Here is a 144179-nt window from a genome sequence, read left to right as displayed (position 1 = left end):
TGCGGTGGACTTATCCGTTTTTATGGTTTGCTGCTTGGAGCTTGTTTTATATTAATACATTTTTGCGTCTGACACAGTGGTCACTAAGAGTTTTTCTGTGGATCCCACGTACCCAAGGGGCTGATCCTCCCTGGGCAAGATAGCCGTGAGTGGGGCTTATACCACTCTATACTTGTGAGTTTTTTACCTACAGAGATTTTTTTATTTGTGTTTATATGTTTATATTTTTAACTTTATTGCACTAGGAGTGCCTCCTATTGTCCCCCCTACCTGTTTTTTTTTTGTCTCCCTGATTGCAGAACCCAGCTGCCATTGATACCGGAGAAACTGACGGAAGCCAAGCACAGAGAGATGGACACAGGTTTCTTCAGGAAGGAAGAGATTCTTTATTGGATCACCGATCGGGACTCAGAGGGACTAGCGTCACCAAAATACAGCAAATTCTGAGCCCCGGACAATAGTGCAGGCTCCTTATATAGGCACATAACTCCTCCCATATTAAGCTCCACCCGCACATTCTCTTAACCAATCAACACAAATAAGAATTAACTTCCTGTTTGACCGCATGGCTTGTCCAGCACAATGGAGGAGGGGGAATACTACATCCTGTATTCTTGCACATGCTCCGTACACTACTGATCGTATCTTGCCTCGTGCAACCAACTGATCGATACGTCAGCATATGCACGTACACATGCCACGTGGTAATCTCGGCCTACTAAATTTATTTTTACCGAGATTCCACCACATTCCCCCCTTTGATGCCTCTTGATATTTCACAATTACTTGAGGCATCACTTAACCTTAGTTTGCATACACCGCAAGTTACCTTGAACCAGACCAGACTTATCTTATGATGTGAATCTTCAACACTCATCTTCTTGCATTGGTTCTCCCTGATTTAGAGCCTTATACTTATAAATCGCCATTATCTGTGCAGCAGCCTTCCTCTCTGCTATATTTTCTATCAGGCTTTGCACAGACCTAACTACTAAGGGTATAAGACACGGCAGGAGTAGACACAACATTAAAATCAGTAGGACTCCACCTACCACTGCCTTAAGCCCTCCAAACCACTCATACCAGCTACCAAACCAACTACTTGGATTATACCCTTTCCATACCTGAGTAGGCACATGCACTAGTTTAACCATATGGCTAGTAAGCTCAGCTATTGCTTGCCCTTCGTCATCTATTTGAAGACAGCAATTGCTCAGGTTAAACTTCCCACATACACCTCCCTCTACTGCCAATAGGTAATCCAAGGCTAATCTATTTTGGTAGACTGCCGTCCTCATCCTGGTGTTATGCTTCGCTAGAAGATTGAGCGCTTGTGACGTCTCGTTGGTGATAATCTCAACCACCGCCTGTAATCTTATAATACGGTTGAGCATATAAATAGGGGTTCTGTAACCAAAGGTACCGTCCTCAGCCCACGTGGCTGGCCCATAATAATCTATGATACGCTGGGGAGGCCATTCATCATCTTCCCAGGCGCCTATCTCTATGGGTCCCCTTTTCTTCCTATGATTCACATCCTAGACTTTAACACCTAAAGTCTCACCTGTTTCAATAGGTAACAAGAAGAAGGATGGTTTGAGCATACCTAACACACATGCCCCTTCCCAGTCCTGTGGCAACTCCGAATAGGCTTTCTTACCACAGATCCAGTACAAATTTGCTGGGGCTCTCCAGGTAGATGTGATGGATAAATCAAACCACACATCCTTTAAATTGGCGTATCTAGCAAACGGGTTAGATGGTTCTGAGACATTTGAAGCCGACCACCAAGTTGTATTCTTTGTATCATCATCATAAGCTTTTTGCCCTAGACAAGTTAATTCTCCTACAGAAGTGTTATACATTATTCCTTTCCTTGCTATGCAAACATAACCTATGATGGAGGTCTTTAATCTCCACTCAGATTTACCTCTAACACTCATATGATAATCGGCTTGTGTAGATATTAATTGGTCAACTGCCTCAGAACCGGACATTACCTCCTTTGCTTCCCAAGGCCATTGGTCTCCCATGTTAGTACCTCCACACACATAGCAGTTGGTAACATTAAGACTACCGGCAATACTTTCGGCTAAATCAATGAACAGGTTTTTAGCATTATGGGGGATCTTATTATCTATACTCATCTCTTCATAAAAGGAATGGTATACTTGATGAGTCTGGGAGGATACCGTATCAGTCTCTATCCCTATAAACAATAATGTCCCAGGATCTAAACCCGTCCCGTATATCTGAAACCCAAATAAATTGCCATATTTGTCTAAGAACTTATCGGGGTTATTTATAAGTATATGGATGGGATTACATTCCATAGACTTACAATATGGGCTAGTCGGCAACTTAGTCACTATCATGTCTTTGTCTACTGTCTGTCCCCAAGTCGCCCACCCCACACAAGACCAATATGGGCAAAAGTTATAGTCTTTATTTGGGCATCTAGGACTTACATATTTATTTTTACTACTGGGACAAATATATTTATCATTAGACCCATACGTCCTCTCCCATCTAAGATCCCCACATACATTCCACGGCTTTCTACCACTTGATATCGCCTTACACGCATCAAATAGCAGAACACCCGAAGAATGTACGGATTCTAACACCGTCTTATTAATTAGGGTCCCCTGAGGATCCCCATTCCTGAGAGTCAACCAAATTGTACGGGGTTGATACTCTGGACTGAAGCACTTAGGTTCTCCTACTCCTAAATGGCACACACTATAGTCTATATTTAGGTATCTACATCTTGATACATCTCCTTTACACTCGTATTGTGAATGCCAAATTAGGGTTTGGGAAATATGGTTACCTGTTCTCGTAGTCTTAATGCATACCTCACAGCTAGGAGTGTCGGTACCTCTACCTTCCTGAATATAAAAACACATATAAATAAACACTATCAAAAGCACATCTTTCGCCGTCATCCTCAGTCTTCGTCCGTGCGAAGGCGCCTCGGCTTCCAGGATGTGAGGGCTGCAGGGAATGGAGTTCTGCTCGTCTTCACAGGTGTCCCTTCGAGACTTTCCTGGCTTATATACTATGTGTTGGTAAGCGGACAGGCTTTATTATGGCCTTCTCACTCACGCACCAAATCCCTGTAACAATAAAATTTGTAATCCACACGATTCCTCGTTACTCCGACTGAGTAGTGCGTTTTAACCGGATCTTGCAGGGATTCTCTGGATCTGCTGTAACTTGCCAAGAATCGACTGCTGCTGGTTTAACCCTGGAGTGATGTATCCACGGAGTCACTTCGGCTACTTTTATCGCTGTAGGGGTAGACAAAAGAACAACATAAGGACCTCTCCACTTGGGCCCCAACGGTACATTATTCCACTCTTTAATCCACACTTGATCTCCTGGATGATAACTATGAACAGGGGGATAAATATTCACAGGTAATCTATCTTGTCCCCATTTCTGTACCTCCTCCATAGTCTTACCCAACTCTACAACCTGCTGCCGGGTAATTCCTTCTCCCAACTGACTCAAATCCCCCCTTAAGTTACCAAGTACGGGAGGTGGTCGCCCATACATGATTTCAAAAGGAGAGAGGCCCATCCTTCTGGTAGGGGTACTGCGGATTCGCAATAGAGCTATGGGTAAGAGAACGTTCCACTTAAGTTGGGTTTCCTGACACATTTTAGCCAACTGGTTCTTAATAGTTCTATTCATTCTCTCTACCTTACCAGAACTCTGGGGTCTATATGCAGTATGAAGCCTCCACTTTATACCAAGCATATGAGTCAGTTGTTGTAGGCACTGATGAACAAAAGCTGGACCATTGTCCGATCCTATAGAACAGGGTAGTCCATATCGGGGTATTATTTCTCGTAGCAGGAATCTTACAACTTCTCCTGCTTTCTCTGTACGAGTAGGACATGCTTCTACCCAGCCTGAATAGGTGCACACAATTACCAGCAGGTAACGATGTCCACCCGATTTAGGCATCACTGTAAAGTCTATTTGTAGATCGGACATGGGGAGTCCCCCCATAAACTGGACTCCTGGTGGCTTTACTGGTCCTTGTCTTGCATTATTTTTAGCACACGTTACACATCTTCGTACAATGGCCTGAGTCAAGTTGGACAATCTTGGTATGTAGAAATGTTTTCTAAGAGATTCTTCAGTACTATCTCTCCCAGAATGTGTCCAGTTATGATAATTTTGGACAATTTCTACCGCTAGTAATGCTGGTATGACTATTCTTCCATCTTCTAGCTGATACCACTTGTTCTCCAAATACTTTCCTGGTTCAGTCTTTAACCACTCCTCTTCTTGAGCTGTATAAACTGGAGTCCATTGGGACAGTGGAGTTGGTATAAGAGCAGCTATATGCCCCACATACTCCTGTCTTCCTGATTCAGCAGCACGCTTAGCTGCACTATCTGCCATCCGATTTCCCTTGGTTACATCACCATCTCCTCTCAGATGCGCTCGACAATGTATGATACCGACTTCTTTCGGCTCCCACACTGCTTCCAATAGTTGTAGGATTTCAGCTGCGTATTTGATTTCTTTGCCTTCTGAATTCAGTAGTCCTCTTTCTTTATACAAAGCTCCGTGGGCATGAGTGGTTAAAAACGCATATTTGGAGTCCGTATAGATGTTCACTCTTAAACCTTCAGCCAATTGTAACGCTCGTGTTAGTGCTATTAATTCTGCCTTTTGTGCTGATGTTCCTTTCGCCAGTGGCCGAGCTTCTATCACCTTGTCTATTGTTGTTACTGCATATCCTGCATAGCGGATCCCTTCTTTCACATAACTACTGCCGTCGGTATAATATTGAACATCGGGGTTCTGGATGGGAAAATCACGAAGATCTGGTCTACTTGAGAATACTTCATCCATTACTTCCAAACAATCATGTTGACTCTCAGTAGGTTGTGGCAAAAGGGTAGCTGGATTTAAGGTGTTTACAGTCTCTAAATGCACTCTTGGGTTTTCACACAACATTGCTTGATACTTGGTCATACGGCTGTTACTAAACCAATGATTTCCTTTGTAATCCAACAACGTCTGTACTGCATGTGGGACTCGTACATAAAGTTCTTGACCCAGAGTGAGTTTATCGGCTTCAGCTACCAGCAGGGCGGCTGCAGCTACGGCTCTTAGACAAGGTGGAAGTCCGCTGGCCACTGCATCCAATTGCTTAGACATATAGGCAACAGGTCTTTGCCATGATCCCAAGTACTGTGTCAATACTCCCACAGCCATTCTTCTTTGCTCATGTACATATAAGTAGAATGGTCGTGTGTGATCAGGTAGACCTAATGCTGGGGCACTCATCAAAGCCTTCTTCACATCTTCAAATGCCGTTTGCTGTTCTTGGGTCCATAAGAAGGGGTCGTGCTCTGTACCTTTGATAGCTGCGTACAGAGGTTTTGCCAGTATCGCATAGCTGGGAATCCATATCCTACAGAAGCCTGCTGCCCCCAAGAATTCTCGCACTTGTCTTCTATTCTTGGGTATTGGTATTTGGCAGACAGCTTCTTTTCTCTCTGGCCCCATAATTCTTTGACCTTCAGAGATATGGAATCCCAGATATTTGACAGTTGGCAAACACAACTGAGCCTTCTTTCTAGACACCTTGTATCCTGCCTTCCAGAGAATGTGTAGTAGATCGTGTGTTGCTTGCTGACAGATCTCTTTTGTAACTGCTGCTATCAACAAGTCATCTACATATTGTAACAATACACACTCTCCTGGGATGGACTCGAAATCCAGTAGATCTTGACTTAGGGCTGAACCAAATAGGGTAGGTGAATTTTTAAACCCTTGGGGCAGTCTTGTCCAAGTCATCTGGCGTTTTGAGCCCGTTACAGCGTTCTCCCATTGGAAAGCGAAAATACATTGACTTTCTGCGGCAATTCGGAGGCAAAAGAAGGCATCTTTGAGATCTAAGACTGTGAAGTAAGTAGCCCCGCCCGGAATTAAAGCAAGCAGGTTATATGGATTGGGTACAACTGGATGTATACTAACAACCGCATCATTGACTGCTCTCAAGTCCTGCACAGGTCGATACTCATCTGTACCGGGCTTTTGAACAGGCAGCAATGGGGTGTTCCAGGGGGAAGTACAGAATTTTAGGATACCATACCGTATGAACTTATCCAGATAGGATTGGATGTTCTTCTTAGCCTTCTGCGGGATGTGGTATTGTCTCAGGCTCACTGGATAAATTCCAAGTTTTAGTTCAATTTTTATAGGTGGAATATTGCGGGCCAGTCCTGGTGGGTTGTTCTCTGCCCAAACTCCTGGTATGTTAAATAATGTCTCATCACTCCTAGGGTTTTGGCTAGTCAACACTGTATAAAGTCGCCACTCTTCTTCCTTTGGTACGGATAATGTCATGATACCTGAAGGTCCATTAAACTTTAAGGATGTTGTTCCATTTGGTAGGAACGTAATCTGCGCTTGTAATTTTGATAGCATATCACGTCCCAGCAATTGGACTGGACATTCAGGCATATAAAGGAATTGATGTTTTACTACGTGGCCTCCCAATGTACAGAGTCGACTTTTAAGAACCGGTTTTTCAGCACTTCTTCCAGTTGCTCCTATCACAGTAATAGTCCTTCCAGATGGAGGAGCAACTAGATTAGTCACCACTGAATGTTCAGCACCAGTGTCGATCATGAACGCACTCCTTTTCCCCCCTATTGATACATCGACCATAGGCTCCGCTCGACCAAGGGGGATGGAGCCCGGTCGGTATCAATAGTCCTCCATGACCGTGTCAGCCAATCCTACAAAGTCCCTACCTTCTCTATCGCGGGACCTTTGCGCTGCTGGAATATACCTGTCTTCCCTAACACTTCCTCTGTTCCCATTACTCCCTCTATTACCATTACTCCCTCCGGGGCCTCCTCTACCTCTCGCTCTGCCTCTAAAGTTTCCGTAGCCTGCCCTGGGTAGGTCTCTCTCGTACTGCTCTCTTTGCGGACATTCGTTCCTCCAATGCCCTTCTTCCTTGCAATACGCGCACTGATTCCTACTCAAAGGCTCCCTACTCCATCTACTATCGCCTCTATCTGGGCCCCGTCTATCTACGCCTGCGATCGCTACCGCTAGCATATCAGCCTTTTTACGCATCTTGCGCTCTTCCTCTTTCTTACTTTCTGTTTCCCTATTCATATAAACCTTATTCGCTACCTCCATTAGTTGGGTGATTGACATACCTGCAAACCCTTCTAACTTCTGTAGCTTGCGCTTAATATCTCCGTAAGCTTGGCTGACAAAGGCGGAGTTCACCATTCGGGAATTGTCTGCGTCTTCCGGATTAAAGGGGGTATACAAGCGGTATGCCTCCAATAATCGGTCATAAAAGACACTGGGCGCTTCATCGCTTTTCTGAATCACCTCAACTGTCTTCGACATGTTAATGGCTTTCTTTCCTCCGGCTTTCATGCCAGCAATTATAGCGTCTCTATAGGCTCTGAGTTGAACCATATCAGCACCATTTACATTCCAATCAGGATCGGTGTTGGGATAATGTGTTGCGGCCCATGCTGCTGGATTAGCTTGGTTCAAAGTACGGGCTTTATCCTCTAGTGCCTTAATGGCTGCTTGATTTATTCTTGTCCTTTCCTCATTGTTAAACAAAGTCATTAATAACTGCTGGCAATCAGCCCATGTCGGGTTATGTGTCTGTACTATTGAGGTGAACAGATCAGTCATAGCTTGTGGTTTCTCAGTATACGAGGAATTGTGGGTCTTCCAGTTTAAAAGATCGGTTGTCGTGAATGGGACATATACAAAGACTGGGTCAGCATGTGCCATTTGGCCTGCGGCATCGATATAGGCTGACCCAGGATTCAGACGAAGAGGCATCTGATAGTGTCTTAATTGTTGGGCACCGGTCAACTGTCGGGTCTGTATGGGGCTACGTGGAGGGGCGTCAGTCATAGGTTCCAGTCGGGGAGAAATAGGGTATGGGGATATGGGAGCTTGGTTTTGGGAAAAGGTTGTAAATAAAACACTTCGAGCCGAGCTAGATGAAGCTTGACCGGAAGTCTGAAGTGGCGCCAAATCAGGATATTCGTTTTTAATGGGGGTTGGTTCTGATTCCGGAAGGGGAGATTTAGTACGAGGGGGGGTGGATCCTGTACTGGAGGAGGAAGCGGAAGTGGATGGGGGTAATGAGGGGAGGGTTGCAGGACTTCCTGCATTCGCGTCACTTCCTCTTAACGGAAAGTAAGGGGGCGGCAAAGGGATCTCGGACTCAGGGGGCGTGTCCAAAATGGGCCTAACACCAGTCCTAGTGGACGAACAAGTCCTAGCTACCATGAGGCGACACTGCTCCTCGTGGCATGTCCGGAGCCATTTTGGCGAGTCATTTACGGCCTGTCTCCAACAATCAATATAAGGAAACTGCCCGTAAAGTTCAGGCCTACCCGATACAGCCACGTGTAAGCGCTGTACCAGAGTTGGATCCAAACTGCCACGTGGCGGCCATGCCGCAACCAAAGTAGGCCACTCCCTAGTACACAAAGTGACCAAACGTACAGGAGACATTTTAACCCCAAAATCACAAGTTTTGAATCCCTTTTTAAAATTCTTCACCATACAACCTAAGGGATCCGGAATCGTTGACTGCGACGCACCCATACTTAACAATGGAACGTCGTCGACAACGAATACTATACACGCGTACTATTCAACAGTCACACCCGTTTCCTCTGGCAACAGCACCACGTGGTACGGTTACCAAGTGAAACGTACACAATAACAATAAACACTCAGGGAATTCCCGTACACACACAGCTGCTACACCAGTCACTATATAATCAATATTATGCCCTTTGGCGTAACTATACAGTCACCCACGCTATAATTCTCTATATACGAATTACCCGTCTATAACACACCCCAGTAACATCGTCTTTTACAAATAGCGGTTACAGTACGGTTAGCATAGGTCAAAGCACAAGTTAAGGTCACAATACAATTATTAGTGGTTATGGTGTTAAACATGCAATGGACGACAATGATTAGTACTTATATACAGTGTCAGTAAATATACAGGGTTATGGTACCGTGCACTATGATACAGCAACACACTATTAACACTCTCGCTAGACGGCTGAGCTCGCGCTATCTAACAAGATATACACTTTACTAACAATCTTTAACACATTTACAATTCCCAACTAAACTATTGGCCAGTACCTTGAATGGACTACCTAAAACTATATACACCCGTTTTGGTTAGCCACACTGCCCAATCACCACATATAGCGAGCTAGAGAACCGAATTTACACAGGCGCCTCTTAGTCGCACTATCAAAAGTCTAGTGGGTTCCAAATTTACATGCCTTCCCACTTAGCCCAGATAGGTTGAGAGCTAGCGAACCGAATTTACACAGGCGCCGCTTAGTCTCCCGGTCCCTCCGACCTAGCGAACGTAATATACACCCTAGAACGCTAGTCTAGACAAGACACCGGTGTCCGGCTAGGGCTATTTACACCAGGACCCCGCCTGACTAACAAAATCAAACGGTCTGACTAAAGAGCGTTCGATCGAGCGGTGCGCCTTCGCTCCTTCCCTCCGACAGAGGGGGCAGATACACAGATTCAAACCCCTTTGGGCCTACCGCACAATCGGTATACCCCTAGTGGGTCCTGCCGTCTAAAACAGCAGTTGTCTTACCTCCTCGTTCCTGAACCTGAGTTCACACTCATCGACGGGGACACCCCAGCACTTCTCACGTAGAGGCCGATGATCTCCTGGACAACAGACCAGTGGCGCCGAGACGAAGGGAGGTCCACGCAGAAGTTCAGGGGTGCAGCCGTAGAGAACGTGGGCAAAGATAGACCGTCTCACGCCTCTGCCTCTCAGCTACCGTTGAACGATGAGCTTCCCGGCCAATGCACCAAATGATACCGGAGAAACTGACGGAAGCCAAGCACAGAGAGATGGACACAGGTTTCTTCAGGAAGGAAGAGATTCTTTATTGGATCACCGATCGGGACTCAGAGGGACTAGCGTCACCAAAATACAGCAAATTCTGAGCCCCGGACAATAGTGCAGGCTCCTTATATAGGCACATAACTCCTCCCATATTAAGCTCCACCCGCACATTCTCTTAACCAATCAACACAAATAAGAATTAACTTCCTGTTTGACCGCATGGCTTGTCCAGCACAATGGAGGAGGGGGAATACTACATCCTGTATTCTTGCACATGCTCCGTACACTACTGATCGTATCTTGCCTCGTGCAACCAACTGATCGATACGTCAGCATATGCACGTACACATGCCACGTGGTAATCTCGGCCTACTAAATTTATTTTTACCGAGATTCCACCACACCATCACTGACAGGCTATAAGTATATATGTGTCAGTGTTTTGGGTGCACACATTTGTTTTTGGGTTTCTCTCATTACCACTATTTTTATTTGGAGAGTCACTTGAATATTCTGGAGGTGTCTCTATATGTTCTAAGCGCACTAGCACTTTTCTCTTTTTTCTGTATTACTTAGTACCATTTTACCAGGGTATATTGTTGGTGCTGCTACTTTTATTTATTGTCTATTTGTTAAGATTTTGCGCCAATTTATCTTACTTGTATACTATGTATATATATATATATATGATATTCCATGTAATGCGATTTTATGCATAAATCCAGTTTTATACTTGGATATTGCCATATTCTCCTTTCTCTTCCAGCTTGACTTCAAAATCCAGGTTAAGGCTTGCATACCCTCTTATTGGAGCCCCCCTTTTCATTTTGATCTGTTGTCCTTGTTCGGGATCGCAAGTGTAACCATCACCAAGAGCTTAAAATGGACAATTCAATTAGGTATCTGAATGACTCCTATGTTTAAGTCACCCTGGGTGCAGGGTGTGTATGTAATGCGGTTGTTTGCGGTTAAATGTTAGTGTGTGTAATGCTTACATATATTTAAATGGAGCACAACTGCAGATCTCTTAGGACTCAGATTGATGACTAGGATACTAGAGGACAGTACAGGAACTGTGTATTCAATTATGGATAATACAGGTACTGTATCTTTAATTACTTCGCTGTTTGTTTGTTTTTTTAAATCATTCTTTATTTATCGGATTTTTGTGTATGTAAATAAACATATCAATATTCGGGAGAGGGGGTACAGAAAAGAAAAGAGGGGGAGGGTTGGGGTGGGGGTATAACATTTGCATCCGTACAGATTTGTACCATCGCAGGGTACACATAAGAGTATTGTAACACAATGGTATACAGAGGTATATCGGCATTGATTAGCAGTCAGGAATCAATGCGTTCTCTCTTGCTCGGTTGTGGGCCAGTAATTGTGCATACCAGTATCTTCGTGGTGGGAGGTTGCCTTTAGGTTAGGGAGGGTGGGGGTCTGGTCGGGTCGTGAGTCCAGCCGGGTTTAGAGTGCCTTGTCCCGTCAGGGACGCTGTTTGGTTCCTGTCTGTCGTATCCGTTGGGGATGGTTTGTTCAAAGTTGCGTCCTTGGGCATGCTCGGTTGTTCACCAAGTTGGCGGTGAGTGGTGAGGGTGTTGGGGACTCGTACTGAGGGCAGTCCTGCAGTAGATCCTAATGTCGGGTCTGTCGACCTCTTGTCGTGTGTGGGGAGCTTTGTGTGGTCTCTGTCGTGTTCTATCTGTAGGGCCTCAGCAATGGTCCTCTCCTGTCGGGTTCGATAATGTGTGTGTTGGTAGAGTGGTCATCCGTGCGTTTTCCTGATCCGTGGGTGTGCTTTGCGTCTGGTTGTGTTAAGGATTGTTAGGATGGTGGGGTTAGTTAGGTTGGCTGATGTCCCTACAGGTGGCCTGATTTGGGTGAGTTGGGGTATAGGAAGGGGTTACAGCCTGTGGACCGCCCAGGACGCCGTGCTCCCCTTCCCGAACCCGGGGAGGGCCAAGAGTGTGTGGTGTTGAGTATGAGTTTTGTGGTGAGCCTGTGTTGTGATAATGTGTTAGCGGTTCAGTCTTCAATCATGATGTTGATTGTTTCCCTGTCTGTGTGTGCATGTCACCAGGGGATGGTTGTGTCCCCCTCTAGCCATGGGTCCCATATTTTGTGGAATTGTCTAGGGGTGTCTCGGAGTTGTGACGTCAATTTGTCCATTTGCGAGCTCTCTATTATTTTTCGTGTGATCATGTCTTGCGGTGGTATACGGGGCGTGGACCAGAGTTCCGCAATGGCTCTGCAAGTAGCTAGTGTGATTCGGGCTATTAGTTTGTTTTCTGATCTCGTGAATGGTTCTATGGGTTTGGATAGCAACAGGGCCCAAGGGTCCACCGGGCACGGTTTGTGTAACAGTTTGGTGATTAATTGGGTGGCGCTTTGCCACAGCGGGCGGAGTTTCGGGCACGTCCACCAGCAGTGTAGGAACATCCCCGTCTCCCCGCATTGTTTCCAGCATGTGTTAGATGGTGTCTGGTACATGAAGGCCAGGCGTTGTGGTGTGAGGTACCACCGGAACAGCGTTTTATATGCTTGCTCTGAGTGTGTTACGCATATGGATACTGAGGCTGTTGCCTCCCAGATGTCGGACCAGTCCGTCGGTTGTTTTGGTCTCTCTCCCACGCTGAAATGTATGGGAGGGAGCATTGTGTGGGGTGGTTGGCGATGGTCATGTATAGGTCTGAGATTTGGCCTCATTCGCGTTCGAATTTGGTGGGCGGGGCCGTCCCCGCTTGCTTGATACTCGGTATAGCCGCGAAGCTACGCAGTTGGATGTACCTAAAGTGGTTGAACGTTGTTAGGGAAGAGGATTCTGGAATGTCTGTGAATTGGATGGTTTTGGTGCCCTGATAGAGGTGTCCTATTCTGGAGATGTCCCTTTGCTCAAAGTTGGCAAAGTGCTTGGGTGTGAGGCCTGGGGGAAACAGTTTGTTCCTCCAGATCGGGGTCATCGGGGATAGGAAAGAGGAGAGGTCATATTTGTCCCTCGTCTTTTCCCACAGGTCCAGTGCGTGGTTAATGGCGGGAGCCGTCGGTGGTGGTAGGGGTCTATGAGGTCTGGGTGTCCACATGTACAGGGACGGGTGGTCTCGTCCAAAGATCAGGTGTTCTAGGTCCACCCATCTTTTCTTTCCAGGCGGGATATGCCATTGCTGGATCTGGGCTAGGTGTGCTGCCGTATGGTAGTGTAAGAAGTTCGGTAGGCCCAGACCTCCTGTTTTCTTGGGCATGTATAGTGTGCTCCTTCGTACCCTTGGTCTACGTCCGTTCCATATGAACGTGTCGATAGCCGATTGGAGGGCTTTGAAGTCTGGTTTATGTTGTGGGATGGGGAGGGTTTGGAAGAGGTAGAGGAACCTAGGGAGGAGATTCATTTTAATGGAGGCCACGTGCCCTATCCACGATATCCCCAGGGGCTTCCATTTGATGAGGTCTTCATGTGCTTTAAGGAGTATAGGGGTGTAATTCTTGGCGTATAGGGAGGAGATGTCAGCTGGCAATTGGATTCCGAGGTAGGAAATAGCCAAACGGCAGATCCTAAGTGGGAATGTTTGGCGTATCCTTTCTAGGCTCGCGGGGTCTAGCTGCACAGGAAGGAGTTCAGATTTGTTTAAATTGAGCTTATAGCCCGAGATGTCGGAGTATTCCTGTACAATGGTTAGAAAGGGCCCTAGGGAGTGTTCCGGGTTGGTTAGAGTCAGGAGGATATCGTCGGCGTACGCCGAGATCTTAAATGTCTCCCCCCTTACCGTGATCCCCTCCACCTCCCCGCTGGCTTGCACCGCCCGGAGTAAGGGCTCCCGGGAGAGGGCAAACAGCAGGGGAGACAAAGGGCATCCCTGGCGCGTGCCGTTGGTGATGGGAAAGCGCGGGGGTGGTATGTGGGGTAGTAGGAGTGCTCCTTGAGGGGCGTGGTATACCGCCTGCAAGAATAAGGTGAATTCCGGCGGTAATCCTATGTGTGTTAGGGTGCGGTGTAAAAATGGCCATGTTAGGCGGTCAAAGGCCTTTTCAGCGTCAAGCAATATTACTGCAGTTGGGATTTGTCTATGGTTAGCGAGCCATATAAGGTCCACGGCTAGTCGGGTGTTGTCCGCGGCCTGTCTATGGGGGATAAATCCCACCTGATCTGGGTGGACGAGGGATCCTAGGTACGGGTTCAGTCTATTTGCCATGACCTTAGTCATGAGTTTAAGGTCTACGTTGAGTAGAGATATCGGCCTGTAGTGGGCCTTCCCGGCTCTAGGTGGTCCTTCCCGGGTTTGGGCAGGAGGCAGATATTCGCGCCAGTCATGTCCGGTGGGAGGGTTTCTCCCCTTAGTGTAGCGTTAAATACCCTGCACAGGTGGGGAAGTAGTAGTGGGCTAAATTCCTTATAATATAAGGCTAGCCATCTGGGCCCGGGCTTTTGTTGGGCTTGAAGGAGCCAAGGGCTGACGCCATCTCTTCCACCATCACTTCTTGCCCCATTGAGGTCTTAGCCTCCTGGGTCATCGTGGGCAGGGATGCGTTATTTAGGAATTTATCTATACGGGCGTGTAAGGAGTCTAGGTTGTTCTGGGAGTGTCGGGTGTGGTTGTAGAGGTCAGTGTAGTACTCTTGGAAGATACTACCTATGCGTGTTGGGCAATTGCTTGTGTCGCCTTCTGTGGTGCTTTTAGCTGAGATCCGTTTGGCTTCGATTCGTTGCTTGAGGCGGCGGGCCAACATTGTGTCCGCCTTGTTCCCTTTTTCATAGAATGTGCGTTTCAGCCACATCAAGGCTTTAGCGGTGTCTTTTTGTGTAAGGCTTTTGAGTAAGTCCCGAAGCGCTGTCAGTTTAGTTAGCGTGGTGGGGTGTGGGTTCTTTTTGTGCAGGGTTTCTAGGTGACGGAGCTCCGTCATCGCGTCGGTGATTTGCTGTTGCGAGCGTTTTTTCTTATGTGATGCTAAGCTGATGAGGGTGCCCCTGATGACCATTTTGTGTGCGGCCCAAATTGTCGCGGGTGCGGTGTCTGCCCGTGTGTTGAGGTCGAAGTAGTCCTTCAACTCTTTGGTGATTTTGTCTTTGATTAGGTCGTCATGTAAGAGGAGTGGGTTTAGCCTCCATGTCCAATGTTTGTGGATGGTCGGTAGGGTCAAGGTGATGGCAATCTCTGCATAGTCTGACCATGATATGGAGCCTATTTCTGATTTGGTGACCTGGAGTACTAGGTTAGGGGTCACGAGGAAGTGGTCTATGCGGGAATACGTCCCGTGCGGGTTGGAGTAAAATGTATAATCTCTGGTCGTTGGGTGTTGCGCTCACCATATGTCGATCAGGTTTTGTGATGCTAAGAATTGTTAGAATAGAGCGTCATTCTGCGATGGGCGGGTGCGCGTGGTATGGGGATGCGTCCTGTCAATGGCCGGGGTATGGACTGCATTGCAGTCTCCTCCTATGATGAGGCGTGCAGTAGAGTAGGTGTTGAAGTGTGTCGTTAATTGTTGCCAAAATGATGTATCTGGTGTTGTAGGTGCGTAAACTGAGGAGAAGGCATAGGCCGTGGTGCCCACCCTCCCTTGTATCGTGACGTAGCGTCCCTGCGGGTCCCTGTTGCATACTATATCAGAGAGGGGGCAATTGGCTTTTAGTAGAATGGCGACTCCTTTTGTTTTGGAGTCCGGGGAGGGAGCCATATAACTTTTCGTGTAGTATCTATTTGTTAAGGGAAAGACTCGTTGGGTTGTGAAATGGGTTTCTTGAATAAGTAGGATGTTTTGTTTATGTGCCCATCTGAGTATGCTGTGTCGTTTGGTGGGTGAGTTCAGGCCTTTTGCGTTAATGGATACGCTGCATAGGTGTGTGGGCATTGTGCTAGTGGCGTTCCTGAACGGTAGCTGGGTGGGGAGTGTGAGTGGGCGTGGGATCCGCGCCCTGGCGGTCCGAGGCTGAGGGAGGGGGAGAGAGAGAAAGAAGTGGGGGGGGGTTCTAGCACTCTGTTCCCGGAGGGGGAAGAAGGGAGGGGGTGGGGGGGGAAGGCGGGGAGGAAGGGTCGGTGAAGTCGAGAAAGTGTAAACGAGAAATCAAGGGGGATGAGCTACTGGGCTTATAGTGGGGCCAGTAGTAAACTGGGGTGAGCGTCTAGCCGCTCCGTGGGTATTCTTACCCTGGTGGTGTTGTGTCATCAGGGGTTGGCGGTCTCTCTAACAGAGTCGCCGGCAGGCATGTAAGCTGGTGGTGTGCTTAGTGTGTATTGGTCGGTCCGTGTCACTGGTGGTTCCGTCAGGCCTGTTGTTTCTCACCTCGTGCGAAGGCGTAATTGTCATAGGTCAGTGCCGTCAGGTCGTAGTGTAGTTGGTACAGCATCTTAGAGTTGTCGATCGGGTTAGCTGCCCGTGTTGCCCTTTGTGTATCGGTGGGTCCCGTCTTCCATGTAGTCTTTGCTAAGTCCAGAGGGGAGGGAGCGTCGCAAAGAATAAAACATATAACAATTAAAACAGTTAAAACATGGCATGAATAACATCAACAGCTTGAATGTACCGTAATGCAGTTTAGCATCATATACACTGAGTCCTGCTCTCTAAGGGACCCTGTGCGGGGTTGCGAGCATGGGGAGAAGGGAATGCCTAATCGTTTGGTGATGGGTTCCCTGGTTTTCGCGCCCCCGGAATCATGCGGGGTAGCGTCTAGTGCATATGGGATATAGCACGGTGGACATTTATCATGAATTTCTCGCATGTCCCCCCCCCAGGGGCAACGGAGAGTCGCTTGCCTATCCATTCTTGGGCATCCCCACCTCACCTGTTCCTAGTGATGCAGTCAGAGGGGTATAAATTCAGCGTGAGTGGTGGCCCGTGCCTGTACGGACTTCCTCGGTTGTAGGTGAGAATCTGTGCTATAGGGTTAGGCGATCATGAATCTCGTAGTGGTAAAATATATATAGACATGTTTTGTATGTTATTTGTATTGTTTTTTTTTTTTTTATCCTTTTTTTTTTTTTTTTGTGTGTATGGGGGGGGGGGGGAGTGATATGGGTTGCAATCAGGGCCAGTGGAGCAGGGTGACCCTATATTAGGGGCTAGTGTTGCGCGTGGGAAGTCTGGGGTAGGCCATAGCGGCTTCCCTATTGGTACATAGTGATAAGGCTAAGGCTGAAGCTGGTGTTCTATCGTGTCCCTCTAGCCTGTCATAGGAGCAAGGGCTAAGTATACATGTACAGGGTAAAGTCATATCTTATCTGGTTCTTGTCGGCAATCGGTCGGGTAGAGTGCTGTCTTCTGGTGAGTGTGTCCATAGATTCGGCAATCTCAAGGATGTAGTTCATGTTGTCCTGGTGGCTTGTCGCTGGTGAGGATTGTGGCGGATCGTGTTTAGTTGGTGGTTGGGGGACGAGGTCCTCTGGGCGCTGGGGTTCCCATCGGGTTTGGGTGTGGGCCTCTAGTTGCTGACCTTCCAATGGGTCGCCTGTCTGTCGATTCCGCAGAGAGGTCGATGGCGGGTAGGCCCAGACGTTCTGCGAATTCAGCGGCTTCCGAAATATTGTGCAAGGTGTGGGTTCTGTCATTCTGTCTGACTTGCAGCTTGAAGGGGTGTCCCCAGGTATACCTTATATGTCTTCTGGCCAGTTCCAGGGTGAGGGGCCTTAGTTCCCTCCTTTTGCGTAGAGTGCTCGGGGCTAAATCTTGGTAGAAGGATACCTGATGCCCCTCTATCTGCAGCGGGGTGTCTCTGGCCGCTCTCATGAGTGCTTCCTTGATGTGGAAGTAATGCATGCGAATAATAATGTCCCTGGGCTGGGCTGCATTGGGGAGGGGGGCTTTGAGGGCCCTGTGTGCCCTGTCTAGCAGGAGTTCGGCTGGTGAGGCTTCGGGTAGCAGGCCGCAGAACAGTTCTCGCAGCGTGGATGCTAGCGTGTCAATTCCCACTGACTCTGGCAATAATAATTTAAAGTGAAATCAAGAGGATTTCACATTTCAAGCCAAAACAGCAACAACAGAAAAAAAAAAACAGCAACTCAGTTTAGCAACTTTGGCCTTAAAGGGTTACTTCAATGTCCATTCTGCTTTTTGAAGTGGCCATGGAAAAAATAATCGGTGTGTGCAATATTTCTCCTTGAAACGCTGCACATCCAGAGATATTTGCACTTTTGTGCCCTGGCACACATGACATTGGCAGCCCGGGATAACGGGGCGAAACGAGTCGAAGTTCTGACGGTTCTTGGGGCAAACACAGAGTGACCAGAGGTACCGTCCTGGATACTTGACATCTCTCCAGCAACATCAGTGAACTACATGGCAGAGAGACTTCAGCTTATCCGAGATAATCATTAGGACGGACGGTATACCATCATCCTCACTCTTCTGTACCCAAGCTTGATTGTGATATCTTGCAGACAAGTATCACCACTTGTCCATGTAAAGGTTTCTTTTGGGGATAGGGCTTTTTTTTATGTTTTAATGTCTAAATCGCAGTAGTCAACCTTTTTCTACCTATTGCCCACTAATGCATTTTTCTTGATGGAAAAATGTCCTTACCACCAACCAGTTTTCACGCAAGTGCAGAATATTTTTTAGAAAGGAGGGTGTTTTAAAAAAAAAAAAAATAATGTACGTACATTTATCTTTTTATTTCTACTTTATGCATATTTATAATGTTTTTAACTTTATGAAGTTTAATGAGAAAACAAAGTAAATTGAAATTACCTTTACTAGTGATTAATGAGATCCTTGAGGCTGATGCTGCAATACTAAATATTTGATATCTGGTTCGATTTTCATAAGGAACAAACAAAGGTCTCCTCTTCAGTGGCGTCTCTAGGATTCATTTTTAGGGGGGGCACATGGTGGGCCAGGGACAAAAGTAGGGGGGCACATTTAACCCCGCCCTCGCCACAGTTTGACCCCGCCCCTGCCGCATGTTAAGCCCCGCCCCCGGCACAATGTGTGTTTTTTTTTTTTTTTTTGTAATCCCTGGTGGAGGATTCATTATTTTCCACCAGAGATTATTAAAAAAACAAACATTTCCCTTGATATAGTGCCATAGTTGCCAACATTTGAGAAATTGGGACATTCAGCGCTCCCTGTACAGTGCTGCTCTCTGTATAATACATGGCTGTGTGTATAATATCCTGGGACAGTCAGTGCTCCCTGTATAGTGTTGCTCTCTGTATAATACATGGCTGTGTGTATAATATCCTGGGACAGTCAGTGCTCCCTGTATAGTGCTGCTCTCTGTAAATACAGATCTGTTTGGGTATAGTATCCCAAGATAGAGAGCAGCACTATACAGGGAACAATGATTGTCCCAGGATATTATACAGACACAGACCTGTATTATACAGAGAACAGCACTATAGTATTATACAGATAGCTGAGCATATATACCATGTCACAATCTCTAGACTACAAGTACCTGTCAACAGCAGCTCCCAGATGCGTGTAACAGGGCTAAAGTGTGCGGCAGCTCACACAGATGATTCAGCGGTAAAGCGCACTCGCTGGCAGAGCCAAACTGGAAAGCAGCCCTGGAAAAAAAATTTAGGCCATTCCTACAGGTCTATATTCCTACAGGGCTCACTGACAGACAAAAAACTCTCTGACTCGCACACAGGCTTACTACAGACAAACTCACTTGTATAAACACAAGGCTCACTGCAAAGAAGTTCAGGGACACACACATGCTCAATAAATAGAAGCTCACTGACACACACAAGCAGTACCATCTTAACCGTGTTAAGGGCCCCCGGGCAAAGCAGTGCACTGGGGCCCTTCCTACACAACAACTCACAGGAATAAAAATTGTAATTATTGATAGACTGCTGAGTACATACACACAGTACACAAATACGAACACCGAGAAACTTCTAAATACACACACACCGATGTTGCTGAATGCACACAGGCTGATTTTTACACTTACACACAGACTGCTGAATCCAACACACACACACACGCAGACATACAGACTGCTGAGTCCATACACACACAGACTGCTGAGTCCATACACACACAGACTGCTGAGTCCATACACACACAGACTGCTGAGTCCATACACACACAGACTGCTGAGTCCATACACACACAGACTGCTGAGTCCATACACACACAGACTGCTGAGTCCATACACAGACTGCTGAGTCCATACACACACAGACTGCTGAGTCCATACACACACAGACTGCTGAGTCCATACACACACAGACTGCTGAGTCCATACACACACAGACTGCTGAGTCCATACACACACAGACTGCTGAGTCCATACACACACAGACTGCTGAGTCCATACACACACAGACTGCTGAGTCCATACACACACAGACTGCTGAGTCCATACACACACAGACTGCTGAGTCCATACACACACAGACTGCTGAGTCCATACACACACAGACTGCTGAGTCCATACACACACAGACTGCTGAGTCCATACACACACAGACTGCTGAGTCCATACACACACAGACTGCTGAGTCCATACACACACAGACTGCTGAGTCCATACACACACAGACTGCTGAGTCCATACACACACAGACTGCTGAGTCCATACACACACAGACTGCTGAGTCCATACACACACAGACTGCTGAGTCCATACACACACAGACTGCTGAGTCCATACACACACAGACTGCTGAGTCCATACACACACAGACTGCTGAGTCCATACACACACAGACTGCTGAGTCCATACACACACAGACTGCTGAGTCCATACACACACAGACTGATGAGTCCATACACACACAGACTGCTGAGTCCATACACACACACACACAAACACACAGACTGCCGAGTCCATACACACACACACACAAACACACAGACTGCCGAGTCCATACACACACACACACAAACACACAGACTGCCGAGTCCATACACACACACACACAAACACACAGACTGCCGAGTCCATACACACACACACACAGTGGGCTGAGTCCATACACACACACACACAGTGGGCTGAGTCCATACACACACACACACACACACAGTGGGCTGAGTCCATACACACACACACACACACACACACACAGGGAGTGCTGAGCCCATACACACACACACAAACACAGACTGCTGAATCCATACACACAGACTGCTGAATCCATACACACAGACTGCTGAGTCCATACACACATACAGACTGCTGAGTCCATACACACATACAGACTGCTGAGTCCATACACACATACAGACTGCTGAGTCCATACACACATACAGACTGCTGAGTCCATACACACATACAGACTGCTGAGTCCATACACACATACAGACTGCTGAGTCCATACACACATACAGACTGCTAAGTCCATACACACACACACACACACAGACTGCTGAATCCATACACACACACTGCTGAGTCCATCCACACACACAGACACAAAGACACACACAAACACAGACTGCTGAATCCATACACACACACAGACTGCTGAGTCCATACACACATACAGACTGCTAAGTCCATACACACAGACACACACACATAGTGCTGAGTCCATACACACACACACACACACATACTGCTGAGTCCATACACACACACACACAGAATGCTGAGTCCATACACACACACAGACACAAAGACACACACACAAACACAGACTGCTGAATCCATACACACACACACAGACTGCTGCCATCAGAAATTTTAGGGCCCCTGACACAGCTCAAGATCTGGTCCTCCAGGGCCAGCCCCGAGCTAACCACAAGGATGAAGGGTGTGTGTGTGTGTATAGTGGATGTAGAATGTGTGTCATGGATGCAGTGTGTATAGTGGATGTAGAATGTGTGTAGTGGATGCGGTATGTGTGTCATGGATGCAGTGTGTATAGTGGATGCAGATTGTACGTTTTGTGTAATGTATGTAATGTTTGTATGCATGCATTAGATGCAGAGTGTGTGTAGTGAATGTAGGTGTGTATAGTGAATGCAGAGTGTGTGTTTTTGTAGTGGATGTAGTGTGCATAGTAAATGTAGTGTGTATAGAGCATGTAGTGTGTTTGTAGTGAATGTAGTGTGTTTGTAGTGAGTGCAATGTGTGTTTAGTGAATGTAGTGTGTGTGTGTGTGTAGTGCAGAGTGTGTAGTGAGTGCAACGTGTGTGTGTGTGTGTGTGTGTAGTGCAAAGTGTGTTTAGTGAATGTAGTGTTTGTAGTGAGTGTAGAGAGTGTATAGTGAATGTAGTGTGAGTATGTGTAGTGCAGAGTGTGTTTAGTGAATGTAGTGTGTGTGTTTGTGTATGTGTAGTGCAAAGTGTGTTTAGTGAATGTAGTGTGTGTGTAGTGCAGAGTGTTTAGTGAATGTAGTGTTTGTAGTGAGTGCAGAGTGTGTTTAGTGAATGTAGTGTGAGTATGTGTAGTGCAGAGTGTGTTCAGTGAATGTAGTGTGAGTATGTGTAGTGCAGAGTGTGTTTAGTGAATGTAGTGTGTGTGTTTAGTGAATGTAGTGTGTGTGTAGTGCAGAGTGTGTTTAGTGAATGTAGTGTGTGTGTAGTGCAGAGTGTGTTTAGTGAATGTAGTGTGTGTGTAGTGCAGAGTGTGTTTAGTGAATGTAGTGTGTGTGTAGTGCAGAGTGTGTTTAGTGAATGTAGTGTGTGTGTAGTGCAGAGTGTGTTTAGTGAATGTAGTGTGTGTGTAGTGCAGAGTGTGTTTAGTGAATGTAGTGTGTAGTGCAGAGTGTGTTTAGTGAATGTAGTGTGTGTGTAGTGCAGAGTGTGTTTAGTGAATGTAGTGTGTGTGTAGTGCAGAGTGTGTTTAGTGAATGTAGTGTGTGTTTGTGTATGTGTAGTGTAAAGTGTGTATAGTGAATGTAGTGTGTGTGTGTAGAGCAAAGTGTGTTTAGTGAATGTAGTGTGTGTAGTGCAGAGTGTGTTTAGTGAATGTAGTGTTTGTAGTGAGTTCAGAGTGTGTTTAGTGAATGTAGTGTGAGTATGTGTAGTGCAGAGTGTGTTTAGTGAATGTAGTGTGAGTATGTGTAGTGCAGAGTGTGTTTAGTGAATGCAGTGTGCGTGTGTAGTGCAGAGTGTGTTTAGTGAATGTAGTGTGTGTGTGTAGTGCAGTGTGTTTAGTGAATGTAGTGTGTGTTTGTGTATAGTGAATGTAGTGTGTGTGTGTGTGTAGAGCAAAGTGTGTTTAGTGAATGTAGTGTGTGTAGTGCAGAGTGTGTTTAGTGAATGAAGTGTTTGTAGTGAGTGCAGAGTGTGTTTAGTGAATGTAGTGTGAGTATGTGTAGTGCAGAGTGTGTTTAGTGAATGTAGTGTATGTGTAGTGCAGAGTGTGTTTAGTGAATGTAGTGTATGTGTAGTGCAGAGTGTGTTTAGTGAATGTAGTGTGTGTGTAGTGCAGAGTGTGTTTAGTGAATGTAGTGTGTGTAGTGCAGAGTGTGCACTTGTAAGGATGCAGTGTATGTGTAAAATAGGGGGGAGGGGAGGTTTTTTTTTATTTATTTGTGTATATTTAAAATTTTCCCCCCTCCCTGGTTCTTTCTGTGCCAGGGAGGGGGGAGATCGCATTCCCTGGTGGTCCGGTGGCATGGTGGAGCGAGCCAGCCGCATTACATTGAAGAGGGGGCCCAGCAGCACACACTGTCTTCCTTTCCAGCTCCTCTCTGACTAACTCTCGCGAGACAGGTCTGCGTGCTGTGCGGAGCGTTGCCATGGTAACCCATGGCAACGCGCTGGCGGCCGCAGGGCGTAGGGAAGTTAGACAGAGAGCAGCTGGAAAGGAGGACAGAGTGTACTGCTGGGCACCCTCTTCAATGTACAGGTACCAGGGAGCCCTCTGTGCACATATATTTAGAAAAATTATATATAAGTGCACATAAGGAATGTGGGGCTCGGACTGCCAGAGTAGGTTGTTATGCCCTGATGGCGGGCCTGCTGCTGAGTCCATACACACAGACATAGACTGCTGAGTCCATACACACACACATAGACTGCTGAGTCCATACACACACAGAGTGCTGAGGGGGGTGAGGGATGAGGCTGAGGGGGGTGAGGGATGAGGCTGAGGGGGGTGAGGGATGAGGCTGAGGGGGGTGAGGGATGAGGCTGAGGGGGGTGAGGGATGAGGCTGAGGGGGGTGGGGGGTGATGCTGAGGATGGTGAGGGGGTGATGCTGCGGTTGGTTGGGGTGGGGGGGGGTGATGCTGAGGGTGGTGAGGTGGTGGTGGTGAGGGAGGGTGATGCTGAGGGTGGTGAGGCTGAGGGTGGTGGGGGTGCTGAGGCTGAGGGTGGTGGGGGTGGTGAGGCTGAGGGTGCTGAGGCTGAGGGTGGTGGGGGTGCTGAGGCTGAGGGTGGTGGGGGGTGCTGAGGCTGGTGGGGTGGTGAGGCTGAGGGTAGTGAGGGGGTGAGGCTGATGGTGGTGGGGAGGGTGGTGAGGGTATTGGGGAGGGTGGGGAGGCTGAGGATATTGGGGAGGGTGGGGAGGCTGAGGGTGGTGTGGAGGGTGGGGAGGCTGAGGGTGGTGTGGAGGGTGGTAGGGAGGGTGATGAGGCTGAGGGTGGTACATACATACAGACACACAAACTTCTTCCTCACTAGCAGACAGACAGACAGAGACACACACACACACACACACGCACATTAAGCAAGCCTACCTGTCACTGGAGGCTGTTGCTGGGGGTCAGGCAGCCATCTTTCATCCTTTCCAGCAGCAGCATGGGCTGCTGTTTAACGGCGGGGGCGGGGCTTGTGTGCGGGAGGCGGGACTTCGTTTGGGGGCGGGGAATGTGCCTGGGAGCCTGTCAGTGCTCACTCCGGCCTCAGACAGCCCCCTGCACAGTTCCAGCTGCTCTGCCCTGCATTCTCTCGGGCTGTCACAGGCTGTTACAGCCCGAGGGAATATAATTTAAACACCTAGCCAGTAGGTTGCTGGCATTTGGGGGGGCACAGCATGATGTAGGGGGGGCCATGGTCCCCTCTGGCCCCCCCCTAGCGACGCCACTGCTCCTCTTTCGGTTATATTCAGACGATTTCTCTGTTTGCTCATAATATAATTTCTCATCTGTGCATCAGCTCCCCTCCTCTGCCTCCTCAATTCCCCTCCCCACCTTCCTCCCCCCCCTTTTTTTACATTTCTTATAGCAATGCCCAGTAGGAAGGCTGAGCTAGGTAGCCCACTTGCTATTATTAGCCAACAACAATTCTCTCCTTTTACTTTTCCTTCTTTCTCCTTTTTTACAAGTACTCTACTCCTTCTTTCTCCTATTCTACAAGTACTCTGCTCCTTCTTTCTCCTTTTTACAAGTACTCTGCTCCTTCTTTCTCCTTTTTACAAGTACTCTGCTCTTTCTTTCTTTCTCCTTTTCTACAAATACTCTGCTCCTTCTTTCTTCTATTCTACAAGTACTCTGCTCACAGACAAACACATACACACACTCACACATACACTTACAGACACACACACTCACAGACAAACACACTCACACATACACTTACAGACACACACACTCACAGAGAAACACATACACACAAACATAAACACACTCACACATACACTTATAGACACACACATATACTTACAGACACACACACATACACACTTACACATACACTTACAGACACACAAATTATTAATATTAAATGCCCACCCAGCCTCCCTACCTGGACAGCTGGTGTCGATCTGTCCCTGGGGACCAGTGGGGCTTCACTTCGGTGGGTGGCAGAGTTCTAATCCGAGGCAGCGAGGGAGCTCTAACCTCTCTGCTCTGCTCCCTCGCGGGCTGTTTACTGATGCCAGGAGCCAGAATATGGCGTCATATTCTGGCTCCCGCGGCATCAGCAAACATCACACGAGGGAGCAAAGCAAAGAGGTTAGAGCTGCCTCGGATTAGAACTCTGCCGCGTTGGGGGGTCCAAAAGGTGGCCTGGCAGGAGGGAGCACTTCCCTCCTGCCAGTCACTGAAATCTTGCGCCCCCAAGCCGCTCGCGCACGCCCGCACACTCTAAAGAGGAGAGAGGATTTAGCCGCCGAAATCCCTACCACCCACCTGGAATCCTGAAACGCCCACTAGTGGGCGGTAAGGACCAGGTTGACAACCCGTGGTCTAAATAAACAGTGTTACACTACGAGGATTGTTTTTGTATCATTTTAAAGGTATCATCTTGCTGCTGCAAACTACTGTGTTTTAAACCATTGAACTTTATTTCAACGACAGTAATTAACCCCTTCCAATACCAAGGACTCTGGACATCTTTATATACATTTTCTCAGAAGACTCTATATATTACCAACATATACCATGAACATTAGTAAGGTCTATTGGTAACTAACAGACATTTTGTTGCAAGTAATGGTTAAAAATATTTTTTCTTCTTTAGAATACTCATGGAGCACCCTTGTATAGTGTGAGGGTTTCTCTCACATAGCGCTACCACAATTTTGATATAATTTTATATGTGAGATTAGGAAATTTCCAATGTGTTTTTACCTGCTTTTATTAATTTGTTTATTTATCGATTTGCGCTCTCTTATTTCTGTATATTAGAACCTAAAAGAAGATGATGCCACACCATAAAAGAAGAATAAATAACCCTGTTAGTCTGGATATGCTAGGAACTCAGTACTACGGAATCAGGAACACAGTCATGTCTGTATATCCCTGCCTCTTGATGAATGATGGGAATAGAATCCCAGTGGTTGGCTTTGGTACCTATGCACCAGATAAGGTGAGTGCTACAGACTAGGTGGAAGGTAAGGTTATATTTGTAACTAAGTTTTAACTATGTTTCTGTGTTCAACATATCTCTCTCAAGTACAGTTCATATATTAAACCACAGACAAAAAACAAACCAGATGAGATGCCTTGCCTATACTTCAAATGGGGGTTGTATACTAGAAAAAGCCCTCCCAGTACCATGTGGTGTGTACTAGTTTATCACTGTAATCCACAACAATAAAACTCACAGTAATGTCTAGTGTTTGAAAACAACTCCCAGCACGCAGTCTCAGGCACATAGTCATACACACAGTATCAGGTATACAGTCAAATACACAGGTCTATTCAGCCACACACAGGTACAGTCAGCCAGTCACACATGGTTAACCCCTTAACCCCTTAAGGACCAAACTTCTGGAATAAAAGGGAATCATGACATGTCACACATGTCGTGTCCTTAAGGGGTTAAGGACACATGACATGTGTGTCATGTCATGATTCCCTTTTATTCCAGACATTTGGTCCTTAAGGGGTTAAAGGCAGCCCCACACATACAGTTACAGGCAGTGGCGGATCCAGGGGGGGGGCAACGGGGCAATTGCCCCCCCCGAGAATACCGACTGTCTCCCTCTCCCTCCCCCTCCCCTGCCAGCCCTTAAATGTGCGTGCGGACCGGAGGGGAGATCACAGATCTCCCTCCCCGGTCCGCAGGCACTGTGCTGGCGGCCGGCGGGGGAGGGAGCGAGTTAGAGGGAGGACCCGGAGGTCAGGCTGCAGCTCCTCCGGGTCCTCCTCTCGCGAGATTTGGAGCGTTGCCGCGGTTACCACGGCAACGCTCCAAATCTCGCGAGAGTGAACTCTAGCCCGGGAGCGTGGGCTAGAGTTCACTCTCCCCACTGGGACCACCAATGAATCGCCCACCGGACCACCAGGGAAATGTCCCCCCTCCCCCAGTAAAGGTAAGAAGGGAGGGGGGACATAGAATATTTATTTAAATAAAAAATAAATATATATATATATATATATATATAAAAAAAGACCCCATACCCTTATATCACACACACTGCCCCCCATACACCCACACTGCCCCCCATACACACACACTGACCCACATACACACACTGACACCCATACTGCCCCCCATACACCCACACTGCCCCCATACACACACTGCCCCCCATACACACACTGCCCCCATACTGCCCCCATACACCCACACTGCCCCCATACACCCACACTGCCCCCCATACACCCACACTGCCCCCCATACACCCACACTGCCCCCCATACACCCACACTGCCCCCCATACACCCACACTGCCCCCCATACACCCACACTGCCCCCCATACACCCACACTGCCCCCCATACACCCACACTGCCCCCCATACACCCACACTGCCCCCCATACACCCACACTGCCCCCATACACCCACACTGCCCCCATACACCCACACTGCCCCCATACACCCACACTGCCCCCCATACACCCACACTGCCCCCCATACACCCACACTGCCCCCCATACACCCACACTGCCCCCCATACACCCACACTGCCCCCCATACACACACACACACTGCCCCCCATACTGCCCCCATACACCCATACTGCCCCCCCCTACACCCATACTGCCCCCATACTGCCCCCATACCCCCATACTGCCCCCCATACACACACACTGCCCCCATACTGCCCCCATACACACACACTGCCCCCCATACACACACACTGACCCCCATAGACCTGTACTGCCCCCATACTGCCCCCTCATACACACACTGACCCCCATAGACCTGTACTGCCCCCCATACTGCCCCCTCATACACACACACTGCCGCCCCATATACACACATTGCCCACACTCACACATACACTGCAATACTCACACACACACACACTGCAACTGTTACACACATACTGTCCCACACATACACTGCATCCCTGACATACACTGCCGCTCTCACACACGCTCACACACTGTCCCCCTCACACACACACACTGCACCCCTTACACATTGCACCACTCACACACACTACTGCTCCAATGCACTACTACAGCCCCATTTCCCAGCAGACTTCAGGTAAGTTGTCAAACTGTTCTTAAACGGTTTGACTACTTACTCTGGGAGGGGGTCCCGGCACTATAGACACCATAACCACTACACTGAGCTGTAGTGGTTATTGTGTCTGGATTATTTCTTTAAATAATCTACAAGTGCCCCTCCCGAGATCAGGCTCTGGATCCGCCACTGGTTACAGGGAGTCAGTCATACATACACAGTCACGCACACAGGTACAGGCAGTCACACACAGTTTCAGGCAGACAGTCATTAGCACATATGTGTCTGCCTGTAACTGTGTGTTACAGACAGGAACACACAGTTACAGGCAGACACATATGCAATTACAGGAATTTACATACACACAGTTACAGACAATCACACACAGGCAGGTACGAGCAGATAGTCTGAAAATTGAAAGTAGTGAAGTTAAAAATGATGTGTGTATCTCTTTAAAAGGCAATTTTACATACAGGAAAACAAACCAAAGAATACTTACTTGTGCAAAAAAACATTCCAGTAGGGAGTTGAAAAAGCACAGAGCGTTGGAAAAGTTTAAGATGCAGAGCGAAACGATAAATTATTACTTTGGAATGTTTCAAAATTACTCTTTAATACTTATACTCCACAGTTTTTTACCTGCTTTTTTGTTTTTAAAGTTTTTATATTTATTGAAAGATTTATTGATACAAGTTTTCAAAGGCATCACTAGGAGCATTATACATTATAAAGTGCCCTTCTAGTGTTAATCCCTAAAAACATAAAAAAACACACATGTGCATATACTTGCAACCTGTAAGAGAAGCACTCCTAGTGCAATAACGTTTATTAACCCCTTCCCGACCGCGGACGAAAATTTTCTGTCAACCTTGTCCTTCAGTTAAGGATCGTTGACGGAAAATTTCCATCATTTACTAAAGTTAACCCCAGATCGCTGCGATTGCGGCGATAGCGGGGTTAACGGTGCTCCGATCTGCCTCTGTATTAGAGGCAGACCGGGAGCACCCGATCGGGCTGCCCCAGCACCGGTGCTCGCTCTGACAGGTTGTCAGAGCGAGCACATGTGCTCCATATACTCACCTTCCGCCTCCCTTCACTTCCAGGTTCTGTGTGAAGTGCAGGGAGACGGATCAGTGATGATCTTCTTCTCCCTGTGTAAAAAAAATAAAATAAAGTTAAATCCCACCCCCCCCTTTCCCCTGCTTTAATAAAATTAACCCCTTCCCTGCCAATTGATCACTGAATACAGTGATCAATTGGCAGGGTATACATTTTAATGTCATCTGATTTTTTTTTTTTTAACCCCTGAGGGTTAATTATTATTTTTTTTAACCCTCAGGGGTTACATTTATTTTATTAAGTAATTTAAATATTTAACAATTATATATTTAGCTAGCTGGGATGGGTGGAAGTTAGTGGGGAATTTGGGAATTTGGTGTTAGGCTAACTAGGGGTTAACGTTAAAGTTTTAAAAAACGTTTTAAAAAGGTAAAAACAAATTAAAAAAAATGTTTTAGTAACGTTTAAGTAAAAAAAAAAAAAAAATACCACCCCCCTTTACCCAGTCTTAATAAAAATTAACCCCTTCCCTGCCAGTTGATCACTGCCTACAGTGATCAAAATACAGTTCACAGTATTATACTATGATCTAATTTTTTTTTAACCCCTGAGGATTAACTTTTATTTATTTTTTTAACCCTCAGGGGTTCAATGTATCTAATTAATTTAAATATTTTTTAATTATATATTTTGTTAGCTGGGGTGGGTGGGAGTTATGGGAAAATTGGAAATTTACTGTTAGTGCTGCTTACTGCTAGTTAAGGGTTAACGGTAAAAGAAAAGTTTAGGGGGGCTATCCACGCTCTATGGCCTCCTCATGGAAGCAAAGAGACTTCCCCCACCGAGCTATATGAGTAAATGGGAAACGGACCTGGGGACCACACTCTCGCCGACCCAATGGGAAAAGATCTGTACCCTTTCCCTTCACTGTGCAACATCCAGTGGCATACAGGAAATGGCATATAAAGTACTATCCCGCTGGTAGCGCACACCCCAGGTCACCCACTCCTATGACCCAACCACCACCAACAACTGTTGGAGATGTGAGAAAGCTCTGGGCACTTTCTTCCACATTTGGTGGACATGCCCCTTGATCCAACCCTTCTGGGCAGCGATCCACGCGATTCTCACAAAATTTTCCGATACTCCACCCCGACTAGACCCAGCAACCTTCCTCCTGCACCACACTTCCACCCGTAGCTCAACCTATAAAAAATCCCTAACGATCAGGATACTAAACACGGCCAAAAGCCTAATTCCACTATACTGGAAACATAAGACTCCGCCACCTGTATCTGCCTGGTTTAAACGCATGGAGGAGCTCAGGACGCTGGAGGAACTTATCTCACACACAGAGGGGAGAGAACAGTCATACATGACGACGTGGACACACTGGATTCTGACTACGACGAAACCCGACTTCCAGACACTACTCACAGACTGAGTAGACATCAGTGGGAACACAGTCCGAGAAGTCGAGTAGAGGTGACAGGGACTGACCACATTGCAGCACACATCATACACTGAGCCACCACACACAGCGACTGACGATTAGTGATGTACCGAACAGTTCCCGGCGAACTTAATGTGTTCGCGTTCGCCACGGCGGGCGGACACATGCGCAGTTCGATCCGCCCCCTATTCGTCATCATTGGGCAAACTTTGACCCTGTGCCTCTCGGTCAGCAGACACATTCCAGCCAATCAGCAGCACTCCCTCCCTTCCACACCCTCCAACCTCCCTCCCAGCATCCATTTTCGATTCATTCGGAAGCTGCATGCTTAGTGAGAGGAGGGAAAGTTTAGCTGCTGCTGATTAGATAGGGAAATTGATAGCTAGGCTATGGTATTCAGTGTCCACTACAATCCTGAAGGACTCATCTGATCTCTGCTGTAAGGACAGCACCCCAAAAAGCCCTTTTTAGGGCTAGAACATCAGGCTGCTTTTTTTTTTTTTCCTGTGTAATGTAATTGCAGGTGCCTGCCTGCCAGCTTCTGTGTGAGGTTCACATTGGATACTGTGCCCACTTGCCCAGTGCCACCACTCATATCTGTTTTTACAATAGCTTAAGCTTTAGATTTAAAATTAAATAATTTTTTTTCACTGTAATAGAAGAGCAGTTAGTTGTCTGCAAGCGTCTGGGTGTCAGGCCTACTTCAGCGTGTGCTCTGCAGACCTGTGCCAGCGTGCTTTGACAGTTGCCAATCATATCTGGTGTCTCTTTAGCGTGCTTTTACAAAGAAAAAAGGTTTCCAGTGTAAGCTAATAGCAGCCAGTCAGTGTCCTTCAAGCGGCTCTGTCAGGCCTTCCTTCAGCGTGTGCCCTGCACAACCCTGCCAGCGTGCTTTGACAGTTGCCACTCATATCTGGTGTCTCTATAGCGTGCTTTTAAAACCAAAATTTTGTTTCCACTGTAATAGAAGAGCAGTTGCCTGCCTGCCAGCTTCTGTGTGAGGTTCACAGTGGATACTGTGCCCTCTTGCCCAGTGCCACTGTTATGGTACTTTTTGAAAGTAAACCAAAATGTTCAAATGTCTATCTGTTCCTGTCCAAATCAATAAAATTAAATTGCGTATATACGCTGAAGTAATTAAGTCTGACACACAAGGTTCAGGTTAAAATAACTTCGAGAAAGTTTATTGGCAAGTGCAGTAAAAGCGGGCGCGCAGGCCCTTTTAAGAGGCATTTTGCGTCATCATTGATTATTAGAATATCAGCAAATAAACATCATCAATTGGATTAATTGTTAAGTGTCGGGGTTAGTGTCTTACCTATTGGTTCGAAAAATTAAGAGGTTAGTCCCGTGCCCACCCATCAGAGGTGGGATTATTCTAGACACGGGTGGGGATAAGGGGGTCTTGAGCGTCATTTTACACGGTCAATGATATCAGGCTTCATGTCCAGGTGCAAGGTCTCTTATGAATAGAACATTTCATTACTACTGTGTTCTCGTGGCCTTCAAACTACATTATCTTACAAGTTCTAAGGAGTAGCCAGCAAGGTTTAAGGAGTAGCCAGCACCTCCTGGTGCTTGTCCTTGCAGGAAACACAGTCTTTGTCTACTATACTAATTGGGTTGAGAAGTTCAGTCACGTAAGGTAGTTTTAAAATGAACAAGTTAAGTCATGAGGACAAAATGGAGGAAGAAGTCACAGTATAAAGTTAAAATGGAGTTAGTACAATAATTCAATACAAGTACAATAATAATTTTTAATAATTCCACATCACCACCACTCATATCTGTTTTTACAATAGCTTAAGCTTTAGATTTAAAATAAATATTTTTTTTCACTGTAATAGAAGAGCAGTTAGTTGTCTGCAAGCGTCTGGGTGTCAGGCCTACTTCAGCGTGTGCTCTGCAGACCTGTGCCAGCGTGCTTTGACAGTTGCCAATCATATCTGGTGTCTCTTTAGCTTGCTTTTACAAAGAAAAAAGGTTTCCAGTGTAAGCTAATAGCAGCCAGTCAGTGTCCTTCAAGCGGCTCTGTCAGGCCTTTCTTCAGCGTGTGCCCTGCACAACCCTGCCAGCTTACTTTGACAGTTGCCACTCATATCTGGTGTCTCTATAGCGTGCTTTTACAAAGAAAAAAGGTTTCCAGTGTAAGCTAATAGCAGCCAGTCAGTGTCCTTCAAGCGGCTCTGTCAGTCCTTCCTTCAGCGTGTGCTCTCCAGAACTGTTCCAGTGCACATTGCCAATCATATCTGGTGTCTCTATAGCGTGCTTTTAAAACCAAAATTTGTTTTTCACTGTTATAGATTGAATAGCAGTTACTTGTCTTCAAGCGGGTGTGTCAGGCCTACAGTGTGTGCTCTGCAGACCTGTTACAGTTCACATTGCCAATCATATCTGGTCTCACAGTAGCTTGCACGCATAGTACCACTAATCCCCCAAAAAATGACAGGCAGAGGCAGGCCACCCCGCAGGGGCCGTCGTGGTCGTGGTGCTGTGATTCCCTTTTGCCCTAGAATAATGCCCAGTTTTCAGAAGCCACGTACCCTGAACTTGAAAAGTTCTGAGGACATAGTCGACTGGCTAACACAGGACACCCAATCTTGTACAGCCTCCGCTCGGATCCTTGACGCACCATCCTCCTCCAGCTTAGCTTCAGGCACCTCTCAAGATACCACTCACCCGCCTGCCGCCACCACCAAAACTAGTACCACAGACGCTTTACTTGGTATGTCAGAGGAGTTATTCACACACCCGTTTGAAGAAATGAGTGATGCGCAACCATTATTGCTAGAGGATGTAGATAACAGGGATATGTCTCAGGCAGGCAGCATTAAACACATGTAGGTACGGTGTGATGATGATGATGTTGTACCCGCTGCTGCTTCCTTTTCTGAGTTGTCAGATACAAGCGAAGCGGTTGATGATGACGATGCGTCCATGGATGTCACGTGGGTGCCCGCTCGGCAAGAAGAACAGGGCGAAAGTTCAGATGGGGAGACAGAGAGGAGGAGGAGACGAGTTGGAAGCAGGCTGAAGGAGAACAGGCTGAAGGAGAACGACCTGTACTGGGTGTCCACGCTACTAGACCCCCGGTATAAGCAGAAAGTGGCGGAAATGTTACCGAATTACAACAAGTCAGAAAGGATGCAGCATTTGCAAAATAAATTAAAAAGTATGCTTTACACAGCGTATAAGGGTGATGTCACAGCACAACGGGAATCTAACAGGGGGAGAGGTGGAAGTCATCCTCCTCCTCCTCCTCCTCCTCCCACGACCACGCCGGCAAGGACAGGACGCTTTAAAGACGTGTTGTTGATGGAGGACATGCAGACCTTTTTAAGTCCTATGCATCGCCACAGCCCTTGGGGATCCACCCTCAGAGAGCGACTCGACCGACAGGTAGCAGACTACCTCGCCTTAACTGCAGATATCGACACTCTGAGGAGCGATGAACCCCTTGACTACTGGGTGTGCAGGCTTGACCTGTGGCCTGAGCTATCCCAATTTGCGATAGAACTTCTGGCCTGCCCCGCTTCAAGTGTCCTGTCAGAAAGGACCTTCAGTGCAGCAGGAGGTATTGTCACTGAGAAGAGAAGTCGCCTAGGTCAAAAAAGTCTAGATTACCTCACCTTTATTAAGATGAATGAGGGATGGATCCCGAAGGGACTGACAGTGGGCGATACATTCGATTAAAAAAGGCCTGATGAGATGAGCTGCCTTGGGCTAAAAATGGTCCACACGCTGCTGTATTTTAGCTCTGAATGACGTTTGACTTGCGTGACTTATCCGCCACCAACTAGGGTTCAAGCCGCCATGTTTTAGGGCACTTTCTGCCTGTGAAACAAACATCAATTTTTCTGGCCGCTGCTACAGCAGCGGCTGCAACAATACCAAATTTTTCAGGCATGTGTACATGCCTAATTTTTAGGCCCACTGGTGCAGCACTGTGGCTTCAAAAACCAAACCAAAAAAAAATCCTCCAAGATGGCACCAATATACCAGTGGTCTAAGCATCTTCCCACCTTGGCCTAAAAAGGGGAGGTGATTCAACAATTAAAAATCTCTGCCATTTACACGTCCACTGATAGGAGACGCGGAAGGTATTAAACTGATATGAACAATACTAAACTCACCACTCCTATCTGGTGGCACATTAGCTTGCCCGCGCAGTGCCCCAAATTTCAAGTAAGAGGACCGACCAAGCATCTTCTTCCATCTCCCTGTTACATAAATCAATGCCATATCCATAGAAATTGTAGAGAATATCCAGGATAGTTTTACAGGGCCAAATCATGTTGCCTGTTGAAAGAGGTGACCTTGCTCGGGTCCCAGGTGTGCGGTTCCTAAAATGGCTGCCATATACATGTCCACTGATAGGAGACGCGGAAGGTATTTAACTGATATGAACAATACTAAACTCACCACTCCTATCTGGTGGCACATTAGCTTGCCTGCGCAGTGCCCCAAATTTCAAGTAAGAGGACCGACCAAGCATCTTCTTCCATCTCCCTGTTACATAAATCAATGCCATATTCATAGAAATTGTAGAGAATATCCAGGATAGTTTTACAGGGCCAAATCATGTCGCCTGTTGAAAGAGGTGACCTTGTTCGGGTCCCAGGTGTGCGGTTCCTAAAATGGCTGCCATATACACGTCCACTGATAGGAGACGCGGAAGGTATTAAACTGATATGAACAATACTCCACTCCTATCAGTTGGTTCGTCCCATTGTGATTTATGCCCCCCACCCACCGCGCAGGGGTTGGGGAGGACAGTAGCTCCCCCCAGTGTGTATCATGGGCTTTGAGGACAGGTGTCAATCCATACCTGCCAAGTGACCCTATGTAGGGGGAACAGTCCCTATTCTGCTCTGTGTCAGTGTGTATCATGGTCTCTGGACGGTGAACAGTCTCTATTCTGCTCTGTGTCAGTGTGTATCAGGGGCTTTGAGGACAGGTGTCAATCCATACCTGCCAAGTGACCCTATGTAGGGGTAACAGTCCCTATTCTGCTCTGTGTCAGTGTGTATCATGGTCTCTGTGGACGGGGAACAGTCTCTATTCTGCTCTGTGTCAGTGTGTATCATGGTTTCTGTGGACGGGGAACAGTCTCTATTCTGCTCTGTGTCAGTGTGTATCATGGTTTCTGTGGACGGGGAACAGTCTCTATTCTGCTCTCTGTCAGTGTGTATCATGGACTCTGTGGACAGGGAACAGTCTCTATTCTGCTCTGTGTCAGTGTGTATCATGGTCTCTGTGGACAGGGAACAGTCTCTATTCTGCTCTGTGTCAGTGTGTATCAGGGGCTTTGAGGACAGGTGTCAATCCATACCTGCCAAGTGACCCTATGTAGGGGGAACAGTCTCTATTCTGCTCTGTGTCAGTGTGTATCATGGTCTCTGTGGACAGGGAACAGTCTCTATTCTGCTCTGTGTCAGTGTGTATCAGGGGTTTTGAGGACAGGTGTCAATCCATATCTGCCAAGTGACCCTATGTAGGGGGAACAGTCCCTATTCTGCTCTGTGTCAGTGTGTATCAGGGGTTTTGAGGACTGGTGTCAATCCATATCTGCCAAGTGACCCTATGTAGGAGGAACAGTCCCTATTCTGCTCTGTGTCAGTGTGTATCAGGGGTTTTGAGGACAGGTGTCAATCCATATCTGCCAAGTGACCCTATGTAGGGGGAACAGTACCTATTCTGCTCTGTGTCAGTGTGTATCAGGGGTTTTGAGGACAGGTGTCAATCCATATCTGCCAAGTGACCCTATGTAGGGGGAACAGTCCCTATTCTGCTCTGTGTCAGTGTGTATCAGGGGTTTTGAGGACAGGTGTCAATCCATATCTGCCAAGTGACCCTATGTAGGAGGAACAGTCCCTATTCTGCTCTGTGTCAGTGTGTATCAGGGGTTTTGAGGACAGGTGTCAATCCATATCTGCCAAGTGACCATATGTAGGGGGAACAGTCCCTATTCTGCTCTGTGTCAGTGTGTATCAGGGGTTTTGAGGACAGGTGCCAATCCATATCTGCCAAGTGACCCTATGTAGGGGGAACAGTCTCTATTCTGCTCTGTGTCAGTGTGTATCAGGGATCATTAGGATAGGTGTCAATCCATATCTGCCAAGTGACCCTATGTAGGGGGAACAGTCCCTATTCTGCTCTGTGTCAGTGTGTATCAGGGATTTGACTATCTTTATTCAGATTGAAAAATTACAATTCCAGGAAAAATTTAACAAACATTTACAAGAACATGTTATGCACATCATAGAAACAACGTGAACCTCTTTAAAGCCACAAACTTAAGACAAAAAATACGTACACACAATGTGTAAGGGTTTGAAAGAATATTCTGAATCCTTACATGTTTACTTTATCGTTTGTTTGATTTTTGTGAACCATATATAAACTACAAGCAGCGTGAAAACTATAAAAACTCAAGTGGCCATGCTGATCAAATTAAATAGTATGCTTTACACAGCGTATAAGGGTGATGTCACAGGACAACGGGAATCTAACAGGGGAAGAGGTGAAAGTCATCCTCCCCCTCCCACGACCCCGCCATATCTGCCAAGTGACCCTATGTAGGGGTAACAGTCTCTATTCTGCTCTGTGTCAGTGTGTATCATGGTCTCTGAGGACGGGGAACAGTCTCTATTCTGCTCTGTGTCAGTGTGTATCAGGGGCTTTGAGGACAGGTGTCAATGTTAGGTGATTTCTGCCCTTTATGGATTAAAAGCAGACTCTGCATCAACTGTGTAATTTTCCATGGGAGTTTTGCCATGGATCCCCCTCCGGCATGCCACAGTCCAGGTGTTAGTCCCCTTGAAACAACTTTTCCATCACTTTTGTGGCCAGAAAGAGTCCCTGTGGGTTTTAAAATTCGCCTGCCCATTGAAGTCAATGGCGGTTCGCGCGGTTCGCTGGTTCGCGAACATTTGCGGAAGTTCGCGTTCGCTGTCCGCGAACCGAAAATTTCGGGTTCGCGACAACACTACTGATGATATTGACTTAGCCCTGACGGGGACACGGGACCGTACAGACCCATTGGGCAGGGACTTTTTTTTTTTTAATTCTTTATTTTTGTAGTGCAGAGGCTTTATACAGTCACTTGGGAGGTACCCCAAAGGCAGTCCTCCAGCGCATTATGAAAACATAGAGGTACAGGATTGGTCTTGCACATTTTTAAAGTTTAAAGATTACTTAAGCATATTCACTACATAGTGTAATCTGAATTAAAATAAACTAAATTGACGTCGCTTTAACTGTCTGCTCTTGGAATGAAAGTAAGATGCTGTATCCAGCTTAATGACAACTATACCAGACAACAAAAGGGGAATCACTTAACTCGCTTAGGACTTTGTCAATATGTATGTCCACTGATAGGAGACGCGGAAGGTATTAAACTGATATGAACAATACTAAACTCACCACTCCTATCTGTCAAAGTAATGGCGACCTGGTCAGAGACCGGTTTAATAGCGATCACTGCATGACATGCTTATCTGGCATGGACTCGTCTAATGGAGGGTGATTGTTTAGTACAGGGCAACCAGGCTAGATAATGTGCGCTGCCTCTCTATACGTGAGACAGGTAGAGAACTGTCAGAAACATACTAGCCAAAAACAAAAATTAAACAAATATAACAAGGAGACAACAGGTCACCAGAAGTTAAAGAGACTGAGAGTCCATGCTGGCGTGCAGCAGTCATCCCCCGTGTTTGGGTGGATTATTTTGGCTTCTGTCCTCAGCGTAGCCCGAAGTCAGCCAACTCCCGATCTGCAGAGCCGCAGTGGTTGCAGGTAAGCCGAGTGGGAGTTTCTATGCCCATACGCTCTGTCCTTTGGTGCCCCTGCGGTGGTTGTTGTTTGCACCGGCGTCCGCCAACTGCTGTAAGCGTGCAGGCGTCTGTGTGAGGTTCAGCGGATATTATATGTAGAAGGCCGGAGGGTCAGGAGCCATCCCCACGATCCGCAGCACATTCCCCAGGGGATTCCCACAGACAGTTCATGCTGATCTGATCTCATCATATTGCTTGGTGAGAGGGTTAAGTGTGTTTAGTCCCTTGCTGCTGCCCATTCCTCCATGGGAGATAGCTGGAGCGCAGGAGTGTCTGTCTGGGCGGTAGTGTTGCGTGGTGAGGGGTCGGGAAGCAGACACCGGCTGTTCATCGCCGCTAGATCCGGGATTCCTGCACATTTAAAAGATCGGTAAGCTTAGGAGCATTTGTGTCGGAGAACCCCTCTGCCTCACCTCCCCGATGTTTTCGGTCAGCTGAGCCTTGATGATTTCTGGCTTTGCCGCCGTTTTGGTTTTGCCCGCCATGACCGCCATTTTGGTAACGGAGGGTCTTCTTTGCTCCAGGCGCCTGCGGGAACAGTCTCCTGGGACCGGGATGACCCCCACCGGTCCATAGGGGGGGGGATACGGGGCCCCTACCATGTGGCAGCAGAGTACCTGGAGGAAACCGCAGAGCAGGATAGCGAGGTGGCGGCCGTCCACCTCACTCACCGCCCGGGTAGGCCCCAGTTGTGGCGGTGCCGACGTGCCTTTTCCGAGGTCCAGTCGCTTGTGGTCTGTTTGGCCTCAGCACCAGTCCCTCTTTGCCCGCAGGACCGTTGCTTCCAAACTGCAGGTAAGTATTTTTTGGTGATTTACAAGCTTTAAGGTCGTTTTTCTGCAGGAGCTCGCCTTGTGTGCGACCTCTCAGCATGGCGGTCGGGCCCCGCCCCCCCCAAAATATGCCTTTTGAATTACCCTGGGATGTCTTCTTTAAGAAATGGTATGCCTTTATGGTGTAATTGGATTATATAGCCTTGTAAAATACTCCAAAATGGGACATGGACACAGCGTAAAAATTTAAAGTTTGAAAAAAAATGGAATGGCTGTGTCTCAAATGTGCCCCTTCAATGTCCCCATATACCTGGCAAAGGTACATACGGGGGTATTGCTGTACTCAGCCGACATAGCTTAGCAACATATGAAGTAGTATACAGTCGTAGTACACATAAAGTTTGCAAAATATACTGCGCAAACTCACTTTGTGTGTCAAAAAGGCAGAAAAAATGCTTATTACCACTACACTTGGTACAAGCTAGCTGAAAAATTATCCCACGCTAAGGTTCAAAATAGGCCTTTTGAATTGCCCTGGGATGTCTTCTTTAACCCCTTAAGGACAGAGCTTCAGAAGCTTGACTTACGCTTAATGACACAAGCAATTTTTGCATTTTCTTGCTGTTTGCGTTCAACTGCAATTTGCATCTCTCTCATTTATTGCACCGACACATATTATATACTGTTTTTTAAAGGACAGAAAGGGCTTTAATTTGATATAACATATAAATATATAAATGCTTACTTATTATAAAAAAAATACAGAAAAATGCAAAAAAAATGAAAAATATTGTTTGTTTTTTTTACAGTTTTTGCAATCATAATGTGTGCATAATTAGTGCAGGTTAAGGAAAGTAATTAAAAATAAATTCATTTATTTGTTCTGATTTACAGAATATATAATGTGTCTGGGATTTTAAGTTTTTTTTGGTAGTTACAGGTCACAAAGCACAAGGAATAAAATAAAATTTTAATATGGAGCGATTTTAGAATTTGGTATGTTTGTCTTGTAAGCCTAATAGCCATAAAATAAAACAAAATTGCCACACAAAAGTATATATTTATATAAAGTAGACATCACAGGCTATTTACCTAAGGTTGTTTTGACACTTTCTACGTAGCCATTTTACCGCCAACCTCTGCTAAATATTGGAGTAAAATTGTGTTTTTGGGGGGTTTTCGCACACAAACGTATAACAAAGAACTTCTCATGTGTATTTTGTAAAGTTGTTGTGTGCTATTCCTGTACAAAGTTTTATTATGTGTTCAGTTACTTCTGCTGAGTACAACGGTACCCCCATTGTATGTCTTTGGCACTATTTTGTGAAGCTACAGTGCCATATAGGAGACCTGTCCTTTTCAGTATTCACAGTAGAATTTTGAGAGACGGATATAATGAGCCTATGCTTCCATTTGGGGTATTATAACAGTTTGACTGTTCAAAAACCCCCACAAAGGCCTACCATTTGTAAAAGTAGACACTCCAGGGTATCTCATAAGGTGCATATTGTGCCTTAACATGCCCCCATTTTTTTACCATTACATGCCAAAGTATGTGGTAAAAAATAATTGTGTGCATTTTTTACATACGGATTGCATTTTTGCTGGGCATTTTGTATATTTCATATGTGCCACTAAGTTCAAACCCCCCAAATTATGCTCAGCTAAGTCTTCTGAGTAAAAGGACACCCCCATTGTATGTCTATGGCACTATTTCGTGAAGCTACAGTGCCATACAGGAGACCTGTCCTTTTCAGTATTCACAGTAGAATTTTGAGAGACGGATTTAATGAGCCTATGCTTCCATTTGGGGTATTATAACAGTTTGACTGTTCAAAAAAAAAACCACAAAGGCCTACCATTTGTAAAAGTAGACACTCCAGGGTATATCATAAGGTGCATATTGTGCCTTAGCATGCCCCCATTTATTCACCAATATATGCCAAAGTATGTGGTAAAAAATAATTTTGTGCATTTTTTGACATACGGATTGCATTTTTGCTGGGCATTTTGTATATTTCATATGTGCCACTAAGTTCAAAACCTTCAAATTATGCTCAGCTAAGTCTTCTGAGTAAAAAGACATCCCCAATGAATGTCTTTGGCACTATTTTGTGAAGCTACAGTGGCATATTGGAGACCAAGCCATATCAGTTTTTACAGAACTTTGAATTTTGACGCTGGACCTATGTGCAATTTCCAAGCATCTTCGTAAGTTTTAAATTCAAACTACCCCACAAAGGCCTACCATTTCTTAAAGTAGACACCCCAGGGTATTTCAAAAGGCATATTTTGAACCTTAGCGTGGGATAATTTTTCCGCTAGCTTGTACCAGGTGTAGTGGTAATAAGCGTTTTTTCTGCCTTTTTGACACACAAAGTGAGTTTGCACAGTATATTTTGCAAACATTTTGTGTACCACCACTCTATAATACTTTATATGTTGCTCAGCTATGTCGGCTGAGTACATAAATACCCCCGTATGTACCTTTGCCAGGTATATGTGGACATCGGAGGGGCACATTTGGGACACAGCCATTCCATTTTTTTCAAACTTTAAATTTTTACGCTGTGCCCATGTCCCATTTTAGAGTATTTTACCAGGCTATATAATCCAAATACCCCATAAAGCCATACCATTTCTTAAAGAAGACATCCCAGGGTATTTCAAAAGGCATATTTTGAACCTTAGCGTGGGATCATTTTTCCGCTAGCTTGTACCAGGTGTAGTGGTAATGAGCGTTATTAAATGTATTTTTTTACTTTTTAAAACTTTTTTTACTTTTTAAAACTATTTTTTAAACTTTTGTTTTGCTTATTCATTTTTTAAAGTTTCCTAAACTTTCGTAAAACTTTTTTTTACAGATTTAACATTTTTCTAAGCTTTTTCTTTTACCGTTAACCCCTAACTAGCAGTAAGCAGCACTAACAGTAAATTCCCCATTTTCCCATAACTCCCACCCACCCCAGCTAGCAAAATATTGAATTATACAATATTTAAATTAGTTAATTAAATTAATTTACCCCCTGAGGGTTAAAAAATAAATAAAAGTTAATCGTCAGGGGTTAAAAAAAAATTAGATCACAGTATAATACTGTGATCTGTATTTTGATCACTGTAGGCAGTGATAGACTGGCAGGCAAGGGGTTAATTTTTATTTGGACTGGGTAAAGGGTTTATTTTTATTTTTATTTTTTACTTAAACGTTATTAAAACTTTTTTTTACTTAATTTTTTAACTTTTTAAAGCTTATTTTAAAACTTTTTTTAACGTTAACCCCTAGTTAGCCTAACACTAAATCCCCCAATTCCCCACTAACTTCCACCCTCCCCAGCTAGCTAAATTTATAATTTAAAAATATTTAAATTAATTAATAAAATAAATTTAACCCCTGAGGGTTAAAAAAAAGAATTAACCCTCAGGGGTTAAAAAAAAAATCAGATCATATTAAAATGTAATCCCTGCCAATTGATCACTGTAGTCAGTGATCAATTGGCAGGGAAGGGGTTAATTTTTTATTAATATGGGTAAAGGGGGGGTGGGATTTTAATTTAACTTTTTTTTTTAACAGCAGGGGGCAGGATCACTGAAGATCCGTCTCCCTGCACTTCACACTGAACCCGGAAGTGCAGGGAGGCGGAGGTGAGTATAGAGAGCACATGTGCCCGCTCTGGCATGCTGTCAGAGCGGGCACATGTACTCTGACAGCCCGATCCGGTGCTCCCGGTCTGCCTCTAATGCAGAGGCAGACCGGAGCACCATTAACCCCACGATCGCCGCGATTGCGGCGATCTGGGGTTAATTTTACCGCGTGACGGACGAGGTCCGTCACCCGTCGTTAAGGGCATCCCCAGGATGACGGACCTCGTCCGTCACCCGTCGTGAAGGGGTTAAGAAATGGTATGCCTTTTGGGGTAATTGGATTATATAGTCTTGTAAAATACTCTAAAATGGGACATGGACAAATTCAAAGTTTGAAAAAAAACGGAATGGCTGTGTTTATTTGTGTTTAGTGAAGTCTCCCGGGAATAACAGTACCCCCCATGTACAGGTTTTATGGTGTTTTGGAAAGTTAGAGAGTCACATATAAGGCTTGCACAGGGCCGTCTTTAACAAGGGGCAAACAGGGCAGCTGCCCAGGGCCCAGTTGCTCCTGGGGGCCCAAAGCAGCTGCCCTGTGGGCCCCCTGTCCGCAGCCAGGTCTGAACAGCCCACCAGGATACTGAGAAATATCCCAGTGGGCTGCAGCAGGTGATGTAATCAGGGGCCCCCGGCCCTTTAAGAGAGCTCCTGACCGAGCCCCTGTCTTCCTGCCTGCTGGGAGGAAGTGTTGTGAGGTCACTTCCTCCCATTTAACAGAGTGCCGCTGGGGAGGAGGAGACATACATGGAGAGAAGGAGGAGGTACAGACCAAGGAGAAGACTCCCATCAATCTCAGCCATCATGCTCCCACTGGACTACAGGGAAGCCACACTTCTGTAAAGGTAAGGAGGGAGGCTAAACTATGTGAATTCATATGACTGTGTGTGTGTATGTGTATCTGGCTGTGTTTCTCACTGTGTGTGTATATCTGACTGTGTGTGTATCTAACTGTGTGTGTGTGTGTGTGTATCTGACTGTGTGTGTATCTGACTGTGTGTGTATCTGACTGTGTGTGTATCTGACTGTGTGTGTATCTGACTGTGTGTGTATCTGACTGTGTGTGTATCTCACTGTGTGTATATCTGACTGTGTGTTTGTGTGTGGATCTCACTGTGTGTGTGTATGTATGTGTATCTCACTGTATGTGTGTATGTGTATCTGACTGTGTGTGTGTGTGTGGATCTCACTGTGTATATATCTGACTGTGTGTGTGTATCTAACTGTGTATATATCTGACTGTGTGTGTGTATCTAACTGTGTATATATCTGACTGTGTGTGTGTATCTAACTGTGTATATATCTGACTGTGTGTGTGTGTGTGTATCTGACTGTGTGTATATCTGACTGTGTGTGTGTATCTCACTGTGTATATATCTGACTGTGTGTGTGTATCTAACTGTGTATATATCTGACTGTGTGTGTGTATCTAACTGTGTATATATCTGACTGTGTGTGTGTATCTAACTGTGTATATATCTGACTGTGTGTGTGTATCTAACTGTGTATATATCTGACTGTGTGTGTGTATCTGACTGTGTGTGTGTGTGTGTATCTGACTGTGTGTATATCTGACTGTGTGTGTGTATCTAACTGTGTATATATCTGACTGTGTGTGTGTATCTGACTGTGTGTGTGTATGTGTATCTGACTGTGTATATATCTGACTGTGTATATATCTGACTGTGTGTGTGTATCTGACTGTGTATATATCTGACTGTGTGTGTGTGTGTGTATCTGACTGTGTGTGTGTGTGTATCTCACTGTGTATATATCTGACTGTGTGTGTGTATCTAACTGTGTATATATCTGACTGTGTGTGTGTATCTAACTGTGTATATATCTGACTGTGTGTGTGTATCTAACTGTGTATATATCTGACTGTGTGTGTGTATCTGACTGTGTGTGTGTATGTGTATCTGACTGTGTATATATCTGACTGTGTATATATCTGACTGTGTGTGTGTATCTGACTGTGTATATATCTGACTGTGTGTGTGTGTGTGTATCTGACTGTGTGTGTGTGTATCTCACTGTGTATATATCTGACTGTGTGTGTGTATCTAACTGTGTATATATCTGACTGTGTGTGTGTATCTAACTGTGTATATATCTGACTGTGTGTGTGTATCTAACTGTGTATATATCTGACTGTGTGTGTGTATCTGACTGTGTGTGTGTGTGTGTATCTGACTGTGTGTATATCTGACTGTGTGTGTGTATCTAACTGTGTATATATCTGACTGTGTGTGTGTATCTGACTGTGTGTGTGTATGTGTATCTGACTGTGTATATATCTGACTGTGTATATATCTGACTGTGTGTGTGTATCTGACTGTGTATATATCTGACTGTGTGTGTGTGTGTGTATCTGACTGTGTGTGTGTGTGTATCTCACTGTGTATATATCTGACTGTGTGTGTGTATCTAACTGTGTATATATCTGACTGTGTGTGTGTATCTAACTGTGTATATATCTGACTGTGTGTGTGTATCTAACTGTGTATATATCTGACTGTGTGTGTGTATCTGACTGTGTGTGTGTATGTGTATCTGACTGTGTATATATCTGACTGTGTATATATCTGACTGTGTGTGTGTATCTGACTGTGTATATATCTGACTGTGTGTGTGTGTGTGTATCTGACTGTGTGTGTGTATGTGTATCTGGCTGAGTGTGTGTGTATCTCACTGTGTGTGTGTATCTGACTGTGTATTTCACTGTGTGTGTGTGTGTGTGTGTATCTGACTGTGTGTGTGTGTGTGTGTGTATCTGCTGTGTGTGTATCTGGCTGTGTTTGTGTCAGTGTGTGTATCTGTGTGTGTGTGTGTGTATCTGACACTGTGTGTGTAAGTGTGTATCTGGTTGTGTCAGTGTGTGTTTATCTGGCTGTGTTTGTGTCAGTTTACATGTACCTGTGTGTCAGTGTGTATATGTACCTGTGTGTGTATGAGTGTCAGTATGTGTAAGCGTGTATCTGTGCGTGTGGCAATGCATACATCCCATCTAACATTGCACACAAATACAACCCTGCATTCCAACATTAACAATGCACACAAATACACCACTGCATGTGTATCTGTTTTCCTGTGTGTATCACTGTTTGTGTGAGAGTGCATCTGTGTGACAATGCATACATCTCAGCATTCCTACACCTACACTGCACACAAATACATATGTATTTGTGTATATATCTGTGTCAGTGTGTGTAAGTGTGTATCTCTGTGTGTGGATGTGCCAGTGTCTTTATCTCTGTGTGAGCACGTGTATTTATGTATGTGGCTGTGTGTGTATACGCCAGTCTTTGTCAGTGTGTGCATGTGTCCAGATGTTTGCATGTATCAGCGTGCTAATGTGTATGTATATCTGTGAATGTATATCATTCATCAAGGCAATCAAACACAACATGCAACCACACCCCTGCAAACATTACATACAAACACACCCCTGAATTCAAACTCAAAAAGTATATAGAAACACATCCCTACACTTAAACAACAATACTACACCCTACATGCACACACATACTGTATACAACAACATGCTCCCATTCAAATGCACAAACACTGCTCACAAATACAGCCCTGCAATAATGGTCAAATGGTAGATCCCCAGCTGGCATAGCATCGTGGGAATTGTACAACAGATGAGGATCTATCTTTTCTCTGCTCTTGCGCTAGAGGGGAGGCTCAAAACAATGTCTCGCACCAGGGCCCTGTCTACATTAGTTCTGCCACTGTGTTGGGGTGGAGGGCGTGATTGCATGCCAGAGAGTGAAAGTTTCGGGGGAGGGCGAGGGATGGCAGGATGCAGGGGGCCCAAACAAATGCTTGCCCAGGGTCCAATCAATGTTAAAGACGGCCCTGGGCTTGCATTTCATTTTCTTGATATTGAAATTTGCCAGATTGGTTATGTTGCCTTTGAGAGCGTATGGTAGCCCAGGAATGAGAATTACCCCCATGATGGCATACCATTTGCAAAAGTAGACAACCCGAGGTATTGCAAGTGGGGTATGTCCAGTCTTTCTTAGTAGCCACTTAGTCACCAACACTGGCCAAATATGAGTTTTTTGCTTTTTTCACACAAAAACAAATATGGACGCTAACTTTGGCCAGTGTTTGTGACTAAGTGGCTACTAAAAAAGACTAAACATACCCCACTTTCAATACCCTGGCTTGTCTACTTTTTCAAATGGTATGCCATTATGGGGATAATTCTCATTCCTGGGCTACCAGGAATCAAAGGTAACATTACTAATCTGGTAAATTTCAATTTGAAAATGGAACGTTCTAGATTTAACCCTGTAACTTTCCAAAACACCATAAAACCTGTTAATGGGGGATACTGTTGTACTCGTGAGACATCGCTGATTACAAATATGTGCATTTTTTTTGCAGTAAAACCTAACAGTATTATGACATTTACAGCTAAAATGTGAGGAGGAACTACACTTAAAAAAAAAAAAATTAAATTACATTTCTCACAGTTTTTTTTATTTTATTCATACTAAATTATGTTTCATAGCTAAATATTTGATATGAAATGAAAGCCCTGTTTCCCCTGAATAAAATGATATATAATAAGTGTGGGTGCATTTAATATGAAAGGTGAATTACGGTTGAACAGACATATAGCGCAAATTCCAGTTTTTGTTTATGTTTTGTTTTGATCAGAAAGTGTACTATTGACTCCGTCCTGAAGGGGTTAACACTTGAAGAGCACATACATAATGTATGAGAACACCTGAGGTGTCTTTTCTTTTAACCCTTTCACGACCGCGGACGGTTCAGGACCGTCAGCGGTAAAACGTGCGTTTGGACCGCTGACGGTCCTGAACCGTCATAGCGGAAAACGGGCTGCAGGAAGCGATCAAAGATCGCTCTTGCCCGTACTATGATGTAACTATCTGCCAGACATCCCAGGCAGATAGTAACAGCCAATTACGGTGTGTGAGCGATCCGCGATCGCTCACAATTGGCTGCTGTCAAAGTGGGTGTTACAAACACTCACTTTGACAGTGATCTCTGCCCCTCTCTCCTCTGTAGAGTTTTGTGAGGCGAGAGAGACAGAGATCGTGATAGTTTGTTGCAGCAGAGTGTTCCAGAGAGTTGTAAAAAGTATCAGCAGTGAATTCAAAATCCATTTTAACCCCTTCCCTGCCAGATCTGTTTCAGCAGTGCATTTGTACTGTCTGTCTTTTTTTTTTGCCCTTAAAGGGTTAAATTTGTTTTAAAAATATTTGTCGTAGTCTGTCGTAGCCTGTCGTAGCCTGTCGTAGTCTGTCGTAGTCTGTCGGTTTCCTTCCCCCAAATCTCCATTAGATTTTTGTGACAGGAGTTAGTTTAGGGATTGCTGTTTAGTCTGTTTTAGTAAAAAAAAAAAAAAAAAAAAAAGTATAAAAAAAAATTTGTGTGTTTGTAATTTGTTTGTCGTGTGTAAAACATGCAGCGTATGTATAACTTGCAGGAGGCATATGCCTTCTTGGCGTCAGACTCTGACGCCACTGACACTGCGTCAGATTTTGACCCAGGTCAGTTTTCTGACATGTCTAGTCAAGACGACATGTCATCTGTGTGTGAGCCGGCTGAAGAAAGAAGCTGTGCTTCCTCTGCTATGCCAAATGTGGAGGAGGTACCTCCACAGTTAGCCGAGCCCAACGTCCCCCCTTTTAGTGCCAACGCAGGCATTAATGTTAATGTGGATGGCTTCTCCCCAATGCAGTATGTAGAACTATTTTTAGGGGATACCATCTGGGAGGAGATTGCTTCCCAGACTAACTTGTATGCTACCCAATTTATTGACAACAATCCAGGTAGCTATACAGCCAGGGAGCATGACTGGCATCCCACAGATGTCCCAGAGCTTAAAAAATTCTGGGCTCTCACATCGCTCATGGGGATTATAAAAAAGCCATCGATTCGCTCATACTGGAGCACCAACCCAATAATGTCGAGTCCAGTATTCTCCCAAACCATGCCTAGAGCCAGATACGAGTTACTGCTGAGATTTTTACATTTCAGTGACAATACCCTCTGTCACCCTAGAGATCACCCCCAATACGATAGGCTTTATAAAATACGCCCACTGCTAGACCATTTTCAGGACAAATTTTCGGATGTTTATACCCCCCAACAAAATTTATCCATAGATGAATCTCTAATGAAATACAAAGGGAGATTAGGGTTCAGACAATACATCCCCTCAAAGCGCTCTAGGTATGGCATTAAACTGTACAAACTGTGTGAGAGCGAAAGCGGATACACATTTGCCTTTCGTGTATATGAGGGGAAAGATGGTCAACTGGACCCTCCTGACTGTCCTGACTCCCTGGGGACAAGTGGGAAACTTGTATGGGACCTACTAAACCCCTTGTTTAATAAAGGTTACCACCTTTATGTGGATATTTTTTATAGTAGTGTCCGTCTATTTAAAACCCTTTATGCTTTACAGACACTGGCCTGCGGCACTGCCAGAAAAAATTCCAAAGATTTTCCACGATCTCTCATAGATGCAAAATTAAAAAAAGGCGAATGTAAAGCACTTCGGAAAGCTGAGGTGCTTGCACTAAAATTTAGGGACAGGAAGGATGTCCAAATGCTCACCACCATCCATGATGAACGCATGTCCGACGTCTCTGTCCGGGGCAAAGTAGAGTCCAAACCGGTTTGCATCAGGGCGTATAATAAGTACATGGGTGGTGTTGATTTGGCTGATCAGCTTATGCAGCCGTATCTTATTTTACGAAAAACCAAAGCATGGTATAAAAAGGTGGCTATATATCTGATGCAAATAGCAACCCACAACTCATTTTTACTTTTTAAAAAAAATAATCCAGGGAAAATCACCTTTCTCCAATTTCAATTGAAAATAATTTCTTTAACAATTTATGGAGATGGACAAGTTCCAACAACGGTGCAAGCTGAGTCCAGACATTTTATTTTTAAGTTACCGCCAACTGCTAGAAAAAAAAACCCCCAGAAACGTTGCCGGGTCTGTTTTAAAAACGGGAAAAGGACAGACACCCCTTTTCACTGTCCTGATTGTCCTTCGAAACCAGGACTCTGTGTAGGAACATGTTTCAAGCAGTACCACACAGAACAGTTGTAAGAAGTGTTCCTGAATTTTTATTTTATTTTCTGTTTCTTTGGAAAGCAGCCATTTTTTTGTTAGTCAGTTTCCTTCCCCCAAATCTCCATTTAGATTCTATTTGCAGGAGTCAGTTTAAAGATTGCTGCTAAATGTACATTTGCTACCTGCACATTTGGCCTAACAAGTTTTCTGGCAGTAACACATAACTGTCAGGGTACCTGGAGTCTCTACCTCTGAGAGAGGTAGAGACTTAGAAGGTTATCCGTCCGGACGCCATGTCTCCTCGGTCTCGCGCGGTTCACTCGGTCTTGCTAACGCCGGCCGCGAGGGAGTCACTTCCTTTTATAACAGAAGGACCGGAGGTAGACGTCATGACGCTAACCCGAAACATCCTGCCACTCAAATCTCGGGAGACGAATCAGGACTCGCCGGAGGCGTGTCCCCTCTCCCTAGCCAGGATACTTAACGGTGGTTCTCTCATTCACTCATTGCCCTGTCGTGGTTCTAGTCCGCCTAGTCACACAGTGCTTTGTGATTCACTTGTCTTTTGGTTCTGACCCGGCTTTGTTGTTTACTCTCCTGCCTTTCTGTTATCCTTGACCCGGCTTGTCTCTCGCTTACCTGTCCTCTGTTATCCTCGACCTCGGCTTGTCTCTGACCATTCTATTGTAGTTCTACGTTAGTCCGGCCATTCTAAGGACCGGTATACGTATCAGCTACTCTTTGTACTCTGCGTGTTGGATCCCTGACCCGATCCTGACATTACGACAGGGCCATGGATTCTGCAGGTACAAATTGTCAGCTTGGTTCTCCTGATCCTAGGTTTGACGCCATGGATCATAGGATGGATCAGATGGCTCTAGCACTACAGGCGCTGCTGTCTCGCCCTATTAATCCACCTGAGGAGAGCCGTAACACTTCTGCTTCTTCTGTGGGTTCGGGGTTAGAGGTAGCTACTGTAGGTGCTTCTTCCCAAGTTACCCCACCTGTACGTTATGCTGGTTCTCCTGAGAGGTGTCGTGGTTTTTTGAACCAGATCAGTATTCATTTCGAGCTACAGCCCCGTTCATACCCTACTGATAGGGCAAAGGTGGGATTTATTATTACCTTACTCATTGAGAAAGCTCTGAGATGGGCGAATCCGTTGTGGGAGAATGATAATCCATTAGTCTATAACTATAATTCCTTTGTAGCTGCTTTTAAAAGAACTTTTGACCCTCCTGGCAGGAAGGCCAATGCAGCCAGATTACTGTTGCGCCTTAGACAAGACAGCCAAACACTTGTGGATTATGCACTAGAGTTCAGGTCTTTGGCGGCAGAGGTAAAATGGAATGAACAGGCCTATATAGACGTATTCTTAAATGGATTATCTGATGTAATACTTGATGAGGTAGCGACAAGAGAACTTCCCGAGAATCTGGAGGACTTAATTTCCTTTATCTCTCGTATTGACGAACGTCTAAGGGAGAGACAGAATACTCGAGATAGAACCGCTAAATCTTTCTCTAGACTAGTACCATCATTTCAAATTTCTGAAACCAAAGATCCACAGGTTTCAGAACCTATGCAGTTGGGCCTTACTCGTCTCTCAGAGGAGGAGAGACAGTACAGGAGAAGAGAGGGACTTTGTATGTATTGTGGGTTCAGAGGTCATGTACGTTTGAGCTGTCCCAGCCGTCCGGGAAACGCTCGCACCTAAGTTTCTCTAGAGGACAGACCTTGGGTGTTTCGATTTTGTCCTCTACTCATAACTACAAAGAACATAGACTCCTATTACCGGTCTCTTTAACTTGGGAGAAGGGAACTTTAGAAACTATGGCATTGATAGACTCCGGCGCTGCTGAGAGTTTTATCGACCAAAAGTTTCTCACCAAACACACTATCCCATCCCAGTTAAGGAAGACACCCTTGGCTGTTGAAGCCATTGATGGTAGACCTTTAGTTGAGCCTGTGATTTCCCGGGAGACCACACCTCTTTACTTAACTACTGGTATTCTACACAAGGAGGAAATATCCCTACTACTCATTTCATCCCCTTCTGTTCCCATAGTCCTGGGATACTCCTGGCTTAAGAAACATAACCCCGTTATAGATTGGAGATCAGGGGAAATAGTTTCATGGGGCCAGAATTGTCAAGAGAGTTGTTTAAAGAAAGTGTCACCTCTTTGTAGTGTCAACTCACTTAATAACGCTACTGACTCTCCCAAAGTACAGATACCGTCCTTGTATCAAGATTTAAAGGCAGTTTTTGACAAAAGAAAGGCTGATACCTTACCACCACATAGGCCTTTTGATTGCAAAATTAATTTACTTTCTGGTACCATGCCCCCCAGGGGTCATGTATACCCTTTGTCCACGAATGAAAACTTAGTTCTAGAAGAGTATATTCGTGAAAACCTAGACAAGGGGTTCATTAGAAGATCCTCCTCCCCTGCTGGGGCTGGATTCTTTTTTGTTAAAAAGAAGGATGGTTCTTTAAGACCTTGCATTGACTACCGGGGTCTTAACAAGATAACCATCAGAAATGTTTATCCGATTCCCTTGATCACCGAGCTTTTTGACCGATTAAAAAGTTCTAAAATTTTCACTAAGTTAGACCTTAGAGGTGCTTATAATTTGGTGAGAATCCACGACGGTGACGAGTGGAAAACTGCATTCAATACTCGATATGGGCACTATGAGTATACTGTAATGCCTTTTGGTCTCTGCAATGCTCCGGCAGTATTTCAGGACCTTATTAATGAGGTTCTTAGGGAGTTTCAAGATGACTGTGTAATTGTATACCTTGATGATATTCTTATACATTCCAGGGATATTGAGACTCACCACAGACAAGTCAGGAGGGTTTTACACAAACTTCTTCAGCATGGCTTGTACTGCAAACTAGAGAAATGCAGCTTTGACCAATCCCAAACTACGTTTCTTGGTTATGTGATTTCTGGGGAAGGGTTTGAAATGGATCCGGAGAAGCTCCAATCCATATTAGACTGGCCTTTACCTCAGGGTCTCAAGGCTATCCAGAGATTCATTGGTTTCTCTAATTACTACAGACGTTTCATTAAGGGATACTCCTCTATCATTGCTCCCATCACCAACATGACCAAACAAGGGGCTGAGACTAAGAATTGGTCTACTGAAGCTCTTCGGGCTTTTGAGACACTCAAAGAGCTGTTTGCTTCCGCACCAATTTTAGTTCACCCTGATACTACTCTACCTTTCCTACTCGAAGTTGACGCTTCTGAGACAGGTATAGGTGCTGTTCTGTCCCAAAGGTTGGGGGTAGATAAACCATTACATCCTTGTGGATACTTTTCCAAAAAATTGTCCGGTACTGAAAGCAGATATGACATTGGTGACAGGGAACTACTAGCGGTTATAATGGCCTTGAAGGAGTGGAGACATTTATTGGAGGGTACTTTGCATCCTGTTACTATTTTGACAGATCATAAAAACTTATCCTATATTGGGGAGGCTAAACGACTATCATCTAGACAGGTTCGTTGGTCCATATTTCTCACTCACTTCAACTACGTACTCACATATAGGCCAGGTTCTAAGAATTCTAAAGCCGACGCCTTATCTCGCCAATATGAACCTGCTGCCGTATCTGAGCCGGTTTTGTCCTCTATAGTACCCAAGTGTAACATTATCGCTAACACTACTCTCAAAGTTCATTCCCCGCTACTTGATCAGATAAGGAACTTGCAGCATCTGGCACCTAGACTGACTCCGGCTTCCAGACTTTTCGTTCCCCCTGAACTTCAATTGGAGCTCTTACAGTGTCTTCACGAGAGTAAGGTGGCTGGTCATCCGGGTGTTCGCAAGACGTATTCTTTGATCTCCAAGGATTTCTGGTGGCCGTCGTTACGGAAGGATATTAAGGATTTTATCGGGGTTTGTGTGGTCTGTACTAAAACCAAACTACCGCATACGCTTCCTTGTGGCCTTCTACAACCGCTGGAGATTCCTGACAAACCTTGGTCCTGTGTGGCAATGGACTTTATTGTGGATCTGCCGGTTTCTAAAAAGCACACTGTTATCCTCACCGTAGTCGATAGGTTTACCAAGATGGCACATTTCGTACCTTTGCCTAAACTCCCGACTTCTCCTGAATTGGCGGAGGTCTTTGCTAAAGAGATTTTTCGTTTGCATGGGATTCCTTCGGAGATCACTTCTGATAGAGGCTCCCAATTTGTTTCACGTTTTTGGAGGTCGTTCTGTTCTCAATTAGGCATCAAATTGAATTTTTCGTCCGCCTATCATCCTCAGTCTAACGGAGCTGCTGAACGAACTAACCAGAAGATTGAGCAATACTTACGTTGTTTTGTTTCCGAACACCAGGACGATTGGGTCGGTTTGATTCCTTGGGCAGAGTTTGCGCACAACAATCTCGTTTGTGACTCCACGCATTCAAGTCCCTTCTTCATGAATTATGGCTTTCATCCATCCATTCTTCCCCCGGTTTCTCCTTCCCAAGGAGTGCCGTCGGTTGATGTCCATGTGGCCAATTTGAGGAAGTTGTGGGATCAGACTCGACAGATTCTTCTACACAATTCTGTACTGGTAAAGAAACATGCTGACAAACGTAGAAGGGCGGCTCCGAATTTTGTTCCGGGCGATAGAGTGTGGTTGAGCACTAGGAATATTCGTCTTAAAGTTCCTTCCATGAAATTCGCTCCTCGTTATATTGGTCCCTACAGGATCTTGACTCGAATTAACCCAGTGGCATATCGTCTAGCTCTTCCAGCTACTTTACGCATCCCGAACTCCTTTCACGTGTCATTGTTGAAACCTCTAATCTGTAACAGATTCTCCTCCACAATCGCCCCTCCGCGCCCTGTTCAGGTGGAGGGTCAGGAGGAATATGAGGTTAACTCCATTATTGATTCTCGTGTCTCCCGGGGACGAGTACAATATTTAGTTGACTGGAAGGGATATGGTCCTGAGGAGAGGAGTTGGGTACCACAAGAGGATGTTCATGCTCCTCGTCTTCGCAGGGCATTTCACTCCCGCTTTCCATCTCGCCCCGGCTCCTTCCGCCCGGTGGGCGTATCTGAGGGGGGGGGGTACTGTCAGGGTACCTGGAGTCTCTACCTCTGAGAGAGGTAGAGACTTAGAAGGTTATCCGTCCGGACGCCATGTCTCCTCGGTCTCGCGCGGTTCACTCGGTCTTGCTAACGCCGGCCGCGAGGGAGTCACTTCCTTTTATAACAGAAGGACCGGAGGTAGACGTCATGACGCTAACCCGAAACATCCTGCCACTCAAATCTCGGGAGACGAATCAGGACTCGCCGGAGGCGTGTCCCCTCTCCCTAGCCAGGATACTTAACGGTGGTTCTCTCATTCACTCATTGCCCTGTCGTGGTTCTAGTCCGCCTAGTCACACAGTGCTTTGTGATTCACTTGTCTTTTGGTTCTGACCCGGCTTTGTTGTTTACTCTCCTGCCTTTCTGTTATCCTTGACCCGGCTTGTCTCTCGCTTACCTGTCCTCTGTTATCCTCGACCTCGGCTTGTCTCTGACCATTCTATTGTAGTTCTACGTTAGTCCGGCCATTCTAAGGACCGGTATACGTATCAGCTACTCTTTGTACTCTGCGTGTTGGATCCCTGACCCGATCCTGACAATAACCAGCTGTCCAAAACCAGATGACGTGTGCATAAAAACCAGAATAAAGAAAATACCACTACACTTTCTTTGGGGGGCAAAATGGTTGGGGGAAAGAAGTCAAACACCCCATCCTCTATAACATTTGATGTCTACTTTATAAAAATATATACTATACATATTGGCATGATGGTAACATTAACTGGGGGGTACAAAAATATGTCAAACTGAAGATAGACCAAGCATACCTATATATCAAGTTGAAAAACTGACATGTACAAGTTCTGATTGTTGCCTTTTGGCCCCCAAACAACCCAGCAACCCTATACATGGGGGGTATCACTGTACTCAAGAGATGTTGCTGAACATATTGGGCAGTGTTTGGCAGTGACACGTAACAGGATCTGTTAATTCATGCCTAAAGTACAATGTGTGTGACAAAGAAACAAAAAAAGATTACTATCCAAAAGTTTGACAAAGGCTGGTGGTAGAATTCAGTGCATGAAAAGTGTTAAAATACCACAATTTAAAATGCCCTGGGTTGTCTACTTTTCAAAAATATATGGTTTGATGGGGGTAAAATACATTGGCTCAAATGGGACATGGGCGCAGGTTGATTACATGTCAAAATTCCAAGTTGGGAAACTGATAAGCGCACCTGCCAAACGTGGCCTTTTAGCCCCCAAAGAACCCGACAAGCCTATGCATGGGTGGTATCACTGTATTCAGGAGATCTTGCTGAACACATATTGGGGTGTTGTTTGGCAGTGACACATAACAGGATCTGATAATTCAGGACTAAAGTACAAGGTGTGTGAAAAAAACTGAAAAAAATGTACTAACTCAATGTTTGACAAAGCCTGGTGGTAGAATTAGTGCATGGAAAGTGTAAAAATTCCACCATGTGAAATACCCTAGGGTGTCTACTTTTCAAAAATATATGGTTTGATGGGGGTAAAATACATTGGCCGGCTTCAAAAATGTCCCAAATAGGACATGCATGCAGGTTGACTACATGTCAAAATTCCGAGCTGGGAAACTGATATGCGCACCTGCAAAATGTGGCCTTTTAGCCCCCAAACAACCCAAAACACCTATACATGGGGGATATCCCTGTACTCGGGAGATGTTACTGAACACATATTGGGGTGTTGTTTGGCAGTGACACATAACAGGATCTGTTAATTCATGCCTAAAGTACAATGTGTGTGAAAAAAACAGAAAAAAAATTACTAACTCAATGTTTGACAAAGCCTGGTGGTAGAATTAGTGCATGGAAAGTGTAAAAATTCCACCATGTGAAATACCCTAGGGTGTCTACTTTTCAAAAATATATGGTTTGATGGGGGTAAAATACATTGGCCGGCTTCAAAAATGTCCCAAATAGGACATGCATGCAGGTTGACTACATGTCAAAATTCCGACCTGGGAAACTGATATGCGCACCTGCAAAATGTGGCCTTTTAGCCCCCAAACAACCCAAAACACCTATACATGGGGGGTATCCCTGTACTCGGGAGATGTTACTGAACACATATTGGGGTGTTGTTTGGCAGTGACACATAACAGGATCTGTTAATTCATGCCTAAAGTACAATGTGTGTGAAAAAAACAGAAAAAAAATTACTAACTCAATGTTTGACAAAGCCTGGTGGTAGAATTAGTGCATGGAAAGTGTAAAAATTCCACCATGTGAAATACCCTAGGGTGTCTACTTTTCAAAAATATATGGTTTGATGGGGGTAAAATACATTGGCCGGCTTCAAAAATGTCCCAAATAGGACATGCATGCAGGTTGACTACATGTCAAAATTCCGAGCTGGGAAACTGATATGCGCACCTGCAAAATGTGGCCTTTTAGCCCCCAAACAACCCAAAACACCTATACATGGGGGGTATCCCTGTACTCGGGAGATGTTACTGAACACATATTGGGGTGTTGTTTGGTAGTGACACCTAACAAAATCTGTGAATTTATACCTGAATTGCAATTTATGTGAAAAAAATAAAAAAAATAAACTACCTATGCAAAGTTTGACAAAGGTTTATGGTAAAATGGCTGCATAGAAAGTATCAAAATATTCTTAGATGAATACCCTGGGTTATCTAGTTTAAGAAAAATATATACATGTGGGGTGTTTTTTGGAGATTTATGACATAACAGTGGTACAATGTCACTATTGATACATTTGAAAAATGTAAATTTTGAAACCGCAATTTCCTACTTGTACTTATAGCCCTATAACTTGCAAATAAAAGCAAAAAAACACGTAAACATTGGGTGTTTTTAAACTAAGGACAAAATGTTTAATCTATTTAGCAGTTTGTTTCATTCGATTTTGTAGATCAGTAAAATATTTTTTAAGTAGAAGTCAAAAAACACGTTTTTTTGGGTTTTTTTCACCATATTTTACTATTTTTTTTTTAAAGTAAATGATATGAAATGATACAAATAATGGTATGTAAAGAAAGCCCTTCTTGTCCTGAAAAAAACAATATATAACTTGTATGGGAACCGTAAATGAGAGAGCGGAAAATTACAGCTAAACACAAACACCACAAAAGTGTTAAAATAGCTCTGGTCCTTAACGTACAAACATCGCAAAAACAGTCCGGTCCTGAAGGGGTTAAATTTTGTGCACCAGCACTTTTGTTATTTACTATCTGTATCTTATTACCAAGATTTGAAGCGGGTGCTGCATATTAGATTAGATTTTACCTGATATACTGAATCTTCGGAAAATTCGGGGATCTCTTGATACCAAGCCAAGGTCAGGTAGACCAAAAAGGATTTCGTCCACAACTGCCTGAAGAATTGTTTGGGATACAAAGAAAAAACAACAGGTAACCTCAGGACAAATACAGGCTGCTCTGGAAAAAGACGGTGTGGTTGTTTCAAGGAGCACAATACGACGATACTTACTGCACCAATGCCACAAAAAAGCCCAATTTGCCCGAAAACACCTTGACACGGCTCACAGCTACTGGCACACTGTATTGGAGTGACAAGAGTGACAAGATTGGAGTGACAAGACCAATATAGAGCTTTATGGTCACAACCATAAGCACTATGTTTGGAGAGGGGTTAACAAGGCCCATAGCGGAAAGGATACCATCCCCACTGTAAAACATGGTGATGGCTCATTGATGTTTTTGGGGTGTGTGAGCTATAAAAGACTTTGCATGACCTGGAGGCATTTTGCCAAGACAAATGGGCAGCTATAGCACCTGCAGGAATTAGGGTCCTCATAGACAACTATTACAAAAGACTGCATGCTTTCATTGATGCTAAAGGGGGCAATACACAGTATTAAGAAGGTTATGCAGCCTATTGAAAAAGGGTAATTTCATTTTTTTCTTTGTGGCCATATTTTGTTTTATGATTGTGCCATTTTGTTAAAACCTACAATTGAAGGGGGCAGAGCGTGACCACAGAGCAGAGCAGACGCATGTCACTGCGGCTCCTGCATCTGATAGCAGTTATTACCGATTATCTATGAATAGGAAGCGACTACTGATCTCATATTGGCTGCTAGGTGATATGGGACAACATGCTCTCCATATCGACACCAAGAATGCAGACTAAACTGCTGGCTCAGCTTGAGCGACTTTTGTGGCCTACAAACGGCTGAGACTTCAAGCATGGGCTCCCATTTCCCACCAACCCGATGCAGGCTCCTCCACTAGCTGTTATTACCCACGGTAGTTCATGCTCCGCACAAGTCGAGCCTAGTAGCGTCTGACCCCACAATCACCAAACCATGAGAAAAAGGTGAGGAGGGCCGATAATCAGGGCCGAGCGGGCCTCTTTCGGGCAGAATCTTGATCCAAGCACACGCCACCCATGCTGACTGCATGGGTGTATACTTTCAAAGCATCGCCTACATTGCCAGAAGATCCCTAGCTTCTAGTGGTTTCTAGTGGTTCTAGTGACGCCTCTGATTACATTGCTCTAATTTCCCACAATTCACCATACAGAGTGTACATCAGTTACATTCTCATACATAAACAAGGTTAATAAACCATTCGGAATGTTAAGACATATTATGCCATCCTACAAAGCCTTGGCCATTGGTGTGGTACTAAAAACTTCCTCATATTTATATATAGGAGTTTATGGTAGTGCCCAGGTAACATTTTTACTTTTGTTCTTGTATTTTGGCTGATTATTACTATAGTCATTCCAGCCATGGTTGACCATTTTTTGGCTGCCTAAATGACTTTCCTGAATATTTTTTCCAAAAAATATTTGCTGTGCACAGGAACCTTCCAACCTTGCAAAGGGTACTAAGACAGGGCCTTAGATTGCTATGGGTTCTAATACTGTAAATTATATGGACCATGTATTAATTATACAAGACTGAGGAGTGTACTAATAAAGCGGCTCAAGGAATGGTAAAAGAGAGCCTGGGTAGCTTGTAGTGGCTATAAATTATTGCCAGGTTTTCCTACTTGTTGATTTTTAAAACTTATTGCTAATAGCAACTGCCACGACAGATACCAACCATCCATATTTTAACTTGCTTGCTGGAAAGCACAGAAGCACACACTCATGTGTTTTTCACTCTATGTGGCCAGTATGGACAGGCAGGTAGAAGGGACAGGGTTGGAACAAGACTTTCTTGCTCCAAATGGCATAGAATAGAGCAGTAAGACTGCAGAGGCATGATCTATACACCAAAACTGCTTAATTAAGCTAAAGTTGTTTTGGGTACTACAGTGCCCCATTGCAACCTAGAAAAACCTCTAGTGGACACTCCTCAGACGGCCACTAGCATAGCTTCCTGGGTCAGTCCTGCAAACTGTGCAGCACTGATGCTCCGCCTCCCCCACCTCCTTGGCTGAGATCATTAGCATGACAATCTCTTTACAAGCAAGATTATTATATAGAATCAAGCAATACTTTTGAGATGATTTAAACTGTTGTAAAACAATTTTCTTTAAAGTTAATAAATCACATTTATTTCTAATATTCAATTGCTTGGACCCAATTTAGGGGATTATAATTAGCTCAAAAATAACAGATTTTATTAAATAAATATTTATTTGTTCCTGTCTATTAAGTAATGTTTTTTCTTAAGTTCCTGCTTCCTTTTCCTATTGTCTCAGGTCCATCCTTCTTAGTCAATTTTGCCTTCTCTATAGAGGAGAGGGAGAAAGAAAAAAAAAAAAAATAAGAAACCTATCCCAACAGGAGAAAACATAAAAAATGTAAAAAATTAAAATCATATATATATATATATGTATATACCGTATTTATTCGAGTATAACGTGCATTTTTTTTAACCGATTTTTAATTTAAAATTAGGGGTGCGCGTTATACTCAAATATACCTCCCAGGACCGCCGGGCTCATTACAAGCCCGGCGGTCCTGGGGGGGGCGGGCAGCAAGCGTTTACTCACCTCCGTGCAGCTCCTCCAGCTTCCCAGTGTAAATCTCGCGAGACCCGCGGCCAGCTCTGACGCTCTGACGTCGTCAGAGCTGGCCGCGGGTCTCGCGAGATTTACATTAGGGGTGCGCGTTATACACGTGTGCGCGTTATACTCGAATAAATACGGTATATATTTAATGTGTCATTATTTTCTTATACTTCCTTCTATTTAAGTCTGTGTTAAGTGATAGTGTTAAAATCCTAGTGTATGTGGTAGTTCGTTATCTTTTGTATGGTGTTCATTCTAATGTCCTATATTTTTTTTTCTTCTTCGATATTATCATTCATAGTGATCAATACTTTATAACTTTAAGGTGATACTACAATCTCTTCTTGTGAATGTCTTTCTCCTTTCCTCCTTCCTTCTCTTGCCCTCCCCTATTCCCTTCCCTTCTTTCCACATTCCCTTGTTCTTGATAAGAAAGGGAGAAAAAAAATATCTTTGAATAATTAGTGAATGTCTATTTAATATGTGTACATTTATAAAATGGTGAAAAAAAATGTTGGTGCGTTAAGTGTTATTCAGTTTTAAAGTAATCTGTGTCTGTGATGTAAAAATATATCCGTTACGTATACTAATAATATTTTCTCCTAAGGATATAATTGGGTAGCTAGGTTCTTTTTTCCCTTTTTTTTTCCCCTTTTCCATTAAATATATAGTTACATCTTTCCTCTTCTACTTCCTTCGCTCTCCTCCTCCCTTTGTTCCTTTTCCCCTTTCTCTTTCCTACTCTACTTCTTTAATCTGAATGAGGGACAAGATATGATCACATTATTTAATTTGGGGTTGTAGATTCCAAGTAGTTCTCCCTCTCCCCTTTCTCCCCTTGTCTTCTCTTTCTCTCCTGAGATGTATGTCAGTCTGCCGGAACTTGTTTATGTCCTGTCACATTTAGCTGTATTCGAATGTTTGGGGAATAAATCTTATTAACCCCTCAAGGACACAACTTCTAGAATAAAAAGGAATCATGACGGAATATTTCCATGATGTGTCCTTAAGGGGTTAAAAAAAAAATAGAGTTTTACTAGACACAAAAGAAATTAAAAATAGTCAATAATTTCTCTCTCTTTCCTTTTTCCTTTATCAAACCACAGTCTATGTCAGACCAGTATATTTTACAACACAGTTAGATTGGGTATTCGTATAAATTTATAATACGATTTTATTGATCTGTGATTTGGGTTTTACAGAATCCCTTCCCTTTCCTCTTTCCAGATAATGAGAAGATAACTACTTTAAAAGCATACATTGTGCTACAATTTGTAAATAAGATGGATTCTAAAAACAAAAGCTGGTACAGTAGAGAACAGGATTTAACAATAGGCAGCAAAGATTATAAGGCATTTTTATGGACAATAGATAAAGAAGATATTCAATATATTAAAACCTCAAAGTCACTAATAGTCCAACACATTTTCCCAACTTGGTCTCAAAAAAATAAATAAAAAAATTGGTAAAAGAGAAACTAATACCAGCCATACACTTAAATATATAATCAAATGTAATGATAGATATAAATTTAGAATTATGAATCCATAAAGGTATAAAAAAGATCTCTAACCTCCTAAGAGGAAATATATTTAAATATTTCGAACAACTGCAAACCGAATACAATCTGCTATCTACTTAATGGTTCAATTATATAAAAATAACAACATTTAAAAAAAAATAATTTGAGACTTTACCTTCTTGAGCCGTTAAGATCTTGACAGAAATGTTCGAACAAGCAGATTATACTCAATTAGTTAACAAATGTAAAAAACTAGTACATAAAGCATATATAAAGATGGTTTCCCCGGCAACAGCAGAATGGAATTATGATCTTAAAAGAAACATAGGTATGAAAGAATGGAATAACTCTCTTACGACATTATATAAAGCCTGTTATTGTTTAAATATGCATGAAGTTCATTATAACAGATGGTATAGAACCCCCCAAAATTGCAAAAATGTATTCTTCAGCCTCAGCCACTTGTTGGAGAGGCTATGAGCCAACAGCAGATTTCAAACACATTTGGTACTGTCGGACACTTAGACATCTTTGGGAGACAACAAACCATTATTTATCAAGTTTATTAGAAAAGGAGTTTAAACTGACCCTGAGTATGGCTTTGTTTCGTATGGATGAAGATGTTTAACAGAAACCTTGGATCGGTTATCCTCTACATTCTAATGGCTGTTGGCTGTCAAAACATCAGTAGCCAGGAACTGGAAGTCCCAGCTGGTGGATAGCTGGTCCAAGATTCACTCAAAAAGTATTACACAATGTAAGATGGAGCGTGCCATTACCAGGCGCTCCCCCCTGCTGAGTCACCAATACAGTTTCTGGGATAGATGGATCAAAAAAATGAACAGTATAATAGCGCTCTTTTTATTCTCTAGACCCTGGACTCCAAGCATCTAATATCAATCTATAATATAGCACCTAACCCTCTGGATACCCCTTGCCTCGATTATTATTATTATTATTTTTTTTTTCTTCCTCTAATTATATGGGAGAAGAGTTATATTTATATAATTAATAACACCTTTACTAGCACTCCCAAATATTAAGATTTGAATAACCGTTTGTCCAAGTTTGTCTGTTTTTACAGGTTGTTAAATTGTTAAATAAAATTAAATTAAGGGAAAAAGAGAAAGCAATAACAACAAATGATGATTTGGTATCGGACTTTGCGCATACAGAATTCTAAGTGGAAATACTCAAAAATAAATATCAATTTATGATGTAAAAAAAATAAAAAAAATTGACGATCTCAGTCAATCCAATGCTTTCCTAATGGATCATCACTTCTGATAAGTCAAGGAGGCATATCAGGGGCTTGCCTTGACGTGGCAGGTGAGCTTATATTCAAATGGCCATTGGAATAAAACGAAAGAGCCTCCATTTTGTTTAAATGTACATAGGAATTTAGGCCAGAGAGCAGGTAACATTCTCTTTGTTTTTACTATATCAGGGGCAGAGCAAGCACCAGCAGACTCATGCTGCACTGGAAATGTTACTATATTTAGATGAGAGGGGGAGGGACAATAGTGATTTTAACACCATAGGTGCTGCTTTTTGCTGCTCCTGCAGGATAAGGTCAGAGTATATGCTTCTTAGCTTGTCACTCTTATATAATCCTAATTTGACTGTTTTCATGTACTGTTATTTACTTCAAACTGTCACTTTAGGGCTGGTTTAACCTATTCTTTTGGCTTGTACTCCCTGTACTTACTATCTAACAACCTTATATTGTGTTTGTGCCTTCCCTGTCAGTGTATATGCTTCTTAGCTTGTTACTATTATACTATTATTTAATCCTAACCTGACTGTTTTATTTACTGTTAGTTACTTCATGCTGTCACTATAGGGTTGCTTAACCTACTCTATTTGGCCTTACTCCTGTACTTAACCCCTTCAGGACCGAGGACGGTTCAGGACCGTCATCGGCATTTTAGCGTTGCCGACCGCTGACGGTCCTGAACCGTCCTAACGGTCCAATGTACTTACCCGATCGCCGTCGTTCCCCCCGCGGCGATCGGCGGTGCTCCCGTTGTGGGGAGACTGCCTGCAGCCCAGACAGTCTCCTCATGGTGGATTAGGACCCCTGGGGCCATGTGATTGCTGACAGGCAGTCTCCCTGCTAGTGTATAATCATAAATAAATTAAAGTTAAAGTTAATAAAAGTTAATAAAACAAAAATTATATGTGTGTGTGTATATATATATATATATATATATATATATATATATATATATATAGATAGATAATACATGTCTATATATCATATATATAATGTCATACTAAGTGTATTTTTATATTAATATGTACATATATTAATATAAAAATACACTTATAATTAAATTACACACGTATATATATATATATAATATATATAATAACTATATATATTGTATATAAATATTATTATAAAATACAAATAATAAGTAATTTAAATTAAATAAAAACATGTAAAAATAATAATAAAAATAAAATATATATATATATATATATATATACCGTATATACTCGAGTATAAGCCGAGTTTTTTAGCACATTTTTTGTGCTAAAAAACCCCAACTCGGCTTATACTCGAGTCAATAGTCTGTATTATGGCAATTTGCATTGCCATAATACAGACTGGGGGAGAGGGGGGCTGGCAGAGCTGTAACTTACCTGTCCTGCAGCTCCTGTCAGCTCTCTCCTCCTCCACGCCGTCCGTGCAGCTCCCTCTGTCAGCTCACAGTGTAAGTCTCGCGAGAGCCGTGGCTCTCGCGAGATTTACACTGGGAGCTGACCGAGGTGCAGAACAGACGTCGCAGAGGAGGAGAGAGCTGACAGGAGCTGCAGGACAGGTAAGTTACAGCTCTGCCAGCCCCCCCTTCCCCCCACTGAACTGCCAATGCCACTGGACCACCAGGGAAGGAGAGCCCCCCTCCCTGTCATTTATCAAGCAGGGAGGGGGGACGAAAAAAAAATAATGAATAATAATAAAAAAAATAATAATTAAATAATACATAATAATACAATAATAATTAAATAAATAAAAATAATAATTAATAATAAAAAAATTAAATAATAAAAATGTAAATAATAAAAAAAAAACACCCCCCACCAAGGCTCTGCAACTCTCACACTCACACACTCATACACTCACACTCATACACACGCTGCATTCATACACACGCTGCACTCATACACTCACGCTGCACTCATACACTCACGCTGCACTCATACACACACGCTGCACTCATACACACACGCTGCACTCATACACACACGCTGCACTCATACACACACGCTGCACTCATACACACACGCTGCACTCATACACACACACTGCATTCATAAACACACTGCATTCATTATACACACACTGTAAATACATATTCAATTAATATATTTTTTTTAGGATCTAATTTTATTTAGAAATTTACCAGTAGCTGCTGCATTTCTCACCCTAGTCTTATACTCGAGTCAATAAGTTTTCCCAGTTTTTTGGGGTAAAATTAGGGGCCTCGGCTTATATTCGGTTCGGCTTATACTCGAGTATATACGGTATATCTATTTACATTTTATTCTAACTGTATTTTGATAGTAATATATATATATTTATATCAAAATACACTTAGAATGAAATTGTATATATATATCTATGTACCGTATATACTCGAGTATAAGCCGAGTTTTTCAGCACATTTTTTGTGCTGAAAAACCCCAACTCGGCTTATACTCGAGTCAATAATCTGTATTATGGCAATTTGCATTGCCATAATACAGACTGGGGCTGTGGGGGCTGCAGAGAGCGTTACTTACCTCTCCTGCAGCTCCTGTCAGCTCTCTTCTCCTCCGCGCCGTCCGGTCAGCTCTTCTGTCAGCTCCCACTGTAAGTAACGCTCTCTGCAGCCCCCACAGCCCCCCCACTGAACTGCCAATGCTGGACCACCAGGGAAGGAGAGCCCCCCTCCCGGCCATGTATCAAGCAGGGAGGGGGGACGAAAAAAAAAAAATCGAAATAATAAAATATTAATAAGTAAAAAAAATAATATTACAAATAAAATAAAATAATAAAAAATAACCATAAAAATATTAAAATAATAAAAAATAATAAAATAAAATAAAATAAAAAATAATAAAATAAAATATTAAAATAATTAAAAATAATAATAAAATTGCCCACCCCCCACAAAGGCTCTGCAACACACACACACACACACACTGCACACATACTCATACACACACTGCACACATACACACACACTGATCACACACACACTGCACACATACACACACACTGCATTCATACATACTGCACTCATACACACACGCTGCATTCATACACACACTGCACACACACTGCACTCATATACACACACTGCACTCATACACACACACTGATCACACACACACTGCATTCATACATACTGCACTCATACACACTGCACTCATACACACACGCTGCATTCATACACACACTGCACACACACTGCACTCATATACACACGCTGCACTCATACACACACGCTGCACTCATACACACACGCTGCACTCATACACACACACTGCATTCATACACACACACACTGCATTCATTATATACACACACTGTAAATAAATATTCAATTAATATAATTTTTTTAGGATCTAATTTTATTTAGAAATTTACCAGTAGCTGCTGCGTTTCCCACCCTAGTCTTATACTCGAGTCAATAATTTTTCCCAGTTTTTTGGGGTAAAATTAGGGGCCTCGTCTTATATTCGGGTCGGCTTATACTCGAGTATATACGGTATATATAAATAAATAAAAATAATACGACATATACATATGTCCATATACAAAATGACATAAATAATTATATAAATATACACGTAGACTTCAAATATATAAATATGCATGTATATTTAAATTCTACGTGCGTTTTTATGTAATATTTTACATAATTAAGTAATTTTATTGATTGCAATTTGAGGGACCTGCCTGCCAACGCAGGCCGAAAGTCCAGAGAATTTAATTTGCTAGCACTACAGGGAGTGCAGAATGATTAGGCAAGTTGTATTTTTGAGGATTAATTTTATTATTGAACAACAACCATGTTCTCAATGAACCCATTGTTCTCAATGAACCCATGAAAAAACTCATTAATATCAAAGCTGAATATTTTTGGAAGTAGTTTTTAGTTTGTTTTTAGTTTTAGCTATTTTAGGGGGATATCTGTGTGTGCAGGTGACTATTACTGTGCATAATTATTAGGCAACTTAACAAAAAACAAATATATACCCATTTCAATTATTTATTTTTACCAGTGAAACCAATATAACATCTCAACATTCACAAATATACATTTCTGACATACAAAAACAAATCAGTGACCAATTTTTGCAAGGACACTCAAAAGCCTGCCATCCATGGATTCTGTCAGTGTTTTGATCTGTTCACCATCAACATTGCGTGCAGAAGCAACCACAGCCTCCCAGACACTGTTCAGAGAGGTGTACTGTTTTCCCTCCTTGTAAATCTCACATTTGATGATGGACCACAGGTTCTTAATGGGGTTCAGATCAGGTGAACAAGGAGGCCATGTCATTAGATTTTCTTCTTTTATACCCTTTCTTGCCAGCCACGCTGTGGTGTACTTGGACGCGTGTGATGGAGCATTGTCCTGCATGAAAATCATGTTTTTCTTGAAGGATGCAGACTTCTTCCTGTACCACTGCTTGAAGAAGGTGTCTTCCAGAAACTGGCAGTAGGACTGGGAGTTGAGCTTGACTCCATCCTCAACCCGAAAAGGCCCCACAAGCTCATCTTTGATGATACCAGCCCAAACCAGTACTCCACCTCCACCTTGCTGGCGTCTGAGTCGGACTGGAGCTCTCTGCCCTTTACCAATCCAGCCACGGGCCCATCCATCTGGCCCATCAAGACTCACTCTCATTTCATCAGTCCATAAAACCTTAGAAAAATCAGTCTTGAGATATTTCTTGGCCCAGTCTTGACGTTTCAGCTTGTGTGTCTTGTTCAGTGGCGGTCGTCTTTCAGCCTTTCTTACCTTGGCCATGTCTCTGAGTATTGCACACCTTGTGCTTTTGGGCACTCCAGTGATGTTGCAGCTCTGAAATATGGCCAAACTGGTGGCAAGTGGCATCTTGGCAGCTGCACGCTTGACTTTTCTCAGTTCATGGGCAGTTATTTTGCGCCTTGATTTTTCCACACGCTTCTTGCGACCCTGTTGACTATTTTGAATGAAACGCTTGATTGTTCGATGATCACGCTTCAGAAGCGTTGCAAATTTAAGAGTGCTGCATCCCTCTGCAAGATATCTCACTATTTTTGACTTTTCTGAGCCTGTCAAGTCCTTCTTTTGACCCATTTTGCCAAAGGAAAGGAAGTTGCCTAATAATTATGCACACCTGATATAGGGTGTTGATGTCATTAGACCACACCCAGAGGCGGCTCTCTAATTAGGTGATTTAGGCAGCCGCCTAAGGCCTCGCGCTGATAGGGGCCTCGCGGCCGCCTAAATCACCTTAGGGCAGTGTGACAGGTCGGGTCCTCGGTCAGAGACCGAGGACCCGACACAGGAGGGGGCCCGGCGGCTTGCCCTTAATGCCGCTGGGTGCGAGGCCCCTCCTATGCCTGCCCGGGAGAGCCAGCCTGTCTGCAGCTCCGCCGAGCGCAGAGCTGCAGACTGAGTGGGTTTTGCAATCTCACCCAATCAGAGCGTTACCACGGCAACGCTCTGACTGACTGAGATCGCGAGACTAAACTCACCACGTGGTCTGCAGCTCTGCACCCGGCGGAGCTGCAGACTGTAAAGGAAGCCCACCGGACCACCAGGGAAACAGCCTGGCAGCCCACTGGACCACCAGGGAAACAGAAGGTATTTATGCCACCCCACCACCCACCAGCCACCCCACCACCCTTTGCCCCAGCCACCCACAGCCACCCCACCTCTGCCCCAGTCACCCCACCACCCACAGCCACCCCACCACCCTCTGCCCCAGCCACCCCACCACCCTCTGCCCCAGCCACCCACCACCCTCTGCCCCAGCCACCCCACCACCCACAGCCACCCCACCACCCTCTGCCCCAGCCACCCTCTGCCCCAGCCACCCCACCACCCACAGCCACCCCACCACCCTCTGCCCCAGCCACCCCACCACCCTCTGCCCCAGCCACCCCACCACTCTCTGCCCCAGCCACCCCACCACCCTCTGCCCCAGCCACCCCACCACCCTCTGCCCCAGCCACCCCACCACCCACAGCCACCCCACCACCCTCTGCCCCAGCCACCCCACCACCCTCTGCCCCAGCCACCCCACCACCCTCTGCCCCAGCCACCCCACCACCTCTGCCCCAGCCACCCCACCACCCTCTGCCCCAGCCACCCACAGCCACCCCACCTCTGCCCCAGCCACCCCACCCCACCTCTGCCCCAGCCCCCCCACCACCCTCTGCCCCAGCCACCCCACCACCCTCTGCCCCAGCCACCCCACCACCCACAGCCACCCCACCACCCTCTGCCCCAGCCACCCCACCAGCCACCCCACCACCCACAGCCACCCCACCACCGTATGCCTCAGCCACCTTACCAGCCACCCCACCACCCACAGCCACCCCACCACCCTCTGCCCCAGCCACCCCACCACCCTCTGCCCCAGCCACCCCACCACCCACAGCCACCCCACCACCCTCTGCCCCAGCCACCCCACCACCCACCCCCACCACCCACAGCCACCCCACCACCCTCTGCCCCCAGCCACCCCACCACCCTCTGCCCCAGCCACCCCACCACCCTCTGCCCCAGCCACCCCACCACCCTCTGCCCCAGCCACCCCACCACCCACAGCCACCCCACCACCCTCTGCCCCAGCCACCCCACCACCCTCTGCCCCAGCCACCCCACCACCCACAGCCACCCCACCACCCTCTGCCCCAGCCACCCCACCCCACCTCTGCCCCAGCCACCCCACCACCCTCTGCCCCAGCCACCCCACCACCCACAGCCCCAGCCACCCCACCACCCTCTGCCCCAGCCACCCCACCACCCACAGCCACCCCACCACCCTCTGCCCCAGCCACCCCACCAGCCACCCCACCACCCTCTGCCCCAGCCACCCCACCACCCTCTGCCCCAGCCACCCCACCAGCCACAGCCACCCCACCACCCTCTGCCCCAGCCACCCCACCACCCTCTGCCCCAGCCACCTTACCAGCCACCCCACCACCCACAGCAACCCCACCACCCTCTGCCCCAGCCACCCCACCACCCACAGCCACCCACCACCCTCTGCCCCAGCCACCCCACCACCCACAGCCACCCCACCACCCTCTGCCCCAGCCACCCCACCACCCTCTGCCCCAGCCACCCCACCACCCTCTGCCCCAGCCACCCCACCACCCACAGCCACCCCACCACCCTCTGCCCCAGCCACCCCACCACCCTCTGCCCCAGCCACCCCACCACCCACAGCCACCCCACCACCCTCTGCCCCAGCCACCCCACCAGCCACCCCACCACCCACAGCCACCCCACCACCCTCTGCCCCAGCCACCCCACCACCCTCCGCCCCAGCCACCCCATTACCCACAGCCACCCCACCACCCTCTGCCCCAGCCACCCCACCACCCTCTGCCCCAGCCACCCCACCAGCCACCCCACCACTCTCTGCCCCAGCCACCCCACCACTCTCTGCCCCAGCCACCCCACCACTCTCTGCCCCAGCCACACCACCACCCTCTGCCCCAGCCACCCCACCAGCCACCCCACCACCCACAGCCACCCCACCACCCTCTGCCCCAGCCACCCCACCACCCTCTACCCCAGCCACCCCACCACCCACAGCCACCCCACCACCCTCTGCCCCAGCCACCCCACCACCCTCTGCCCCAGCCACCCCACCACCCTCTGCCCCAGCCACCCCACCACCCTCTGCCCCAGCCACCCCACCACCCACAGCCACCCCACCACCCTCTGCCCCAGCCACCCCACCACCCTCTGCCCCAGCCACCCCACCACCCTCTGCCCCAGCCACCCCACCACCCTCTGCCCCAGCCACCCCACCACTCTCTGCCCCAGCCACCCCACCACTCTCTGCCCCAGCCACTCCACCACTCTCTGCCCCAGCCACCCCACCAGCCACCCTACCACCCACAGCCACCCCACCACCCTCTGCCCCAGCCACCCCACCACCCTCTACCCCAGCCACCCCACCACCCACAGCCACCCCACCACCCTCTGCCCCAGCCACCCCACCACCAACAGCCACCCCACCACCCTCTGCCCCAGCCACCCCTCTGCCCCAGCCACCCCACCACCCTCTGCCCCAGCCACCCCACCAGCCACCCCACCACCCACAGCCACCCCACCACCCTCTGCCCCAGCCACCCCACCAGCCACCCCACAACCCTCTGCCCCAGCCACCCCACCACCCACAGCCACCCCCCTCTGCCCCAGCCACCCCACCACCCACCCACCACCTCTTCCCCAGCCACCCCACCTCTGCCCCAGCCACCCTCTGCCCCAGCCACCCCACCACCCTCCTGCCCCAGCCACCCTCCTGCCCCAGCCACCCTCCTGCCCCAGCCACCCTCCTGCCCCAGCCACCCTACTGCCCCAGCCACCCTACTGCCCCAGCCACCCTACCACCCTCTGCCCCAGAAACCCTACCACCCTCTGCCCTCCAACCACCCCACTACCCTGTCACTGTCCTCCTACCACCCTCTGCCTCAGCCACGCTACCACCCTCTGCCCCAGCCACACTACCACCCTCTGCCCCAGCCACGCTACGCCCCAGCCACCCTACCACCCCAGCCACCCTACCGCCCCAGCCACCCTACCACCCTCTGACCCAGAAACCCTACCACCCTTTGCCACAGCCACCCTACCACCCTCTGCCCTCCTACCACCCCACTACCCTGTCACTGTCCTCCTACCACCCTCTGCCCCAGCCACCCTACCGCCCCAGGCACCCTACCACCCTCTGCCCCAGAAACCCTACCAGCCTCTGCCCTCCTACCACCTCACTACCCTGTCACTGTCCTCCTACCACCCTCTGCCCCAGCCACCTTACCACCCTCTGCCCCAGCCACGCTACCACCCTCTGCCACAGCCACCCTACCACCCTCTGCAACAGCACCTTATACACACAATGCAAACCCTATTTTTATCTTTAGATGTTAGTGGGGGCCTCATGTTTGAGTTTCGCCTAAGGCCTCACAAAGTCTAGAGCCGCCACTGACCACACCCCTTCTCATTACAGAGATGCACATCACCTAATATGCTTAATTGGTAGTAGGCTTTCGAGCCTATACAGCTTGGAGTAAGACAACATGCATAAAGAGGATGATGTGGTCAAAATACTCATTTGCCTAATAATTCTGCACTCCCTGTATATTTTACCCTGTAACTTTCTATGACACCCTAAAACCTGTACATGGGGGGTACTGTTTTACTCGGGAGACTTCGCTGAACACAAATATTAGTGATTCAAAACAGTAAAACATATCACAGCGATGATATTGTCAGTGAAAGTGACTTTATTTTTGCATTTTTCACACACAAACAGCACTTTTACTATAATTGTTGTGATAATTGTTGTGAAACATTTTCCTGTTTTGAAACACTAATATTTGTGTTCAGCAAAGTCTCCCGAGTATAACAGTACCCATGATGTACAGGTTTTATAGCGTTTTTGAGTTACAGGGTCAAATATATGGGTCAAATATTTTTACATTGAAAAAGGCCAGGTTGGTTACGTTGCCTTTGAGAGCGTATGGTAGCCCAGGAATGAGAATTACCCCCATGATGGCATACCCTTTGCAAAAGAAGACAACCTAAAGTATTGCAAATGAGGTATGTCCAGTCTTTTTTAGTAGCCACTTAGTCACAAACACTGGCCAAAATTAGCGTTCAATTTAGTTTTTTCACACACAAACAAATATGAATGCTAACTTTGGCCAGTGTTTTTGACTAAGTGGCTACTAAAAAAGACTGGACATACCCCATATTGAATACTCTGGGTTGTCTACTTTAAAAAAAATATGTACATGTGGGGTGTTATTTAGAGATTTATGACAGATAATAGTATTACAATGTCACTATTGATACATTTTAAAAATTTATGTTTTGAAACCGCAATATCCTACTTGTACCTATAGCCCTATAACTTGCCAAAAAAAGCAGGTAAACACTGGATATTTTTAAACTCAGGACAAAATTTTGAATCTATTTAGCAGTTTTTTTTTCATTCGCTTTTGTAGATGAGTAAAAGATTTTTCAAGTAAAAGTCAAAAAACTTTTTTCAATTTTTCATCATATTTTTTTATTTTTTTTTAAATCAAATGACATGAGATTATATAAATAATGGTATGTAAAGAAAGCCCCTTTTGTCCTGAAAAAAACAATATATAATTTGTATGGGAACAGTAAATGAGAGAATGGAAAATTACAGCTAAACACAAACACCACAAAAGTGTAAAAAGAGGCCTGGTAGCAAATGTACAACATCGCAAAAACAGTCCAGTCCTTAAGGGGTTAATATCTAACAGCTTTATATTGAGTTTGTGCCTTCCCTGTCAGCCTATATCTGTTTGTGAGGCTCCCTGGCCTCTTCCTCTCCAATCTGTGTACTGTATACTACCCGGTCGTGGCCTCTCAGACTAACATACTAACTTCAGGGGCTGTCAGGGCTTCTCAACGCGGCAATCACTCTCGGACCTGCGGGAGTTCTTCCCGCCGGGACCTCTCGCGCTACGGCAATCTGAATCTCGTGAAATTCACAACGCCCATTTTGGTTTTCTCACCCAGCACACTCAGGCACACAGGGCCTATCATTAAAGGTTAACTTACAGCCAATATACAAGGTTTTCTGCTGCACAGTGATGTCTATCTATATATACTGTAGTTACATTCTGTATGGACAATTACCATATGCTGGCACAGGATATATTACAAAGGATTAACCTCCCCTTTATTCAACTAACTAACCGCAAGTGGAGACACCACCTGTCACTCCCAGCAGACCAATCATACAAGGTGAACTTGCAGCCAATATACACGTTTTTCTGCTGCATCTATATATATATCTATATATAATTACATTCGGTATGGGCAATTGCTATTTGCTGGCACAGGATATATTTCAAAAAGGATTAATCTCCACTCTATACAACTAATGCTGGTTAATTGTTGCTTACAAATTCATGCCAGACTATTAACCTTACAGTCAATTTCTGTATATTTGCTGGATATGCCTGGGCTGCAGACTGCTTGCTACTGATAAGCGCTATGGAATCTGTTGGCGCTATATGAATAGCAATAATAATCTTAATAAGGGGTAAACCCACATGCCCTACAGATTCGCTCTACGGGCCTGGCCCTACATGAGCACTAGGAGTAAAACCCAGACTGTGGTACCTATCAAACATTATTCCTGGAACTAAATATGTGAGACATGAAAGGATTACGATTACCCACGTATATACGGTACCTCCCCACTGGGGACTTAGTAGTTCCCCCCTTTGGCTATTGGAGTCTCTTAACACCTCCCCATAACTTACAAGGGTTTCATCCCCTTTTATAATAAGCCGCTCAATACGACCGGTGATGTGTCTGAGCCCTCACATCACAGCATACCTAGCGGTGTTTGCAGGGACGTATTAGCCGCGAGGCAAACAAGGCGTTTGCCTTCGGCGGCACTTTCCAGGGGGCGGCAAAAAAGGCGCCCCCAAATGCCCAGGGCAAATGTCTTATTAGCCTGGCGGCTGACTAAAAATCCGGTTGGGCGGCGCTGGCGAGGGAGCACTTTCCCCTGAGCTCTCTGCTCAGCTCCCTTGCGTGCTGCAGAGTGATGCCGGGAGCCGGAATATGACGTCATATTCCGGCTCCTGGCATTACTCTGCGGCGCGCGAGGGAGCTGAGCAGAGAGCTCACTAATCAGTGCTCCTTCGCCAGCGCCGCCCGCCCAGCAGCCCCACCGGACCCCAGGGAAAGGGAGAACCCACCCCTCAGCATTCCCAAAGGTAAGAATGCTGGGGGGGGGGGATTGAATTTAAAAAAAAAAAAAAGTGAGTGTGTTAATGTGAGTGTGTGTGTGTGTGTGTCTGTTAGCGTGTGTGTTTGTGTGTGTCAGTGAGTGTGTGCGTCTGTTAGTGCGTGTGTATGAGTGTGTGTGTCTGTTAGTGAGTGTGTGTGTGTGTCTGTTAGTGAGTGTGTTTATTTCTGTGAGTGAGTGAGTGTGTGTCTGCTAGTGTGTGTGTGTCTGTTAGTGAGTGAGTGTGTGTCTGTTAGTGAGTGTGTGTATGTCAGGGAGTGTGTCTGTTAGTGAATGTAAGTCTGTTAGTGAGAGTATGCATGTCTGTTAGTGAATGTGTGTCTGCTAGTAACTGTATGTGTCTGTTAGTGAGTGTGTATGTCTGTTAGCTAGTGTATGTGTGTCTGTCAGTGAATGTGTGTGTGTATTTAGAAGTGTAGGGTGCAAGGGGGAGGCACGGGGTGGGGGGGGGGGGTGCCTGAGTTTTGTCATTCCTAGGGCAGCACAAAACCAGGATACACCACTGGGTGTTTGTATACACCCATATACCAGGCAAACCCCACATTGCAACAAGCAAGGGGTTACCCACTAGGCCTTGAATAGGCAAGGGGGTCTAAGACGTATGTCCTTTATCCTACAGGACAACTACATATACCATGTCGGATTCCCATCAACAACCCAGGATTTTCAGGCAATAATAAATGCTGCAAGGTCGGCTTTCATGGAGAAAACGTCAATGAGCTGGCCTCACCATATCACACTTCGACGAATGGGATGGCACCTACTAAACGTAGCAAGCATACGGCTGGGCAAGAAATACCCCCACCAGAGGTTTTCTCTGAGGAGGATGAAGTCTACCCTCAGAATCTTGCATCATCGACGCATGGCAGGCGGACACCTCCAATTCGGATGACGAAGGTGGTTGGCAAGACGTTCCGTATTCGGAATCAAAATATGTTAAGGAATTTTTTGCGGAGGATGCCGTCTCACAAGATACACAGGGATACACAGGGATCACTCACTCACATGGAAGGCAAAGGGCTGTTCTTAGATGCTCAAGGTTGCCCTCACTTTGACCCGTGCACCATCCGCAATCCATGGGCCTCGGAATGGAACCTGCCGACCCACCTGGCCAAGTACTGTCACTAGACACCAATGCCATCAGGGAATGGGTCCAACGGTGTATGTGCATGCTGGGGAATGCCAACGCAGCGTTATGTACTGAAGGACGCAGGACTGCACTGTTAGGAACAAACTCGAAACTGATGAAAATGGCCTATAAAGACCTGGGCTCGTCAGCCAATGGCCTGCTCTTCGGTGGCTCATTTATAGCAGAGCTCAAGATACATGTTTCATTGTTTACCACTCTCAGCAAGGCCCAGTCATCTATGAGACAGGCATTCCACTCACCACCAGGACGTGGTGTTTATGGGAGTGCTGGTAAGCAGAGGCACACGAACAGAACCAGAGGCTACCGAATCAGAGGTCGAGGATGTCTTAACAAAGATGAACCGTTCCATACAAATGTCTCTACACTAACAGCATGCAGGTTATCCCTTCATTTACAGAACTGGAAAGAGCTATCATCAGATGCATGGATCCTATAAACCGTTCAAGGGTATGTCATCGAGTTCCACACCCAACTGCATCAGTTGCAGACACCACCACCATTAAGGACCTCTACAGAACACAGGTCCCTTATCGACGAAGAAATACGAACTCTCTTTACCAAAGGCGAAGTTCAATATCCACAAGACGAGGACGGTTTCTTCAGCAATATTTTCTGGTGCAAAAAAGAAACAGGACTTCTGTCCGGTCATCAACCTACGACAATTCAACTCATTCGTAATATACCACGATTTCAGGTTAGGGATCTGTGACGAGAGCAATCTCGCCACATTGCATTGGAGAAGCCTGGCTGCCCGCCTGCTGCCTTTGGACTATGGCCCTGGGAGATTGGGCCCTTTAAAAACAGTATTCGGCGGGGCGGAGCCTGACCTCTGAGCCGACTAGACGTGGAAAGCCTGAGCTCCTGCAACAAGGCCTGAATTTGGGATATTTTTACCCGTTTTCGGGGCTTCCACGCAAGGCAGCCACCATAATGATGGTCAGAGGATCCCGAGCTAGCTACACTGTGATGAGATCCAGCACTCGCTCACCCGAAATGCTCTGGAGCCCTGCTGCGGCCTACCTGGGACAAAGCCGTGTTGGAGGCGGCCGATCCAACCATGCTGCGACCCGGGACCTGATTCCGCAGTGCTCCTATCCCCCCCCCCCCGGACCGGTGGGGGTCATCCCGGTCCACCTAAAGCTGACCAGACCGACAGACCTCACATCAACCGCTCCGGCAAGACCGCGGAGCAAGAACCCAGCCGTTGCATGATGGCGGATGCAAAGCAGACAACCGCCCGCGACCACATGGTGGATTCTCTGAGGAGGCTGGACACCATATTTCAAAGGTTCTGGCTAACTCTACAACGTCGCGCCCAAGCCTCCGAGACAAGCAAGCGCACCAGAGCTAGGAAACCCAAGCGACAACCTGTGAAGGGACCCACCCAAGGCAACGCTCCAGCGACACCACACACGAGACCTCCCACGCGCCTTCCCAGGCTGAGAGCCACAAGGGGCATACACACCCCACATCGTCCACAAGGGCAGAAGATTCCCCGAGACATGCGGCGCGTGGCACCTCGACCTTCTGACCAACACCTGCAGGAAATAGACCTGGACTATGGCGGAATCAAGGTCTGTGGGAAAAGGATGCCGGTCCTCGATCAGACTTGGGGCTGGAGGAGTACAGATGAAACATGCCCGATGGACACTAGCGCCATTTGGCTAAGGTTGGGGGTCGGATAATTCAGAAGGGGAACTGTCACATAAACCATATATCGCAGTTACTAACCAGGGACATGCCTCCTTATAAAGTCTTTAATATGTTTTTCACAAAAGTCCCCAATATGCTTCTCCTTGCCTATGGTTTATTACTAACCTCTTTGTTTCCCTATAAAGCGACACAAACCTAACACCCAGGGCAACGATGACATGCAACATACCCTGCTCACTGGTCAGAAACTAACAAGCTACCACTAATCTGTTATTTATATGTCGAATGCAATTGTATAAAAAATGTGATGTTCTTTTGAATGTTCCAATCGTATAACCAAGCACTATAATCGCACCTCTTAACAAAAAATTGTGCAAGTACAAAGTTTACCCCATTGTTACTGATGTCTGCAACCATGAGGATTGCTTTTGGGGCACCTCGTGCGCGTTTGTTCATTATACACTGCAAAAATAAAAAATTCAAAAAACAAAAAAACAAAAAAAAAACAGTATTCGGCCATACCAGAGTGTATGTAACTCATTCTGGCCCTTTAAATACAGTGGGTCATTTGGTACTTGCCCTGTGTGAGCTGTGGTAACCCAGATAGCTATGCCATGGAGCCTATTCGTGTGATTAAAGACTTTGGCTCCATGGCGATTAAACTGTATTCGGTTGGTCTGAGTGCCATTCACCTAATAATGTGGTAGAGGGGAGGGCTATGTGTGGGATGTAACTATTGTGTGATTGGTTAATGTACGTTACTGTGTGTGTCCCTCTCCTTCATGGGAGCACCTAATAAAAAGGGCTGGAAGCTAGCAGCCAGAGAGTTCTATTTTTACCCTCAACTTGAGTCCTGTCTCTTATTGGGGGAATCTGCTACAAGGGATTGCTATGCTAGGCATATTCCCTTGCTATAATCACTGAGCTCTTGTAAGAGCTTGTTCCTGCTTCATTCTGAAGGGAGATAGCTGCAGCCTGCGGTGCTTATGGTGTCTGGTGGAGTGCTTGGAGTCCTCTGGAAGCGCTAGGAGCATCCATTAACGGAGGTACCCAGTCGGGGTGCCAGGTGATCCGTTACAGGATCCACCTACTTCAAGATTTGGAAAGACTGAACCTGTGTATGCCTACCTCTAAGTACCAATAGCGCAGTCATGTTGAAGATTCCTATGATTCTGTTAGTATGACCGGGCATGCCAGTTCACCTGCCTACCTTTTGGGCTCGGCTCCGTGGTGCTTCATGAAGCTGCTGAAACCGGTCATGACTTGCCTAAGGTCCCTAGGGATACGATGCATAATCTATTCGGATGATTAGCTACTCTATTACGACACAGTTTCAAGACTACAATCTCAAAAGGGCTTTGTGGTAGACTTCCTTGAATCCTTGGGTTTCGTGGTAAATCATGACAAATCAGCACTGGAACCATCGCAAATTGCACAATTTCTGGGGTTTGAAATCTACTCCACCTCATGCATGCTTCAGTTAACCCTCAAAGAGATAGCCACTATGCGCAAATTTGGAAGATACTGAATATGGATCACATGCAACTTCGTCTCCTCACTCAGGTTGTGGGACTACTCTCCACTTCCACTTCAATAGCTGAAGGTACACTGTTATCCGGAATCTCATACGACCAGACAATCCTTCTCACAAACGAGATACGCACGGATATCCGTTGGTGGCTTCTCCACAGGCAAGCCTGCAATGGGAAAGCCATGGACAACAGCTCAGCAGTCCAATATATCAATCATTTGGGCGGAGTTCGATTCGGGCACTAGCAGATGCAACAAAAGATATTTACAGTTTCTGTCTCTCCCGTAATATCAGGTTACAGGCAAAATACCTACCGGGAATATCCAACTTCACAGTGAACTGGTATTCACGACATTGGAGGGACAGCAGCGACTGGCACCTACGCAAGTTATTTTAAAGTTTGTACGAATGCAGGGGTCCTCTCATCGACCTATTTGTCTCACGGGCCAATCGTCAACGGCTCAGGTTCTTCAGCCAGCTACCGGATACAGACTGCGAAGCAGTGGACGCATTCCTTCAGACCTGGCTGAACCTGGGGGCTTACGCCTTTTTCCCATTCTCTATGTTGGTGGGATACGCAACCAGAAGATATCTATGCTCTTCTGGACAACGCTACGGCAGTGTCAAGTGTAGTCCTTATGGAACTACCTTTGACTACCCTTGTTTCCCCTCCTACTATCCGGCCCTCAGGGTGAACCACACCCTCTGGTACTACAAGGACGACTAGATCTGGTGACTTGGAAGATTTCAGGGGAACTTGGGTTACAGACGGTCTATCACAAATCACTAAGGACCTGCTATCGGACTCGTGGGCACCCGGAACTAGACAGAGCTACCTCGCAACCTGGAACAAATGGTCTTGCTGGCGTTTGGAGAGGGACTGATCCCTTGATGGCTCCAATCACCATGATTCTCAACTTCCTATTTCAGACATCATGTGTTCGGCTGACTGGTCTCAGGAAGAAACTTTTCAGATTTTTTTACATCGGTCCTTCCTCTCACGCTTCTTTTTCTCTAATCAATAGCGTTAAAAATGCAAAATATGAAGCCTCCTGTCATGTGGTAAAATTGTAGATTATACTAACGTAATGTACTAATAATCTTAATTTTAGTAATGACAGGAGGTATATGTATGTATGTACAAGAGTGAGATGTGGAATCACGGTCACTACCAATACCTTTAACTTATTTCTCCTTCTTTTCAGTATGAATACTTCCATCGACTACAAGTGGAATGTAATTCCCTCAACAATTCATTACAGTTCGGAGTTATCAGGATGCTCAAGTTTCTACAGTTTTCCATTTCCAGTTAAAAAGGACTATCTACGTTAACACCAAAGAAAGAGGGAGAATTGGGGGCTGTCCTACCTTATATCTGTGATGACTGTTGTTTTCTGATTGGTTAAAGTTTTTTGAATGACTTGTTGCTGCTGGAGTTTTAAGTAAAGAAAGTCAATGCAAAATACTCGCCTCCTGTCATTACTAAAATTAAGATTATTAGTACACTACATTAGCATAATCTACATGTGTTAAACAGTGGTTAGCGGTTCCCATAGAAAATAATGGAAGCCATGATCCACTACTAAGCGATTGTCTTTCAGCAGATAATATCTAATGTTCAATACTTGTGAAATTATGCAGTCAGGAAACAACTGTGACTTGCTAACAGTAGCTACAGGCATAGGAATGTATAGTGCCTGGTTGCTAAAAGGTAGTGATAAGTTGTGAGGTTGTAAGTAAACCCCTCAGTTTTCCAATGGGCCAGTTTGATCCCACTAAACTAGGAATTGCGGGAAGCTTACTGGGGAGTTGCAATTTGGGCTTGGAAAGATAGGTGATTTCGAGAAACGTTTCATTATCTCCATTACTGAGTGTTATTACTAAGTGATATCACAGGTATCTGAGGTTGATGTAGAATTTATCAGTACATTTTTAATAGCATAAATACATTGGAAACTAAACATTCATTCAAACTGCAGACGTTTAAAAGTGTCTCTCCTATTATTGCTAATTTTTGACAGATTCCCAAAAGCCTGGCGGAAGATGCTACAAAGGTTGCAATTGAAGTTGGCTATCGGCATATTGATGGAGCACATATATATGGAAATGAGGTTGAGGTTGGACGAGCAATAAAGAAAAAAATTGAAGATGGAACTGTGAAGAGAGAGGATCTTTTCTGCACAGGGAAGGTAATATTCATGCGCATCATAATTTTGGAAGGAATTCACCAAGTGCAGATGAGTCAGAGAAATGTCATACTTATTTGCAGATCTACAATGTAATATAATATAAATGTGTAACTCGCAATATTCTCTCAGTTCTTCAGATCGCCTGGCAGGCAGGCTCTCTTGTCTGGTGCTGGGAGGAGTAAGGAAGAGTGCATCGCGAAGACATGATTATGCATGCTTTCACTATACATGTAATGAAGTTCAGGGATTTGAGCCCATTAGCAGCAGTGTGTGTCTGTGTTTGGTGAAAATGTTTGTTTGAGAGTTATGAGAGTTATAGAAGATGGTCTCTTAGCATATTGTGATATTTCCAGTGGCTAGTAAGTTTCAAATTTCTACGTGAGTTATAGCAGTTAATGGGAGACTGCTTGGTGCTACCAAATAAGACAGAATTAAATTTGAGGGTATGGGCTAAACCCTCCTAAACAAATATAAATATATTTTCAATACGGATAACGGAAGAACAAAACAGCAGATCATTTTCCCTAGACATTCTTACAGGAGAGGCAGATTTACCTTAGAAAAAAATCTTGAAGTTGAAATGGTGTGGCATTATGGGAAAAAGGTATGGGAACCAATGCACATCCCGGTACTCTATTGTAGAGGCCTGCAACCTCTCAATAGTTAGAATATATAGCAACACGCACAGGTTCAACAGGTAGGATGCAAAGTGCAATTTATTTAGGCAGCGAACATAACAACATAAGACAAATCGGCCAATTGGCCAGGTTTAAGCCATGTCTACTTTGCCCACGTCGTCCTCTGGCCAGTCCTGGCCCTTTGGTATCAAGCAGCAGATCCATTTAGTCCTGGAAGTTGTGAGGTGGAGCCTTTATGGATCGGATTTGTTATTCCAGCACACATCCATCTGATTGATGAACATGATTCCATTGCTTCAAGGTCTAGTTCTAATGCTCAGAGTAGCTCTTCTGTGTGATCAGACCAGAATTTTTGAGATGAGATTTAATTTCTTGCTTGTTGCTACTCATAGTGAGCTAATATTTCCTAGTGTGCATATTTAAGGTACATCTAAGAGTTTAAGCCAATACTAAGTCAAAACATTTATGTTGTTCCATTAGCAACATCCCTCTACAAAAAGAAACAGTGTAATTACTGTCAGGACCCCGCGGGCGGCTGCAAGGGGAGGCTGCAGTCCGCTCGCGGCACTCACCCTCCAGCCGTCCACGGTCCCCTTCCTGCCAGGTGTTCGGCGGGCGGCATCCTCCCAGCCACGGGTGCCGTCCGCGTCTTCTTCCGGGTCCCCCAGTGGCAGCATGCATGACGCTGCACGCTGGGAGACCGGCCAATTTGTTACACGCCGGGGTCAGTCACCTGACCCGGCGTTAAAGGCACAGTGCCTCAATCACAGTGGGAGGTTTAGATATCTCCCACGTGTGATTGTTAATTCTGATTGGAAATTAGCCAATCAGAATTAACCTTCTGGTTTATATACTTACCTTTCCTGTTCCTCCCTGCCCTGTTGTGGTCTTTGCTTTATAGTATTGATGCTGAACGTGTGATTTCTGGTTACGTACTCTCTGGCTTGTTATACTGACTTTGTGACTTTCTCCTACCCTTTGACCTCGGCTTGTTTCTCGTTATTCTGTTTTCTGGTTCCCCTTACTCGGCTTGTCTCCTGACTATTCTGTGTGTGCTTAGCCCGGCCACTCTAAGGACCGGTACTGCACACTTTCTGTGTGTGTGTCTGTGTGTATGTTAGCGTGTTGGGTTCCCCGAATCGTGACATTACAACAGGGCCATAATGGAACCTGCTGACATACCACAGCTCCTAGTTAATCAGGAGGCTAGAATGGAAGGCTTGGACCACCGCATGGATCAGTTTGCTCCAGCTTTGCAAACCATACTGGCTCGCACTGCACACTTGCAGCCTGCCGTTCAGGAGGTTGCTGCTGCTGTGTCCGAGCCCATTCCCACTCCGGCACCCGTTCCTGCCCATGTAGTGCATATGACGCCGCCACAGCGCTACAGCGGTGACCCGGCATTGTGTCGTGGTTTCCTCAACCAAATTGACATCCATTTGGTGATGAATCCACGTTCCTATCCCACTGACAGATCTAAAATAGCCTTTTTGATAAACCACTTGTCAGGGAGAGCTTTAGCATGGGCTAATCCCATGTGGGAGAATGCTTCCCCAATGTCCTTTGCAGACTTTTTGACCGCTTTCAAACGCACATTTGATCAACCCGGCAGGGTTGCTTCTGCTGGCAAAGCTCTGCTTAGGGTCCGACAGGTTAACAGATCTGTAGCGGATTACACTATCGAATTCCGCACTCTAGCAGCTGAGGTGGTTTGGAATAATGATGCCCTCGTTACAGCCTTTCAGGAGGGTTTGGCCGCTTACATCCTGGACGAAATAGCCTCCAGGGAATTGCCTGTCCTTCTGGATGATCTTATAGATTATATCATCCGTATTGATAATCGTATTAGAGAGAGACGTAGTCAGAGGCGTATGTATACTCAGATGTTACCTGCTTTACCCAGTACTGCGTTACTGGCATTACCCCCTTCTAGCCAACCTCCCCCTGAAACCTTGCAATTGGGTGTTACTGGGTTAATTGAGGTAGAAAAATCATACCGAAGAAGGGAAGGGTTATGCCTTTACTGTGGGAAAAGGGGACATCTTCTAAGAACCTGCCCTGAATTGCGGGGAAAACTGCAGCACCCAAGGCCTATAGAGGGGTCGGCCTCGGGTGTTATGTCGTTTACCCCTCACGTCCCCATTACTAGACCGTTTATTACGGTTACCCTTTTTGTTGGTAATACTACCGTGATTACCAAAGCCTTGATAGATTCAGGGGCTGCTGACAATCTTATGGATGAGAGTTTTGCTAAAACCGCATCTTTGACTCTGATCCAAAAGGTCACTCCCTTGGCTGTGGAGGCCATAGATGGTAGACCACTGGAGAAACCTCTGGTGACCCATGAGACCAAAGAACTGGTTATGTCTGTGGGTGCCTTGCACAAGGAAAGATTGTCCTTTCAAATAATCAACTCCCCTACAGCCTCTGTCGTTTTGGGCTTCCCCTGGTTGGTTAAACACAATCCGATGATTGATTGGGGTTGTTTGGAGATTCTCTCCTGGGGGAAATCTTGTCAAAGGGAATGTATGACTCGTGTTTGTCCTGTTGGCTTGCTTAATGTACCCACAGCCAAACCACTTTCTGTTAATGTTCCTCCTGTGTATGCGGACCTAGCTATGGTGTTTGAAAAAAGGGAGGCAGATAAACTACCCCCGCACCGTGAATATGATTGTGCCATAAACCTCTTACCTGGTACTATGCCACCTAGGGGTAAGGTATACCCTCTTTCTGAAAAAGAGAACCAGGTAATGGAGGAGTACATAAAGGAAGCCTTAAGTAAAGGTTTTATCAGAAGGTCCTCCTCTCCTGCTGGGGCTGGTTTCTTTTTTGTTGCCAAAAAGGAGGGTGACCTACGGCCTTGTATAGACTACAGGGGCCTGAACAATATAACGATTAAAAATGCCTACCCTATTCCCCTCATCACGGAGTTATTTGACCGGGTCAAAGGTTCTAAATACTTCACTAAATTAGACCTCAGGGGGGCTTATAACCTTGTTCGTATAAAGGAGAATGATGAGTGGAAAACAGCATTCAATACACGTAGCGGACATTACGAGTATCTAGTCATGCCTTTTGGACTGTGTAATGCTCCCGCTGTGTTTCAGGACCTCATAAACGATGTCCTCAGGGATCTATTGCATGTCTGTGCCGTGGTGTACCTTGACGACATCCTTGTATATTCCCCTGATTTGCAGACACATCATAATCATGTTAGGATGGTGCTGAAAAGGTTATTACAGAACGGACTTTATTGTAAATTAGAAAAATGTTTGTTCGATCAGACCTCGGTGCAATTTCTAGGATATATAATTTCCGAACAGGGTTTCAGTATGGATCCTGCTAAGTTAGAAGCCATACTATCCTGGCCGCTTCCCCAAGGTCTTAAGGCTATCCAGCGTTTTATAGGATTTGCCAACTATTACAGGAAATTTATAAGAAACTTTTCACCACTTATCTCCCCTATAACGAAGCTGACTAAGAAAGGTCTACACCCTAGGGTTTGGACTCCTGAAGCCCTTAAGGCCTTCGAAACTCTCAAGAAGGCATTTGCCTCTGCTCCAGTACTACGCCACCCTGATCCTTCCCTTCCCTTTGTTATGGAAGTGGACGCTTCTGAATCAGGCGTGGGAGCAGTACTGTCACAGAGATCATCGTATGACGAACCCCTCCATCCCTGTTGCTACTTTTCAAAAAGGTTATCTGATCCAGAAAAGAATTACGATGTTGGGAACAGGGAACTATTAGCTATTGTGTTAGCTTTTAAGGAATGGAGGTACTTATTAGAGGGTTCTAGACACAAAGTTATGGTTATAACAGATCATAAGAACCTCTCCTATATAGCTGATGCTAGAAGGTTGTCCGCCCGGCAGGCTAGATGGTCTCTATTTCTTTCACGCTTCCAATACGTGATTACCTATAGACCTGGTTGCCGTAATGCCAAAGCTGACGCTATCTCTCGACAGTATGAACCTCTAGAATCTGTTAACTCGACCCCTGAACCTATTGTACCTGCGTCTCAGATAATAGCTGCTACCCGTTTGGTTGTTTCGTCTCTTGTTCTTGATAATATTAAGACATACCAAACTCAAGCACCCCCTGAGACGCCTGTTGGCAGACTATACGTTAAAGTGAATGACAGAAAGAAGTTATTAACTTTATTTCACACCGCCAAAACTGCTGGTCATCCAGGGGTTACCAAGACTTATAAGGGCCTCCTTCAACAGTTCTGGTGGCCTTCACTCAAGCGAGACGTGGTGGATTTTGTGCAGGCTTGTCGGGTCTGTACGCAGTGTAAGTCCCCTAATGTGAGACCCCAGGGTCTCCTGATGCCTCTATCGATACCCAATAAACCATGGACCCACTTATCCATGGATTTTATTGTAGACCTTCCTCCTTCCGATGGTCAGACAGTGATATTAACTGTGACGGATAGGTTCTCTAAAATGGCGCACTTTATTCCGCTTAAGAAACTGCCTTCTGCGATTCAGCTTGCTCAGGTGTTTGCCAAGGAAGTGTTCCGCTTGCATGGGGTACCTGAGAATATTGTATCTGACAGGGGTCCTCAATTTGTCTCTCGGTTTTGGAGGGGTTTTTGTGCTGAGATGGGGGTCTCCTTGTCGTTTACTTCCTCCTATCACCCGCAATCTAATGGTGCAGCCGAACGTGCTAATCAGTCTGTGGAATTGTATTTGCGCTGCTTCACTAATGCGCACCAGGATGACTGGTCTCGCCTCCTTCCGTGGGCTGAATTTGCCAGGAATACGGTGTCTCATTCGTCTACTGGCTTAAGTCCTTTTGAGGTTGCTTATGGGTTTCGGCCTTCCGTCCTTCCCGGTGCGTTCTCCGACAAGGGAATGCCCGCTTTGGACCAGCACCTCGCCTCTTTGCGGAAGATGTGGGATCAGGTCCATGTTGCGCTGTCCCGTTCAGCGGCTGCTCAGAAGAAGTTTGCTGATCGCCATAGGGGTGCGGCCCCTTCCTATGTTCCGGGTGATAGGGTATGGTTGTCCTCTAGGAACCTCCGCCTCAAGGTTCCCTCGATGAAGTTCGCTCCCAGGTTCCTTGGTCCCTACAAGGTGTTACGTAGGGTTAACCCCGTTTCCTACTCCCTGGACTTGCCCTCTTCCATGCGCATTCCGAACACGTTTCACGTTTCGCTTTTGAAGCCCTTGCTTTGCAACCGGTTCTCTCGTCCCCTCGGGCGGCCTGTTTCCCCTCGCGCTGTCCCCAGTGATGTGTACGAAGTGGCTGCCCTTCTCGACTCTCGTGTTTCTAGGGGTCGGCTGCAATATCTGGTGGATTGGAAGGGGTACGGCCCTGAGGACCGATCTTGGGTTTCGTGCTCTGATCTGCACGCTCCCTCTTTGATCCGCTCCTTTCATGCCCGGTTTCCTTTGAAGCCTTCTGCTTCCCGCCCTCTGGGCGGTCTTCGAGGGGGGGGTAGTGTCAGGACCCCGCGGGCGGCTGCAAGGGGAGGCTGCAGTCCGCTCGCGGCACTCACCCTCCAGCCGTCCACGGTCCCCTTCCTGCCAGGTGTTCGGCGGGCGGCATCCTCCCAGCCACGGGTGCCGTCCGCGTCTTCTTCCGGGTCCCCCAGTGGCAGCATGCATGACGCTGCACGCTGGGAGACCGGCCAATTTGTTACACGCCGGGGTCAGTCACCTGACCCGGCGTTAAAGGCACAGTGCCTCAATCACAGTGGGAGGTTTAGATATCTCCCACGTGTGATTGTTAATTCTGATTGGAAATTAGCCAATCAGAATTAACCTTCTGGTTTATATACTTACCTTTCCTGTTCCTCCCTGCCCTGTTGTGGTCTTTGCTTTATAGTATTGATGCTGAACGTGTGATTTCTGGTTACGTACTCTCTGGCTTGTTATACTGACTTTGTGACTTTCTCCTACCCTTTGACCTCGGCTTGTTTCTCGTTATTCTGTTTTCTGGTTCCCCTTACTCGGCTTGTCTCCTGACTATTCTGTGTGTGCTTAGCCCGGCCACTCTAAGGACCGGTACTGCACACTTTCTGTGTGTGTGTCTGTGTGTATGTTAGCGTGTTGGGTTCCCCGAATCGTGACAATTACTGCATTAAGAAGGCTGGTGAGATGTCATTTTTAATTAACTGGTTTCAACAGAATTTGCAGCAACATTTCTGGATATTAGATTCGCTGCTTTGAATTCTCCCAAGTCTTTTGAATCTGCTAATTTATCAGTTCTTCAGAAAAAGAGTAGTGAAAGATCTCCTTCATTGTCTAGTTCAGTTGAGTCCACTTCAAGCTCCAATTCTTTTTCCTAGATATCTTCAGATGATTTGTCAGTTTTTGATGAGGATCATTTTAAGGACGTTTCCAGTATTTTGAAGATGGGAGATGATTCTTTTTACAAGGCTGAATGTTTCCCCTTTGCTTCTTTGCTTTAAAGATAATATAAATAGAGATTGGAAAAAAACCTGAAAAGAAATTAAATAAAAAAATACATTTTAAAAGTACATCCAATTTGATCTCTTTCTCTTTTTGGTAAGGCTTTCTTTACTCTCGGACTAAAATTTTAACAACTCATCTACATCTCCTGTGTTCAAAAGGCAAATCACATACTTTGAAGGGGGGCATACTTTGAAGGCATTCTTTGAAGGGGCATCTGAAATATCCTTTGCAAAGATGTTTCCGATTTTTTTATCCATGGGATACTCTTTTTTTTATTCAATTCTTTATTTTTGTGTGACCAATAGCGTATTCGGTGATTACATTCAAATCCAATGATATCAAGTCCTTCATAATACAATACAATACCTAACAAAGGCATCTGTTATACATAACATATATGTAACCACATTACCATGCCTGTAGGCCCCCAGTTAGTTGCTATCATCACATTTTTAATTATAGATTGTTTAAAATGCCTATATGGCCAAAAGGAACTTAGACATAAGAACTCTACTGATGACTTAACGCATTTGTCCTAACACATTATAGCACACTTTTGCATTCGCCTGTGGGTTATTGACGCCGTGTGAGCAATCAGTTATCTTGTTACCACCTTAAGTGTAGCTTCAATACCTCAGAGGAGGTAGAAAAGAAGATAGAAGATAATGAAGAGAAGAGAAGAAACTGCGTCCATCGACAGGACCACTTTTGGGCTCTCCCTAATGTCTTCTGTTGGGCTCTGGCGGGGTGAAGGGGAAGGGTGAGAAGGGGGGGAGAGGAGGCCCATCACACCTCTCTCATCTCCCCATTTAGTTTCTGATTAGTGGCCAGTCCACTAGCCAGGGACTGATGGGATATTTAAATTGGTATAGAGTTTCCTCTCTGCCCAATTGTGTTCAAGGCACATCTGCTTTAGGAAAGCAAGTGCATATGTGCAAAAGAAAGAAAAGAAAGAGGTAATACAATGCCCAGAACAAGAAGAATTTCAAAGCTCTTATTCCAGGATTTTTCTATTAAAGAAACTAGATGTTTCTTTTTATTATATTCTAGACTTAAAGAATGCAAAAAAAATGTGGTAAGAAGAAAATTCAGGTTATAAAAGATACATTCATCCATGCATCTCTTAAGAGAAAGAAACGTTATGGATTCTCTAGACTTGAAAGCTGCCTACTTGCTTATGCCAGTAGGAGACGCAGAAAGGTTTTAAGGTTTATCATTAGAAAAGGAAAGACACTCCCTTTTGGCCTTTGTTATTTTCCAAGAATCTTCATGAAAGTTCTGGTAACACTGGTGCATTAAGAAATAAAGAAATCAATATTGTTTCTTGTTTTGATGAGTGGCTTATCATAGCAAGAAAAGCAAATGTCATAAAAAATATTTAAATACATTGTCTCAGTTTCCCAAGAGCCATGGATAGATCATCACAACAGATGCATCAATTTCAGGGTGGGATGCACATTTCCTTCATATTACAGCAAGCGAGTTTTGGTATCAGTGCAACAAACAAAATCTTCAAATTTCATGGAGTTAAAGGTAATTCGGAAAACCCTTGAACATTTTGAGAAGCATTTACAGAACGATCTTGTATAGATGTGCTCAGACAACTCAACCTCACTAACTTACAGCAAGGCAATACGCGTCAAATGAGCAGACAACTCCTTGGCCGATTTCATAACTAGAAACAATATAAAACAAAAAGATTGGTCACCTTCAAGCAAAGACTTCAAGAAAATAACAAATTGTTTGGGTTATCCAGAAATATATTTTAGGACATCTGAACTCAACAAGAATGTAGAAAGCTTTTGTTCTCTCTGCAGACTTAACAAATCATCCTGGATAGGTACCTTCTCAGTCCAGTGTTCTTTCTGTCTTGCATGTATTTTCCCTCCTATTATTTTATTTCCAAGAAGGATGAGAAAAATATGACCAGACCATGCACAAGTTATTACTTGAGCCCCCTTCTAGCTCAGAAGGGCTTAGTTGTTGGACCTTATAGAATTATCATAGTTATATAGTTACATAGGCTCAAAAGAGACGTGCGTCCATTAAGTTCAGCCTTCCACACTTAATTTAAAGCAACAAACTATGAAAAAAAATTCCATCTTGACCCCAGAATGGCAGACAGATTTATCCTTGGCTCAAGAAGCTATTACCCTACAGTTGTAAAATTATAGCATTGAATGTTCTGTTTTGATCTCCTTTACATTTGGACCTTTGCATAAACACTGGGTCAACTACAGTCTTTGTGAGCCTATTCTTCCTATTTAGTTTTATGCAAAAATTGAACCTTCATTCAAGTCATTAGTTAACTAATTGTCTAAAATGCAGCAAGTAATAATTGAAGTTCATGACATATGTTCACCAAATATAAATTAGATATACTCGCCTCACGAGACAATTGGGTGAGACCAACTTCCTTCAATCATCAAATGAGATCCACTTTTCAGTACAGCTTATTGTAAATAGCTTTTCCCATAGGATTAAAGGCAGTACAGATTCACTCTCTCTGTTAAATTTATCGTCACCACATCACTGTGTCTTTTCATTACTGGCTTTCCTGGGTGAATCCTTATTTTAAACCTCAATGGGAAAGAGTTAAAGGGTGTTACTCATAAAATTGTGAAGGTACATTTGCCTGTCCTGTGGGAAAGCCAGGAGAAAACTCTCTCTGCTGTTGTGTACTGCCACTAATCCAATGTAAAATTAGCAACATGTATCATTTGTATTATTATCAATTGGCTGAGAAATGGTTATATAATTTTGTATGCCTTTAGAAGTATGAAAGTAGTGGGCTGAAATATTATACTACTGGTGATGCCAAGCAGCATGTATGTCTGAAAGGGACTTTTTTCTAATGACCCCAGAAGCAGTAAACTAAAGGGGGAAAAATGGAAAACAATGTGTTAATTTGCTTCGGTTTTTTTATGTATATTTTTAAATTTGAAATATAATTAGTTTTTTTGCCTCAGACAATTGTCTAGTAAAGGGACAGTTTTAGATAAGTCCTCAAAAACGCGGTGTTTGGTCAGAGTGAGCTAGTCCATCTGTAAAAGTTTTGATAAGTTATCACTTTTACTATTCAGTTGTAAGAAATAGTCATATGTATGGTTGTAGCTTTCACAAAGATTGTAACTAGACCAAGAGAACACCAAGAATATCAAAGTGCACAAATCTTTTCTTTTTAATGTCTCAGCTATGGAGCAATTCACACACCACAGAACGTGTGCGTCCAGCATTAGAGAAGTCCTTAGCAGACCTTCAGTTGGATTATCTGGATCTTTACATTATTCATACACCTGTAGAATTAAAGGTAAGAAAACATATTTTATCCATCAGTATCTATTAGGCAGGTTTGTCAAACTCTGGCCTGCCAGCTGTTATAAGATTAGGCATCCTGTAATCTTTTTTTCACCTTCTAAAATGTTGACTGTTTTGTTCTTTTTTGGCCGTTATGGTCTACAGAGAATTATGGGAAATGTAACACCACATCAGATAGAGGGATATGGTTGGAGAAACCAAGTGTAAAAAATACATTTTGAGATCTTTATCTGCCCCTTTTGCAAGATTTCTCTCAGGTGCTTTGGTTAAGGTGCTATAGAATTAACAGGTGTTACTAGTTTGCCACTTCTTGCCAGTGTAATCACCATACCTACTACATGTTTTGTAATAGCCATAGATGCAGTTCCACTAGTATTTGTAAAAAAAAAAAAAACAAACAAAAAAAATAATAATAGGCAGCTTAACAATGGATGGAGGGTTATATCCTAAAACCTACCCATTAAACAGCAATGTTATATGAAGAAGTCTAGCTTATTATATATCCATAATATTTTTACGAGTAATTGGAATTTGCTAAATCACCATTAATCCTTTTGGCACAACAGATTTGACATTGGTTCCTTTAGTGATTATTCTGGTGTTTAGAATGCCTCTTTAAACATGTACTTATTACTGGAAAGATGGGCAAAGGAATGAAAAATTTACATAATGTTATTATAGCAAAGGAAAAGCAGGTTAATTTTATTAAATGTCCTGTCTGAACCTTTTCTAAAAGTAGTTGGCTACTATGCAGGATTTAAAAATATTTGTATGTTAAATGCGATGGATTGATCTAAACATTGATGGAGATATATAAGCATACTAATGTGATGTCTGTTCCATTCAAAGCCTGGAGAAGATCTGATGCCAATGGATGAGAATCAAAAACCCCTCTATCATAATACTGACATCAGAGACACCTGGAGTGTGAGTATTACTATGCATTGCAGGATAAAACTTACCAGGAAAGGTTAAAGGATCTTAACATGTATAGCTTGGAGGAAAGACGAGACAGGGGGGATATGATAGAAACATTTAAATACATAAAGGGAATTAACACAGTAAAGGAGACTATATTTAAAATAAGAAAAACTACTACAACAAGAGAACATAGTCTTAAATTAGAGGGGCAAAGGTTTAAAAATGATATTGGGAAGTATTACTTTACTGAGAGGGTAGTGGATGAATGGAATAGCCTACCAGCTGAAGTGGTAGAGGTTAACACAGTAAAGAGGTTTAAGCATGCGTGGGATATGCATATGGCTATCCTAACTATAAAATAAGGCCAGGGACTAATGAAAGTTCTTAAAAAAAAATTGGGCAGACTAGATGGGCAGAATGGTTCTTATCTGCCGTCTCATTCTATGTTTCTATGTCATAAAAAGTATTTGTGTGAGTGTGTGTATCTGGCTGTGTGTGTATGTGTTTGTGTTTGTGATTTATTCTCAGCTACCCCTTTTTAGTTGGCACTCAGGAATCAGTTGGCCGGATCAGTGTGCAGCAAATTGATATATAAAGCTATTCACAACCTTTTCATCTCAACCTCTCTCTCACTCTTCTGGAACTTCCTGAAATATGGTTAACACCTCTGAAGGTACTTCTTCTAAACCACCACACCTGCTAACTAGAAAGAAGTCACCCTAATCTCCAGCAATTGTATCTTTCATCTTCCATCTTCCATCTACCCTATCATTCCTCCCCTTCGAAGTACAAACAATCTGCCTATTCAAACCTACTCTTCTAAGAATTGCTGCCCACCCCCCAGTCATCCTGGCCTATTCCTTGATCCTTGAACACTTTACATGTTGGTTTCTTTACTAACTTTTATTATAGCATTCCTACCCATATCATTAAGGACTCAAGCATGCACATCAGCATCCCTGACAGGTCTAATACCACCGGACCGCTATAGGACCTTCTCCTTTGACCTTACCCAATGGACTAAGTCATAAACCCACACAGCTGATCTCAATTTTACTAAGATACACAATAGTCAGCATAGTGCCTCAGTGTTTCAATTCTGGGTGACTGCAAGTCAAGGACCAGGAGATATTTAGGTGCCACCACTTCAAACACACAATACCCTTGCTCCATTACCTGCAGGTTCACATAATTGCAAGACACATTGATTGGACCCTGGGCAAGCATTCATTTGGGCCCCCTGTATCCTGCCCTACCCCCTCCACACTTCCACCCCCTGGCATGCAATCACACATCCCACACCAACACAGTGGCAGAACTAATGTACAAGAGTTGTGGAGAAGAGATAAATTCTCGTCTGTTAAAAAAAAACCACAATGCTATGCCAGCTGGGGATCAACCATTTGGCCATTCTTGCAGGGCTGTATGTGTGCAGTGTTTGTGCATTTAAATGTAAGCATGTTTTGTATAGAGGGTGTGTGTGCACGTAGGGTGTAGTATTGGTCTTTGAGTGAAGGGGTGTGCTTCTATATACTTTTTGAGTTTTCATTCAGGGGTATGTAATGTTTGTATGTAATGTTTGTGTTTTCAGGGGTGTGTTTGCATGTTGTGTTTGATTGTATGCACATACATTCTATACATTCACAGATATACATACACATTAGCACACAGATACTCACAAACACACTGATGCACACATCTGGACACATGCACACACTGACACAAACAGACTGTCATATACACACACACAGACACACATAATTTGATACACACACCAATATAAAAACACTGGCAAATACACACACATAGAGTCACACTTACACACACTGACACAGATATGTACACACACTCAGATAAACACAGGCACACATGTACACATACACAGAGCTACACATGCAGGGGTGTATTTGTGTGCAGTGTTGGTGTAGGAATGTTAGGGTGTATGCATTGCCACACAGATGCATAATTACACAAACACTGAGATACACACAGGAACCCAAATACATATGCAATGGTGTATTTGTGTGCAGTGTTAGTGTTGGAATGCATTAGTGTATTTGTGTGCAGTGTTGGCACTGGAATGATGGGATGTATGCATTGCCACACATACGCATACAAACTGAGGAACAAGTACACATACACAGATATACACACACACAGATATGCATACACACTAACACACAGGTACACATGCACTGACGCAAACACAGCCAAATAGACACACACACACAAACACAGCCAAATAGACACACACACACAAACACAGCCAGATACACACACACTGAAACAAACACCGCCAGATACAGTCAGATACACAAACTGACACAAACAGACAGACACCCACATTGACACAAATACAGCCACATCCACACACTGAAACACACAGAGCCAGATACACACACAGCCAGTTACACACATGCAGTCAGCATGCACTGACACAAACATAGCCAGATACACACAGCCAGATACACACACAGATACACACATACAGTCAGATACACACACAGTAACATACACACACAGTAACATACACACACAGTAACATACACACACAGTAACATACACACACAGTAAGATACACACACAGTAAGATACACACACAGTAAGATTCACACACAGTAAGATTCACACACAGTAAGATTCACACACAGTAAGATACACACACAGTAAGATACACACACAGTAAGATACACACACTGACACAAACAGCTAGATACACACACTGACACACACACACACACACACACACACACACACACACACACACACACACACACAAAGACAGATACACATTCACAGCCAGATACAAACACACACTCACACAAACACAGCCAGATACACTCTGACACACACACACACACACACACACACAGCCAGATACACATATTGACACAATCACAGCCAGATCCACACATACAGTCAGATACACACACTGACACAAACACAGCCATATACACACATACTGTCAAATACACACACACTGACACATACAGCCAGATACATAAACACAGCCATATACACAAACTGACACAAACACAACCAGATACACACAGCCAGATACACACACACACACACACACACACACACAGCCAGATACACACAATGACACAAACACAGTTAGATACACACATATAGTCAGATATTATTATTATCGCCATTTATATAGCGCCAACAGATTCCGTAGCGCTTTACAATATTATTGGATTTAACTATAAATAGGACAATTACAAGAAAACTTACATGAACAATGGGTTGAAGAGGACCCTGCTCAAAACGAGCTTACAGTCTATAGGAGGTGGGATATAAAACATATTAAGACAGGAAATATCAATCAAATAGGGTGGAGCAGAGCTGGTGGGGAGAAAAGAGTGCTGACCTTTAGGAAAGAGCAAGAGAGAGAGACAGGTATGTAAGGTAGAGGTTACTCTGGGAGGCCATAAGCTTTCCTAAAGAGATGGGTTTTGAGGCACTTAAATGATTGAAGACTATGGAAGAGTCTGAAGGGGTTAGGCAGGCTATTCCATAGAAAGGGAGCCGCCCGCGAGAAGTCCTGCAAGCGCGAGTTGGCCGTACGGGTGCGAGCAGTGGACAGGAGAAGGTCACGGGCAGAGCGGATGGACCGAGAAGGGGCATACCTATGGATCTGGGAAGACCAATCAGGAGAGGGTTTCAATAATCCATGCGGCAAATTACTAGAGCATGGACAAGCTCCTTGGTAGTCTTCTGTAAGAAAGGAGCGGATGTGGGCAATCCTACAATAGCATGTTTAAGGTCAGCAGGGACAACGCCAGAAAAGAGAGAGCAGTTCAAGATGTCTGTTAAGGAACGCACAAGACAAGGGGAGAGAGATCTGATGAGGTGAGACGGAATAGGATCAAGTGGGAAAGTGGTGGGGCGAGAGGAAAGGAGAAGCACAGCCACCTCTTGTTCAGTAGTTGGGGAGAAAGTCTGAAGGGTAGGAAAGGCATGATCTATGTGTGGTTGAGAAAGAGAACAGTAAGGTGAGGAGAATTATTTCCTTAGCTGTTCAATCTTGTCGGTAAAGTAGCAAAGCTATCGGCTGTAAGGTTAGTTTGGGGGGTGGTCACAGCAGGGCGAAGAAGAGAGTTAAAAGGTTTCAAAGAGATGCCTGGGATTGCGGGAGAGGGAACTAATGAGAGAGGAAAAGTATGACTGTTTGGCAAGGGCAAGGGCTGTGCAGTATGAACACGATATGAATCTATAATGGTGAAAGTCTGACTGGGTGCGAGACTTCCTCAAGGAGCGTTCAGCACAACTAGGGCAACTTTGCAGATAGCGTGTTGATTTAGTATGCCATGGTTGGGGGTGCGTCCTCTATGAGGTGCATGCTTGGAGTAGGCTGCAGTGTTAAAGGCAGAGGTGAGGGTAGTGTTATATGTGGAGATGGCCAGTGAGGGACAGGAGAGGGAAGGGATGTGTGGTGGAACCAGCCCCGCCACTTGTGCCTGGAGAGGACTGCTTGCCAGCCTCTTGCCCTGCAACTATGGCCCTGAGATGTATTGCCCTTCTAGGAACTGATTTGTGCATGTTGTATTGGATTATGCTGCTACTGGCCCTTTAAGAACCATCTGGGGACATACTGTGGAGTTACTGGGTGGCCACCATTTCATGTATCAGAGGCACATGGTGAGATCAATGGATGAAGCACATGGTGAGAACAATGGATGGCGGCCATTTTAACTCACAGACACTGTTGTGACTTTTCTACATGGTGCCATATCGCCGGTATTTGGTGCACAAAGACATCGTGTAGTAGTTTTAAACTATACAACAGGGGACACATTATATAGTAATTATTTTTCATATAGCCTGTATATGTTCGGCGGAATCTGCATTAAACTGTATCTTCCAAACTACTGAACGGATCTGGGTGAATTTTTGGATATGTGGTTCACCCAGATCCCCCGGTTCTGAGGATGTACTTGTTATGGGGTTATTGCATGTTTTGGGGTCCCTGTGATATGTTTTATAAAACTGTATTTCTCTGTCTGTGATAATTATATTACCCATTGTGTTCAGTAATCATATCACAGGAAGAGGGGAGGATTTTGTGTGGGAGTGTCTGTGTGTATTGCACGGATTGATTGGTTGTTCTGTAAAACCCTGTGGGCAGTACTATGTTTGTGGATTGGGAATAAAAGAGGCTGTATGTGCAAGTACAGTCAGTTCTGCTTTGACCTCAAAACTAAGTGTCATCTCGTTATTGGGGGAATTGGATTGTATGCTGATTGCCAGGAGTGTAAGCTGATTGAATGCTTTTCCTGTTCAGCTGTTTACAGCATTCATATGCTTGAGAGCATTGTCTTGGGTTACACACACTGACATAAACAGCCAGATACACAATCACAGCCAGATACACACACTGACATAAACACAGCAAGATCCACACACTGATACACACACGTAAAGTCAGATACAGACACTGACACAAACACAACCAGATACAAACACAGCCAGATACACACACTGACACACACAGCCAATTACACACATACACCTAGATACACACACTGAAGCAAACACAGCCAGATACATGCATACAGTCAGATACACACACTGACACAAACAGCCAGATCCAGACACACACAGAAAACTATGCAGAAACATATACAGGTACAAGGTGTGAACATGGTGCAATAGGTAATAATAATGTCAGACATCCTATAATAGAATAATGTCTGATATCTCAGGGTTAGTGATGTACCGAACTGTCCGCCGGCGAACAGTTCCCGGCGAACTTAGCGTGTTCGCGTTCGCCGCGGCGGGCGGACACATGCGCAGTTCGATCCGCCCCATATTCGTCATCATTGGGCAAACTTTGACCCTGTGCCTCTCGGTCAGCAGACACATTCCAGCCAATCAGCAGCACTCCCTCCCTTCCACACCCTCCAACCTCCCTCCCAGCATCCATTTTCGATTCATTCGGAAGCTGCATGCTTAGTGAGAGGAGGGAAAGTTTAGCTGCTGCTGATTAGATAGGGAAATTGATAGCTAGGCTAGGGTATTCAGTGTCCACTACAATCCTGAAGGACTCATCTGATCTCTGCTGTAAGGACAGCACCCCAAAAAGCCCTTTTTAGGGCTAGAACATCAGGCTGCTTTTTTTTTTTTTTTTCCCTGAGTAATGTAATTGCAGGTGCCTGCCTGCCAGCTTCTGTGTGAGGTTCACATTGGATACTGTGCCTATTTGCCCAGTGCCACCACTCATATCTGTTTTAACAATAGGTTAAGCTTTACATTTAAAATAAATATTTTTTTTTCACTGTAATAGAAGAGAAGTTGCCTGCCTGCCAGCTTCTGTGTCAGGTTGGATGCCTTGCCCATTTGCACAGTCAGTGCCACCACTCATATCTGTTTTAACAATAGCTTAAGCTTTAGATTTTAAAGAAATCATTTTTTTTCACTGTAATAGAAGATCAGTTAGTTGTCTGCAAGCGTCTGGGTGTCAGGCCTACTTCAGCGTGTGCTCTGCAGACCTGTGCCAGCGTGCTTTGACAGTTGCCAATCATATCTGGTGTCTCTTTAGCGTGCTTTTACAAAGAAAAAAGGTTTCCAGTGTAAGCTAATAGCAGACAGTCAGTGTCCTTCAAGCGGCTCTGTCAGGCCTTCCTTCAGCGTGTGCCCTGCACAACCCTGCCAGCGTGCTTTGACAGTTGCCACTCATATCTTGTGTCTCTATAGCGTGCTTTTACAACCAAAATTTTGTTTCCACTGTAATAGAAGAGCAGTTGCCTGCCTGCCAGCTTCTGTGTGAGGTTCACATTGGATACTGTGCCTACTTGCCCAGTGCCACCACTCATATCTGTTTTAACAATTGGTTAAGCTTTACATTTAAAATAAATCGTTTTTTTTCACTGTAATAGAAGAGCAGTTAGTTGTCTGCAAGCATCTGGGTGTCAGGCCTACTTCAGCGTGTGCTCTGCAGACCTGTGCCAGCGTGCTTTGACAGTTGCCAATCATATCTGGTGTCTCTTTAGAGTGCTTTTACAAAGAAAAAAGGTTTCCAGTGTAAGCTAATAGCAGACAGTCAGTGTCCTTCAAGCGGCTCTGTCAGGCCTTCCTTCAGTGTGTGCCCTGCACAACCCTGCCAGCGTGCTTTGACAGTTGCCACTCATATCTTGTGTCTCTATAGCGTGCTTTTACAACCAAAATTTTGTTTCCACTGTAATAGAAGAGCAGTTGCCTGCCTGCCAGCTTCTGTGTGAGGTTCACATTGGATACTGTGCCCACTAGCCCAGTGCCACCACTCATATCTGTTTTAACAATAGCTTAAGCTTTAGATTTTAAAGAAATCATTTTTTTTCACTGTAATAGAAGATCAGTTAGTTGTCTGCAAGCGTCTGGGTGTCAGGCCTACTTCAGCGTGTGCTCTGTAGACCTGTTCCAGCGTGCTTTGACAGTTGCCAATCATATTTGGTGTCTCTATAGCGTGCTTTTAAAACCAAAATTAGTTTTTCACTGTTATAGATTGAATAGCAGTTACTTGTCTTCAAGCGGGTGTCTCAGGCCTACAGTGTGTGCTCTGCAGAACTGTTCCAGTGCACATTGCCAATCATATCTGGTGTCTCTATAGCGTGCTTTTAAAACCAAAATTTGTTTTTCACTGTTATAGATTGAATAGCAGTTACTTGTCTTCAAGCGGGTGTCTCAGCCCTACAGTGTGTGCTCTGCAGAACTGTTCCAGTGCACATTGCCAATCATATCTGGTGTCTCTATAGCGTGCTTTTAAAACCAAAATTTGTTTTTCACTGTTATAGATTGAATAGCAGTTACTTGTCTTCAAGCGGGTGTCTCAGGCCTACAGTGTGTGCTCTGCAGAACTGTTCCAGTGCACATTGCCAATCATATCTGGTGTCTCTATAGCGTGCTTTTAAAACCAAAATTTGTTTTTCACTGTTATAGATTGAATAGCAGTTACTTGTCTTCAAGCGGCTCTGTCAGTCCTTCCTTCAGCGTGTGCTCTGCAGAACTGTTCCAGTGCACATTGCCAATCATATCTGGTCTCACAGTAGCTTGCACGCATAGTACCACTAATCCCCAAAAAAATGACAGGCAGAGGCAGGCCACCCCGCAGGGGCCGTCGTGGTCGGTGTGCTGTGATTCCCTTTTGCCCTAGAATAATGCCCAGTTTTCAGAAGCCACGTACCCTGAACTTGAAAAGTTCTGAGGACTTAGTTGACTGGCTAACACAGGACACCCAATCTTGTACAGCCTCCGCTCGGAACCTTGACGCACCATCCTCCTCCAGCTTAGCTTCAGGCACCTCTCAAGATAGCACTCACCCGCCTGCCGCCACCACCAAAACTAGCACCACAGCCGCTTTACTTGGTATGTCAGAGGAGTTATTCACACACCCGTTTGAAGAAATGAGTGATGCACAACCATTATTGCTAGAGGATGTAGATAACAGGGATATGTCTCAGGCAGGCAGCATTAAACACATGGAGGTACGGTGTGATGATGATGATGTTGTACCCGCTGCTGCTTCCTTTTCTGAGTTGTCAGATACAAGCGAAGCGGTTGATGATGACGATGCGTCCATGGATGTCACGTGGGTGCCCGCTCGGCAAGAAGAAGAACAGGGCAAAAGTTCAGATGGGGAGACAGAGAGGAGGAGGAGGAGACGACGAGTTGGAAGCAGGGGGGGGGTCGTCGCAAGGAGCTAGTGGCACAGTCAGACAGCATGCATCGGCACCCGGGGTCAGCCCGACAGCACGCCAATCAACGCATGCTGTGTCCACCACCAGAATGCCGTCATTGCAGAGCTCAGCAGTGTGGCATTTTTTTTGTGTGTCTGCCTGTGACAACAGCGATGCCATTTGCAACCTGTGCCAAAGGAAACTGAGTCGTGGGAGGTCCAACACCCACCTAGGTACAACTGCTTTGCGTAGGCACATGATCTCACATCACAAACGCCTATGGGATCAACACATGAGTACAAGCAGCACGCCTACTCTAAGCTGCCATCCTCCTCCTGGTCCAGCATCTTCAGCCACGTCAACCACTGCTGTCCTCCTTGCCCTCTCTCAACCATCCGCCACTCCGTCTCCCGCCTTGAGCAGTTCCCGCTCATCTGCCCACAGTCATGTGTCTGTCAAGGACATGTTTGAGCGTAAGAAGCCAATGTCACCAAGTCACCCCCTTGCCCAGCGTCTGACAGCTTGTCCGAACTATTAGCCCGCCAGCTTTTACCATACAATCTGGTTGAGTCTGAGGCGTTCAAAAATTTTTTAGCTATTGGGACACCGCAGTGGAAGGTACCCGGACGGAATTTATTTTCACAAAAGGCAATCCCCAACTTGTACTCGATTGTGCAAAAGGAAGTCATGGCATGTCTGGCACACAGTGTTGGGGCAAGGGTCCATCTGGCCATCTGGCCACTGATACCTGGTCTGCAAAGCATGGTCAGGGCAGGTATATCACCTACACTGCGCATTGGGTAAACCTGCTGACGGCTGACAAGCAAGGAATGCGTGGCATTGCAGAGGAGTTGGTGACACCGCCACGAATTGCAGGCAGTCCTGCTGCCACCTCCTCTACTCCATCCTCTTCCATAACCTCCTCGGCTGAGTCCTCTTGTGCTGCTGCGTCTTGCTCCACATCAACGGCACCCCCCCAGCTCCCCAGGTACTATTCCACATCCCGGATACGGCAGTGTCACGCCGTCTTGGGTTTGACTTGCTTGAAAGCAGAGAGTCACACCGGACAAGCACTCCTGTCCGCCCTGAACGCACAGGTGGAAAAGTGGCTGACTCCGCAGCAACTGGATATCGGCAAAGTGGTGTGTGACAACGGAAAAAATTTGATAGCGGCATTGAAGTTGGGCAAGTTGACACATGTGCCGTGCATGGCACATGTGTGTAATCTGATCGTACAACGCTTTGTGCATAAGTACACAGGCTTACAGGACGTCCTGAAGCAGGCCAGGAAGGTGTGTGGCCATTTCAGGCGTTCCTACACGGCCATGGCTCACTTTGCCGATATCCAGCGGCGAAACAACATGCCAGTGAGGCGCTTGATTTGCGACAGCCCGACACGTTGGAATTCAACACTCCTAATGTTCGACCGCCTGCTCCAACAAGAAAAAGCTGTTAATGAATATTTGTATGACCAGGGTGCTAGGACAGCCTCTGGGGAGCTGGGAATTTTTTTGCCACGTTACTGGACGCTCATGCGCAATGTCTGTAGGCTCATGCGTCCTTTTGAGGAGGTGACAAACCTAGTCAGTCGCAGTTGTGTGTGTGCGTGTGTATGGCTGTCTGCCTGTGTGTGTGTGTGTGACAGGGTGAAGATTTCTTGCACATGGGTGTGACAGGGTGAAGATTTCTTGCACAGGGCGCCCAAAGGCCTAAGGCTGGCCCTGCGCATGGGTCAGTGGCTCTGCACCAGACTTCCCTCCAATTGATCAAAGTTAAAGGATTTCAAGTGGACTGATTACAATTACAGGGCCTCTAAAGAGTCCTGTATTGTTATTTGTCGTCACTACCTTCCCGCGTCGGGAGTGGGTCATTTGCGCCCCTGCTGCCTTCCTTGCATGTGGTAGCTGTTTGTCAGGGATTTGTCAATCCATATCTGCCAAGTGACCCTATGTAGGGGTAACAGTCCCTATTCTGCTCTGTGTCAGTGTGTATCATGGTCTCTGTGGACAGGGAACAGTCTCTATTCTGCTCTGTGTCAGTGTGTATCATGGTCTCTGTGGACAGGGAACAGTCTCTATTCTGCTCTGTGTCAGTGTGTATCAGGGATCATTAGGATAGGTGTCAATCCATATCTGCCAAGTGACCCTATGTAGGGGGAACAGTCCCTATTCTGCTCTGTGTCAGTGTGTATCAGGGGTTTTGAGGACAGGTGTCAATCCATATCTGCCAAGTGACCCTATGTAGGGGGAACAGTCTCTATTCTGCTCTGTGTCAGTGTGTATCAGGGCTGGGTTTTGAGGACAGGTGTCAATGTTAGGTGATTTCTGCCCTTCATGGATTAAAAGCAGACTCTGCATCAACTGTGCAATTTTCCATGGGAGTTTTGCCATGGATCCCCCTCTGGCATGCCACAGTCCAGGTGTTAGTCCCCTTGAAACAACTTTTCCATCACTATTGTGGCCAGAAAGAGTCCCTGTTGGTTTTAAAATTCGCCTGCCCATTGAAGTCAATGGCGGTTCGCGCGGTTCGCGAACATTTGCGGAAGTTCGCGTTCGCCGTTCGCGAACCGAAAATTTCGGGTTCGCGACAACACTACTCAGGGTGTACTCTTAGGTGGTACCCCTTAATAACTACATATATGCATGCCATTGCAATAGCACAAAGATCTCAAGAAATTAAAGTGAAACTGACATTACCTCTCTACTTTAGCATATATATTGTTTAAGAAGCATGCAGTTTTGCTCAAAAGTTAGCATACCCTTAGAGAATTGGTAATATATGTACCATTTTCAAAGAAAACATGAGTGAGCATGCAAAACACATTTCTTTTATTTCTAATGGGATTCATATTCAACTGTAGGTTAAAACAAAATATGGCCACAAAGAAAAAAAATGAAATCACCCCTGTTCAAAAGTCTGCATACCCTTAGTTCTTAATACTGTGTATTGCCCCCTTTAGCATCAATGACAGAGTGCACTCTTTTGTAATGGTCATCTATGAGGCCCCTAATTCTTGCAGGAGGTATAGCTGCCCATTCGTCTTGGCAAAATGCCTCCAGGTCAAGTAAAGGCATCTTGCATGAACCCCACAATTGAGATCTCCCCAGAGTGGCTCGATTATATTAAGGTCAGGAGACTGATGGCCACTCCAGAACCTTCACCTTTTTCTGCTGTAACCACTGGAGGGTCACTTGGCCGTGTGCTTAGAATAATTGTCATGCTCTAAAGTCCAAGAGCATCCCATGTGCAGCATTCATGCAGAAGAGTGCAAATTGTCTGCCAATATATTCTGATAACATGCTGCATTCATCTTGCCATCAATTTTCACTAGATTCCCCGTGCCCTTAGAGTTCACCCCCCTGCCCCAGAAAACATTAGTGAGCCACCACCATGCTTCACAGTGGGGATGGTATTCTTTTCACTATAGGCCTTGTTGACCTTTCTCCGAACATAGCACTTATGGTTGTGACCATAAAAGCTCTATTTTGGTCTTATCACTGCAAATTACACTATGCCAGAAGCTGTGAGGTGTGTCAAGGTGTTGTCGGGCATATTGTAAACGTGCTTTTTTGTGGCATTGGCACAATAAAGGCTTCTTTTTGGAAACTCGACCATGCAGTTCATTTTTGTTCAAGTATTGTTGTATTGTGCTCCTTGAAACAACCACACTGTCTTTTTCCAGAGCAGCCTGTATTTCTGCTGAGGTTACCTGTGGGTTTTTCTTTGTATCCCCAATTCTTCTGGCAGTTGTGGCTGAAATCTTTTTTGGTCTACCTGACCTTGGCTAGGTATCAAGAGATCCCCGAATTTTCCACTTCTTTTATTGAACAGTACTGACTGGCATTTTCAAGGCTTTGTATATCTTTGTATTTCCTTTTCCATCTTTATAAAGTTCCATTACCTTGTTACGTAGGTCTTTTGACAGTTCCTTTCTGCTCCCAATGGCTCAGTATTTAGCCTGCGCAGTGCATCCACGTGAGAGCTAACAAATTCATTGACTATTTATACATAGCCACTAATTGCAATTTAAAAGTTTGTAACAAGGCCACGCATTCAAGGGTATGTAAACCTTTGATCAGGGCATTTGGGTGATTTCTGTTATCATTATATTTCAAAAAGGAGCCAAACAACTATGTGATAATAAATAGCTTCATATGTCCACTATCCTTCAATAAAATAATATTTTTAGTTTCAAAATCAATGCCAAAATTTCAACATTTCTGCCAGGGTATGCAAATTATTATTTAAACTGACTTGCACCTTGTTACATCCATGTTCTGAAAGCTACACACCATTCTGTAAGTCCCTGATGTAACCCTGTGTTTTGGTCTTGCTGTCATACAGTAATAAACTCTACAGCTATTTTAATAAACAATGTCTTCTATTTGTCTGCATAACAAGGATATAAAGATTGAACCCCTGCACACAGTGGTAGAACCATTGTTCTACAATAAATAATATCCTAACACACAAGTTACTAGCTTTCATCAGAGCAATGTTTTCAATTCTTCTAAAGTGAACAGTGTTTTAGTAGCGTGTGGATCTTGTTTAGCAATGAATAGAAACATAAAATGCTATGGCAGATAAAAAACGTTTGGTCCATCTAGTCTGCCCTATTTTCTAAATACTTTCATTAGTCCCTTGCCTTATCTCAAGCCTAGGATATCTTAAATTCCCTCACTGTGTTAACCTCTACCACTTCAGCTGGAAGGCTATTCCATGCGTCCACTACGCTCTATGTAAAGTAATACTTCCTGAAATTATTTTTAAACCTTTGCCCCTCTAATTTAATAGGTCCACTTGTTGTGGTAGTTTTTCTTCTTTTAAATATAGTTACATATTTTACTGTGTTGATTTTTTATGTATTTAAATGTTTCGATCATATTCCCCCGTCTATACATGTTAAGATCCTTTAACCTTTCCTGGTAAGTTTTATAATGCAATCCACGAACCAGTTTAGTAGCCCTTTTCTGAACTCTTTTCAAAGTATCAATATCCTTCTGGAGATACAGTCTCCAGTACTGTGTACAATACTCCAAGTGAGGTCTCACCAGTGTTCTGTACAATGGCATGAGCACTTCTCTCTTTCTACTGCAAATACCTCTCCCTATACAACCAAACATTCTGCTAGCATTTCCTGCTGCTCTATTACTTTGTACACCTACCTCTAAATCCCTTTCCTCAAATGTTAAGGTTAGCACTGTATCAACTATTACGGTATATACTATGTGTGATCCTTGTTTGCAGGTAGCACGGTCCTCTAGGGTAAACAACAGGCACAGTCCTTGTAATTGCATATACTCCAGGCACTTTATTTGTAAATCCACACAGGAGACAGCAGTAAATGAAAACATAAATATAACACAAATCCCTATAAATAAAAACCTAGCTCGTCTCAGCACTAACTAACATTAAGTTCCCTATCTCTCAGGGGTTAAACTAAAACAAAACAATATTGGTTTCACCAACCTAGTTCTTTGTCCGCTCTCAGCACTCCAGTATTTAGTCAGACTGCTGCTTCCAGCCTTCCAGAGAGAAACAAACATTCTCCCCTTACCTGCCTAGCAGGGGGGGAGGGGTTATTCCCACTGCTGCAGCTGATTACCTGCAGCTGAGCAGCAGGTTGGAGACAGTCCAAAAAACCTGGCCTGGATCTATGTCTCCCAAGAAAACCGCTAAACTGCGGAGTGGAGCACTGGCCCACCCTGCTCTCCAAATGCTCCACCCCAGGGGCCCATAACTAAATATTAATTCTGGTTATGTACACAGAAAAATACACTCCCCCTGGGGTTAAAAATCATATGCCACTCTGAACAATTCTGTCGAGATATAGACTCCCTCACAGACCACCCCATTCACCTTATCACATATGCCCTTGGGTTTTTACGCCCAAGATGCATTCTCTTACATTTATCCACATTAAATATCACTTGCCACAACTCTGACCATTTATCTAGTTTACCTAAATAATTTGCGATTTGGCTTATCCCTCCTGGAACATCAATCCTGTTACATAACTTAGTATCATCAGCAAAAAGACATACCCTACTACCAAGGCTTTCTACAATATCAATAATAAAATGATTCAAGAGAATAGGTACAGATCCCTTAGGTACCCCACTGGTAACTAGACCTTGCTTCGAATATACTCCATTGACTACAACACTCTGTTGCCTGTCACTCAGCCACTGCCTAACCCATTCAACAATATTGGAATCCAAACTTAAATATTGTAGTTTATTGATGAGCATTCACTGTTGTCACGATCTCTTACCTTTATCCGTTGCGCCCACGTGGTGTGGAATCCGTCACCGGCTCCACTCTGGCTGTGTTCGGCATGTCCCATGTGGGACGCTGGAAACACGCCCCTTTTCATGACGCAGTGCTTTTGGCTTTTTCCTTGCCCTATTGTGGTTCCTTGTGGTCACCTTAGTGCTATTTGGTTCTCCTTGCATTATTATTGTTATTCCTGTGTACTGAACCGGCTTGGCTTTTGAATTTCCTGTTTTCTGATTCACTGACTCGGCTTCGCTTTTAACCTCCTGATTTCTGGTATCCTGACCCGGCTACTCGTACACGCTCTCCTGATTTCTGGTATCCTGACTTTTGGCTATTCTTTGACTACTCTTTTCTCTTACGTTAAACCCGACCATTCTAAGGTTTGGTAATACGTATTTGGGGTTTCTGTGGGTTTACATACTGTGTTGGGTTATTACTAGACCATGATAACTGTGGAACAGTGTCAAGAGCCAAAAGCAATGTCTACTGCACTACCTTGATCTATTATTGTAGTCACCAAATAAAAAAAAAATCAATAAGATTAGTTTGGCATGATCTCCCTGAAGTTGTCTCATGTTGTCTCTGATCTTGAAATCCATGTGATTTTAGATGTTCGAAAAGCCTATCCTTTAACATGGTTTCTATCACTTTCCCCACTACTGAAGTAAGGATTGCTGGCCTACAGTTGACTCCTCCCTACTACCTTTCTTGTGAATGGGTACAACATTTGCTAATTTCCAATCTTCAGGGACTACTCCTGTTAACAATGATTGGTTAGTGCTTAGTGTTTTGATGACAGTTGCAGGAGCGGAATCAGGGTGCGGGGAGGGAAAGCTATTCACAGTTTAATTGATATGCTTTCCTAAAGAAGTACGTTTTCAAAGATTTTTTCAAGGAGTGGAGATTGGGTGAAAGTCTAACAGAGAGGGGAAGGGTGTTCCATAGGGACAGTGCACCCCTATATAAGTCTTTAATGTGAGCATCAGAGGTAGGAGTTCGAACAGAGGTTAGACGTAGGTCTCCGGCAGAGCGCAGGGGCCTAGATGGGACATAATTGTATATTAGTGAGGATAAGTAGGTCTGAGCAGCATTGTGTAGAGATTTGTAAGCAAGTATCAGGATCTTAAATTGAGTCCTATATCTTACGGAAAGCTAATGTAGGGACTGACAAAGGGGGTGTGTGGGAGATGCGGACAGACAAGAAGATGAGCCTCGCCGCCGCATTCATTAAATAATGTAATGGGGCAAGTTGGGAACACATAAGACCACTGAGAAGCAGATTACAGTAGTCAAGGCAAGAGAGGACAGCGACATAGACAAGCACCTTTGCCATATCAGTTAAATAGGGTCGGATGCGTGCAATATTTTTTAGATGGAAGCAGCAGGATTTGGCGATTGATTGGACATGAGGGGTAAAGGAGAGTTCTGAGTCAAAGAGAACACCTATATAACAATGTTCCTCTTATACTTATTTTCAAGTAATATATTTTAAAACTTTCCCAATGACCCAGGCTCTGGAAGAGTGTAAAGATGCTGGGCTAGTGAAGTCCATTGGTGTCTCCAACTTTAACCGCAAGCAGTTGGAGCTGATCCTTAACAAACCTGAACTGAAGTACAAGCCAGTCTGCAACCAGGTAAAATATTTTTTTAATTGGTGCTTTGTTTTAGCCTCACTGCTTAATGCAAATACTTACATAGTAACCATAACTACAAAGTAAGGCATGTTCTACCTTTCACATACTGTCAGTCTTGGTTAATGATTATAAAGGTATTTTCTTTAGCCAGACTGAAGTGGCAAATTTTCACGGCACTCCACAACATTAGGATTTGTCATTGCATCCTAAATATACTGCGTTTTTAATGTGTTTAAGGCTTAATGATATGCTATGCATTTTTGGTGTGAGCAGGGCTAAGCTTAAAAAAAAAACATACCAACTTCGAAAATTGCTCCACATTGAAATTACATTTTACTCCTTTGTCATTTGTATTTTGTGACCTGTCATTTTTTTAAATAAAATTATTAGTGGCATTTATATAGCGCCAACATATTTCGTAGCACTTACTACGATCCTAGACAAATGAAGTACTCTGTAAATCAGGACTGGTTTGCAAGATCAACCAATCACATTGCATCCTCAAGCATCATCTGGCAAAATCATAGTAGTAAGAGTTGTCTGGGGATGCAGAGTGATTAGTTACTTTTGTGGTTAGTTTTGTTAATGGCTGAGCTAGTATGTACTGAGCTAACACAAAAAAGAGAAAGGAAAAGGGTGGCGCTAATTAACAGGTGTTTTTGCTGCATGTCGCAATATTTCTAAGTGCACAGTCACTTTGTAGCACTTACATATACAAAACGAAAAAAGGAAAGGTGATTGCGCAAGTTTACATCCAAAATTTTGTAGATAGTCTTTAGGTTCTGTGGATACAGAAAACCAACATAGGGTAAAATTCTCTTTCTTTTTAGTGTTTACATTGTAAAAAAAAAGAGAATTTTGTATCTAACACAACTAAAAAAAGGTTCAACATCACTAGTTTTATTACTTGTGATTCTAGTAATGTCATATATTTACTACAATGTACATGTGGATTACAGTACATAGGAAAAACGTCTAGACCCCTCAAAACCAGAATATATGAACATGTCAGAAACATAAAGAATGGTTTTATAAATCACAGTGTGTCCAATCACTTTTTAGTTAAACATAATTCTAATCCTAGAGATTTAGAATTTACAGCGATCCAACAAGTTCAAACCCATTGGAGAGGAGGAAATACAGCATTTAATCTGAGTAAAAAAGAATCTAGTTGGATTTTTGAGCTGCAAACACTATGCCCCAAAGGGATGAACATTGATTTTGAAATAGGTCCTATATTATAATATGTCTCTCCTTTTCATGTAATTATATTGTGTGTTTTAACCCTTTTTTAAAAATCATATTGTGTGCTTTAACCTTAATATCATGCTTTTTATGAATACATTGGATATATTTCTTATTGATTAGCATAGTATTCTATAATCTGTACCTTTATAATCAATTAATTATTTATTTTTTATTGTGTCATCCCCTTTTGCCCTTATGTTTTCCCTTTCCCAAAATGACTCCCACATGGACTCAATATCACTATTGAGCTGCTCGGACTTGTCCCCTCCTCCATTGATGAGTCACAGATAGAAAAAAACACGCCCATGTTTGGCTGCCGAAAATGGCGCCTAATTGACGAAACCGGAAGTGACGTTCTTCAGCGATGACGAAAAACCGGAAATGACGTATCGGAATTAGCCGGTACGCACGGCCATGTTGAGAAGGTCAAGATGAATACACAGCAATGAAAGAGAACAGCGGACATATTGGAGGAGGCAGAAACAAGCCGGAAACACTCCATATAAGGGACATAAGGAGGGATTATTGCCACACACCTGTAATTGTTTGCTTAATTGTTTGCTATATATAAATGCCCACTGATGCAGTTGTAACTATACATGCACCTGAGGAAGACCCATTGCATTGGGTCGAAACGCGTTGTGCTACTTAATATTTTATCTTTTTATTTTTAATAAAAGTATTTTACTTTAATTTTATCTGGTTACCTGGTTCCTGATTTACTCTGCAGAGGATTGCAAACACCTCCTGAGGGGACCAAGTACAGATACCTGCACATCTGATTGATGTATCCTGCCTTCATAGTTTAGAGCAAACTCAGAAATGCTCTAAAAATTGTGAGTTTTTCTAAGTCTCTCACTTACATTATTGAGAGTCAAAACGTATTACCCTATGTTGGTTTTCTGTATCCACAGAACCTAAAGACTATCTACAAAATTTTCGATGTAAACTTGCGCAATCACCTTTCCTTTTTTCGTTATGTACTGAGCTAAGGCAGGTTGTATGTCAGAATGAGGCAGGCTTATTGTGTAGAATACTGCAATAGGCTTTTACCTTAGCTACATTTATGTATGGTGGGTGACTTAGCTGCTCCATAGAAATACCATTTGAGCATGGCAGCTCTGTAATTTCTTAATTAGTGAAATATGTGTGAATGTACCATTATACAGCAATAAAGTGACAATAGATGCCTTTTCAGGTGAAGCTTTGAGGTCATGGTGAAAGTTCTAAAGTTCTATATAGCTATATAGAAAACAAAAAAACATATCAGAATTATTGTAGTGTTTTTTTTATTTTCTTGCTCCTTCAATTGATATGCATGCTTTTTTTCTGCAGGTGGAATGTCATGTGTATCTGAATCAGAAAAAAATGCTGGAGTTTTGCAAATCCCATGACATTATTCTTGTGGGGTACAGTACATTGGGATCTAGCAGAGATGAAAATTGGTAATATGTTGCTTGTTTCTGTGTGTATGTTTTGTTTGAAATTTTACTTAAACGTTGGACATTATCAAAAGTCATCGTGGTAGTTTTGCGACAAACCCATCATATATTATATTATTAGCAGTGCCACTACTAATGTCAGAGTACCTCAATCCTGGTCCCACCTGCACGTGTACTAGAGGTGAAAGATTTAATCTTCTAAAAAATATTCTAAAGATTATAATTGTAGATTATACTAGCTTTAGTGTAACTATCATCTTAATTTTATTAATGACAGGAGGCGAATATTTGCTTAAGTCTCTCTTTACTAGAACTCCACAGCAGCACATTAACATAGAGAGAAAGACACCATAGACAAAAACATAAGGCATCTATAAAAGGCTCCTCCCAACCAACCATTTCCTCTTTCACGCTGCGACAAAACATAAGGTATACAAAAATGCCAATAAGCCAATTAAAGGAAGAAACATGACACAACAATGAATGCCGTCTGTAAGAAGACTTCGAATAACCGTCGATTCTATGAAATGTAGTCGAACCATTACACTGAAACGAGATAAACAGAGTCGAAAACACTGATTAGTGAATTAAATGTACTGAGAAAACATAAATCCCACGGAACAGTACTGATAGTACAAAAACATAAAACCCAGTATATAACTACCGACAAAACAAATATAACAAACACCTCCCCTAACTTCCCCAGACATCCCCCTAGACTACCAAATCTAGCCCAGGCAACCCAACAACCAGCAGAAAATCAATCAATCTAAACAAAGGGAGGGAAAGAAAACCAGGTGGGAAATATTCACCTCCTGTCATTAATAAAATTAAGATTATAGTTACACTAAAGCTAGTATAATCTACAATTTTATAACATGACAGGAGGCTTCATATTTGCTGTTTTAACGCTCCGACAGCAAAGCCAAAGAAGCATGGTCCGACGTTCTAAAGTAAAATTGGCGAAAAGTCTCCTCACAGGACCAGTCCGCCGTACGCAAAATGTCCCGAAGAGAAGCGCCCCCCAAGAAAGCTCCGGAAGCTGCGGCGCCTCTAACCAAATGCGCTCCAAAGGTCGCATTCACCCCCGCCAGTGTCAAAACCATCTAATCCAACGAGCCAGGGTAGGGGACGAGACCGCCTTGTGGGGTCTGACGTATGAGATCAACAACTGGCCAGAAAGAGAAGAGTGAAGTGGAGTGATAACCGCTACATAGTGACCCAGTGTCTTCGCCACATAGAGTTTAGGCGAATACTTGAAGTAAGGATACGACACGACCGTGGAATCCGACTTGGTATGTCTAACCACCTTGAAGGAGACCCCTTCTGGTGGGAACGTGAAAGCGTCGACATCGAAGGCCCGGACATCAGAAACACGTCTGAACGAAACTAGACACAACAAGAGGGCAAATTTCGCTGAAAGCTGGCGAAGGGAAAGGTCCTGATTATCTGGTCATTCTTGAAGAAATGCTAAAACCATACGTACATCCCAGAGGGAGGAGTACTTAGGCGCCGGAGGACGTGCCAGCCTCATCCCACGTAGAAGTCTGCAGACCAGTGAATCCTGGCCGATGGGAAAACCTCTAAGCGGAACATGTGTCGCCGAGATAGCTGACCTAGCCACGTTAACTGAACGGTACGACCGTCCCAAATCAAATAGGTGAGACAAGAAATTCAGCATGCTGGTTACAGGGCTTGTAAAGGGATCGGTATCCGTTCCAAACACCAACGACACCAGGAACCCCATGCTGAGAGCTGACATCTCCTCATCCCGGGAGCCCAGGAATCCCAGAGAAGATCCCTAGCCGATTGCGATAACGCCTCAACATTCCAGGCACCCCTGAAAGAGTCCAAGCCACCAAAATTAGGTGTCCGTCCCTCACTAGGGGGTGAGGATTGCCCCGGGAGTCCGAGAGGAGCATTCAAGAGGACGGTAAGAGAAGAGGATCCCGACAGGAAAGATCCAGAAGCTCCGGGAACCAGGCTTGACTCTGCCATAGCGGAGTCAACAACACTAAGGACACACGTTGACGTCGAACTTCTAGTAATACCCGGGGAATCATGGCGAACAGAGGAAACGCATATGCACCCTGCGAAGTCCGCACCTGGAGAAACGCGTCCACCGCTGCGCATGCTGGGTCCGGGAGCCAAATGAAATACGTCCGTATCTGGTGGTTTGTCCTTGAGGCAAATAGATCCACCATGAACGGACCTCTGCGATGCTCGAGTTCGAGGAAGATGGGTCAAAAGAGCTTCCAGTCGCTGGCGTCCCTCCAATGTCTGGAGAACCAACCCGCCGTCAGGTTCGACTTCCCCGGAAGATATTCCGCTTGTAAGGTGATGTTGCGTTGGAAACAGAAGCTGTAAATCTCCTTCGTCACCTCCGCCAGTGTTCGAGACCGAGCAGTCTGACAGGTGATTTGCCAGGCTCCGAATCGCAAATGAACCCACAATCAACTCCAGGCAATTGATGTGGAACTCTGATTCCTTGTCCGACCACGGGCCGCCCGTGGACACGGTCGCGCACGTGGCACCCCAACCCCAAAGACTCGCATCTGATTCCAGCACGAAATCCGGGGTAGTCCGAATATTGCCTTGCCGATCCAGGCGGACATGTGCAGAAGCCACCAGCGCAGTTCGGTCTTCACGTCCGGGGACAGTGAAATCATCTGGTCGTAGGAGGGCCTTCTGCGTAGAAAATGAGCCTTCAGCCATTGCATGGACCTGTAGTGTAGAGGGCCCGGGTATATTGCCTGTATCGAGGCTGAGAGGAGACCCACCACGCGAGCTAACATTCAAGGGGATTCCGGTCTTGCCGTAACATCCATCTTATCTCCTTCCGAATGGTTGCCATCTTCGCCAAAGGCAGGCGGAGAACGCATTCCTTCGCATCGACCTCGAAACCCAAGAACTCCACCGTCTGGGAAGGTTCCAAAGCTAATTACTTCAGATTGACTACGAATCCCAGGTGCTCCAATAAAGAAATCGCAGATCGTGTTTGATATCTGAGCCTGGAGGGATCTTCGCAGAAGATCAGCAAGTCGTCTAGGTATATTATGCAGCGGATGCCCTCTGACTGGAATCGGGCGACCACTGGCTTCAGAAGCTCGGTTAAGCACCAAGGGGCCGAGCTGAGGCCGAACGGGAGGCATGTGAATTGGTATGGGACGCCATTCCAGGTGAACCGGGGGAACCTGTGACAGCTCTTGTCCACCGGGACGGAGAGGTAAGCATCCTTCAGGTCCAGTCTCGTGAACCAGTCTCCCCCGGCCGGAGAAGGTCCCGAAGGAGATGAATGCCCTCCATCTTGAAGTGCTTGTAGACAACGAGGGCGTTCAATTCCCGTAAATTGATCAGTGGGGAGAACTCCCCTGACTTCTTCTTCACTAGGAAATCGAGCTGAAGAAGTCCCCCAAATCCGGGGCACGCCGGACCACGCCTTTGGCAAGCAGAGCCCGAACCTCCGTATCTATCAAGGACTGTTGATCTCTTGCGATGAAGGGGACTCTTGGAGGTCCAACCTGCGTCAGTGGGGAATGGAAGTCTATGACATAACCCCGTACCGTCTGAAGGACCCATGCATCCGAAGAAACCTCCCGCCACCTGTCCCTGCAGTGAAACAATCTGCCTGCATACAATAGAGGGGAATTGAAAGTGGCAGGAGTCGTACTCACCCGTAGGAAATCTTGCCCGTCCTCTGGCACGGTATCCACGACCTCTATCCGCCCTTCGAGTGTAGGGAGGTCTGGGCTGGTATGAAGGAAAAAAGGATGGGCCACGGGATCTGTGGGGGCCCGAAGACCAGCCGCGGCTGGTGACACGACCCCGCTGTCGTCCAGCTCTTCCAAAAACACGGCATGATTGTGAGCGAAACACCTTCTTTATAGAGGACTGTGCTTTATCCAGGGAAGTAAATAGATTGACATGTTTCTGTAGCTCCGTAATGAAGGTTCCTCGAACAGTAGGCCAGGGTTTAAACAAGTAGACTAAGAAAAAACAGGGAGAAGAGTCAGCGCTAAACTTCCACAGAGAGATATATAAAGCTTAATAACCGGCTGCACACCTTAACATGGAAGGGGAGTTCCCTCTAATCCCCTAATAGTAAATAGAATTCAAAAGTAGCACAAAACAGAAAACAAGGGTGCGCCTAAAAACAATAAAATAGTAAAATTATTTTACTATTTTATTGTTTTTAGGCGCACCCTTGTTTTCTGTTTTGTGCTACTTTAGCCAGGGGGCCCAATTCTTTGGACCCCAGCTCCATACGGAACAAAGCCGTCTTCCTGGATTCAGTGCAGAGAGCCACATTAGCATTGCCTAGAAGGCAGATGGAGTGTAGTGCCCAGTCCCGCATGACGGCCGGGTCCAGGCTCGTACCTTCCGTGTAGGCCTCGTCTGCCAGGGCCAACATCCTGCACAAAGGGCCCGGCATATCCAGTTGTTTATCCTGTGCTGAGCGGAGGCTACGCTCCACCCCTTTCTTGGGGTCCCGATCCGTACAATTCAAGTACGAGGCCACCAGAGGGTCAAAATCCGGGGTCGCTGCCACCTTGTCCGGCAGGACAGGCCTGGGGCATTCCGCCCGCAGTTTCTTGCGGGCCTCAACCTTCCAGAGGTCTGCGGACCCAGTAGTGCACGAATTGTGCTAAGTGGTCGGGCAGCAACCATTCTGAGGACCTGGGGTGCCGGATAGAGCGAGGGTCAAACAGAGGTTCTCCTGTAGCATCCAGAAAGGTGTCGTCCCTCGGCACCACCGTGGGGGCATCTGTTCCCGGCGCGTCTTCATCCTCCCAGCGCCAACCGGGGCCATCACCACGGTCCTCGTCCCAATCATCTTCTTCCTCTGAAGGAGATTGGTCTGCCCGCCACTCATCCAGTACGGCCATGGTAGGGGGGGTGGGTAAGGAGGTCTCGCCGGAGCCTTGCCCTTCCGGGAGCGTGGTTCAGGGCCTTCACCCTTCCAATAGCGCACTTGCCCACTTGCCTGCTCTCTTTCTTGAGAGTCTGACTCAGCCGAGTCATCTGCCAAGTGGGGGGTTCCTCTCGCACCCCTGTCCGGTTGTGATTGAGGGAGGGCCCTAGCCAGGGCTTTCTCCACCGAGGTGGACACCGCTGCATTAATCAATGCCTGCAAATTCTGCTCCTGTGCAGATGCCTCCATAATATCCGAGATGATGGTACGTGATACCTAAGGAGATAGAGAACAGGTATCACTAGCAGGCATTAGGGGCCGCACCCCTATAATTGGCAGAGGCAAGTAGTAAACGCATGGAGGCTCAACAAACAGGGGTCCAGGAATTGAGCCGCCAGGCCAGTAGCATGCGTAATATGGCACAGACAGCGCAGGCCAAATCATGGGGCACAGACAAAGCAGGCTAATCAAGGGGCACAGACAAAGCAGGCCAATCATAAGGGCACAGACAAAGCTGGCCAGTATATGGGCACGGGTAGCACCAGCCCAGAGGTATATGGAGGCAAAACGTAGATCCTTAGAGGTGACAGGCAGGCGTAACTCGACATAGAGGTGTGCAGGGTAGAGCTGTACCAGGGTCCCAAGGTCAGACAGAGGGGCTTCCGTAACAGGGCGTAAACCTGCCTGGCCTCACCAAGCAGCTTTGCATTCGTGCCCCTGGTTCAGCACTTTCCCCCCTTTGGAAGTGAAACAAACGCTATCTCCCTGGCTGGTCATAACTTTAACATGATGGCGTTTCCTCTACACTGCATGGTTCTGGAGAACTTGGGCGCTCAGATCAGGGCTATTTGGGTATGTATAATATGTGGGGTTATTATATGTTTTATGATGTTTTGGACTATTTTTATGTTTTATGTTTTTGTGTTTGCCTCTCTGTTCCTGAGAGATAATTAGCTTACTGGTCTTTAACGCAATTATCTCCCAATTACAGAGATCTATGGGAGGGGCTTGTCTTGCATTGTATGGAGACCCCATGCTGGGGGCTGTGTATAAAAGCAAGCAACTTGGCCATAATTAACCAGTTCCTTTTCACCATTCACTCAGTCTTGACTAGTGTTTGGGTGGACCAGCTATGCAGCTATACTCTCTGTAGGAGAGCTTTAATTACTTGAATCTGGATCCAGGACCATGTTCCAGTGTGGGAAGCAACGTCGAGACCCCGGCCAAGCTGCGGTGGCTAGGGGCTGGAGCACTGCTGGTGTCCAAGCGATAGCTAGGCCTGTTTTTGGCGGAGGTACCTAGTCTGGGTACCAGGCGGTCCGCCACACATGATACTCTTTTCATCTGGTGTTTTTTACACACACAAAATAATGCACACACTTCCCATTAGATTCCCTTTACTTCTTATAATTATCCTATTGAATCTGTCAAAAGCTAATGATTTCAGTCAGATTCAATAAATTGATCCCAAAATTGCAAACTAGAAGCAATCAATGGTACCCTGCTCAGTGGGGATACCTCTTGCAGTTCAACATATTGCACGTCCTGCATTATTTTGATAAATTTTCTCATATAAGGCACCATGTCAGATTACCAAAGAATATGATTTTGCTGTGGTGCAAATATAGGCATTTTCAAGTTTAAATACTTTCTTAGTCATAATTTGCACATCATAAGGGCCATAGCAAGGATCATTCCCACTTGGTAACCTTTGGAAACATTTTGTTTTATAGGATAGATCAAAGTAGCCCTGTCCTCCTTGAAGATCCGGTCTTGAATGAAATTGCTAGAAAACACAGTCGGACTACAGCACAAGTAGCCATGCGCTTCCTGCTACAGAGAGGGATTGTAGTTCTAGCAAAGAGTTTCAATCCAGTCAGGATTAAACAGAACTTTCAGGTAAGAATTTATAGAATGAAGTAGAAAAATGTCCAGCATGCTTCATTCTGAGAATAATAATAATAATAAAATATTTATGTCACATTGATAACATAAATTAAATATTCTCAAATGCCAAAATTACTATATATATATATATATATATATATATATATATATATATATATATATATATTCAAAATGTTCCCTTTAGACTTTTTGGGGGAGGGGATAGAGTACTTATTAGATGACCACCATTCTTACTGGGCAACCAAGAATTGCATTGGATCTGGTAAAAAATCTGGAAGAGGGGCTTGTTTTCCTGAGGCAAGTGCAGGGCCTAAGGCTGCATTGAGAGATCAAGGTTATGGTAGAAATTTCTCTGAAAATCTCCCTTTCATGTCAAGCATTATCTGCCCCTATATTACTTCCACAAGTTGGTTATTGATATAAACTTGGGGTATAACTGGAGAAAAACAGCAGGTTTGATGGAGCCCAACCATCGAGATCTGGAGGAGAAACAGCTGTCCGGTTTTGTAGATATCAACTATGAATCAATCACTATTAGCATTTAGACTTTTATAATTTCGACATAAAACTGATTTTCTCCATATTCTCCAACAACCCCTATTGAGAGGCATTGTACATAATCTGTTTACACCGAGGGCAGAAATTGTGAGCTCCAAAATGTTTTTGGCTATTTGGTTTGGGCTGCAACAAAATACTATTCCAGGGTGCACCGGGCCATATATTTTTATTACTTGACCGTCTTTGGCATTCATCAGAGAAAGACCACTAACATCAGATGGCATCTGGAGATAATTACAGCTTCAAATTATTTCACATGAAATTGATTATTCTTACACAGTTACATTTCCATACTTCTAGCTCTTTGATTTCCAATTACCAGAAGAAGATATGAAAACCATAGAAGCTCTGAATAAAGACTTGCGTTATGATCCTTTGTTTATGTAAGTACTAAGAATGTAGTTTAGTCAGGATAATCAATTACTTTGAAGTGGGGCCTATTAGAATGTGATCATATGTGTGTAGACAACAAATCCTTAGTTCTCATAACTTCAAGATTAAGGATGTTAACTATTTTCTTATATATATATATGAATAATCCTGATTCTTAGGCTTATATATTTTTTGTCATGCTAGGTATGAGCTGCATAAAATCTACTGGTCATATTGTCAAGAAAATATTATAGTGCATATAGTGTTACTTCCTGACATAGTTATAGCCTAAAAATTAATTTCCAACAAGGTATACATGCCAATTACCTATAGCTGGACTTTTTATATGGACAGTAGAGAGTACCTTAGCTGTAGCTCAAACCATTTTTTCGAAGCATCCACTTTTTGTAAAAATGTCTCCATACTGGAATGCATACAGCCTGGTGTTTTGCATGCCTTGCCTACATGCCACTAGTATCTCACACAAATAGCTATTCCATACATTGTTTTCTACAACTCTTAAGGGTATATGGAAGCGGTAGGCAATCTTCGGTACTCGAGATATGGACTACATCTCCCGTAATGCCCATACAGCCATAATGCTGGAAGTAGTCCACAACTTATAAGTATTGGTGGTTCAGTATGTCTGATCAGGGATCTTCTCTTCAGTAGATGGAGACTGAGATTTTGGCCCTGGTTGTATGCATGTGCATACAAATTACATTTGTGGTGATTATATTTATATATTACATAGTACGTTGTAAATACATAATATGACTCTTGTTCCCACAGATGGAAAGATCACCCGAAGTACCCTTTTCATGATGAATATTAAACTTCACGCAACAAACACAGCTTTACCACTGATGTACTGAAATGAGTATGCAAAACTTCTATTTGAAAGGCCTTTTGAAACTTATAGAGATTAAATATTCCTATATTTGCCATGAAGTATCATACCACCTTGTGACAATTTGCATTAAAAATTAGAGTAAAATAAATTGAAATAAATAAAAACCTTTCTATATGTGTATTGATCTTTTTTACAAGTGCATATAACCAACATACACTGTAAAATGCAACTGTCCATTTTTGAACATAAAGAAGGGGAGAAAAAACACTAAAATGCAACGAGAGGTAGAGGGATGAGAACAAGGCAATTAAACTTTGCAGAGCGTAACTGGAATAAGAGATGGAAATGAAAAACAAATTAAAGGAACACTATAATCACATAAATTACTTTAGCTAAATAAAGCAGTTTTAGTGTATAGATCATTCCCCTGCAATTTCACTGCTCAATTCACTGTCATTTAGGAGTTAAATCACTTTGTTTCTGTTTATGCAGCCCTAGCCACACCTCCCCTGGCTATGATTGACAGAGCCTGCATGGAAAAAAAAAAAACTGGTTTCACTTTCAAACAGATGTAATTTACCTTAAATAATTGTATCTTAATCTCTAAATTGAACTTTAATCACATACAGGAGGCTCTTGCAGGGTATAGCAAGCTATCAACATAGCAGGGGATAAGAACATCTTAATTAAACAGAACTTGCAATAAAGAGCCTAAATAGGGCTCTCTTTACAGGAAGTGTTTATGGAAGGCTGTGCAAGTCACATGCAGGGAGGTGTGACTAGGGTACATAAACAAAGGAATTTAACTCCTAAATGGCAGAGGATTGAACAGTGAGGCAGCAGGGGCATGTTCTATACACCAAAACTGCTTAATTAAGCTAAAGTTGTTCAGGTGACAATAGTGTCCGTTTAACTGTGTTAAGGCTACAAATAGGTCTATAGAGCTGCAATCCATAAAGGATATAGTTACAGCTGTGAAGAACAACAATGTAAACCAGTAGTCCAGGATTTGATTGGAGTTCATTATTTGATCTTCCTGAACACATCCTGCAAAATAATAAACTCTGTATGTTGATAAAGAAAGAGTAAAGACTTAGCCAAGTAGTTCCACACTATACTTTTGTTAGATCTACACTTCCATGATTATCATTCTTGACAGCAGTACTGCTCATTCACTATAAAGTTCAAATCTGCACATTCATCAATAAGTGTAAGGGTAGGGCCGGCCTTAGGGGTGTGCGAGCTGTGCGGCCGCACAGGGCGCCATGGAGCAGGGGGCGCCGTGCGGCCGCACAGCCGGCCGGGATTTTAAAAAAAAAAAAAAAAATTTTTTTTTTTTTTTTTTTTTTTAAATTTGCAGCGGGGGCGGAGCTTACTGTGCGGCGGGGGCGGAGCTAAAAGCGCCGGAAAACTGCTGCAGGGGAAGCAGGAAGGAGTCCCTGCTTCCCCACCAAACAGTCACCAGGAGCTGCACTGCCTCCACAATGAGTGATTGTCAGGTGAGTGTGACTCTCTGCCTGTGTGTATTACTGTCTATGTGTGTGTATGACTGTCTGCCTGTGTGTATTACTGTCTGTGTGTGTGTGTGTATGACTGTCTGTGTGTGTGTGTGTATGACTGTCTGTGTGCGTGTGTGTATGACTGTCTGTGTGTCTGTGTGTATGACTGTCTGCCTCTGTGTGTGTATGACTGTCTGCCTGTGTGTGTCTGTGTGTATGACTGTCTGCCTGTGTGTGTCTGTGTGTATGACTGTCTGCCTGTGTGTGTCTGTGTGTATGACTGTCTGCCTGTGTGTGTCTGTGTGTATGACTGTCTGCCTGCATAGGCGTGCGCACGGGGTGTGCCGGGTGTGCCTGGGCACACCCTAATCCCCGCAGCACGCCTATGTATTGAGACCGGCAGGGGAGATCTCAGGATCTCCGCTGTCGGCTCATGCAGAGCCGGCGCTATCCTAGCGCCGGCTCTGCTCTCAGCCTCCCTCCCCACCGACCCACAGGCAGGGAGGGAGGCAGGAGAGGACCGGCGGAGCTCTTGCCAGCAGCTCCGCCGGGTTCCTCTCGCGAGATTTGAGCGTTGCCGCAGCAACGCTCAAATCTCGCGAGAGTGAACTCTAGCCCCGCAGGGTAGAGTTCACTCTCCACTGGACCACCAGGGATGGCGGTAGCATGGTCCCCCCTCCCTACATAAGGTAACAAGGGAGGGGAGATATTAACTAAACGGCACCTCACCTCACCTCCACTGGACCACCAGGGAAGGCAGCAGGAACAAGAATCCCCCCTCCCTACATAAGGTAAGAAGGGAGGGGGGATATTAAGTCATGTACCCCCACCTCCACCCCCCACAATCACCCACACACATACAGCACACACACCCACACACACAGCACCTTCACACATACAGTACCCTCACACAGCACACACACACATACAGCACCTTCACACATACAGCACCTTCACACATACAGCACCTTCACACATACAGCACCTTCACACATACAGCACCTTCACACATACAGCACACACACAGCACCTACACACACACACAGGACCTACACACATACAGCACTCACACATACAGCACCTATACACATACAGCACCCACACACACATACAGCACCCACACACACACAGCACCCACACACATACAGCACCCTCACACAGCGCACACACATACAGCACCCACACACACAGCACCTACACACATACAGCACCCTCACACAGCGCACACACACACATACAGCACCTTCACACATACAGCACACACATACAGCACCCACTCAAACAGCACCTACACACATACAGCACTCACACACACAGCACCTATACACACAGCACCTATACACATACAGCACACACACACACATACAGCACCCACACACACACACAGCACCCACACACATACAGCACCCTCACACAGCGCAAACACACACATACAGCACCCACACACACAGCACCTACACACATACAGCACCCTCACACAGCGCACACACACACATACAGCACCTACACACATACAGCACCCACACACACAGCACCCCCACACACACAGCACACATACAGCACCCACACACACAGCACCCCCACACACAGCACACATACAGCACCCACACACATACAGCATACAACACACACACAGCGCCCTTACACACACACACACATACACAGCGCCCTTACACACACACACACACACAGCAGTGTGTGTGTGTGTGTGTGTGTAAATAAATATATATATATATATATATATATACACACATACATATACACGCGGCGTGTGTTTGTGCTTTAGGGTGCACACCCTAATGCAATAGGCTGCGCACGCCTGTGTGTCTGTGTGTATGACTGTCTGCGTGTGTGTGTATGACTGTCTGCCTCTGTGTGTGTCTGTGTATGACTGTGTGTGTGTCTGTGTGTATTACTGTCTGCCTCTGTGTGTGTCTGTGTGTATTACTGTCTGTATGACTGTATGACTGACTGCCTCTGTGTGTGTCTGTGTGTATTACTGTCTGTGTCTGTGTGTATGACTGACTGTCTGCCTTTGTGTGTCTGTGTGTGTGTGTGTGTGTATGGCCGTCTGACTCTGTGTGTGTGTGTGTGTCACATACAACCAATACACGCATATCACACACTGTTAATACACCCATTACAAATATCACACATAGCATACATATCACACACAGTCATCACACCTACTATCACATACACAGACAACACAAACATTACAGCATACATGGATGACGGGGGGGTGGGGGGGGCGCTGTGAAGATTTTTCGCACAGGGCGTCTAAATGCCTAAGGCCGGCCCTGTGTAAGGGGTTATTGAGATGGTTATATAAGAGTAATGTGTGAGATCATAAATAGGAGTACAGGAGTTTGGAAGAAGACTATGAAATGTCATGAAAACATGCCCTTCCTGGCTGTGTCATCTTGGTTATCCGGAAGGAACATGTAAGAAAAATAGATTTCACAATGGACAGACTACAAGGGCTGGCAGATTTTTATCTTCATGCATCATTTATATTTTATCAATCTTCAAACTGAGATGTACTCAAAAGTTCTAGAATGGCATACATTGTTGTCTCCTCAACTGGACATATTTCAAGAATATGAAAATAAAAAAGATAGAATTGTGTGCAAACTGAAATCTGTGTGCAGTACTTATTTGGGACCCAAATGACCCATGTGACACTTCATCCTCCTCCAGTGCACAAGAATTTGATGTGTATGAGTGGCTCACAGCTTAAAGGACATAAAAACACAGTAATATGTGCCTAAACAATTGTAAGTGTAATGCTTTGTTGCTTACTTAGGCCTTATTTTAATTCTTTTGGATAGGCTTTTCAAATGATCACAATCCGTTAGATAAACTTTTCAACTCGTTTATATACAAAAATCGACTTTAACCCCTTAAGGACACATGACATGTCTGACACGTCACAATTCCCTTTTATTCAAGTTTGGTCCTTAAGGGGTTAATGGTGACTTCTGTAGATAAATAATTTTAAAAGGTTTACTAACAGATTGCGATATTTTAAAAATAAGTAAATGTATGCTTTTGTTGGATATATTGCCCAATATGTCACAAAATTACCTACATATTCTTAAATATACAAAAAAAAAAACTACCTTCAAGAGAGAATCACAAGGAAACTATCACGAAGCGCATATTGGTTGCAGAGTAATTTTAGGGCATAACCGCGTGGTTATGCCCTAAAATTACTCTGCAACCAATATGCGCTTCGTAAATATCAATAGAAAGATTGGATCAAGTCTTTAAAAAAGAGAGCCCGAAACCGATAACATTGCCCACAAAAAAAGTAGATCTTCAACAAAAGCTTCGAACAAAAAATATTAGTAACAAAGAAAACATAATAATAAAAAATATAAAATGTTTAGATACTTTATTATATCCTAGTGGGGAACAACAGACATAACTATGTGTGAGGTGAATAATGTAAAACAAAGTTATTTTTTTTTTTTAAATAGAATAAAATTGGATAGCTAGTGGGCACTTATATTCTGATAGAAAGAAAGATATTTCTTTAGTGTAGATGGAAAATATCATAATTGCAACAAATGTAATGGTATAAATACCAATAATATATTGCATCAAATGATGGCTAGATATTGCTGTATAAATTCATTTGTAGACAATACGTTTAAATTAACTAACTGTAGATGATCAGCCAGATCATAGAGTAGAATCATTAGGGTTAACTAGTATCTACACATACACGATAACAACACACAAAAAGGACTTGGGAATTGTTATAGACAACAAACTATGCAACAATGCGCAATGTCAGTGGCCAAGGCCAGTAAGGTATTGTCATGCATTATAAATCACTAGTAAGACCACATATTGAATATGCTGTGCAATTGTGGGCACCTGTTCTAAAGAAGGATATTATGGTACTAGAAAAAGTGCAGAGGTGGGCTACAAAATTAATAAAAGGAATGGAAGATATCAGCTATGAAGAAAATATAAAAAATGTAAACCTATTTAGTTTAGAAAAACATCGCCTGAGAGGGGATATGATAACATTATACAAATATATTCGGGGGCCAATAGAAACCATTGTGTGGAAATCTATTCACAAACCGGACTTTACATGGGACACGAGGTCATGCGTTTAGACTGGAAGAAAGAAGATTTTGTCTAAGGCAAAGGAAAGGTTTTTTTTAATGTAAGAACAATAAGGATGTGGAATTCTCTGCCTGAAGAAGTGGTTTTATCAGAGTCCATACAGATGTTCAAACAGCTACTAGATGCATACTTGCAAATACAGAATATTCAAGGATATAATCTTTCAATGTAGGGTAATAACTGCTTGATCCAAGGATAAATCTGACTGCCATTCTGGGGTCAAGAAGGATTTTTTTCTCTAGCTTGTTGCAAAATTGGAAGTGCTTCAGACTGTTTTTTTTTTTTTTTTGCCTTCTTTTGCATCAACAGAAAAAAACAATTGTGAGGAAGGCTGAACTTGATGGACGCAAGTCTCTTTTCAGCTATGTAACTATACATACATAAAAAATACATACCGTATATACTCGAGTATAAGCCGACCCGAATATAAGCCGAGTCCCCTAATTTTATCCCAAAAAACTGGGAAATCTTATTGACTCGAGTATAAGACTAGGTTGGGAAATGCAGCAGCTACTGGTAAATTTCTAAATAAAATTCTAGATCCTAAAAAAATTATATTAATTGAATATTTATTTACAGTGTGTGTATATAATGAATGCAGTGTGTGTATGAATGCAGTGTGTATGAATGCAATGTGTGTATGAATGCAGTGTGTGTGTATGAGTGCAGTGTGTGTGTATGAGTGCAGTGTGTGTATGAGTGCAGTGTGTATGAGTGCAGTGTGTGTATGAGTGCAGTGTGTGTATATGAATGCAGTGTGTGTATGAGTGCAGTGTGTGTATGAGTGCAGTGTGTGTGTGTGTGAGTGCAGTGTGTGTATCAGTGCAGTGTGTGTGTATGAGTGCAGTGTGTGTATGAGCGCAGTGTGTGTATGAGTGCAGTGTGCATTTTTTGTTATATTAATATTTTTTTTATTTTATTATTTTTTTATTATTATTAATATTTTATTATTTATATATATTTTTAATGTTTTTCTTCCCCCCCTCCCTGCTTGATACATGGCCAGGGAGGGGGGCTCTCACTCCCTGGTGGTCCAGTGGTGTGCACTGTGTAGGAGGGGGGCTGGCAGATAGCTGTAACTTACCTCTCCTGCAGCTCCTGTCAGCTCCCTCCTCCTCCGCGCCGGTCCGGTCAGCTCCCCTGTCAGCTCATAGTGTAAGTCTTGCGGCCGTGGTAACCCGTGGCAACGCTCAGACCCCGCGGCTCTCGCGAGACTTACAGTGGGAGCTGACAGGGGAGCTGACCGGACCGGCGTGGAGGAGGAGGGAGCTGGCAGGAGCTGCAGGAGAGGTAAGTTACAGCTATCTGCCAGTACCCACAGCCCTTTCTCTGTATTATGTCAATGTAAGTTGCCATAATACAGACATTGACTCGAGTATAAGTCGTGTTGAGGTTTTTCAGCACAAAAAATGTGCCGAAAAACTCGACTTATACTCGAGTATATTCGGTACATAAAAAAAGTTATTTTAGTGGAGAGAGATTAGTCTTGTTATTTCTTCACAAAATCAAGTTCCTCATAGGGAGTTAATTGCAAGTAGATAGAGAGAGCTATATACTGGTAAGGATTAGATAATACCTGAGGCAATAAAGTGCAGTAAGTCCAAAGTTGATTCTATAATTTTCAACTGGGATACTAACAGAAGGTGTAAAAAAAACTATTTAAATAAATTGCCCCTATTAGGATATTAAACTAATAATGCAGTTTGAACACTGTATTATAGATCTCTGATTTTATTTGGAGAGATAGTAACGTATACATGATCAGCAGGAAATTGTACAGCTATTAAGGCCACCGAATTTGGCCTGATAGAGAATATTTCAAAAAGACCCTGGTTATATGCTTCTCCCATACATAAGGTAATTTGATATTAAATAGAGAATTATATTATTAGAATAGGTAGAGGCGGCATAAAAACCCCAACTATATATATATATTCAAAGATAAACTAGTGAAAGGTTCTAGAAAAAGGTCTATTAATTGTAAATGTCCCAGCGTTTAATAAGTTCATGTGGGTCAAGGACCTACATTTGTTCATCTGAAAATCGGCATTGCATAAATATCATCAAGTTCGGACCGATAGGAGGGCCAGGGACCTAGGCCACTTTTGAGAAAGCTATTGTATTGTGAAACGCATTAAGTGTATTTAAGTATTGTTTTATATAGTTCTTTTACCCTATTTTTTTTATAATTTATTGTTTTTTATCAATAAAAGTACTTTTTATTGGACCTGTTTGCTGCTGGATTCCTGTACTCCATATCCTTGGTGGGGATAATACCACCTAAGCCTGTTGGCTCTATCAAATGTGAGTAGCATTTATCTATTTTGTTGTTCACTTTTTAAAGTCTTTACCATTGTGACTTTATTTTCTATTTTACTTATATAATCGGAGAGAGACCACCAGCACCTATATCCTAGAGTGGGGATCATACCATGTCACACCATACCTGTGGACCCACCCTTTAGGCTCCAGAACATGTGAGTGCACATGCTTTGGCGTATTGCACTATATATCTCTGATTTCTCCTACATATCTGCATGAGAAGCTGCATCCACAAGAACCTCCTACAGAGTCTGTACTCCACCATGTCCTCAGGTGGGGATTATTCTGGCCAAGCGTCTAAGTTGGAGCTGCACCTAAGCTCCTATAAAGTGTGAATGCATATAATGTTATTTACCCTATTTTACATACTTCACTATCAGTTTCCTATTTCTACTCCTTTTTTTGGTTATAGTTACACACCGCAAGGACATTCCAGGTGCTGCACTTCCCTCTTTGTTTATATATATATATATATATATATATATATATATATATATATATATATATATATATATATATATACACACACACACACACACACACACATATATATATATATATATACAACGAAAAAATACACACACACACACACACACACATATATATATATATATATATATACAACGAAAAAATCTTGCACTCCACAAAAACTACTTTTTTGCCTGGTGCTTGTCCAGCCAAAATACAAAAGAATAATCAGGATAGCACTCACATAAGACTTAGCTTTTATTACCTTTCTTTTAAAATAACATCAATGTGTCAGCTTGATCCCTTCAAGCTTTCATCAGGACAAATGTACATACAAAACAACCCTTACTTACCCCCACCTGTAATGCAACCGACTTCTAGGACGCCCGGACTGGGACTTCCGCGGGTTTCACTGTCATAGGTCCCCAAACACGTGACGTCATGCTCTATGGCACGGCCTGAGGTCATTGCCATGGAAACATACAAACACTGCAGCAAATTCTACATATAAATAAAAACAGTGTTATGATAGCATATAAACTTGTTAAAAACACATCACGGCAGGCAATAGTTATTAATTTGATAAGGTAGAGTTAAATTATAAGCATTTTCACTCCATAAACACACTGTGGCCAAAAAGAAATAGGAATAGCTTATTATAGTCGGGCAAATGGAATCACAGAAGATATTACCATACATATTTACCTATTATGGCAGGCTTGAGGATAATACTCATTGTATTCCTAATTTACCAAATTACTAATAAAAGGCAGGGGGGACACTTATAGTGCCATAGTTATTCCACTAGAGGGCACATGTCAAAATCTGGATCCAACCCCCACTATTCTCATCCATCCATTGTACATTATCACAGAGTTCAAGAAATGCCTCTTAGAAAAAGGTCCTAAAGGCAAAAGCAAGAACCGGATGGCCTCTCCCACATATATTGACTAACTGTAACCTAACCTACACAGTGCACCAAACGCTTGTGAGAGCCTAGAGTGCCCCTTTAGTGAATATGCATGTGTATTATTTTGCTTATACACAGGGCCGGCGCGTCCATAAGGCGGCCCAGGCGGCCGCCTTAGGGCGCCCGAGCAGGGGGGGCGCAAAAATCTGAATCCCCAGCCATCGGCTAGGGATTCGGATTTGTATAATACCGCAGCCTACCTTGCCCTGCTGAGGCTGCCTGCTTCCCTTAATTCCGGACCGGAGGTGAAGTTTCTGCCGCGCCGCCCACTCCTGATGATGTCAGGAGGAGGGCGCGACTTACACCTCCCCCAGAGTCCCCTGCGGTCCACCGTCGGATGCATCAGGGCCGGGCTCCCTCTGCTGGCTCCAATATGGCGGCGCCCATGACCGAGTGGAGCCCGCCCGCGTTTGGAGCCAAGCCAGCCAGAGAAAACTGTAACAGGAAGGTAGGGGAAGGAAAGGGGAGGGGAGACAGGCAGATAGGCCCAGGCGGTGTTTAGTTTAATATGGTGAGCCGAGTAGGTGGCCTGACTTCCGCCCCCTCCCCCCCCCTCCCCCCTTCCCCTGACTCCATATTGTCAAAGTCCTGCAGGCAGGCGGCAGCAGACTTACTTTGGAAGAGCTGCCTCTTCTGCAAGACTGCTCCCCAGAGTGCCTGCAGTCTCCTCAGATCCCCATCACTTTAGAACTGTATGCCAGCACTTGAAGGGGGTAAGATTGAAATTTTTTTATATATATATATTTTTTTTATATATATTTAATTTTTTTTAATTCTTTATTATTATTATTTTTTTAAATGCTTTATTTTTATTTTGGTTGTGCATAAAATAACATTGGGCTTGCACAGCTCCAACAGCTGTTGCAAGCATTTCTTTGACAGGTATTACAAACATAACATGGTATAGTGAGTACTTTCACAGCATTTATATCTATATTTGCTTTGTTATAGTGATAATGCTCTCTGGTAACTCATGTGACGTTAACGGTAAAGCACAGTGATAATGCTCTCTGGTAACTTGTGTGTTGAATTCTTTATTTTTGCAGGTGGTTACAGGGTATCGACATCCGCCACAACAGCGTGTTTCCAGATTTGCAATAGTTAGTCAGTGGCATGAAAAGTCGCACATTTTTATATTTGTGTATCAGGCTTGGTTGAACGCTATACTATGCATATTTTTATGTCATGGGTGTTAGTCGATTAAACATCTTTGTATAAACTTACTGCTTTCAGGTAGAGTGGGTCAGTGGCTTAAGTCGGTCACCCCAAGCCTTCAGTAGCAGGAGCCCCTGCGCGTGTATAAGATTGAGTGGTCAAGAAGTCTGCCGCGGCGTGTCTGTGCAGAGCCTGGTGTAGGCGTTTGGTGTCTGTGTGTTTGCGCGGACATGTTTGTTGCGTGAGGATATGATAGTGGTTGTATGTATGGGGGGGCGGCAAAATACTCCTTCGCCTGTGTAGACAAAATTCCTTGCACCGGCCCTGCTTATACAGTACTGAAGCAATCCTTGTATGTTTATATATTTACCATCTTCATCGTTTTATTTGCTAAAATCCTCTAAAAGCACTTTAAAGTTTTTCAGTTTGAATTCTATTAAATGTATTTGTACAATTGTAACACAAGTGACTTCCACAAGGTGTCCTCGGCCTTCCCGGTAAATAAAGATAAAATGTTTATAAAAATGTTTGATTTTTATACTTTCCCTCCAGGTTTTCAATATCACAAATCAGACTTTAGATCTTCACATAATTATACTAAAAAAAAAAAAAAAAAAAAAAAATCTATTAAAAATAAAATAAAAGAGTGAAGGAAGTGATCATCTGCTGCTTGGGGAGTGGGCAGAAAACATGGCTGAAAACAGATTTTATTACCCAATCTCGGGCTACATCAAAGAGGAATTGCCATTTCCAGAAACGGACAGTCGCTTACTCCTTAATCCCAGTAAATGCTACAGCACTGCCAGATTTATATATCCGGCAAAATAAATGAATTAAAATAAAATACAAAGAATGTTTAAATAATTTTAGCATGACTAAAATCATTTATTATTGAGATAATGTTTCATTAATTTAATTTCACATAATTCTCCTAAAAAGGCATAGACAGGGTATTTCATGAAAATGAATTCACTCTTAACACCATTCCAATCTCACCTAATCTCAACACTTGGGAACATCTCTGTCTCATTCGCTCTAGTAATCATTGGGCATTGTGTGTAAAAGGCTGTCTCTGCTCAAAAGTAGGCAAGAGAACAAGTGCTTGTCTCCGATATACAACAGCTTTCAGATGTCATCGCGATCACCATGGCCCAGAAAGGCTAGACTGGCTGCAGGGGGACTCTCTGGGTTGTCAGACATTCCCCTGAACTGGATCGCCACAGAGGGTGAGTAAGGAAAGACAGGGAGGCACAATCCACAGGGCATTCTATGCCATTAAAGTCCACATTTTCAGGACGGCATAGAACAACATAAAGGGATAATGTGTTCTATAAATCACATTGTGACACCAAATTTTTTGTTGACCTTTATTTATAAACTCTACACCTGATGTATTAACTCCTAGACATGATGTATTAACTAGGGATCGACCGATATTGATTTTTTAGAGCCGATACCGATAATCTGTCAACTTTCAGGCCGATAGCCGATAACTTGACAACATTATGTACATTTACCATTTGGAAAAAATAAACTATTTCTAAAGGTAAACGCACAAAATATACATGCCACATGTAGTGGATGCAGTGTGTTTACACAGGGGAGCTGTGTGTGTTTGTGTAGTGGATGCAGTGTGTATATAATGAATGCAGGGTGTGTTTGTGTAGTGTGTATAGTGAATGCAGTGAGTGTTTGTGTATTGTGTATATATAGTGAATGCAGAGTGTATGTAGGGAATGTCGTGTGTAGTGTGCGTAAAGTGAATGCAGTGTGTGTGTAGTGTGCGTAAAGTGAATTCAGTGTGCGTAAAGTGAATGCAGTGTGTGTAGTGTGCGTAAAGTGAATGCAGTGTGCGTAAAGTGAATGCAGTGTGTGTAGTGAATGTAGTGTGTGTATATAATGAATGCAGAGTGTGTGTGTGTGTTTGTATAGTGTGTGTATATAATGAATGCAGAGTGTGTGTTTTTCTGTAGTGTGTGTATATAATGAATGCAGAGTGTGTGTGTGTTTGTGTAGTGTGTGTATATAATGAAGAGTGTCTGTTTGTGTAGTGTGTGTTACGTTTTTAATATTTATATGTTTTATATATATTTTTGTTTATCCCTCCTCCCTGCTTGTTACCTGGCCAGGGAGGGGGATATGACAGTCCCTGGTGGTCCAGTGGCTTGTACTGAGCAGTGGGGGGGCCGGCAGCAAGCTGTGACTTACCTTCCCAGCAGCTCCTCCAGCTCCCCAGTGTGGTGTTGCCATGGTAACCCGTGGCAACACTCTGCGGCCGCGGGACTCGCGAGATTTAGACAGGGGAGCTGAAGGAGCTGCTGGGAAGGTAAGTCACAGCTTGCTGCCGGCCCCCCAGGACCGCCGGTCCTGTTATGTATTATCGGCAATATCGATATCTTTATTGGTCGATACCGATATTGCCGAAAATACCAAATATCGGGCGATAATATCAGAAAAAACAATAATCGGTCGATCTCTAATTTAAACCCAATTCTCCTCTGGCTCCTGTGGATCCAACCTGTTGTGGTTTCCTTGCCTATGGTTATCCGAGAGTGCGTTCCTGATCTTGATTTTCTGGTATTTGACTTTGACTTTGGTTTTGTTTTGACTTCCCTGATATCTGGTAGCCTTGACTTTTGGCTTTCCCTCATCTTTGTGTCTGATTCTGTGTCCCTGACCAAGGCAAGTATTTTGACTATTCTTGGAGACGTTAAGTCCGGACATTCTAAGGTCCGGTTATACGTTATCCTTAGTTCTAGGTGTTACACAGTTCTGCGTGCTGAGAGCTCTCCTGGTTTACCTGCTATATGCTGTTGGATTGTTAGGGTATACTTCTAGCAGGTTTGCTGCCACCTTTTAAGTTAGCACTGTATCTAAATCCTTTTTTTACTGTGGACAATGGATCGTTCATTGGTACATTAACCCCTTAAGGACACATGACGTGTGTGGCATGTAATGATTCCCTTTTATTCCAGAAGTTTGGTCCTTAAGGGGTTAATACGACCTATAGGTTGACATTGGAAGACATTGATCTTTGCAGCTAGCTCCCCAAGTACAAATTTCATCTCTAACCCAATCCAAGACCGGATTATGCCGCACCAACCAGGGAAACCCAAGAATGATAGGACAAAAAGGGTTAGAAATGACTTGGAGAGCTATCTCCTCTCTAAATACAATCCCTATTGATAAGGATAATGGTCTCATGGGTTATAATGGGTGTCTGGAGAGGTCTACCATCTATGGCATCAATGGCGAAAAGTGTGGATCTCTCCTTCAGAGGAATAAAAAGGTCGCTAACAAACTTCTGACCTATGAAGTTCTCAGCGGCTTCTGAATCAACAAGAACTTTACAAAAAATATTATGAGCACCCCAAGATAGAATAATCGAGAGAAGGAACCTGTTGTGAGGCATGACAGAGGACGATTTCATTACACCTAAGGCCGGTCCTTTAAAGGTGCTTAGGTGCGGAGGTTTTCCGGAAGTATAGGGCAGTTTAGGCGTAAATGTCCCTTTTTTCCGCAATACAAGCATAAACCCTCAGCCCTATGATACTGTTTCTCAGCTTCCGATAGCTTCATCCCTCCCAGTTGCATGGGTTCAGACTCGATAGCAGCTGCAGGAGCAGATTGAGTCATACGAGGAGCTGGAAAGACAGAAGAACGGACAGTTCATGTTTTGGTCTTTGCTCTCTCCCTAAGGCGATTATCTATTATCTATACAGTCTTCCAATAAGTCTAGTAGGTCTTTAATGGCTGTTTCATCTAGTAAAGCTTCAGAGAGCCCTTCTGAGAAAGCTGTAACCAAACCACTATTTGTCCAATTTACCTCGGCCGCTAGCGTGCGGAATTCTATGGCGTAATTCACAACGGATCTATTGCCCTGTTTTATCTGCATTAACGCCTTGGCTACCTTCTTAACTTTACCAAGAGGGTCAAATGATCGCTTGAATTCAGTAATGAATTCCATGTAGTCGTACGCTACAGTCCTACCACTCTCCCATAAGAAATTGGCCCATGCTAGGCCTTTACTGCACAGTTGGTTCAATAAATATCTGATCTTAGCCTTATCAGAAGGGAAAGAATCAGGGGATGCTTCAAAATGGTATTCAATCTGATTTATAAAACCTCTACACTCCTGGGAATCACCACTGAATATAGGTGGAGGGAATAGGCTTATGGTCAGCGCCCTTTGACTACTGGATACTGCCACAGTGGCATGCTGTGGTACCTGGGAAGTAGTAGGTGTTTCAGATTAGAGGTGAGCAGTGTGAGCCAGCAAAGTCTGAAAAGCCTGGGCGAAATGGTCCATGTGGTGATCATGTTCCTCAAGCATTGCCTCGCAAGAAATCACTTGTCTACCTAAGTCTGCAGGGTCCATGGCCCTGTTGCAATGTCAGGATACACTCAGGGGCAGGCCGGGCCAGGGGGCAGGCAGGCAATTGCCCCCCAGGCCGCCCTAAATTCTCTTAAGACCGTCCGCTGCAGGGCCGGCCCTTTAAATGCTGCAGCCACCTGAGTGCTCTGTTAAGATCCTCAGGCAGCTGCAGTTGCTTCTACCCTCCCCTCCCCTGTAGCGTGGCCAAGCTCCTCTCCGGTCCGCGGTGCCCGGCCGGAGTGATAGGAAGGTGCACACTGAGTGTGCACTTCCTGTCAGTCTGGCCGGGTACAGGAAACAGAAATTTCTGTTCCGCGCGGAGTTTCTGTTTCCTGTACCCGGCCAGACTGACTGGAAGTGCACACTGAGTGTGCACCTTCATATCACTCCAGCCGGGCACCGCGGACCGGAGAGGAGCTCGGCCCCACTACAGGGGAGGGGAGGTGAGAGGAGGGGTAAGAAGAAGAAGGGAAGGGGGAGTAAGAAGAAGGAGGGGGAGGTGGGAGTAAGAAGAAGGAGGGGGGAAGGGGTAGTAAGAAGAAGGAGGGGGAGGGGAGAGAAAGAAGAGGGGGGAGTCAGAAGAGGGAGGGGGAGGGGTGAGTAAGAAGAAGGAGGGGGAAGGGGGGAGTAAGAAGAGGGGGGAGTAAGAAGAGAGAGGGGGAGGGGGAGTAAGAAGAAGGAGGGGGAGGGGGGAGTAAGAAGGAGGGGAGATAAGAAAAAGAGGGGGATAAGAAGAAGAAGAGGGGAGTAAGAAGAAGAGTGGGGAGTAAGAAAAATAAGGGGGGTAAGAAGAAGAGGTGGGAGTAAGAAGAAGAGGGGGTAAGAAGAAGGGGGAGTAAGAAGAGGGGGGAGTAAGAAGAAGGGGGGAGTAAGAAGAAGGGGGAGATAAGAAAAAGAGGGGGGGGAAGAAGAAGAAGGGGGAGTAAGAAAAAGAGGGGGTAAGAAAAAGAGGGGGGTAAGAAAAAGAGGGAGGAGTAAGAAGAGGGGGAGTAAGAAGAAGAGGGGGTAAGATGAAGAAGGGGGGAGTCAGAAGAAAAGAAGAAGAAGGGGGTAGGAAGAAGAAGGAGGGGGTAAGAAGAAGAAGAGGGGGTAAGAAGAAGATGGGGGAGTAAGAAGAAGTAGGAGGGAGTAAGAAGACGTAGGATGGGGTAAGAAGAAGAAGAGGGGGTAAGAAGAAGATGGGGGAGTAAGAAGAAGTAGGAGGGAGTAAGAAGACGTAGGATGGGGTAAGAAGAAGAAGAGGGGGTTAAGAAGAAGTAGGATGGGGGTAAGAAGAAGAAGGGGGAGTAATAAGAAGGGGGGAGTAAGAAGAAGGAGGAGAAAGAAGTAGGGGGAGTAAGAAGAAGTAGGATGGGGTAAGAAGAAGAAGGGGGGAGTAAGAAGAAGAAGAAGAAGAAGAGGGGGTAAGAAGAAGAAGGGGGGTAAGAAGAAGAAGGGGGGAAGAAGAAGGGGGGAGTAGTAAGAAGGGGGGAGTAAGAAGAAGGGGGAGCAATAAGAAGAAGGGGGGAGAAAGAAGAAGGTGGAGTAAAAAGAAGAAGGGGTATAAGAAGAACAGGTGGGGGAGTAAGAAGAACAGGTGGGGGAGTAAGAAGAACAAGGGGAGAGTAAGAAGAAGTATACATTCCCCCACAATGTTAGGTGATTTATGCCCTTTATGGATTAAAACCAGACTCTGCATCAACTGTGTAATTTTCCATGGGAGTTTTGCCATGGATCCCCCTCCGGCATGCCACAGTCCAGGTGTAAGTCCCCTTGAAACAACTTTTCCATCACTATTGTGGCCAGAAAGAGTCCCTGTGGGTTTTAAAATTCGCCTATCTATTGAAGTCTATGGGGGTTCGCCGAGTTCGCCCGTTCGCGAACATTTGCAGAAGTTTGCGTTCGCCATGCGCGAACGGAAAATTTTATGTTCGCGACATCACTAATAATTATTATTTTGATATCATATTATATTGATTATATATATTGTTTGTATATATTTTATGCTATGATTTTTAGTTATAGCCTTTTTCCTTTTCATATGTTTATTTGCAGATTATTTATATTATTTTTCGTTATTTAATTATGCTTTGGGATTTCTGTTTTTTTTTGCTCGTTTCCCCTGTGTCTTTGGGGATGTTTTTCCTGACATGTGGGATTCCCTTCTGTTTGCTTACCCCCCCCCCCCCCCCATACCAATACCTAGCGCCCTTCTATTAGCCCCCCGCGGGCTACAGGTTCGGTGTCAGGAGACTAGCCGTTTGGCTGCCTCATCGGACTCCCCGAGCTCCAGCGTGAGCTTGCCGGCGACCGGGGTTTCTCGCGGTCAGACGCGAGTACCCTGCGACCGGGTCTGCTCACGCATGTGGCCGCCTCGCCGCGGCCATTTTTTTTCAGCCACGTGCATCCGACCGGCTAGAGAAGGGGCACCTGCTTGCGGCCCCTCCTCCTTCCACGGTTGGATCTCGGCGTTTGTTGCCCTGCTGGGATTCCCCGGTGGATCTCAGCAGGTTTACCACAGTTTTCTACAGATATAACTATAGTTTCTATCAGTGTATATCTCACAGCTTGCTGTGAGCTTTATGGCATTTTATATATCAGATTGCTTTTCATGTCAGACTTCTGAGTTTCTATGACAGTTTTTATTAAGCTTGCTGTGTGTTTTACTGTCAGTGTATATCACAGTTTGCTGACAGTGTATATCACAGTTTGCTGACAGTGTATATCACAGTTTGTTGTGTGTTTTGCTGACAGTGTATATCACAGATTGCTGTGTGTTTTACTGACAGTGTATATCACAGATTGATGTGAGTTTGCTGACAGTGTATATCACAGATTGCTGTGTGTTTTACTGACAGTGTATATCACAGATTGCTGTGAGTTTGCTGACAGTGTATATCACAGATTGCTGTGTGTTTTACTGTCAGTGTATATCACAGATTGCTGTGTGTTTTACTGACAGTGTATATCGCAGATTGCTGCGTGTTTTACTGACAGTGTATATCACAGTTTTGCTGTGAGTTTGCTGACGGTGTATATCACAGTTTGCTGTGAGTTTTGCTGACAGTGTATATCACAGGATGCTGTGAGTTTTACTGACAGTGTATATCACAGGATGCTGTGAGTTTTACTGACAGTGTATATCACGGATTCCTGTGAGTTACAGGTATTATGAACTAGGATTCATGTGTTTCACAGTATATATTTTTTCGGGTCCAGCTATGGGGTCTCAGAGGAGACTACTCTGGTATGAATTCACTGTCCGTGGCATATATATAAAGTTAACAGACCTGGATCTGGCTCTAACTGGTATGGGAGACCAGTCTACACTGATACTATACAATATTTTCAGAGGATGATGGTATCTATATTAATGATTGAAACATCAAACAGATCTGTGTGAGCATGTGCATACCAATTCACAGTTTAAGGAGAGTATCGCTCAATATATCTTACTTTCATGGACATGGTAATCACTGAAACAACTTCCGCTTATACCCAGCTGGGATACCGCTATTTGCCTGCTGGGCATTTAGGGACTGCCAGTCCCAGTTCAAGCATTACGCCGTCTAAAAGGGTTGATGTCTGGGGGCCCTATGTCAGGGAGCTCTGAGGATCTACAATTTTTGGGGGGAACTGTACCCAAGCTCAAAGGTCCCCATTACTCATTCAAGGCCCATGGTAAAGCGCTGCGGAATTGGATGGCACTATATAAATAACATATAATCATATGATATAATATACAACCCAGGATTGGCCTGCTATGTCTGTGCCCCATTGATTGGCCTGCTATGTCTGTGCCCATTAGAACGGCCTGCTATGTCTGTGCCCATTAGAGCGGCCTGCTATTTCTGTGCCCATTAAAACGGCCTGCTATGTCTGTGCCCATTTAAACGGCCTGCTATGTCTGTGCCCCATTTATTGGCCTATTATGTTGGTGCCTATTTGAATGGCCTGCTATGTCCGTGCCTATTTGATTGGCCAACTATTCTGTGTCCATTTGTTTGGCCTGCTGGGCCTGTGCCCTTCTGACGGGCCTGCTCTATTGGTGCCGAACCCCTTTTGGCCGCAGGCCTGGGGGAATATCACTGAGGAAAAGCCAGTGCCCACCAGTGACATGGAAATAGGCAGGTGTCCAGACAAGCACCATTGGCATACTACCCAAGAGGACACCAGTGTACGGCCATCTGAATATGGTGGGAAGGGTGAAGGCCCTAAACCTCATGCCTGAAGGGCATGGTTTCTTATGAAGACCCCGGGCACACATCTCCAAGGAGAACTTCGCACAGGCAAGGACTGGTGCTCAGACACCTACAGGAGAACGCGGTGTTTTCCTTGTCCTTAACAACTAACTCCAAATCTGCCTCCCAGTATCCATATAGGTATCGGTAGTTATTTCCTGCATAAGGTTAGTTCCTGGCCCTGTTCAGTGGGGCTTACTTGTCTTACCTTCGGCCTGCTATTTGCCTTCTAGCTGAGATAGAATTTGCCTTTTTACTCTTATCTACATTATTGTTGATTTTTTGTTTTCGCTCGGGTCGTCAAGAGGCCTGACTTGACCTCCTCTGACCTCCCGGCGCTCATGGATTGCATAGAATGTCTCCAGCTTTCCTCAGACTACCAACGGTCAGTCTGGACCCCGCACGCGCATGGGATCCGAACGGTCAGTTGATAGTTTTTCCATTGTTGTTCTGAAGATTGCCCTCAGCCTTATGCTGATACTAGTATTTGGTGTACCCTGCAGTTGGTCACCCTGAGTCTCTAGGGACTCTAGTTTGGATCACAGGAGGGTGCGGCCCTCCATCACTTCGATCCGAGAATATTTTCTCTTCAGGAACAGAGAGCGAACCCCTCTCAGATACGGAACCGGACACTGATTTGTTATTAGAGGGCGCAGCCCTCCCTCAACCTCAGCCAGAGACTGTGCTGGATACAGGGGACATGTTTGGAGGACACATTCTCATAGAGAGGAACGGTCACGGATGTAGACTCTACTGTTTGGTTATTTACGGGTGCGGCCCGCTCAGGCTATCAGCCGGACGCTATCACGATATTCGATCACATTAGTAGAGAGTGCGGTTCTCTCATACACTCGACGCTCTACAGTGCCGACCATTTGTTCATCACACAGGCTTGTACCTGTGCAAGACATCGATGACTACATGGAGGGGTGTCCCTCCTGCATTCAATTAGATCTGACGTCCGTGCTACTGATTTCATTATAGAGGACTGCCTGGTCATGCAAAATATACATATTTAGACTGGATCCCTCTATTCTATCTCCTGTAATCGATCTACTGGATCCGGACCGCTCTAACACACGCAAGACATTCTTACAGAGGTATAACGGGGGAGACTCCCACTTATTTACACACACTCCTGGAGATGGTACGGCTAACGGATGGACCTCAGGTATTACGTGAGTGCAGGTTTTGGTATATTCTGCACCATATAAAACAGAGGATTGCTTTCTGTTTTTGGATATCCAGACCATTGCGAACAACTGCGCAGACAGTTTCTCTCATATTTAGGTGACAGGAGATACGGAGACCTTCATGGAGCAAACGGGCACTGCCTTGCTCGAGTAACAAGATTAAGGAAGGCCTATTACCCGGTCTGAAGGTAAACCGTTCGCATGGATCACATGGTAAGACCGGTAACCCCGGTTGTATTGAGTTCCCCGGTCATTACGATCTTGGGATAAGATGGCAGGACTGCCCCATCTCCTCGGAACGCATACCTGGTGAACAGGGTTCGGAGGTGGGGGTCCTCTGTCTATACTCTATTTATCCCTCACGGGAGCCGTTTTGTTCTGGATTCGCGCTAACCTACTTTTCAACTACCGTCATGGAGACCTACAAGACTTTATGGGGGTACCTGGTGTGCCCCGACTCCTACACAGACATCTTTCACTCTTAGACGAGGACATATCTGGATGGAAATCTGCACTCCGGTTGGCACTTCCCATCCCTTTGAATATTCCTGGGATTCGCTACTCCCAGAATAGTCGACCACCGTTCCTCCACACAAGTTCAGTTCGGAACCCTGAATGGACGTCCTTTTGGAGTCTTTCCTCTACCGCGTCCGAGGATTACACAGTCCACTTGGCATATTGGAATCACTTAGGATACGGCTACTTTGACCACACTCTTGCCTGCATTATAAATTTATTCTCGGAGGAGATATCTCACCGGGTAAGACAGAAGGGAACGAAAGATCCTACTCGGTTCTATTGCGATTTGGTGGTGGACTTAGACGCATTCCTTGAGATTGAAGATCTGCCTGCAAGGCCACATTGCCGGGTGACCCTGGCACGATCGGTGGAGCAACCTTATACATCAAGAGTTGAGACATGGTGGCAGTGTCTTATCGCGGCCCTAAGTCTGCAAATGACCTTCAACATTTTATAACTGCAGGGAAATGGCTAATAGGTCAATTTGCCAGCTCATGGACCAGCTGGTAGGTAACAGGTCGCGACCCCACGTACATTGGATCTATCAGCGGAGGATGTTTTTTCCGTTTTTGGGATACTTCATCAACTGGCATCTCCATCGGTCGGTGTATTGTCAACTATCGCAGTTGGAAAGTCCATTTAGGATTGCTTGGGTAGCTCCGAGAATAGGCAGGGCTGGTGCAAGGATTTTTGGGTACATAGGCGAAGATGCATTTTTCCGCCCCCCCCCCCCTAAAATTAACATCTTCACCTATGTGCCTCCTAACCAGCCCCTCCCTCTTCCCGACCCTTAGTGTTCCTCTCCCCTCCCCCTTCTTTTCCCTGTCCCTTGGTGTTTCTCTCCCCTCCCCTCTCTGTCCCTTGGTGCACCCCCCACCCTCTTAGCAGTCACACTCCCCTTCCTGGTGTGCCTCCTACCTGTCTTGTAGTGTTGCGGAGCAGATCCTCTACAGGAGATTCAGTTTTCTGTACCTGGCTGGACTGACAGGAAGTCCTCTCTCAGTGAGCACTTCCTGTCAGTCTGGCCGGGTACAGGAAACAGAAGTTCCTGTACTGTGCTCCGCTCCGCCACGCTACACTCAGTGGTGTATACACACTAACAGCCACACACACTCAATGACAAACAAACAGACGTCACTGACAGACACAGACTCACTGATCTGACACACACTCATTCATTGACAGACACACACTCAATCACAAACATACTCTCACTGATTTGACAGACACTCACAAACACACACTCATACACTGACAGACACACATTCATACAATCATTCACAGACACACACACAGACACTCACTCACAAATGCATAAATACACAGACAAACACATACACAGACATACACACACACTCACAGACAAACACATACACAGACACACACACACAGACACACTCACACATACACACAGACACACACTCACAGACAGACACACACTCACAGACAGACACACACTCACAGACATACACACTCGCAGACAAACACACTCGCAGACAAACACACTCGCAGACAAACACACACACATACACACACACACAGACACACACCCTCACAGACA

The 144179-nt window shown here is 44.8% G+C and overlaps 1 protein-coding gene across 1 annotated transcript; it reads left to right on the top strand.

The window, feature by feature from the left end:
• The first annotated feature begins 26478 nt into the window (after window positions 1–26478).
• LOC134602558 (aldo-keto reductase family 1 member C1-like) lies at window positions 26479–121916 on the top strand. The gene is made up of 9 exons (XM_063447533.1): window positions 26479–26590; window positions 82422–82589; window positions 92843–92959; window positions 93817–93894; window positions 110339–110461; window positions 113045–113154; window positions 119797–119962; window positions 120830–120912; window positions 121694–121916. Exons 1-9 carry the CDS (start codon window positions 26510–26512, stop codon window positions 121734–121736), a joined length of 969 nt encoding a protein of 322 aa, XP_063303603.1. The 5' UTR covers window positions 26479–26509; the 3' UTR covers window positions 121737–121916.
• The last annotated feature ends 22263 nt before the right edge of the window (window positions 121917–144179 follow it).

Source organism: Pelobates fuscus, chromosome 3 (genome assembly GCF_036172605.1).
Source record: "Pelobates fuscus isolate aPelFus1 chromosome 3, aPelFus1.pri, whole genome shotgun sequence".
Classification (NCBI taxonomy): domain Eukaryota; kingdom Metazoa; phylum Chordata; class Amphibia; order Anura; family Pelobatidae; genus Pelobates; species Pelobates fuscus.
The sequence above is the reverse complement of the archived record's forward strand: the minus strand, read 5'-3'. Positions and strand labels throughout refer to the sequence as shown.

What these genes read in the sequence shown, in the direction of transcription:
- LOC134602558 (XM_063447533.1), top strand. Translation starts at nt 26,510, where the DNA reads ATGTCTGTATATCCCTGCCTCTTGATGAATGATGGGAATAGAATCCCA. An exon ending in GTACCTATGCACCAGATAAG is followed by an intron (nt 26,591 to 82,421) that starts GTGAGTGCTACA and finishes AATTTTTGACAG; the next exon opens with ATTCCCAAAAGCCTGGCGGA. An exon ending in ATCTTTTCTGCACAGGGAAG is followed by an intron (nt 82,590 to 92,842) that starts GTAATATTCATG and finishes TTAATGTCTCAG; the next exon opens with CTATGGAGCAATTCACACAC.